Source organism: Nymphalis io, chromosome 8 (genome assembly GCF_905147045.1).
Source record: "Nymphalis io chromosome 8, ilAglIoxx1.1, whole genome shotgun sequence".
Lineage (NCBI taxonomy): Eukaryota > Metazoa > Arthropoda > Insecta > Lepidoptera > Nymphalidae > Nymphalis > Nymphalis io.
Window position 1 is genome coordinate 6,512,309 of NC_065895.1, and position 144,179 is coordinate 6,656,487.

At 32.9% G+C, this 144,179-nt stretch overlaps 9 protein-coding genes across 14 annotated transcripts; 4 read left to right on the forward strand and 5 right to left on the reverse strand.

The window, feature by feature from the left end:
- The first annotated feature begins 16,832 nt into the window (after nt 1–16,832).
- On the forward strand, nt 16,833–17,709 carry LOC126770332 (eukaryotic translation initiation factor 1A, X-chromosomal). Its single transcript, XM_050489697.1, has one exon. The coding sequence runs from the start codon at nt 16,924–16,926 to the stop codon at nt 17,368–17,370; it is 447 nt and encodes a 148-aa protein (XP_050345654.1). The 5' UTR covers nt 16,833–16,923; the 3' UTR covers nt 17,371–17,709.
- A 2,919-nt stretch (nt 17,710–20,628) lies between these two features.
- Nucleotides 20,629–28,410, forward strand: LOC126770264 (A-kinase anchor protein 1, mitochondrial). 2 transcript variants are annotated; one of them, XM_050489559.1, is made up of 8 exons: nt 20,629–20,793; nt 21,670–22,526; nt 22,639–22,879; nt 22,963–23,102; nt 25,306–25,483; nt 25,962–26,180; nt 26,602–26,735; nt 27,068–28,410. In XM_050489559.1, exons 2-8 carry the CDS (start codon nt 21,696–21,698, stop codon nt 27,137–27,139), a joined length of 1,815 nt encoding a protein of 604 aa, XP_050345516.1. In that variant the 5' UTR covers nt 20,629–20,793; nt 21,670–21,695; the 3' UTR covers nt 27,140–28,410. The 2 variants fall into 2 exon arrangements, with proteins under 2 accessions (XP_050345516.1, XP_050345517.1); XM_050489560.1 differs by having other exon boundaries at nt 25,312–25,483.
- Nucleotides 28,411–33,469: 5,059 nt separating this feature from the next.
- Nucleotides 33,470–53,584, reverse strand: LOC126770136 (NADPH--cytochrome P450 reductase). 2 transcript variants are annotated; one of them, XM_050489322.1, is made up of 12 exons: nt 53,215–53,584; nt 41,515–41,701; nt 41,298–41,444; nt 38,454–38,578; nt 37,803–37,997; nt 37,383–37,510; nt 37,065–37,306; nt 36,785–36,982; nt 36,529–36,692; nt 35,239–35,413; nt 34,995–35,152; nt 33,470–34,777 (listed from the first exon to the last, which is right to left on the reverse strand). In XM_050489322.1, the coding sequence occupies exons 1-12, from the start codon at nt 53,397–53,399 to the stop codon at nt 34,633–34,635; spliced, it is 2,049 nt and encodes a 682-aa protein (XP_050345279.1). In that variant the 5' UTR covers nt 53,400–53,584; the 3' UTR covers nt 33,470–34,632. The 2 variants fall into 2 exon arrangements, with proteins under 2 accessions (XP_050345279.1, XP_050345280.1); XM_050489323.1 differs by lacking the exons at nt 41,298–41,444; nt 41,515–41,701; nt 53,215–53,584 and adding an exon at nt 38,787–39,105.
- A 4,255-nt stretch (nt 53,585–57,839) lies between these two features.
- Nucleotides 57,840–61,178, reverse strand: LOC126770327 (60S ribosomal protein L23a). The gene is made up of 5 exons (XM_050489693.1): nt 61,062–61,178; nt 60,163–60,587; nt 59,581–59,708; nt 58,267–58,443; nt 57,840–57,970 (listed from the first exon to the last, which is right to left on the reverse strand). The coding sequence occupies exons 1-5, from the start codon at nt 61,090–61,092 to the stop codon at nt 57,886–57,888; spliced, it is 846 nt and encodes a 281-aa protein (XP_050345650.1). The 5' UTR covers nt 61,093–61,178; the 3' UTR covers nt 57,840–57,885.
- Nucleotides 61,179–62,906: 1,728 nt separating this feature from the next.
- Nucleotides 62,907–65,996, reverse strand: LOC126770270 (serine/threonine-protein kinase PLK4). The gene is made up of 3 exons (XM_050489566.1): nt 65,736–65,996; nt 65,537–65,629; nt 62,907–65,308 (listed from the first exon to the last, which is right to left on the reverse strand). The coding sequence occupies exon 3, from the start codon at nt 65,209–65,211 to the stop codon at nt 63,199–63,201; it is 2,013 nt and encodes a 670-aa protein (XP_050345523.1). The 5' UTR covers nt 65,212–65,308; nt 65,537–65,629; nt 65,736–65,996; the 3' UTR covers nt 62,907–63,198.
- Nucleotides 65,997–67,029: 1,033 nt separating this feature from the next.
- LOC126770345 (protein phosphatase Slingshot homolog 1) lies at nt 67,030–82,865 on the forward strand. Its single transcript, XM_050489717.1, is given in 9 exon segments — nt 67,030–67,345; nt 68,550–68,611; nt 76,427–76,598; nt 76,773–76,936; nt 77,514–77,579; nt 77,789–77,983; nt 80,299–80,568; nt 80,649–82,569; nt 82,571–82,865. Coding segments are annotated over 9 exon segments (2,940 nt in total). The 5' UTR covers nt 67,030–67,291; the 3' UTR covers nt 82,607–82,865.
- Nucleotides 82,850–89,307, reverse strand: LOC126770359 (uncharacterized WD repeat-containing protein alr3466-like). Of its 4 annotated transcripts, XR_007669456.1 has the most exons (7): nt 85,529–85,910; nt 85,216–85,439; nt 84,959–85,148; nt 84,689–84,890; nt 84,088–84,285; nt 83,840–84,007; nt 82,990–83,108 (listed from the first exon to the last, which is right to left on the reverse strand). XR_007669456.1 is itself a non-coding variant. In XM_050489749.1 (6 exons), the coding sequence occupies exons 2-6, from the start codon at nt 85,418–85,420 to the stop codon at nt 82,935–82,937; spliced, it is 969 nt and encodes a 322-aa protein (XP_050345706.1). In that variant the 5' UTR covers nt 85,421–85,439; nt 89,275–89,307; the 3' UTR covers nt 82,850–82,934. The 4 variants fall into 4 exon arrangements, 3 of the variants coding, with proteins under 3 accessions (XP_050345706.1, XP_050345703.1, XP_050345705.1); XM_050489749.1 differs by lacking the exons at nt 83,840–84,007; nt 85,529–85,910 and adding an exon at nt 89,275–89,307 and having other exon boundaries at nt 82,850–83,108; XM_050489746.1 differs by lacking the exon at nt 83,840–84,007 and having other exon boundaries at nt 82,850–83,108; nt 85,529–85,906.
- Nucleotides 89,308–90,260: 953 nt separating this feature from the next.
- LOC126770358 (TAR DNA-binding protein 43-like) lies at nt 90,261–94,469 on the reverse strand. Its single transcript, XM_050489745.1, has one exon. It carries the CDS (start codon nt 94,299–94,301, stop codon nt 93,066–93,068), a length of 1,236 nt encoding a protein of 411 aa, XP_050345702.1. The 5' UTR covers nt 94,302–94,469; the 3' UTR covers nt 90,261–93,065.
- A 561-nt stretch (nt 94,470–95,030) lies between these two features.
- On the forward strand, nt 95,031–116,594 carry LOC126770340 (telomerase-binding protein EST1A). The gene is made up of 24 exons (XM_050489712.1): nt 95,031–96,392; nt 97,738–97,880; nt 98,327–98,487; nt 99,611–99,880; nt 99,963–100,089; nt 100,183–100,463; nt 100,571–100,705; nt 100,812–100,918; nt 101,125–101,296; nt 101,826–102,315; nt 102,393–102,503; nt 103,560–103,718; nt 104,125–104,186; nt 105,599–105,750; nt 109,679–109,839; nt 110,184–110,257; nt 110,335–110,432; nt 111,118–111,280; nt 111,985–112,102; nt 112,691–112,861; nt 113,291–113,444; nt 114,433–114,759; nt 114,929–115,068; nt 115,362–116,594. Exons 1-24 carry the CDS (start codon nt 95,339–95,341, stop codon nt 115,401–115,403), a joined length of 4,872 nt encoding a protein of 1,623 aa, XP_050345669.1. The 5' UTR covers nt 95,031–95,338; the 3' UTR covers nt 115,404–116,594.
- The last annotated feature ends 27,585 nt before the right edge of the window (nt 116,595–144,179 follow it).

Here is a 144,179-nt window from a genome sequence, read left to right on the forward strand (position 1 = left end):
ATACGATGATTATATCTAAATCTGAGTGTCAATTTATGAATTTTCCTCTTATTTTGAGTTTTTTACCCAATGTGTTTGATTTGATTTATTTGACTTGCGTTCAAGAGGGCCGATATACTATGTTATATTACTTTCATATACCTAATCATATTACAATAACGTACAATTATAGTAAGTTTTAGTTGCATTGGCTCAAATCGCTTGGTCCAGGGGTAAGAGGCGGGGGCATGGCGGCCACGCGTCGAGGCCGCTGTCGTTGACACGGCCTGAGGACGCGATCTCAAGGTCGATCTGCCGAAAACTGCACACAGCTTTATCAAAAAGTTTTAAAACGAAACGGTTAAAACACGTTATTAACCGCCTTATCACTCATTAAGATTACGCTACTTAAAAATCTGAGGTACAGGCAAGAAAGGTAACATTACTGAACAAAAAGTAAGTAATATTGTCGATGTCAATCTCTGTATCTAGTTGGTACGTACCTACTTACTGTATTAATCTGCATTTAAAAAAGATGTTATATTTTATAGTGTTATGCATTGAAAAATAGAATATTCGATATGTAAACACGTTTACAATAAAAATAAATATGATTAAAAACAAACTAAATTATTATTTTGACATGTATAGCCGATGTTTCATCTACTATACTTTCTGTTCGCTTGGTTATTAACTTTTTGACATCTGCCTATGAAATTAACTGACTCCAGATTACGTAAAAGTTAACTTTAAAATGAGTACAAATAAGCAAAGCTTATTTAATTATCCCGAGTTAGTTGAACTGCCTCTCATAAGAAACTGAAATTTAGGCCTCAAACCCATTTCCCTTGATTCTATGCTTAACGAGATTATAACTAAGCTAACTCATTAAAATTATAGGATCCAATGAATTTTTATTATTATAACTTATTATTTTCTTGATTCGAAATTTTTCTGAATTCACAAAAAAATTCACATCACATTAAATATGAACAAAGAAAAAAAAATCAATAAATAAATATATAATTGTTAATTATTAGCTTGCCCGAATTATTTAGTCGCGTGCCACGACTGGCCCGCGTGTCATTGGTTCGCCATCGTTGCTCTAGGCCTTTTCTATGACATATTTTAATCGTACTTTCAAGATTTTTTTTCAAAGTATTTATTTGTCGGGGAAAATTAGTTTTAACTAAAGTAAAATTTATCAATATGTAATAAATTTCTTAGCGCTCGCTATGAACTTGTTCCGACCCACGGTTTTCTCAAACTATAATAAATAATAATTACCTTATTGAAAATTATTTCTTAATAGGTGGTCATTTTTTATTTTATAGAATAGGTAGGTGGATGAGCATATGGACCATCTGATAGTAATTGGTCACCAACGCCCATAGACATTTGCAATGTAAGAAATGTTAACCATCGCTTATATCGCAAATACGCCACAAACCTAGGGAATTAAGATGTTATGTCCCTTATGCCTGTAACAATTACAATGACTCAATCACCCTTCAAATCGGAACAACGTCAATACTAAGTACTACTGTTTTGCGGTAAAATGTCTGATAAGTGGGTGGTACCTATCCAGACGAGCTTGCACAAAGCCCTACGACCAGTAAATTATAGAAAAATAGAAACTATCAGAGAAAAAAATCCTTTTAATGACAGTAATGTTTTTCATTATTAAGTTAATTATTATTATTTTCAGAAAGCATTAAATCAATATACTATAAGTGTTAGGTATAAGTTTATAGCTGAAATTTATATTGTTTTTAAGATATGTTAAGAAATTACTTACCATTTACTATAAGAACCTACTTCTATTATCTATTATTTCTATCATTATTATAATACTCCTTGGTATAAAACTCTTTATGAAAAAACAACTTGTATTAAGTCATTAAAAACAAGTTTTAATTCATAACTTTTATGGTACATACATCATAAATATCTTTTAGTAAATGGTTAATAGAACTTCGTCCTTTTTTTAAGTCGGCTAAAACTAAACAAACCAAACGTCTTATATAAACACATTAAAAACACATATATTGTAAGTAAATGGCTCTGCACTGATCGAAACCTAGCACAATTAAAAACTTACTCATACATTTACAGCATATACTTACTCATACTTACTGTAGAGGGGTCGAAGAAATTATCGTCCTTTTTGACTTTTGTCAAAACCGACGCACATAACCTTGACAATGTTAAAACCGGGTAACCTTACTTACCTTGAATGTGTTAAAAACACTTTTAATTATTAGGAAATATCTTATGTTATTATAAACCCTAAAAGTGAAAAAAATAGCAATTTATTACATGACATTTTTCAATAAGACATTTTTTTTAAGTGCAATACTTATTTGTTAGAGTAATAGTTAAAAATTCAAAAGGATTATTACAAAGCTTGTAATAAGGAGTTTAATTACAACAATAGTGAAGGCACGCGAAGGTCCTTACACTTAAGAGTTCAAGGCTTAACTGCCTATAACTTATTTGTTATCGTTATCATACAAGTCCACGACTAGAACATTATGCCCCACACATTGTTCATTGTATTCAATGATATATTTAGTTGTATTAAGTATAATATGTAAATACTTTAAGACTCCTATATACATATAACTGTAATAATCTTCTATATATTGAAAATAAATAATATTCAAACAAACTGATAATCAAACAAATTGCTTTTTTTTATTGAATATAAATGTAACGTATTAAAAAAAGGCTAAGGTTTAATATAATTAGGTACATGTGCAGGGTAATTATTATTACAATTAAATAGTATTGCATATAATTATGATGTATGTACAAAGTAAGCAGTTACGTAAACTAAGCGATTTTATGAAAATGTTTATAAATTTGCTGTCGGTAACGGTATAGCTTTTCTACTATTTCACATGTTATATAATATAAATACGTTTAGATGAATATAAAAATATTATTTTAAGATAAATGACTATTGACTGTTTTATATTATATGCGTAACATTTGGTGGTCCACATTGACTTACACTTGGCTTGTGTTATTAGAAATACGAAAAAAAAACATTAATTTCAATCATTGTTGGATTGAACAAAAATAAAATTTACAAAGTCATCGACTTGCCAAACTTTATATTTTATTAACGGTGCTATTTCAGGTCAATAGCAAATTGTAGAATGTTGAGTTTGCAGTAGTCTGATGTCCCCGGCTGGTGGGGGTGGAAGGAGGGTTACGGTGCATCGTACGAAAGGGCAACTGCAGATAACGCAGTCAGGAGCCAGACAGTCAACGTCCCGATGCACTCCCAGCCCCCCTCGCCCGCGCTTCTCGCCCGCCCGCTACACCAGTCCATCGGGAACCCGTATCCGACCGCCACCGTCGTGAATGACGGTTTTTACATCACTCCCGGTCTTTATATTTTTTGATTTGCTGTACTAATGAAAGCGATTACCGAGTCGCATTCTCGAGAGTCGAGACAATGACACTCGACATCACATTTGTTTATTTGTTACTATTTTTCTCAATTAGGTTGTTCAATGAATCGTAATGATAGTATTAAATTACATTCTACTAACCCATTTCTTTAATAAGACATCTCCAAATTGACTGTCAGTTTCGTCTTGAAACCAATTCAGGTCAGAATACCATTTATCTAGAAACGCAAGAAGGCCTACTGACCGATACTTTAGAGTAAAGTTCTTAAATCTTCTGTATCGTATTTACAATTTAAAGTGAATCGACTCACTTAGAAAACGTAAATTCTAAATTCTCTTGAACAGAAGGTTCTTCTTATAGAGTTTTGTCACAGGAAGCGCATGAATGCTGGTCGCTGAGTAGGTATAATTGACAAAACACCTCGGGTACACGAAGGTTACACATAATTGATTAACGACTAGTTGGCGCAGTGATCACCGCGATCTATTTGTGCTGTAGTTCCTCGGTTTGCATTTTGAGTTTTATAAAATTTGTGTCATATACACACAAATTTCGTAAAACTTTAACGGGTGTTTGTTGTGGGCACTGCATATGATTATATTTATGTTGTTTTATTTGAACTACTAGCAAAACCCGCGGCTTTGCCAGTGTGAAATTCAGCTCGAGACGATAATCTTTTGAATTCTGCCATTTCAACGAAATAAATAATAAATAATGCCCATTTGAATTAAAGATGTAAAATATTTTTAATTAAGTAGGTGGCTACAGTACTCTAAAGTAGAAAAGTTGGTTGTTTTGCATTTGATAACTGGCAACTAGCTATATTAACTTAAAAAGAGGCTTATTTTAAAAACACAGTTTGTTAAATTAAGTTGCTAATTGCGAACATATTATAAGCAAATTAATGCAGCCTCATTAATGTAGACTGTCAGATTTTTAACTGATCATGTTTCAACAAACAATATTAGCAAAAATAATGTTTAGGGATTTATATAATAATAATAATATATTTACAATAAATTACTTAGAATAAACCTTAGTTTGTTCCAGTTCTTCGAGGTACAAATAATATTTTCTCATTAAAGAAACATAAATTAAATTCTATATGACTGTTACTGAGGAATTAGAACTTTTCAAAAATGTCATTACACTCACCTATTTCCATTACGCTATGAAAGTATGAACGAAGTAAATTTATAGAAAACTAGTTTATGACCGTAAGTTTGAACGCGTGTTGGGGGATAGGCACGTGTTAGGTATAAAAAGAGTAATATATGTCCTTCTAAACTTTAACTTGCTTCATATTAAGTTTTATCGAAATCGGTTTAGTAGTTTAGTCGTGAAAGCGTAACAGGCAGACAGAGTTACCTTATAATTTGTAATATGAGTATAGATTTATTTATTTTATTTTTTATTTATTTTATTTTAAGGACCACTAGTAGCTACTACATGTTTTAATGACAAATGTAAAACAATTTAGTGAAAATAGCTAACATGTGAAGCTTTTTAAAGTAGCCACGACAATTACAATATTTGTTTTAAAAATACATTAACACATAATTATAGCAACATGAGTAGAAAAAAAATAAGTCCATTTACAACAAACAACATCCATATATATTTATATTATTTATAAAAAGTTAAAAATACTAAATCTTTAGAGCAAACAATAATTAATATATCGACAAACGTTTATATAATATTATTATACTACTTCAACTTAGATGTACTCGTGTAAATCCGGGAATGGACAGCTTGGAAAACTAAACTTAATAAACAATCTTTAAAATTATTCAATCAATCGACAAATTTATGATCTTTCGTGCTTTATTCATCATACGTGACATTAGAAGAATATTTGCACGCAAGTAACGTTTCGCTTTGTGATACGGCGTTAAAAGTAAAATGCATATATCTAAAAAATCTAACCATAATTAATATATTATATTTTTTGCTTTAAGACTATTGAAACATACTGTCGATAAAATATAAAACAAAAGTAGAATTTATGTATAACCAAGTTTTCTAGAACCGCAATAGTGACATGACAAGTATACTATTAACCTATTACTATAATATTACCTATCTTGAATTAATAAATAGTCTTGAATCCATATTTAAGTTTTTCTGGTCATTAATAAATATACTTATTTTATGTAGGTAAATTATATTGGTCTGCATGAATGGTTCAAATTTTCTTCGACAATTACGTGTTTCACTCACTTTTACATAATTGTAATAAGGTTGTAATAAACATTAAATGAATTTTGTAATGTAACATTTATTTCAACGTCAACAAAGTTATACTTAAATAAAATAATAATATTACATGTTTCGAATTGTACGGTAACTGTAAGGTATTGTACAATAATATTTAAATAACAATTATATATTCTTTGTAAGAACATTTCTTTGAGTTTCAAAAAAAAAGTTTATGCTTTCCTTTATTAATGGCTATACTTTGTTTTAACAAAAGCAACAGCTTGTAAGTTCCAATGCTGGACTAAGAGCTTATGCTCCGGAAACTTCTCATCGAGAGTAAGCGAGGCCAGGCAAGGTGGAATAATCCACCATGCCGTTCGATTACGGTTCAGTAGACACACGTGGCAGATTTCATTCCAATACATTTCCGACAAATTTCCTCGCAATGTTTATTTTCCGTCGAGTACGAAATCAATTAAATTAAACACGAATTTAACTTAGCACATAAAATTAAGTAAAATTTTAAGGTTTATTATTTTTAAGATTTCTTAAATTTCCATAGAAACAAATCCAAAGTTATTTGTAAAAAAAGAATGGTGAAACTGTGTTCTCAATAAGAACAGTAAAAAAAAAACCGAAAAAAGTTTTTGAGTTCAATGATCAATGATCGTACGTAGTAGGTCGAAGCAAAATGAAAGCAAATTTTAATTGTAAATATTCCAGATAGGCTAAAATGTAAAGTAAATAATTATTATGTACAGCGTGTATAGAGGAGCCCGGGAGAGGCTGCGCGTGTCAAGGCCGCGTCCCCGACCGTGACCGCCGCTAGCCCCCCTCCCCGCGCCCCTGCCCCTTCGTCCCGCTAATCGGTGTTATCGCTAGGTTGTTTATGTGTTCTAAGACCCATACCACACTTTTTAATGTATTACTCATAATACTTGAAGTTCACAGAGATTTTACATATTAAAAATTATAAAGAAATTACAATATTGAAATAATTTTTAAGCAGTTTTTTTTTGTTTTAAGTAGATATTTTATAAAAAAAGGCACTACGCGGAGTAATAACCAAGTTACGTAAACATCAATACATCTCAGAACTTAATTAACTTCGACTAAACCAAAGTACTGGTTCGTTTATATTATTTATTTATGAAATATGGACCCGACAAAACAATTCAAATTAGCAAAGGGACAACTCGTCTCCATGAAACAGAATAACTTAGCGATAACAAGGTTTAATTCTTGACAAACAATAGGAAGCAGTATATATGTTAGCTACATTTTGGTATAAATATAATATAGGACTACTAGGATCTCTATTATTATGGGACATAGTTCAATAATGTAAACGCCTACGCTGCCGATGCCGATACACGTGCCATGTTGTTCAGTCAACACGGTGAAGGTCACACGTCTCATTTTGTACCAAAGCAATCACCCTGAAATACGAACCTAGGTCATCGAACTCAATGAAAATCTTCCAGGGTATCCGACCTTGACCTTTCTTCGCGCAAGCGCCGTTTCTCTTGGTATCCTGACCTTGTTACGAAATTAAATTCCTATTTATTGCCTATGTATGCCTACCTACTCCATTTACTGAAAAAATCGTACCAAATTATCTTACAACAAACGCAAGAAGACAATCTACAATTACTTAGATTTTGCTTCGTCGTTACAAAGCTAATTGTATTCAATTTATTGTTTCTGTGTGTTTAATTTATCGATTCAGTGGTCCAGCGTTTATTTTGTCAAAAAAGTTACAGTAACAGGCCAGAGTTTAAAAGTAGGCTCGGCAATCCTTCCATATCTCAGAAAATAAGAAAAGAGATTGCCGTCTCATCGGACTAAGAGTTGAAGAATAGAGATTGCACTTTTACTTGCTTACGCAGATACGTAGGTCTTAGGTGAATTACAAACGTTACGGTAGCATGCGCAAGCGATTCCGTGGTGCTTCTCGTTAAGACAGAAAGGGTACAGCTGGTTTTTATGGGTATTCCACATCTAACGGAAACAATGAAACGCGTAGTGCGTTTTTCCAGCGTTAAAACGCGATATGAAAATATCAGGTTGTTGCTTTGTATATATTTGTAGGCTACATTGTCGCTTTAATTAGTCTGAAATGAAACAAAACGAAGTGCGGACTTGTTTTCTACGCGCTGAGACGCGACGCAATTTCCCTACATTTATTTAGCTCTAAATAAAATATTTAAAGCTATTAAGACCTGCAAATGACCCAAAACTAGAAAGACATCACAGATACTCAATTTTGAGTTATGGTAGAGAACACGAGAATTGGACTCTGAATGACTGGTCGGGAGTTATATTGTCAGACGAGTCTAGATTCTGTTTATACAAGCACGACGTTATATATATATATAACAAAAAGTACTATACGGCTGAGGCTCTGTTCACGTGTGGGCTGGGATTTCTTTCGAAAGCCGTACTAAGCTAGTGGTGATAGAAAATGGAACTTTAACTGCAGAAAGATAAGTCACTGAAATTCTGAATGACTACGTTGGTTCATTTTTAGTTGACATGGGCGAGAATGCTGTTCTTATGCAAGACAATGCCCGCCCGTATATAGCTCAGATAGTGTTTGCCTATTTTTAAGAAGTCGTTATCACACACATGGAGTGGTCAGCACGCAGTCCCGACATAAAAGCCATTGATCATGCATGCGACGAACTGGGACGACGTGTACGTCACTGGAATCCGCCGCCAATCACACTACATGAAAAAAGAACCTGTAATAGAGGAATGGCAGAATATTTCGTAGCATCGCCTCAAAAATCTAGTAGAAAGTATGCCAAATCGCATAATAGCAGTATTAGGCACAAAGTACTAAAATGCTTGAAAACGGCACCTCTGTCAACAAATACATTTACAAAAATACTGGAAAACATTTTTATTTATTTTACATTTATTAAAAATAAAAAGCTTGAATTCATTTCTTTAATTTTCATTTAAGCACACTAAAATATTCTTTAACATAGATTTATTTCATAAAACTAGGTCAGGTACTTTTGAAGATATTGAAGATTTTCTAACAGACCCTTTTTCTTTGCGATCCAGTGTACTTTTTAAGTACTTATATGTAGATGTAAATATCATATGTTAATACATAAGATATTTGTAGAATGAAATAAATGAATTATGCTTTTTTATAGTACTAGTGAAACTTACTTACACCCATTCATTATATAGCCTAGTGGGTGGTTAATACTTCATACAGCACCAATGTCTATGGGCGGTGGTGATCATATACCATCAGTTGGCCTATTTGAGCGCTCGACTACCTATTATAGTAAAAATATATATATAAACAACACAGGATATTATATATAAACTTAAAGCTCACCTGCGTGATGAGTATGAAATTAAAATTTTCAGTTTCCCGTGAACAGCTCTATTATTTCACACACTTATTAGTTTTAGTCAGAGAATTTGACAACTTACTGGAAATGGGTGTTGGAAAATATTTAACTGTCCTATTATTAATATATACGGACTAATTCAATTTGAACAAAAAAACAAGAAAACTCTTAAAATCCGTCGTCTAAAAATTCATTGCACACTAAAAAAAGCTAAGATGGGTCAATGAATAGGAAACGTTGATTTTAATTTAAGCCCAGTTCGAATCCAAACGACCACTCTTTAATTTCTAGGAGCTTGAATTGGCTTTACGATCGTGCAAGTACGTCGTGCTCGCTATGGCTAATAGTTCGGCGTTACATGAACTAATCCTGTTTATTTTAATCTGTCAGCTCAATAACTCCGTGAATTATGATAACCAGTACCTATTATTAATAAAGAGTGGTTGATATTTATTTCCAATAATTTACTCTAAATGACATGATGAAATCTAAATGACATCATCATGACAAAATGAAAATGACAAATACGTTATTTGCTTTACTCGATATTTTTTGTAAAACAATTTATAAACATTTTACCTCTAGTAGATATGTCAATTCGTTTATTTATTCTAAAAAAGTAAGAGCCTCAAGCACATTGATTGACTAGCTAACTGAAAAACTCTTTTTCCAATCAACAAACGAATGAACAACATTTTTTAATTGTATACCTGCTGCTGCTGCTACTGCTGCTGCTGCTTGATAGTAAATGGTGGAAGCGGTCACCACCACCTATAGAAATTAAGGCTGTAAGAAATAGTAATCATTCCATACATCACCAATGCTCCACCAATCTTGGGGACTATGTCTCTTGTAGCTGCTCTTACTTCAAACCAGAACACAAAAATAATAAATATTGCTGCTTGGCTGTAGAATATATGATAATTTGGTGGTACCTATTCAGACGAGTTTGCACAAAGCCCAACCACCAAGTAAATATTTAACTATTAAAGCATTTAACTATTTGATAATTTCTTTTAAAAGAATTTCCAATTTCTCGAAGCAAGAATCAACTGACGAATTATTTGAACTAAAGTCATGGTTTATTTTTTCCCATTTAAATATTAACATAAAAATATTTACAACGGTATGGTGATTTATCAATTAAAACATTATGCTCTTGTGGACATTAAAAACAAATCTTACAACGCTATCTTGAAAACGCCCGGACATACATTATTTTCTTCCACTAGGTTTATCATTATATAAGTTATATCTTTAAAAAATACAACACAGAAACATACTATAAAATTATGGTATTTCCATCCTTAAACAATTACTTATCATAATGTGAAAGTCCCATACGAATCAAGATAGTAGTTTTCGCACAAATCTGAAAAACACAACAAACTAAACTACTTTTATATTATTGAAATGAAATGAAATCTATATTTATTAAGCGTTTTTAGAGAGAGACCCAAAATCGTTAATTTTTTTAAATAAAGTGAAGATAAAGTATTTCATGTGTATGACGTTTTTATATTATTACTCGTTGAAGATGTAAAACCTTCTAACGGAATTTATTATTGCCTTTATTAAATTGAGCATTTCTACAAAGGATATAATAACTTGTCTGCTCATTTGACGTCTCGCTAATTTGAGTAGGTAAAATAAGTATTCAGTAGCATAGAACGTAGGTGGACGAGCGCAGGCCGCTGCAGGGGAAGCGAGCATTAACCCTTCCTGCAGTTCATTCGCCGTCTGGCCTCACCCCTGTAGTCCACCCACGCTCGCCCCTTGTCGACCCAACTGCACGCTTATACTGCAACCTATCACTAAAGCTACATACAAATATTACCATTACCCGAAAGATAGAAAATATTTTCTCGAAAAGTTTAAGACAGTGTTCAAAACAACGTAAACTAAATGATTGTTATATATTTACCTCTTTGTCTAACCATAAAAACGTATGCTTAAATAATTATTGTATAAAAATATTTAAGTTAGTGATATTTCTAATTCTATGCGCTTAGTCAAGATCATTGACGTTGTGGTATCATTATCCTTATAGTAACTGTCTTTGAGACCCATAATATACCTTTTTACTTCAACCACAAGGCACTCAACACAAGTTGAAGTCGGGCGAAAATGAATGCTTCAAAATAGTGATGTGGTAAACACTAATATCGTCTTAGTAAAGTAAATGTTTGGTTGGAATCAGTAAGATGTATATAAATATTTTCATTTAGTTTTATCAAATGTCGGTCAGTTATTACGATTTATTATTCCACCCTTTGTAAGGCAGTCAATAAGTTAAATTACTTTGGCATCCCATTCCCAGACGCTATCACGTCTCCTGCAGATTTTGCGAACATTGTTTTCTTTAAAGCTTATAACAGATAATACAGTCAAATTTGAGTATTATGGGAGTGAGACCAGGTTTTATAAGTATTAAATTAATTATATGTTTTGCGTAATCCAAACTCAATTTAATTATTTAGAAAACCAACAACATTGTAACTATCTATTTTTACATAAGATCGAGTGGTTTACTTAGTTCATCTGATTATTTTGAAATCTAAAATTTAAATTCATATTGATTGTTTATGTAATTTTATTTTTAGGTTATGCTTACATAATTATTATTAACTACATAAATAGTTGAAGTTTTGCACTGTCACACTTCAATCTTCTTCAACTGCTACATTCATACCATACCCTATATCGATGATAGCGCCATTCTAGAAGGTCTTTAAACTATTATGTTCTACTTCCAGTTGTATACTGGACACATTTTAAGATTTTCCCTGTATAAGATAGTCCTCCTTACCTCTACCTATATTGTGCAAGCTCGTCTGGGTAGGTACCACCCACTCATCAGATATTCTACCGCAAAACAGCAATACTTGATATTGTTATGTTCCGGTTTGAAGGGTGAGTGAGCCAGTGTAATTACAGGCACAAGGGACATAAAATCTTAGTTCCCAAGGTTGGTGGCGCATTGGCTATAAGCGATGGTTGACATTTCTTACAATGCCAATGTCTAAGAGCGTTTGGTGACCACTTACCATCATCAAACCTTATTGAGCTTGAAACAGTATTTTTTGAACTTCTTTCTATGGGCTTCCCAGGAAATAATGCAACTGGATCACCAGTTTTACTAGACCAGACATCAAGGTCGTTGTCGACGGTGCATGCTCTGACTTAAAATTTGTCAATTCTAGTATTCCACAAGAATGCGTATTATCACCTACTCTGCTTCTTCTGCATTTAATGACTTGTGCAAATAAGCATCATTCAATATTGGCAGACGACAGCACAGTAGACGCTTTATATACAGGTCGCGCTAATATTTGTCGGGAACACATCGATTAGTATAAACTTGTGTCTAAAATAACAAGTGTTTTTTTTTAAACTTGATACAACTCAACCCCAATACGACACAAGTTAGCACGATGACTTCTAAAATGACACCTTTTGGTCGTAATGAGGGGATCATTTTGAGAATACCGCCTCGCTACCAAATCCAGTATCAGAACGTTAGATTCCGCGGTCTATTGAAAGGTGAAGCCAATTTAGCCTTGTGTGCTCAACAAGGTAAGTCAGTATCTCGCGTCAGCTCTTCGCCTAAAATTCTACAAGGCGAAAATTCAGCCCCACATGGAGTACTGCTCTTATCTCTGGGCGGGAGAGATGTAATCACTTTGCATCTTTTACGGGAAATTCACTGAGGAACTGTTTAGATTAATCCCATGCGCTGAATTTCACCACCGGACATAAATTCTAAATTTTATCCATAGCATCTCGATGTCTGAATCCACTACTACAGCACTATTTTTAAAGCATTTCCTGCCTCGCACAGCCACTCTGCGGAACCATATTACCCGGCGACTTTTCCGAACCGTTATGATAAAGAAATCTTCAAGAAAAACGTAAGCCTACGCATTCCTTTAAGGCCGAGAACGCACCTGCAAGCACTTCGGTGTTGCACGTGTCCTTGGACCGTGGTAATCACTTTCCATCAGGAGAGCCTGCTGCTTGTTTGCCCCCTCTTTACTTGTTTTACATAAAAAAGGTTTCTCCCAGTAACAGTTTATTTCCTTAAAAGTAGACTCCTCACATCACTATGTGACCAATTCCATAGTATGTTTACATCCTTCACATTCGAGATTGTTAATTTTATTTGCACTTTCATCAGAAACAAATTTACAATAATATGCAGTGGCTCTATATCATAACTATCGCGCCCCGAACTGCGTACGTAAAATTAAAATGTAGGAAATGTATATTATATTCTACATCGATATAATCATCTATCGAATCATGAAGAATACGGATTTATTGCCGATCACAGTTACAACCAATCTGCATATTTTAATCTTTTGGTAAAAGATTAAAATAAACAATAATACTAAGTTCACTAATATATTTCGCATGATATGTCATGCTTCACATATGAAAGAATCCGCAATCATAAGATCGACTTTCGGTAGATTATTTGTTAGTCTACGGGAAAATACTACTCTTATTTTAGCATAAAATAATATATTAATAATCGATCTAATATTATTATAAGCGAAAGCACGTATTTGGGGCGTCAAATCACAAAGAGGTATAAAATAAATAAGAAATTATCAACGCGCGTATCGCACAAGAGTCACCCGCAATAACAAATTGTCGAAGAACATGAGGTCATAGTCAAAACTCGGACAGAGCAGAAATTATACGAGAGCGACCAAATTGATTTACTTATATAATAAAAAGTTAACATGATATAATCATATTTTTTTCACACATGTTATTAACCTTGAAAAGTCGTAAGCAATGTTCACTTTTTAATTTTTATTATTTTTTTCGCAAAGGACTCATGAGTCGGGTTAGCTCTATTTGTTTACAACTGAAAGGCGCGGGGAGCACCTTGTGACGCGACGCGAGCGTTCTTGTGCGCGTTATTTTGAAATAATGTGTTAAATTCTATTATCCTTTTTAAAATAAAACAAGACATACATATCACTAAGTATATTCATTTTTGTAAACCTCATTATAACATTATACATTAATACAGTGAATATAAAGATAGTACAACAATCTCACCTTTAGTTGATTTTGCTACCAATGCACCAAACGAACTGAGAGCAAATCAATTTACACAGCCCTTTTTAAAACACTTAACTCTACTTTAAATTATAATTTATTGACTACCCGTCTTGTTGATTTTCTTACATTTGAATAAAAAATAGTCAAATCAAAACCATATTTATGTAAATCATACATTTGACAATCAAACCTTTGTATCCGCTTTGCCTGGGCTGTTCACTATGCCCGGCATATTTCTTGCTAGAAGCTGCTTTCCGAAACGGTGGTAGAGTTAAAATAGTGACGATTCAAAATTTTGAGAGAACCAAAGAGCTCGCCGAGCTTGGGGTGAACATTGTCGTCGAAAAGATCTGCAAGTTGGGCCTTCGGATCGCGTCCCATAAGACGGAGGCGCTATGGTTCCATAAACTGCCAAGGAGCAGGGAACCGCCTAACTCGCACGTCCGCGTTGGTGACTCATACGTCCAGGTGGCCAGGTACATGAAATACCTAGGCCTCACACTGGATGGTCGCTAGGGCTTCGAGGAGCACTTCGAGCGCCTAGCCCCCCGGATCAAGAAGGTAGCGGGTGCCATGCACAGACTGCTGCCTAATCTCGGGGGACCGAGGGAGGAAGTTCGCCGTCTCTATGCCAGTGTCGTGCGATCGATGGACCTCTACGGGGCACCCGTTTGGTCTCACAGACTATCGGGCGTCCGCCGCTGCAGGACTCCAATCCAAATCAAATCCAAAGTCCGCAGCGGAGAGTGGCCATCCGTATAGTGCGGGGATATCACACGATATCCTACGAGGCGGCAACCGTCCTAGCACGCTTTCCGCCCTTGGATATTCTGGCGGATATGGATGCGAGGGTCTACCAACAGACCCGCATCCTCTGCCAGAACAGTGAAAGCGCGCTCACTTCGAGTGCGCTCGAGGCGTTGAAGCGGCAGGAACACCGGAGGGCTCTTGCGACGTGACGCGACCGTCTATATGAAGAACGGTACGCACGCAAACGCGTAGTTAGAGCGATCCTGACAGCCTTCGAAGCCTGAATGAGACGAAAGCGACGAGTCACCTTCCGACTTACGCAGGTAATGACCGGTCACGGTTGTCTTGGAGAATACCTTTGTAAGATCGGACGCGAATCGACGGCGATGTGTCACCACTGTGGCGCGGACCGGGACACCGCTCAACATACGTTGGAGGTGTGCCCCGCGTGGAGTGCAGAGAGGGAGATCCTGGTCCGTGAAGTCGGACAAGACCTGACCCTGCGACCAATCGTGTCGGCGATGCTTCGCAGGGAATAGGCGTGTAGGGCCGTAGCCTCCTTCTGTGAGACCGTCATGGTCTAGAAGGAGACGGCGGAGCGGTAACGGGAAAGGGTCGATCCTGCTCGGCGGAGACGACGACGGCATCGTCTCGGCCCTCCCATAGCTCAGACGCCCGGGGCTTATAGGATAGGGCGTAACCCTGGGACCGTGGATGCGTGAGGTGGGGCCTCGCGTGTCCTAATTCAGACAGCCCTGTGAAGGACGGCAGCCGGGATGGCCTCGCGCTACCGTACGCACTAGCGAGGAGTGCGGGGGGGGGGGTGACATTCGCCCCCCTGATGAGAGCTCCGCCGAGCCACGAGTGAAGCAAAGCACGGGAGAGGCCGCGGATGCGTTATATCAACACGATCCAGCCTCTCCGATCCGTGCTGAGGACGGCCATCGCAGTGGTTTTAGTGGGTAAGAATCCCACATAACCCGGTTCCACCCCCATAGAACCCGGGTACTTTTCTGAAGGTTTCCACTGCGTGAAAAAAATAAAAATAAATAAATAAATAAAGTGACGATTCAAAAACGCTTCATTATAAAGCTTAATTGAATAAATGTATTAGATTTGATTTCGGCAAATAAATAGTACCCAATTGTTTTATTGTATTCGCTTAAACTATTTTACCATTGGCACGTTAAAGCTATAGATTGAAACAAACTATTGTTTATAGCAAATGTTTTTTTGTCCCCTCCTATGCTCAAGTACTGAGTTTTAAATAATTAGTTTTAAGAAACTAAAAAAGTAATTATTTAATAATTCTTACTTCCTTAATTATATTTTAAATGTAAAAGTGAACTTATTAGGACATATGGACCTCGCCCCCACGGTGAAGCCGTGATCAGAAACTAGTGTAAATATAATAACACTAACGATAAGCTTAACACGCTTTCTGGTAATAGATATAGTAGTCATTTTCAAATTTATTTGTTAATCATATTTTATTCGAAGGCTAGCGTAGGCTAAGTTCCTTCTGCTTGTCCCTGTGTGAAAGGAATAAATTGATATCTAATCATTCAATAGATTAACAAAATTAAAAACTAAACTATGTTACATACAGTATTTTATTCTATTACACTAAATTAAACAATTATTTCATACACTAACAAAGTATGTACTTATAGATATCACAAAAAATAAAAATAAAAAGAAGATATAATAAATAAAAATAGTACAATAAAATAAAATAATCCAGTAAATTAAAAATTAAAAATAATAATCAGATAACTATAATCATAATAACAAAGAGCTCTATTTGATTACCACTTTTTTAAATCATGCGAATGTCAAAGTTTACACCTTTACCAAGTTCACTTTTTTTTTAAATAGGAACAATAATCTTATAGACATCAATTAAACTGCTACCCTTATATTTAACTTAAATGATATCAAAACATTTTATTTATTTGTTTCACGACGACCATGTTTTACAAAATAGATGGCAATCAACAAATGATTTCTATATAATCTGTATTTAAGATTGACAGTTAAGTCAGTCAACTGTCAACATAGATCTATGAGATTTTTGTAGTCTTAATTGTATATGTTTGTACTCAAGATTATATAAATTATGCCGAAAAATAAAGGAAAAGGTGGTAAAAACAGGAGGAGGGGAAAGAATGAAAACGAAACAGAAAAACGTGAGTTAGTCTTTAAAGAGGACGGACAGGAATACGCCCAAGTCACAAAGATGCTCGGTAATGGCCGCTTAGAGGCCATGTGCTTTGATGGCATAAAACGTCTATGCCACATCAGAGGAAAGTTAAGAAAAAAGGTATGGATAAACCAGGGAGATATTATATTAATTGGTTTACGAGATTATCAAGACGCCAAAGCGGATGTCATCCTTAAATATACTCCTGACGAGGCAAGGAATCTGAAAACGTATGGAGAATTCCCTGAAACTGTACGCATCAATGAGACTGTAGTGTATTCTGTTGATGGTCTGGATGAAGATATTGAATTTGGAGATGAAGTAAGCTCAGAAGATGAAGCTGATACTGTTGATAATATATAAGTAATTTTGATATGTTTTATCATCTACAGTAAGTCAATGTAAATTAATTTTCCGTTATGAATAAACTGATTTTGTGATTTTGATATTTGTTCTCAAAATTACATGTAATCGTACACCATAAGAAATATGTAGACTATTTAGACACCCAGTATTGTCATAAATTTTAAAGTGAAAAAAGAACTATTAAAATAATACAATTATTTATTTAAACAATATGTAAAAAAATATCTCTACATCATAGCAAAATAATAGATATCTTGCACAACATTCCTTGATCCATTAATTCACCTTATGTCACATAAAATTGTAAGGAATGTATATAATAAATTAATAAATGTAGTAATTTGTTTTTATTTGATTACATATATTGTTAACCATAAAAGAACAGTTAACTTATCTATTGAGGTTGAAAGACTTGGATATTTACTATTAATTTGTACTGTAATGTACCAAAAATGGCAGTGTAAAAAAAAGGGGTATGTTCAACAAATTCCACTAGATTAACTTTTTATTAGAAGTGATTTTGTTTTTATTATATCAATTACAAAACAGTCTTCACTTTTACATATACCAACATTTGTCCCTGTATCATTCTGAATTCCCAAATGCGCTTTATTTAACTTGATGCATAAATTTATTTTAATTTTTGAAAGTTAAATAAGGGACCACCTATGGTACTCAAAATTAAATCCAAAAAGTATTCATGTATTATACACTTTGCTTTCTCATAATTGTGTATTTATTTTCTCACAAAAACCTTTTTAAGAAACATCGATAGAAGTAGTTATTAAAGCTGTGTTAGAAGAGAGTGGGATGGTACACAGAGACCTTCATAAAGCTTTCGTAAGGATAGATGCAGATAAATCAATTTCTTTATATATTTATGACTCATACCTAAAATGCCACATTAAGAAATTCATAATTATAATATTATTTTAGAGTTAAAAATATTGACTATTGTTATTTGAAGACTAGATTTTCTTTATTCATCCATTTCATTCAAAATTAATAAAAATCTTAATTTTGTAATTAAATTATTAATTCTATTTGTTGTTTATTATTAACTTTTATTTGCTGAGTGCATTATTATATAATATTAAATTGACAACAAATCCTAAATGTGATGTGAGCAACAAGACAGTAGTTTTAATATATTGTATGCCTTCTGCAAATATAAATTAATAATTAGTATTATTCATATATCAAGGTTTTTCTTTCTTATTTATCATTTAAGAATGTATTTCTTAAAAAATATATCAGATGTTATACAAATATTGGCTCATTAACTGCAGTGACTGTACCAAAAGAAATTCAAAGTTAAGATATCAAAAAAGCTTAACTTTAGGACCACTCACTCTCGAATGCATCTTCTGTTGTTTGAAGTTTTAGACTTTTAGTTGCCTAAGTACAAATATTATTTAGAATAACTTTCGTAGATATTTAATAGTTATAATATAAATATTCTTATTATTTCAATAGAAATATAAAATTGAGAGATAAAATGATGAGTTCTCATTTTATTGGTGAAATTAATAATTTCAAAAAAAATTGCTAGTATTATATTTATTATACAATCAATATATACTGAGAGTTGTTAACAGCCATTTGAATTAACATGTAAGTACAAGGCAACAACTGAAGATAAGGCAAGGTAATTGTAGCTTAATAGATATACAAACAAATCTGGTTTTTTCATATGGTTTTGTGGCTAACATTAATTCTGCAGAGACCAAGGTTTTGAGTTCAAATTCCTAGCCCGAATCAGTCTATAAAAAGATTATAGCCTTTTTCTGTCCAGAAATTGTCTTTAGCAGCCCAGAATCTACAAATTGCTTGTGTTTACAGTCCTGTATCTCTGAAAATTGTTGGCCCTGCGCCTGAACTCTCCGGTCGTGTTAAACTTGCTGGCCCATCGAAATTAATAGAGTCAAGGGATAGAGATTGCTCTTGTATTTGCGTATACACTAGTGCACTATAAGATGTCACAGTTAGCTTAACTGAAAAGAAATTCAATTAAATAACATATTCTGTCTTCACTATACATGTCATTATATTAAAAAAAATATCCCGAATGGAATAATTCAATGGTCGCATTGTATAGTAAATTTAGTCATATTATAAATGGTAACATAAAAACCAACATTAAGTTTTAATTATTTAAATATGGTTTGGTAAATATACCTAAGACTAGTCAGAACTGTCATTGTAAGATATGTCTAGACTTTATTTATCTGTAAAAGCACACTTAAAACATACATATAAAGCATTGAAAAAAATAATTTATTAAACAATAATAGTATATTTAATATGCATGTTAATTACAAGTATACATAGCACTTCCAGATTCAATCTAATCAAATTTAGACTGAAAAGTTATATATATAAATATAATTTATTTACTTTAAATTAATATTTTCGTTACAGATTTGTATTTAGTTCATGATTCCCGTTTACACACTTTTTCTAAGATTAAGCAAGATGCTTAAATTTAGGTCAAAATACCTAGGACTAGGGTTGAAATATATATTTTTTTTTTCTAAAATAATGGTGTTATTACCACTGACTAATGTTAAACTCATTGCAATCGATATCTACCGTATCTTAAATAATTCAGGATTGGATTTTTTTTTCTTCAAAATTTTCTTTGTTATTATTTTTTGTTGAAATTTACTTTTTGGATGCCTCAGACTAAACAAAATTAAACCAAAATTGTAATTATTCTAATCAAATTCGATTCAAACGTTTGTTCGTTTAACCTATAGAAACTGATTCATTTTTTTAGCAAAATAAAATTTTGGAGTGCTACATAAATAATTACATTGTTTATTCTGTCCAGTTTATAAATAAAAAGTCAAAAACAATTAGTTTACGCTGATCAAAAAGAGACAAAAAAATTATTTAGAATAAATAGTAGCTATTGTAATAATGAATCGCAATTTTTAGTTACTTATAAGTTTTTGTGGAACAACCTAGTCAAAAATAGTTTTCACTTATGCCTTATTTATGTGCTAATAATTACATAAAATAAATATTTTACTTATTATATAACTTCTTTTACCATCACCGTGCAATCATTCTAATATTAAACTAACGATGAGATATAATTATATTACCTAAATTTGGAAGCACTTTTTTTCTAATGTGTATGGGTGGCCTTATTATTATTTGTCTTAGTGTTACATGCTATGAAAAAAATATCATGTATTGTACGAAATGGTTCTGAATAATTTTGGAAGGTTGCCAGCTTGCCACCGCCATATTGAATTTTGTTGTGCTTCGGTAGAAAACATTGTGAGCACGTGGATTGTTGGTATTTTAATTATTGAGCGAAATTTGTTAGTAGTATATATCAGTTAAATTGTATTTTGCTGCTTTTGGTTTTCTTATTTAAGAAGTGTTTACTTTCGCACTTGGATCAATAAAGTAAGTACTTAAACTTCCTTTTTGCCGGTAGCAATTCCAGATTTGGATCACAGGGTCGGTTCCGGACTAGGTCATACAAGTAAATTCTATTATAATTCATTATTAAATAGAATAATTGACTAAATATATTTATTTTAATTTCATCTCTCTTAGACAGATTTTTGGCATACATAAAAATTGCGTAACCTTTGATTTTATAATTCAGTTCTAAATGCTTACGTGTTGTCCGTGAAGGTTTCCACACTGCTCGTGACCCTCACGGGGTAACGTAACATGTTTTCATTAAAAAAAACTACTAACACATGGTTGTTGGCTACAAAGCATGGTTGAGAAAGTAATGTATACGTGTCTCATTACTGTCACGCAGAGATAGATTGGACAACTTTTACATTTATAGACCATGCGTGCTTTTATTTCCGTATGGCATTGGCCGGCTTTAGAACTTGGTGCAATTTATTGTAACTTCCTAAATAAAATGTATTAAGCAATTTACATGTCTATATTATTTGTTTTGTGTACACAACATTGACTACAAAACAATAACTTCTCAAGGCTTCCAAAACATAACCGTTATAACTTTTTTAAGAACTTTTGTATAAATTTATATTAAAGTCAGTCATGTTGTCTTATCTACTATCACCTTTTGGTTACAATCTTGGGTTGTTATCAGTGTAAAAAATGAGGACAACAACACAAACACTAAACTTTTTTATTATATAGTTGAGGTCTAATTTAATTTAATTTCAACCTACAAACAGTTTATTTCTTTGTATACTTTCATTTATTTGTGAATATGTACAATAGAATTAATTATATAACTAAATATTTATTATTTTAAAATTATGCTGAAAATAAAACAATCAACTTTTGTTATAGTTTGCTGGTAAAAGTGGCTTATTACAATGGCACCTTGTCGTCAGCTACTTATGTGGTCAGTCCCATCAATAGCTGTTTTATTGGGAATTTTTTGGTTCAAGAAAAAGCGAGAGTATGCAAAATCTGACCCCGGTGGAAGAGAAAGGATAAAAAGCTTAAGAGATGAATTAGCAGAGGCTTTAAATGCTGAAGCTGAAATAATTAAATCCTCCCCAATATGCAAAATTGAGCGTTCTATTATAAAGTCTTCACCTATTGATATAATTCCAAATGGTAGTGGATCCCAAAGATCCTCTCCACTGGAAATGACTGATGAGGAAGTGGATCTAGAGATAGAAAAAATTATTAAAAAGAAATCTCTTTCTAAAGAGAAGATAATGTCACTAACTTCAGATAAAAAAACAGAAGATCTTAGTCTCAGGAATGATTGCATTATTGTTAAAGATTCTCAATCTAATATCTATGCATCTTTTAAAACTGAAATTAGAAATAACACTATTGATAATGTTAGTCAAAGTTCAAATGATGATGATGCTAATTATTTAACAGAAGACGTGTCTATTTATTCTGAACATAACACTTCACATCCAGGTAGTGTTATATCAGTAGCTGTAGTATCCGAAAATAATGGAACTGAAGAGAAAACTACAGCTGACAGTGAAGACTTACAGCTTAATGAAAGTAATGATAATGTAGTTGAAGAATCTAGTAATTGTAATGAACCTAGTGATAGTGCTAATAGGTTCTCCTTACCACAAAATAGAAGAATCTCAGAAAGAGATTCAGCAAATCATAGTCCAGTTGATCCAATGCTGGCTAGTCCATCTATGTGTCACTTCTCAGACAGTCACAGTGAGGTAAGAAAGATGGATTATTCTTTAGAGTAACAATTATTTGATGTATGTATATTGATAATATTATATATCTAAAAAAATATATATATTCAATGTCATTTATTTTAATTTTTAGGGTTCAAGTGATAGTGGAAAAGGTTGTTCTGAAGCAGCCAGTCCACCTCCTGCAAATATGAATATTGTCACTTCTGAGACTGGATTGAGAATACACCAATTTATAATTCCACAAACTTTGGTTGGTCTATTAATAGGAAAATATGGTTCATTTGTAACTAAAATTAAAGCAAAAACAGGTGCAACAGTTTATGTAAGAAGACATCCAGATTTAGTTAAACAAAAAATTTGTGCAGTTGAAGGTAATTGAACTCTATTTAAAACATAATTCTAAGAATAATAAGAAAATAATAGTAAGATTTATAATGTTTTGCTTATGCTACAGGTACTGAGCCTGAAATTGAAGCAGCTTTAGAAATGATTAAAGAAAAATTCCCTGAAAAGAGATTCCCAAACTTTACTACTCAAGAAATTAGTGCTGAATTATATCAAAGACTGAGTCCTTTAGTACCAGAATTTCTTCAAGTAAGTTGATCAATATTTTAATATAAATATTATTCATATTTTAAGCCTCGCATTGCTTTTTATCGAGAATTAAGATCAAATTAAAATGAAACTTACATTTCTGTTAATTTGTTATTGTTACATATAACATTTGGTTTCTCTTATCACATTGGAATGTAAAGAGGAGCCTCTTTATTTCATATTCAGTTTCTTTTAGCCTGATTCATTGTGGTACTATGGAACTTCATTTGTTTTTATTTGTTCAAGTTTCAAACATTATATATTGATAATCAACCCATATCAGATCTAGATATTTAAATATCACTGTCTAATAAAGTTGAATTTCATATAGGAATGTTAACTGGAACAACTCAATTAATATAAATTAACTCACTTAAGAGAATATATTTAACTTCTATTTTATCTGGTGCTAGGGCTTTGTGCAGGGCCATCTGGGTTGGTACCACCCACTCATTGGATATTCTGCCGCTAAGCAGCAACACTTAGTATTGTTGCATTTCGGTTCGAGGGTTTGAGTGAGCCAGTGTAACTACAGGCACAAGGGACGTAACATTTTAGTTCCCAAAGCTGGTGGCGCATTGTCGGTGTAAGGAATGTTTATTATTTCTTACATCGTCAATGTCTTTGGGCCAAAGTGACCACTTAGTATCAGGAGTTCCATTTGCTGGTTGTTATAGGCAGTACAACATAAAAAAATTATAATAAACCAAATGTTTACTGTAGTTTACTGTTTTCACTGTTATAACATAAAATTAGCTACCAAAACTCAGCAGACATGCACTGCCTGTGTATATTTACCAAATGTCAGAAAGATTGATGTTTAAACAATTTGTCATTCAAAATAAAAAATATCCTACGTTGAGTTAGCACTGTGGCTCCTTGCTTTTGTATTAAAATATTTTAAATTTTATACTAAAGAAAATGATTTTGAGAATGTTCCTGGTTCATAAGAAAAATAAGGCACACTAAATTTTATTATTATAACCATTAAACGTTTTTGAACCACTTATGAAATTAAATTCGCCGTCTCTATCCTTGACGGGTCAACCTTGACACATTTTTTAATGATAAAAGTCACATAACTCCAAAATATTTTAGCAGTGCATATAATTTTATTGCCTTGATTTCGAATGGGTACAAATAAGATTTTATTTCGAGATTTATACTTTATAATTACAGTGAAAAAAATACCATAACATGGAACCTATAAAAAATCTTCTTTATATTTTCGAAACTTATAGACGTTTAAATGACATTTTTTATTTAGCAAAAATTACTAAAATAACTTATGTATTATATATTTAATTTATTGGTAGTTACTGTTAGTCATGTATAAAAATTAAAAATAATGCTTCGAGAACTTGTCTGGCAAAACTTAAATTTGGTTCTGGAAGAGCACAGGAGCTAATGATTTTCTTCAGTTGATCTGTTCATTTGGATTTTGTTTATTCACTTATTGACGTTTGGTAGTGAGTGCGGGATTGTAACATTTTAGTTACATCGATTAGATTATTGACAGTTTAATTTATATGAAGTATCGATTATAGATTTTTGCAATAAGAAAAAAAGCGTGTTGTTGGCGCTTTCTATACCCTCAGTTTATTATTATTAAGTACAATTCAAGACAATAAAAATCCGTTAAGCTTATAATTTAAAGCTTTTGAAAATAAACATATACGTAGTATGTTGTATTGTTTAATTTATATATTTTATTGATATTTGAGTCGATGAAAATGATTATTTTCGAAAATTACATTTTTTTTTGTGGCCGACCGAACCTTAAGCTTGGACCAAAATGGGTTAAAGTTCAGGCCGAAGCCGAAGGTTTCTAGTAAGCGCCAAATTTGAACAAACTTACGATTGCGCGAAAGCCTAATGGAAGAGGTTATGCGCGGGGGACGGGGTCACGAAATTGTGGGCAACCATCGACATAGCAAATGAATACAAAATAAGTCCATACTCGCATATGAATTATTAAACATGAATACAAAATAAGTTGAGTCGGTTATAAATTACTGTAACGTGTTGGTTATATCTTTTATTTATATTTATCACAATTTTCTAAAAATGTGAATTTAATTGACAAAGGGTCAGAAAGAGTTTAAAAGAATTATGAAATGATTTATTACGACGTAAAATATGAATATATTGTACATTTTCACTACTATTAAAGTCAACGAACATTGTATGCTAAAAATATTAGTTGCAGCTTGTGGAGTCTGTAAACAATGACACAATAATGACGTGTCTGGTGAGTGCGGGGCACTTCTTCCTACAACAGCCGCTGCACCCCACCTTCCCTTCCCTGCACGCGCTGCACCGCCTCATGGCCGCCACTTACCAGAATCCGGACGTGCCGGCGTTGCCACGGCCAGTGAAAGGTGAACTGCTCACACTAACCTTTACATTAACATATTCGCTAATTATTATTAACTTGTTTCTCGAAAATTCAATCGTAACATACGATTGAATTTTCGAGAAACGACTTTTGAAACTTTAATTTAGATGTATTTTTCAGTACCTTTAAAAACTGTTTTAAAGCTAAACCGTTAAAATTTACCGTTATCGGTTACCGAGTTTTTGCTATTGGGTCATTTGTAAAGCATGTAGCTTGATCAAAGTAACGTTTTAAAATAGTTACCATAAAAATATGTTTTTATTATTTTAATGAATTATAAATTTATTACGTTATAATAAAAAGGAATGGCCACTATTCGTTATGACCACTAAATCTATTGTATTAATTGTTGATTCACGTAAACGAGACGCGATCAAAGTAGTTCTCCTTGCATTAAATATACAAGGAGAGCATACAGCATACAAATAGCTGATACGAAAAATGAATTTTTTTTTTATTAGAGAGCTCTATCTGCGCTGCACCAACTGAAAACAACTGGTACCGCGCGCAAATCATATCTACATCAGAGGAGAATGACACATCTGTAGTGAAGTTGGTTGACTTTGGCGGTTACCTCACCGTTGACAACGACCAGCTTAAGCAGATTCGTTCAGACTTTATGACACTGCCCTTCCAGGCAACGGAGGCTCTACTAGCTTTTGTGAAGCCTGCCAATGATGGTTAATTTCTCAATAATATGTGCTTTAATTTTTTTTCTGCTGCTTATTAGATATAATTAAACAAATTTTTTTTTATTTTCATAACTGGACATTATTTTCTATTATTGCCTATTTCATATATTTTTCTTTTAATTTCTGTAAATATTAAAATACTTCTGGTAACCAAAAATAAGTCTGCATTATGTTTTTAAATAAATTGTATAATATAATTAAATTTAAATTAACACATATAAATCGTTTTACTTTTCCATCAAAGTATATAACATATTATAAAGTATATAATCACCGTGAAGAAAAAATTCAGGATAGACCTAATTTTTTTTTATAATACTGCTAAGCATAGTTAGATTTAGAAAATATAAAATGTTGCATCTCATAAACATTTACAAAAAGTGATTAATTATCGTTATCCGATGTATAGAGGCTGAATGGAGCGGCGAGGCGCTGCGCATCATGGCGGGGCTGACAGCGGGACAGTTGCTGCACGCGCAAGTCGCTGGCTACGACGAGGCGGGCCTGCCGCTTGTGCACCTCTACCTCACGCTCAATCCTCAGGTACCGTGTTGACTCACTATTCTCAATCCTGCAAGCTAAATAATTAGTATAAAATTACTCAATATATTTTTGTTAATTTATAAAACTCATAAAATGTTTACTAGAAATACTATTGAATAGATTACCTTCTACCAAGATTGGGTAATAATAATTATGTGTTGTAATAAAAACATATTCCAGCTTGGATACTTATATCATTAAAGAAAAAGGTTTATTGACCTACAATTACGAGAAAAAAATACTACGATGTTTATAAAGTTACTTAAAATGGAAGAAATAATTGTGCAAATTAATGATATACGTATTATCATACTTGTAATTTTTGTTTGCAGCAAGTAATATTTCTAAATAGAGAGTTGGTGGACCGCGGCCTGGCGGAGTGGGACATCCCGCCGGACTCGTGAGCGCCTTCCTCAGCCATCACGCAACGAATAATATGAGATTGCATTTCTTTTCTCGAAGTCACTATATGGAGCCAACTCATCGGAAGGCGAGGAAAAGTGATCTTGCATTATGAGTCGCGTACATCTTACGTTCCTCAGTTGGATTGGCACTCGTCGAGTAAATTAAACTATTCTCCGTGATCTATCGCATCTTGTTGTGAACATTTATGAAGTAGAACTTATTTCATATGTTATATTTATATTTTAGTGTTGACTCGTTTCGATACAAGAATAACTATCGACTGCTGTATATCGTTACTAGTTCATATATCTGTGGACAGATTTATTTATGTCTAGACTCCCACAATTTACACTTAAAAGTATAATACGCTTATGAATGAACATTTTATAGTAACGACAAATACTGTTTTATAGGTAAATTAGAAGTTATTATTTGGCGCTTACGTAAGATTATAATATTTTTGCGTTTTTATAGAACATTTTGTTGTAATCTTATTAAGAGTTGGTCAGGATGCTCATTATAATACATAATAGCACTGCCATTTGCATTTTATTACAAATTATATCATTGATTAATTCAATATTTCTATAGTAATTTTTCATGTGCGCAGTGCCAATGAAAATCATATAAAATTGACCTGGATTTATGTCATATTGTCTCGTCGATTTCGCCTTGCATGGTGGCCTTTTAAAATAAAAGAATCCTAAAATTCAGTACTGAAATGTATATTTTAGAATATTAGTTGTCAATTAAACTGTAAATGACTTTGTAAATTTTGAATATTCGATTGTGTGCGTAATAGTACGAAACAGTTGTTATTTGCATAAATTAGTTGACTGCGATTATTGTACACTTATTTGTGCACAGTTAGTATTAAAAATAAATTATTGTTAAATATATTGTAAACTAAAACGTACAATGTACCATTGAATGTTTGCGCCGCGCGTATATTTGGAGTAATTCAATGAGATTCATAAACTTCAATTTGTACAGATTAAGTAACCTTTGTTACATAAAACTATTTACAAACAACTTGGCATACAAGTTTGCGTTACTTAATTTTATGATATTGCTGATTGAGAGTAAATGGGTAAATTTTTGTTGTAATGAGCATGTATTATATGAGCACTATTCCTGACTTTAATATAGTGGTATTGTACATAATAGAATGTTTAAGTAGTTTCTAAAAGAAATTTGATATTTGTTTGAAAAATTAATTCAGTATTTTTAAATGTCGGATAAATTAGGTGTTATATTGATTTGAATCTTGTATGCTATGGGATAGTGAACTTGGCAGGCAATTAATTATGTTAGACGATTTTATTTTAATAGTTTAGAATCAAGCAACATATCAAATGTTGCAATAACCAAGACTTTAATTTCAAGTTAAAATTGTTCACTACCATATTTCACAAATTGAATTGCTGACATCAGAGTGTGAATTGATAATAATGTAGCTGGCTCTCCGTTTGCATTTTGTTGTCGCCCTTACTGTATTGTATATAAACTAATATATTTGCGGTTAAATCAATAAAATGTCGTTTTAAAAAAGTGTTCCATTTTATTTGACATAAAAAATCTACCATTTATATTTATTTACACTATTACGTCCTGACATACATGTTTATTAGTAATAGTATATAAAAGAAGTGGTACCTCAATTACAGGTAATAACTTCATGAACAATAAGGCAACATATATACATTATAGCACAAATAAAAGACAAATCAAATTTTCAAGTTACAAAACAAAAAAAGCAACGAATAAAAAATTATTAACAAAATAATAATGAAAACTAATATGGATAATTAAGTATTACTTATTAATGGCATTATGGACCTTCTAAATTTAAGTATATTGTTGTGGGCACGGAAATACAAATAAGTGACAGTAGTTTTGGACAGTCCAAAATGCCATTAATGAGTTTATACATAAAAAGGCTATCCAGCAAGAATCTTCGATCAGCAAGCGATTTCATTTTAAAATGTATTAACCTATCTTTATAGTTTGGTATTTTTTTAGCCAACTCGTTTTTATAACATAGATGCCACAAGAAACGTTTCTGAACACTTCCTAATCTTTTGGAGTAAACATCATAGAAGGGATTCCATACAACGCTGCAGTACTCTAGTCCGCTGCGGACAAAAGCATTATAAATTAAAGTAATTGGGATGGTTGGGTTTTTTAAGTCCTTACAATTACGCAATAAAAAACCTAAATTTTAAAAGCCCTCCTACACATTGTGTCGACATGCAAATGGAAACGTAATTTATGATCGAGAATGACTCGGAGATCTCGAACCTCACTATGTTCTTGAAGCGTTGAATTTTTTAGTTTATATGATCTCTGTGAAATCGTTTTGAGTCTATTGAAGCACACCAAGCTACACTTATCAACATTGAGACACATGCCGTTATCTTCACTCCGTGTATTTAAGCAATCTAAATCGTCCTGACGTAAAGCGTAAACGTCACCGGGCAAAGAAATGGTTCGAAAGAATTTAAGATCATCTGCATATAGCATGAAAATGGAATTCGTGAAGCAAACATTTATATCGTTAATGAACATGTTGAAAATAATTGGCCCTAAATGTGAGCCTTGTGGGACTCCAGAAATAGCCTGAAATGATTTAGATTTACAACCATTGACTACCACTAGTGATTCTCTTTTGTTAAGATAGGATTGAAACCACTCTAATAAAAATCCCGAGATGCCATATTCAGACATCTTTCTAAGAAGCATAACGTGAGGAACCTTGTCGAACGCTTTACTGAAGTCAGTGTAAATAACATCAACTACCTGACGAGAATCAACAGCAGTCGATATGGCATCATTGAAAGATACAAAATTCGTTGACGTTGATCTACATTTGAAAAATCCATGTTGGTATGGTAAAATTACTTCTTTGAAGTGTCATTCTATTATAGGACATATTTTCTCAAAAATTTTAGCAAAAGTTACTGAAGTAACTAATAAAAATAAAAAAAAAGTAAAAGTAAGAATGGAAATCGGTCTGTAGTTACCAATTAATTCGGCATTGCCACTTTTAAACAGGGGGACAATTAGAGCTGTCTTCCATGCAGACGGAAAAATACCTGAGGAAAGTGATTTATTGTATATGGTAGAAAGGGGATGATAGGCTAGTGCAGAAGCACATTTGACAACAAAAAATAGAAGGTATTCCGTCTGCCCCAGCACCTTTATAAGGGTCCATTCTTTTTAAAACCTTTAGTACATCATCAGGCGATATCTTGATAATATTCAGAAAATTACTCGTTAGTTCTATCTTATGAGAAGGTGAATCTTTCATGTACTTTGTCTCGATATTATAAATCGAGGAAAAGTGTATTGCAAAAAGATTACATATTTCAAGGCCACTGAAGGCTTTCTTTTCGTTAAAAATCATTTGAGATGGATATGAGCTCTTAATTTTTCTTATGCCTTTATAAAAGGACCAAAAGAACCTGGGGTTGGAACACAACATAAATTCCAGACGACTTTTATAGTTCAAATAGCAGGGCGATTGTAGTCTTAAGCAACGTTTCCTCAACAACTTAAATGACAAGACGTCCAATGGGTTACTGTTATGTTTACGTAATTGAATGCGCAGTTTGTATTTTTATTGAGTAAAGATTTTAATTTATAGGAGTACCAATTAGGATATGAATTTCTATTGTTTTTATTTTTATATATGGGAACAAATTTGTGAATAATATCGCTAAAAACAAACTTAATAAACTTCATAAAAAACTGAGAGCATATCACCGACTGAATTGCAATTACAGAACCTGTCATCCCAACTAATTTTATTAAGCTCTGTCATTATACTATCATAGTCTGCCTTATAGAAACAAAGTCGAGTGACAGTGTTATAAAGTAAACTAGGGGTCCTTAACGGTAGGCACATTTGCAAAGGAGGATGATGAGGATCAATTATAAATAGTGGTGAGCTATTAAGATGAAGGTTTGCAATCTCCGTATTACACAAAATTAAATCTAGACATTTTTCATTATTATTAAGAACATTATTGAATTGTTTAAGAGAATTCAATGATATAAAATCAAATAACATTGTATTAAATAAACTATTGCCATTTAAATAATTTTTCGAGTCTACAGACCAGCTAATATTACCTAAGTTAAAGTCTCCCGCGATAAGAATCTTTTCAACGTCAGACGAGTCCAAATTACGATTGGAATTGTCAATGAAGTGTTCGAGAACATGCTTCTGTTTTGTAGGAGGAAGATGAACCGCACTAATAAGTAATTTCTCAATTTTATCATTACTATTCGAAACATCAACAGATATCCTTATATCTTCACATTTAGAGTCATATGTAATCAGACGTCTAGAGTTCAGATTTGTAGAAACAGCTGCAAGAACGCTACCACCATTTTTATTAGGATGAAATCCTGCTGTTTCACGATCTCTTCTACATATAAACTACGTATCGATGATCGAACAGTTCTGAATCGAAGATGCTGCTATTTAACCATGTTTCTGTTAAGATAATTATATCATCATTGCATACTATATTACCAAAGAAATCTTCAGTTTTTAATCGTAAGCCTGAACATTCTGATAGTATATATTAAGAGAGTCGAATTCAAAGAATAAAAAAACCAAAACATGAATTATAAAGTACTTATATATACTGCAACTAAAGTTAAACTAAGTTTTTTAAGGTGGTAGTATCCTTTATAAAAATGTATTTAGTATCGTTTGTTTTCCGCATAAAATTCTTACGTTACGTATCCACACATATCTATAAGAAAGTTCCTTGGCTTTCAGTCGTGCAGCAGCATGAAGTGATTTATTTTCAGGAGATAGGTTCTCTATAATGTATATCGGAGATTTTTTCTCATCAGCAATTCCTAAATATATTGTGTTAAGCTTATCTTTAACATGTAATCAACTGAAACGATAATCTAACAATAATGTTAATTTATAGGAGGAGGAGTTAGGTAGAGTAGTTGGGACGATAACCTGAAATAGGTTATTCCAAATTTCATTTAAATCCGTCGAGTATTTTTTTCATGTTTTAGTATCATCAAGCATACAAACTATCACCTTTAAAATATTATTAAGATTTAGTAACCTGTAACATAATTATAGTGACATGATGTTTGGTGAAGTTAAAGTTCATTTCATGGAAAACAGTATAAAATTAAAAATAGGCTTAAAAATATCTAACTTTGATAATACTAATTCAAAACATCGTGATTAATTTAAATCACGTCACAATTTTAACATTTCAACGTCACGTGCGGAATGTGACAGTGTCATCCTATCACAATTTCAAACAAGGTTCAATACCTACTGAGTTAATAAGGAAGCAAAAGTTTTTTTCAAAGCGAAGTTAATTAATAATAATAAGAAAAAATGAAATTAATGACGACTGTTTTTTAAGATAATCACGTAGAGCCACGACGCTCAGAATTTCTATTTTTATATAAAAAAATGCCAGTAATTCAATAAAATTGATATATATTATTGTGTAAAGGTATGTTTCAAAGGAGAGTCTTTTTAATTAGAACACGTCAATATAACAGAAAATTGAGGGTTAAAATCTGGGCAAGTATCGCTCGTCGTGCTTAATTTGTGTTTAAATTTTATCTTTTGCTCGGTAGTGAGGTAATACATGTTTGGCGAAGGTCTCCCTTATGGCGCATGTGTGTAACCATCTACTTACATTGTAACATGAATAATCTGTAAACCTTTTCCGCCCAAAAAAGAGCCTTGTAATAAATTAAAATAGCAATTTATAAAAGTATTCTGTTAAATAATATATAATTATTTTTATTTTATGATAACTTCCATAATTATATAAAAAATACGTATCCATTTATAAATATGTCAAACATTCACCATTAAGTAAATAATCGCAAATTTTTCTCTATCTTCTTTATTTTTAACTTACAAATAAACTTAAATAAAACTTGAGCTAACCATATAATTACTTCCTGTTGGTAAACCCGGTTTAGAGTGTAGGGTTCAGCCTAAACCGCGGAACAGCTTATTTTAAATATAAATTTAAAAATTTGATTTAAAAAAAAGTTGAAATAAAACAAACTATTAAACACACTTTGTATGTACATATTGTACCTTGAGCGTTTACAAATTAACCAGAAACCTTGAAGTATCTAACTATCCACTTCATGTATTTTAAGTAAAATAGATTTAATTTACTTTCTTGTTGATTTATAAATACGTTTGTTTTCAAATCAATTCTTATTTTAATTAATCATTAACAATTGTGATTTATTCATTAAGTTTATATGACTGGGTGATTTTTAATTTAATTGAATGTTATTAAGGTTAAAAAATATATGTTATGAAATATTTAATTAATAAAATAATGCCATTTATATATAAAATTAAAATATTTTTATTTCACTTATATATCCCAGTCCACTTATATACTATAAAATTAATATATGTAGCTACTAATTCAAAATTACACACAACGATAAAAAACAAGGCTATTTATTCAAAAATAATAAAATAAGTTGCTCATAAATTGTTCTAAGAGTCAAACAAAAACAAATGATAAGTGTATGCTTGTACAGTCCAATCTATAATGGTATTATATTTTCCTTCTCTCAATTTTCGTACATTTATATTAATTATGTTAAAACTCGTGGTATTATTTTATTGTAAATCTTAACGCAATTGTAGGGCTTTCATATTTATAAATCAGAAATAAATGTCCGTAATTATCGAAAATCTTAGCAGAGAAACATCCTTGATACTATTATGACAATTAAATTGTTCAATTATTTTAATTAGTTAAATGTACTTACAATTGTGAAGTTATTATTTAGTCAAAATAAAAATAATGAACCCAAACAACCTTGTAATACAAATAGCTTAGTTAATATAATAATAAGCTTAATATTTGACCGAAAGAATTGAAGAAAAAAATACTGAAATTGAGTGGATGAAAAAGCTAAACAGACAAAAATTAGATGAGCTGAAGTTTTTTTGATTGGACGTTATTGAATTGTTGAAAAAGTTTCTATATAGATATATAGAATCGATACTGGACATAAAAACAGAGTCAAATTTATTTCACATTACAAAACTTATTACCAGCACACATAATAGAAGATGATGTTGAAGAGAATGAAGAAAGGATCTTTAATTTAAATTGAAAAATTTAAATTTGCTTATATATGTATAAAATTAGTGCACAATAACCCTTTTGGATAATTGATGTGATCCTCTGCCTCGTGACTTTGTTGGACATGCTGACGTAGTATACGTATTTCGTAAATACATATAACACAATCGATTAACAACAATTATTATTAGGTAATTTAATTTATAAATGAACCCATTTGCATACAGTATAATACACTAGCTGCGACTTTGACTGTTTGAAATGCATAATTTTTTTTCCATCGACCCTCCCATTTCCTGGCTTCTAGAAAACACTTATTTCATTGTTTCTCCTCATTTTACTATAATTTCGTCGATGTCAAATTGTATTTAACTCCAAACGTCTGTTGAATATTTTTTCATAGACTCCAATTTCTTGATAAATTGAAGCGCTTCGGCTTCGGTTCGTTCTCCTTTTTCGATAATAGCCTTGATCACGATATTACGGACGTCGACTGCCATGTTTTTAGCATCACTAAAAATAACCAACAAAATATACAAGTGATATACTAAGACTTTAATTAAAAATGTTCAAATATAGACTAATATCATAAAACATATAAATGATTGCAGAAAAAAAGCATTCAAAGGTTGTCCAGTGGTGCTTTTAAGGTAAGGAGCTCCATGACCCTAACCTGACATGGCGAAGCTGCTCACCAAAGCTAATAATAAAATTATATTTTTCTGCTCACCCGCATATATAGAAATGTCCAGTCCTCTTGCCAATTACATCCCAAATCTGGTCTAAATTGTTTTCTAATAAGTGCGTCACATACACCTTCTGGGCTTGATCACGAGAGAAAGCGGTATGTAAGATGACGTCTCCGTTTTTCTCATACTCTTCTAGTTCCTGTAATAAATTGTAGAAGATACAATAAATAAATAATTTTTTCAAAGTATGCACTTATAGTAATCGACGCTTTAATGATTTCCAACCTCCTGATAGATATAATCTTGATCGCGGTGTCTACAGCCGAAGTACAGTATGTTGTCGCCGACATACTTGCCGCTGGCGCGCGCGTGAGCTCGCTCCTGCAGGAAGCCGCGGAAGGGCGCCAGACCCGTGCCCGGACCCACCATCAAGATCGGCGTCTGACACTGCAGTGGTAACCTGCCAAGCACATTTCAAAAGACTCAAGATAATGCGACCGACTTCAAACAAGACGACGCAAGATAAAATACCAAAAGTTAAGTCCTCATAGTTCATACCATTATACCTATGTGTCGAGTCAGAATATTTTTAGGTGGTATAAATAATTCGTTACATAGTAAATTCGATACGATACGATGTTTCAATGGGAACTGATTTTAATAATGTATGAAAAAAAAAATATTATGCAAACAAAATATCTAGGAAAGGTCGTTTGAGTATATTATCACGATTGATTTCTTAATACACATCCTTGCATTAGCGTTATTACATGTCGCAAGGTTGATTCTTTAACCGACACTGCGATCGTTACAAGAATCATGGAACAAGGTCGTCAAGTTAACCGACATATTAGCTTTAATCTGAATAAAATAACTTTATTTTTGAATGAAACTGATAAAATCCGCATTTACTGGTTGGTGACTGTAGCTGACAACAGTTAAAAAAAATATTTTCAATTGAGTTAAAATTTTAATGCTAACGGTAAGAGTACATTGAATAACCTTATGATATCTGGACTTAATTTAACCAAATGCTGAGGTTATGCATACGATGACCTCTATGATTATATTTCAATAACGACTACGTAAGCGATTTTTATAATTTTACTCTTTCGATCGGCACTAACTATGAATAATTGACCATAAAAATATTTATGTTGTGCATAAATCTCTGAAATAAGAAGTTTCTAGTAACTATTAAAAAATTACAAACCTATTATGTTATGTGCGTACATCATGTACGTACCTACTTATTATGTATAAAAGTCAGTAAATATATATCATTACAAAAACTTTTCACAAAACATGACGCTGACCTTGATTTAGCTTATAACAATTATGAACAAGGTTATTTCATATTTATATATGTATATCTATTTAATATTTAATGAAGTATACAAATATCAAAATACTATATATTTTAAAAAATATTACATGTTGGTATGGTACATGATCTCCACTTTAGTTAGTTTAGCTTTTTATTCAAAAATTATTAAAGAATAATTAGAGCACGAAATATTTCATACTAGCTGTACACTAATTATGTACTAAGTTATATATATAACTTTTCTTTACTTGAATTGGGACTTTCTTATGTAAACTGGAACTCTTGGGAAAGGTTTGCCAGGCTCGGGTTTATTTTCTGCTAGCCAGGTAGTAGTAACTCCTTTGTTGACTCTACCAGTTGGAGTTTCGTACTTGACTACCACAGCTGTAACATGGACCGTCTCAGGATACATCTGCAAAATAAATTTAAGATTAAAATATGTAATATATAACATAACCAAAAGAATAACTACAATTTATAATTTATAATAGTATAAATAATGACCTTTGGACTTGAAGAAATAGAATAATATCTTGGCTGGAGTCTGGGCAACAGCTCACAAAGATGATCGAGTGGAGGTTTACATGACTTGACATCTTCCAATATATGAACAATATTCCTGCATGCATCTACCACAAATGATTGGTACAATGCTTTACCTTCTTGAGAATTTGTAGCCATTAGCAATAAACGGTTTTTATCCTTTAACATTAAAACAATAAATTTATATAACTCTTGAAGTATTAAATCAATCAATTTGAATAATTTGAAATTAATCCATTACCTCTTCATCTGTACAGTATTCGACGAGTTCTCTAAGGATATGGGTACGAGGCAATGCAGTTATTTCAATATAGTGCGACAGAGCCGTGCGGTAGGATGTAGGGCAGGGGAAGGGATTTTTCTTGGTACTTTCCTGGTCAGTATTGATAAGTGAGAACACTTCATCTAGATTGGCACCGGTCAAGAGACCAAGTCGATCAACTAAATTACTATCATTAATAGGATACACAGCCACATGATCACCTGTAGATGAATACAAATGTGAGAGAAGCAGAGCAAAACAACAAATACAAAATATGAAAGGATCCACATTACTTACCAGCTTCATATTGCATGCTGGAATTGGATATATCTAATTCTATATGGAGACATGATCGATCACCACCTTTATGTAATTCTCTGTTAACCTTAATTTGTGCTAAGAAAGGATTTTTAGCATCATATGGTCTAAAAAAAACCAAAAAGATCAATTTTTAGTTTTCAAATACAGCCTTCATATTCGTAAAAATGAATGTGTATGGATTTGTAATTTTAGGTCAAAAGCATTAAAACAATCACATTATTGTAACATGTTAATAATAGCTAGGTTCCAAGCAGAACATCATTGTATAGATAATCAGCCACCAAGTGAATGAAGAAAGGACGCTAAATTTATTAAGATGATATTTGAAAATCAAAAAGTATCATACTTGAAAAACACAATTTCAACAAATTTGTTTTTAATATTAAAGAAACTTACGGTCGTTGATTCTGTAGGGAGAGTAACCTTGAAATTTCTCCTGTGAATATTTGATTTGGCTTTAATTCTTCTGTTACATGCGTTATCAAACGGAATTGACGAGTTAACTCTTCTTCTCCGGTGTTTTCAATATTGAATTTCTCACAAACTGATGGCCAAAATTTTTCCTTCCACGTAATAAAGTCATCTTCAATGCTAAAAAGTATAGTAATAATAATATTATCCAGACTGATTTCAGCCACGGTGGTCAATCTCAAGTGAGATTAGCCAATTGTGTAGGACATATTATAGCACAAAAGCATGTGCGCAAACATAGCTACTTAGGGAATACCCTAACTCCAATCTTATCTAACCGGAAAGAGTTCAGACTCAACGGCTTTACTTAATCCGAGGCACGAAAGTGTACACACTTCCAACTTCCAGACCAACCCAAAAACTTTTTATTGGCCCGATCTGGGATTTGAACCGAGGACCTCAGGGTCTGCGGCCTTATATCTAGCCACTAGACCAACAACAGTTGAAAAGTACATACATTACATAAATATACAATTAAACTCCTATTACAATCAAATTTATATCTATAATTTACATGAAGAGCTAACAGCAACCATTGATTTTTAAATTAGTAAAATAATAGTTCATAATACACACTTTGCATCGTCATCTCCAAGCCCAATCTCATAAACTCTTGTTGCTCCTAGTTCCTCGAGGCGTTTGTCTACATAAATAGCCACAGCATTGTAATGTTCATATGTCTTATTTCCAAGTCCAAATACCTAAAATAGTTACAAAAGTAAAAATAATCTACAATAACAAATTTATGCGATAAAACATTAAAATGAGTAAATATATATATATATATATATGTATAAGTAATATTATATTTACTTGTTCCGTTATATATTATATTACATATATAAAAGCAAGACCTGCAACAGAGGTTAGACGAATAACAGTTCAAATACTAAGTGTAGACTTTCATACCATGTATCTTAGCTTTAGCAGTGGTGTCAATATTTGTTTTCTATACATAAACTTAGTGACATAACGAGGTAAAATCTTTAAAGAAGGTACAAGAGTAAACATCATCAATAGAATTAATAAAATTGGGTTTTCTTAAAATTATTATCTTTTATCACATTCGTTCATATTAATTATACAAAGTATTAGACTTATTATGTAATTAAACATGACTTGGTTATCATTGCCAAGCAAAATGTTGTTAACTATATTATAACCTAGAATAAACAATAGTATCACCAGTTGACTCTTATTCAATAACCAACGATTCAAAGAATACCTAATAAGTATACAATCAAACAACACCTTACGTAAGACAGTTCGCGGTGTGACGTATGTTGTGTCAACTGTCAAATTAACTACTTTTGACACAGCAAGCTCAAGCGGCCGATGACATTTCGTTAAAACAGGATATAATATACAATTTGTACAGCTCAGGTTGCTTTAAGCAAATAATTGTCACAGGCAATATTTGACATAGCTATCGAACTAGATTGTTTATAATTACTTAGCTCAAATTTTAGTTTTATGAAAGATTTAATGTTTTTTATTAGCATTATATACGGCGTTACTTGGTAAATTGGTAATGTTACTAAATTAGTTTTAGTTACCAATAAAAACTATTTAAATTTTAAACACACTGACACCAACACTATACGACCAACCACTGACGCGTTACAATGCTGTCTAGTTTTTATTTGAATTTACAATCGAAGTAATCAATTAACAAAACAGACAAGTTTAAACACTAATATTACGCGTCATCGAATAATCTGCATGTATAATTTGAGATTTGCAGATGATATCGTAATCCTGACAGAAACCATGCAGAACATACAGTATATGCTAAGCAGCCTGGCTGATTCTTCTGCTCGAATTGGTCCAGATGAACTTGGATAAAACCATCATAATGAACACGTCAATCCGGAATCGATAACTCTTAACAGAGTTCTTCTCGAATTGTTCAGGAATATGTATACCTTGGGCAAATTTGGCAGTTGGGTCAAAACAACTTCGAGAAGGAGGCACGAAGAAGAGTACAGCTGGGCTGGGCAACGAATAGGAAACTTGTTCGTCTTTTCGTCACGTTTACTGCAATGATTCAAGACAAAAGTCTTCAAAGAGTGCGTCTTACCAGTTATGACGGAGCCGGAGTTGAGACGTGAATACTAACAGTGCGTTAGTCACCATTTTAAGGTCGCTCAGCGAGCATTGGAGGGCTATGCCCGGAGTTGACCTGAAGGATCGAATCACAAATTTGATGATCCGACAGAGAACCAAAATTATCGACATATTCTATAAGATTAGTAAGCTATAGTGGCAGTGGTCTGGTCACACATGTCGCAGAATCGACAACTGTTGTAGTAGACGTGTTCTGAAGTGGAGACCACGTCTAGGCAAACGAACGGTAGAGCGCCCTCCTACTAGATGGAGTGACGATATACGCAAAATAGCTGGCAGCGTATAGAAATTGAGAGCTGAAGATCGAGCTCAGTGGCGTGCGGTTGGAGAGGCCTATGTCCAGCAGTGGACAAAAAAGAGTTTATGATGATAATGATGCATACTTTGTTTCGTTTTAGTAATAAAAGTTTCCACTATGGTTATTAAGCTGAAGATTTTCTCAAGAAAAACCTCTACGCAATCAACGTAACTGTTATTTTAATTATTGTATATAATAATTATACACATAATGATTATCATTCATTGATTATTATCATTCAGCTTGTCAGTATTAATATACATATATAGTCTATGAAAAATTTACAATTCGTTTAAAAATAAATTAAGTCAATGCGATTTTCCAGCATTTTGTAGTCGCCTCTTATCGTCATCCTACTTGTTTAATAGCCATAAACTAATTGAATATTTTTTTTTTATGTCTTCTGTTTAATTTAATTGTTATGTCTTTTGTAAGTGTGTTTGTCTTGTCAGAAGATGAAAAAAAAAGTTCAACCAATTATAAAAAAAAGACTATAAACGACGTCTATTTTTAATTGGAATATGTACAGAGGTCGCCCATAAATATAAATTCAAGTTTACGTCTCGAAAGGGAACGAGCTTTGCTATCATATTGAATAACGCGTTTTTGCAGTTATTTCATTAAGGCCAAAAAAAATTATTTTTTATCATTTTCAACCAAAACGTTTTTTTCACTTCGTTTCGAGAAACTAGAAATTTAAACTAGAAACGAGAAAATTTAGAAAATAGTTTAAATTTTAAGCCATAGGAAATTCCCACACAATAGGACAAATACTCGTATTTGTCCTATTTACTCGTACATTGATAACAATTATCGTAATTATCCAAGCTTTAGCCTTTACATAATCATATAATTTGTTTAACTAGTCTGATTATATTCTCTCTATTATTATTAATTATGATTACATAAGTTCATTAATAAATTTAAAACTATATTTTTCAGTGAGCCTATAAACGTTAACATTAACTAGGTTATATATATGTTTTTCAACTTACAGCATAATTTAATCCTGAGAGATCCTGATCATTTTTTAACCACTCCATAAAGTCCAGTGCATTATCTGTTGGATCCCCTTCGCCGTATGTTGCTAAGCAAAAAACAGCGAGAGAATTTGGTATGTCTCTGAGTTTTGTTAATTCTTCCTAAAAAAAAAAAAACAAATTAAGTATCTGTTTACTCACAAAATAACAATAACAGTAACTTTTAACCAACCATATCACATTCTTCGGGGTCTGCTACCATGCCTTTCATTTTGTAACGTATACCCTCTTTAGCCAAGCGACCTGCAAACTCTTCTCCTGTACCGGTCTGGGAGCCATAAAACACGACTAAACTTCTTCCTGATGCTTGTAATTTCTTTATAAAAGAATTTTCTGTAACTTTTATTGAACCCGCGGGCCTAGAACAAAATAGCAATTAAGAAAAACATTTAAGTGTTTAAAAACACTACACCTGCTTAAATACACATAAATAAATGCAGTTTGGATTTTGTAATTTTATATTATAAATAGATGGATATAATAAGCAAACAGTCCTTTCATGCATCATTTAGTAATTAATGTTGGATTAGTCAGTTGATTTGCATTGTAATATGCTATCTGCTATTTTTTGTCTTTTATAATTTTCTTTTTTGGTCGACTTTCTTAACAGAGAATGAAAAAATTATCACATCTAACACATAGCCTATTTCAATCACACGAGCAGTAGTCATATAAAAAACCATTGACATTGAAATGACGGGATATCGTTGGTCGAGATCTGGAATAATCAATGGAATTCAATATCGATTTCTTTAATGTCAGCGAAGATGTTATTGAAATTTTAGAAGTAAAATGAAAGTATAAAAAAGTAGTTAAGAGAAATAGTGTTGTATTATTAATAAAGATAGGTACCTATTAATACATCAATAAAAACCTATTATAATACATAATATAGTACAGCTATTGAGATTCTAGTCGAATATGCAAATCTAAGGTTTGTTTATCTTTACTATTTCATTGATAAGTATAGGATAGACGTTCCTACGTATTCAACAACACAACTGACATCGGTGCAAATGCAACTCAAAAAATCTTATAATTTACTGTAGGTAGGCCTCGTTGTGAATGCTTTATACCACGAAACAGCAATGCTTAATATTATCGTATTCCGGTTTGAAGGGTGAGTGAGGTAGTGTAACTAACTACAAGGGTCATAACATCTTTATAGTTCCCAAGGTTTTTGGTGCATTGACGATGTAAGGGAATGTTTAATAATTCTTACGTATTTTATAAAAAATATATTTGTGAATGCCCCCCGTCCAATTTCATTAAAGTAGGCATTTTAATGGATCTCATAAGAAGGCTCAAGGTCACTCAAAGGGCAATGGTGAGGGCTATGCTCGGAGTTTCTCTGCGAGATCGAATCAGAAATGATGAAATCCGCAGGCGAACCAAAGTAACCGACATAGCCCGAAGAATTGCTAAATTGAAGTGGCAGTGGGCGGGACACATTGCTCGCAGAACCGACGGCCGCTGGGGCAGAAAGGTTCTCGAGTGGCGACCACGAACCGGAAGACGCAGCGTGGGCAGGCCCCCTACAAGGTAGACCGACGACTTAGAACGAGTCGCGGGAAGCCGTTGGATGCGGGCAGCGCAAGATCGGCCAACGTGGAAATCCTTGGGGGAGGCCTTTGTCCAGCAGTGGACGTCTTTCAGCTGATATGATGATGATGATGATGATGATGAGGCATTTTAAAGAAATTCTGTAATATCTCAATCTGATTTATAATATGACGTAGATTAATAAATTGAAATGTATTATTATATGTATAAAAAATATCATTTGCTCGTTGATTTATCAAATACGATAACATGAAACGATTCTTAAGTAGCCTTGACTAGTTAATAACATTTAAATTGTGATAACAATTACGTAAATTTAGTCTTAATAATAATACTTAGCGTATATTAACAAGTACCACATAGGCGCCCAGCTGTTGTGGCGTATAATAACTACATCCAATGATATTTATCTCGGCGATTTATTTACATATACCTTATTTTACCTATAATCCATTATTAATAATCGTTAATCATCATATTATTACGTTGTAAGCCATAATGTATTAGTTCATAAACTGACTTCCGATTATTTTTGTATAAAGTGGGTAGGACGCGCCATAGGAGCACATTCGTTTTAAGAATTCCTGGCACCACGTTACGCTGTCTATTATAAATGAAATGTAATAATTGGACTGTTTTTCATTTCATAAAGCCTACAAGTGTTAACACGTAGCTAATGGACAAGGGCCCCGGTGCATAAGAAAAGAATCTGGCCCTCATCCCCCCCCTCTTTCCGCGTAGCTTGAACTTATATTGGCTTTCAAAATTATAGATAGGAACAAGAATAGGAAACAGTGAGTTCAACTTATTCCTAGTAGACTAAATCTATAAGTACTCTCTATGAGGGGTAGAATCTCTATGTGTTTAACAGAAGAAAATGGTAATAAATAAACAACGACGCACATGACAATACAGAATATTTATTATATAGATGAGATCAATAAAGGGAAAAAAACGATTTTTAACAGAATTTCCTGTCCACACAAGATTTTTTTTTCTTTTATGCTCCTCTTAGAGGGCCCCCTGAGCTCCGGGGCCCTGGTGCACTGCACCACCTGGCCCTACGATAGCTATGCCCCTGCTAAGGTACGTAAAAACCATATATCATAAAAAGCTCGAACGTATGTACTAAGTGATTTGTACATTTTTTTGTAAATTCTTGCGTTTCGTTTAGTTTTCACTTCCAAGGACATGCAAATTCAGAAAAGATTCAAATTCAGGGTTCAGAAAAGTCTGAGACACTGAACGTCTACTGAGTTCCACCCGTGCCGTATGAAAAAAGCTGATATGAATTTAAAGTAAATATCCGATATTAAGTCGATACATATTAGTACTTTCACAAGATTTCATTTTCAGGGCATTTCAAAACGTATTATATATATAAGAATATATATAAAAAAGAATAAATATCGAGGTTAGTAAATTAAATAATAATTATTTATAATTATATTTATTGTCATAAATGAAATGTGTTTGCCACGACTGTTCCCATAATTCATGTTATATGACAATTGCTTACGATAAGTAATGATAATAGTAAGAGATCGCTCTTACTATTTAAAGATTATCATTTATAGTTTTAAAGTCTGTCGTTGAAAATACTAAGGAATCGAAGAGAGAATAGAATAAAGAATGCAATATAGAATAGAATAAAACTAAATGAATAATTTTCCTTAACTATTACATTAATTTATATCCCATCAAAAACATAAATGTGAAATGACAGCCAAGTTCAATATTATGAAATATACCTTGGTTGTTTACTTCAACGACAAAAGAAGTGAGATCTAAATGGGTGATAAGTTCAATGGTCAGTCCTGAAATTTATTTATAACAACATAAAATATTTTATAACTACTTAAAATATCATTTCTTCTTATAACTTACGATAATATATTTAAGCCTAAGGTTTGACTTGGTTAGTTCTCACATACGAATTATTATTAAGCACCTACTAAAACAGTCATGGAAGAGCCCTATGTTCAATGGCTAGCTTCTACCAGCAATCCAAATTTCGAAAGAATAAAATAAGAACTTACAGCTTTGGAACTTGTTCTTCAAACGTGTCCTTCAAAACTTCATATTTTTACATATTATAAATTAATATTTAAATTATTATGAATTGCGTATTCTTGAAATCATTTAAATTCATTATACACTATATATAATTATTAAATTTTTTTAATTACTCCAACTAGGATTTTTACGCTCAGTTACTTTAATTCATGGACTATATAAATTAGACTTGCACTTTTCGTATTATCTATACTACCATTACTACTATAACTATTGTCAATTTTCAAAACCGTAATAGTAAATATTTATAACAGTCACTAATAAAAATAAGATAAACAAACACATATATACTATATACTTAGTATCTATCCCATTTTTCGAAAACCATATCCTAGACCAACAACTTTTTACGATAAAATAAGAAATTAATATATCTAATAAATATACATACAAAATCGTAATTATATTACAAACAATTTTTTGTTAATTATATAACAAAGCCTATCTAAAATTGTTTTATTTATATAAAAAGTGTTACTTTTAACGCTCTTCCGTGAAACCCTATTTATTTAATACTTATCTATAATGTTTCCAAGTAGAATTTAAGTGTATTGAATTTATCAGTATTTTGTTATTTGCAAACCTTGAACATTCAATAATTATAATTTATTGAATTCGATAACATACTGGTTAACTAATGAACATTGATGGCTATATGTCAAAAACTTTGGACATGGGCCTACAACAAAATTGTACAAAGTTTCAAATCAAATGGGATTAACGTTATATACGTGTACACAATCAATCCTTTTTAATTTTTATATATTATACAAAATATTTATTAAACCACAAGGTCCCAAAGACCTTGTGGTTTAATATATATATATATACATATTTACTTGACCTGTATGTAGCATTGAATAAAAACGTTTCTTGCAATTACATTTTCACTCACTTCCGGTTTCTACATACACTGAAATTTTACACACATGTTAAAAATATTTTAATTTTTTACTTATAAAGATCATTAATGTTAGAAGATATTGACGCTGTTAATATTAACCGGTCCTTACACCGTGAATTGGCAATTCAAGCAATTTTTATTGGCTGATACACGGCCTAAAACTGTAACACAGCAATATCAATTTTTTTATGCTTGTCGGTAGAACATCTGATGATTTCATTTAATGAAGACGTAATAATATGTAAACAATTAATAATTATTAAAATTGATTGAAATAATATAATATAGAACCTAAACTACAATAAAATCATACATTATACGCTTCTAATTTGTTCCGCTTTTGTTTAATAAAAATCAGAACCAAGTTTAAATGTAAATTATATTTATAATAAACTTAGATAAATCGAGAGGTAAGTTCCATTTGAAAAAATATTCGAAGGTTATTCGTAAAAAAAATCAAATTATCTACTATAAGCGTAATCATTCTTAAAATGCTGGAATTCATTATTACTTATAATTATACATTTAAATATATGTCATAATTGTTTTTAGCATTATAGCAAGAGCCAAAATGTCTGAATTGTAATAAAAACATGGGTATTCAAATATAATTTTAACTAAAGTCAAGGACTTTCCACCAACCCGCATTGGAGCAGCGTGGTGGAATAAGCTCCAAGCCTTCTCCTCAAAGAAGGAGAGGAGGTCTTAAACCAGCAGTGGGACATTCACAAGATGTAACTTACTTAAGTAAAGGCTGATTGACTAGGTGTTATTCATCTTTAATTGAACTTTATTGAGTTTACTAAATGAAAATAGTCGTTCTTTTCCACAGATACTAGTAAGTACCCAGTATTAAACTGTGCGTAAATTACATTTAAATACTATATACATAAATACAAAATAACGCTAAAGTTGTTACGTTGAAATATAATATCAATATTTTGCTTACATTACCTGCGATTTATCTTTCGTATATGATAAGAACATGTTGAAATGTAGCACAATTAAAATACATATAGTTTTTAAGTCGTCTACAGATATATGATTTATTTTTAATAAATATGTAACCGGGCCTTTAAATTGGTATTTCTAAGTGTAATTATTCAATATATGTGACCTATGTATCACTAATAGGTCCTTAAGGTGTAATGTAATTTGTAATAATTTTAATTTAATAATTATTCGTATAAATAGTTATTTTATTTTTTGTGAGTTAATGATTTTATGAAGCATCTTTATACATATAATTTTATTACTAACATATATACATATATGAAGACGCGGTGCACAGGTTTTTCTACAGACACGTATTTAACAGCTTGCAGAAGAAACTATAAAAACAGTCTACTTCAACCTTTGATTATTCAACCAAGTGAGGGAGCTGGCAAACGTCTTAAATTCTGTCCTCCACAATGGTATTATACCGAAGACATGGAGCACAGGTGTGGTGTCGCACCATGTCTCTTCTGAATGACCATGACTCGGAGCGCTAACTTGGCTTCTCGGAACGACTCGTATGCTTCAGCTTTTTGGTCTGGAGTTGCTCGCCTTCTTCTTCGGGTACGGATGTACTCACGGCGCACACGCAGACAAAACTCGTGCCCTTGCGCGATATGCGTCGACCACCAATACACTACCCGGCGCTTGGGGCGGCAGGCTCGGGACATAGGGACGCTTCACCGCCCGCCCAATACACGGCGACGGTTCCAGTGACATCCCCGAACCAGCGAGGGTGGTCGAGGTCATTATAGGGCTCCGCTATGACCGCAAGACCGCTCCGCAACGGTCTGCATCAGAAATTGGTGAGCGTTTCTGCAGTGGTTGAGGTTCGCCTAAAGCAAAAATACACCCGCGAATTGGAGATTTCCATTGCCTCCAGCGGGCTAGGGCCTGTAGCTTAGGCAGAAGCCACGGCGGTCGTCTGGACTGGGGCAGAAGGAGAAGCTTTCTTCTTCTCCTTTACCACTCGTCGGGCAGTATCCTTTGGCACTGAGACGATGTGCCGAAGGACAACCTATTTCCGCGCATGAAGGACATTTCGTTGACGGGGAGGAGCAATCCTTCGCTTTGTGGCCAGTCTCAATCATTATATCCCGTGGCTACGACAGCTTGGTGGAGAAAGCTGTCGTAGCCACGGGATATAATGTAATTTTATATTTATATTTACATTAACATTCATGTCGGACTCACAAATTTTTTAACTAAGTACCTAACACGACGTAATTATGTTATGTTTATATGTCAAAATATATCAGACGATTTAAATGATATGAAAAAAGTTTGTTTTCGTTTAGAAATGATGAAAGGTGATGTCATTTTGCACTAAGTAGTTGCATATTATTAAAATCAAATTATCAGGTTATTGTAAGTATAAACAGCCTCGTACACGTTTTTATACAGAAATAAATAATCTTTACATACAAAGAACTGTAGTCGTGTGTAGTGCCGATCAGCAAAATTAAAATCAGCACACAAACAAAAAGTACTGTTTACATAAAACGTGTTTTAAATATAGAATTCGTATCATTTTTTAATAAAATAATTGTTCTATTATACTCATATTAGAAGCTTTTTTTATTGTATTAATCCCTCTATAGTCTGTTTAACAATTCTATAATATTTGTAAAGGTACTTAGCTAATTTTAAAACATTATAATGATGATAATCACGTCACCCTAACCGATTCTTCTCTTCCGGTCCTTTTTTTTCTCGCAGTGGAATCCTTCAGAAAGGTACCCGGGTCCCATGGGGGTAGAACCAGGTTATGTGGGATTCATACCCACTGCGATGGCCGTCCTCAACACCGATCGGAAAGGCTGCGGGATCGTGTTGATATAACGAATCCGCGGCCTTTTCCGTGCCCGCTCGTGGCTCGGCGGAACTCTGCTGAACGGGCGAAAATAATCTTGCCCCCCGCACTCCTCGCTAGTGCGTACGGCAGCGCGAGGCCATCCCGGCTGCCATCCTCCTCAGGGCCGTCTGAAATAGGACACGCACGCCCCCCCCCTTACGTATCCCCCAGGGTTACGCCCTATCTTTTAAGCCCCAGCCGTCTGGGCTGTGGGAGGTCCGAAACGACGCCGTCGTCGTCTCCGCCGAACAGGATCGGCCCTTTCCCGTTCCCGCTCCTCCGTCTCCTTCTGGACTCACAGAAGGAGGCTACGCCCTCCACGCCGATTCCCTGCGAAGCATCGTCGACACGATTGCTCGCAGAGACAGGTCTTGTCTGACTTCACGGATCAGGATCGCGAGGCACGCCTCCAGCGTATGCTGAGCGGTGCCCCCGTCCGCGCCACAGGGGTAATACATCGCCTTCGATTCGCGTCCGATTTTACACAGGTATTCTCCAAAACAACCATGACCGGTTATTACCTGTGTAAGTCGGAAGGTGACTCGTCGCTTTCGTCTCATCCAGGCGTCGAAGGATCACTCCAACGACGCGTTTGCGCGCGTACCGTTCTTCGCAGAGACGGTCGCGCTGCGTCGCAAGAGCCCTCCAGTGTTCCCGTTGCTTCAACACCTCGAGCACACTCGAAGAAGGCGCGCTATCACTGTTCTGTTGGAGGATGTGGGTCTGTTGATAGACCTTCGTGTCCATATCCGCCAGAATATCCAAGGGCGGAAAGCGCGCTAGGACGGGTGTCGCCTCGTAGGATATCGTGCGATATCCCCGCACGATGCCGATGGCCACTCTCCGCTGTGAACTTTAGACCTAAGTCCTGCAACGGCGGACGCCCCATAGCCTATGAGACCAAACGGGTGCCCCGTAGAGGGCCATCGATCCCAAGACACCGGCATAGAGACGGCGAACTTCCTCCCTCGGTCCCCCGAGATTAGGCAGCAGTCTGTTCATGGCACCCATAAACAGACTGCTGCCTAATCTGTTCATCTCTACCGACCGTTTAATAATGAAACAGGACATGATGCGAGATTAAAGTAGAATAGAATAGCTTTTCAAAGCACGGGAGTGTAAACACTGACAACTGGCAAACTCCAGGCTGCTACTAAAGATTTATTGACAGAAAAACCGAATAACTTTTATTAAACCTGGACCTCGGGATCTACAGCCTTATAAGCTATTCATTAGACAAACGAGACAGTTACCACTATACTAATATAATAAATGCAAAAGTAACTCCGTCTGATTTTCTTTTACGCTTTCGAGTCTAAACTGCTGAACGGATTTTGGTTTGGTACGGAGTTAACTTGAACTTAAGGTACTTTTTGGTTTTTTTTTTCAGCCTTTTGCCGTCCACTGCTGGACGAAAGCCTCTCCCATAGAACGCCAACCATCCCGATCTTGTGCAGTCCGCATCCATCCCGAACCTGCCACCTTTTTTAAATCGTCGGTCCATCTTGTCACAGGGCGTCCTACACTACGTTTGCCTAAGCGTGGTCTCCACTCCAACACGTGTCGGCTCCATCGGCCATCAATGCGCCTGGAGACATGACCAGCCCACTTCCACTTCAGCGAGCTAATTCTAAGCGCGATGTCGGTGACTTTAGTTCTCTGGCGAATGTCCTCATTTCGGATTCTATCTGCCAGAGAAACCCCAAGCATCGCACGTTCCATTGCTCGCTGAGCGACCCTAAATTTGTGGACCAGTCCTACGGTAAGTGTCCACGTTTCGGCACCGTAAGTCATTACAGGTAGGACGCACTGATTGAAGACCCTGGTCTTAAGCGACTGTGGGATCGACGATTCAAAAATATGACGTAACCTCCCGAATGCCGCCCAGCCCAAACGTATTCTTCTTTTAGCCTCCTTCTCAAAGTTGTGCCGGCCAAGTTGTATAGTTTGGCCCAGGTAGATATATTCCTGCACAACTTCAAGTGGAGAGCCATTTACGACCACTGGTCTCGGGGATACATGACGGTTTGCCATAATTTTGGTCTTTTCAATGTTCATCCCGAGACCTACTTGTCTTGAGAATCGCTAAGGCTGTTTAGCATCTCCTCCAAATCCTGCAGAGTCTCGCAAATCGCAGATGTGTAATGTGTTGGCCATTTATATTAATGCCGCGTCCGTTCCAATCGAGCGTCTTGAAGACGTCCTCCAATGATCCGGTGATATTACATCTCCCTGTCTTACCCCGCGATGCAATTGGATTGGTTTTGTGCTCTGATCTTGTACTTGGACGGTCATGGTTGCGGCTTCGTACAAACACTTCACCACCTGGACACACCGACAGTCAATTAGGCATCTCTTCATGGATTCCAGAAGAGCCCAGGTCTCGATGGTATCGAAGGCTTTTTCGTAGTCCACAAACGCTAGGCGTAGAGGCTGATTATATTCCTCGGTCTTCTGTATTATTTGCCTTAGTGTGTGTACATACACGTGACACATGGACTACGGTACCGAAGCCTTATCGAAACCCAGCCTATTCCACGGGTTGGAAGTCATCGAATTTTCGGACAAGACGATTCGTGATTACCCTCGAAAACAATTTGTAAACATGGCTTAAAAGTGAAATCGGGCGGTAGTTTTTCAGAAGAGCTTTATCGCCCTTCTTGAAAAACAGCACCACCACACTTCTGCTCCATGTCTTCGGTGTTATACCATTGTGGAGGACGGAATTAAAGATGTTAGCCAGCTCTCTCAGAACTGGTGTGCCTCCTGCTTTGAGAAGCTCTGACGTAATTCCGTCATCTCCTGGAGCCTTGTTGTTTCCAAGTTGCCCGAGAGCAATCCCAATCTCGCCCAAATCGATGTCGGGAAGATCGTCTGATAGGTGGCGTGTTAGTCTGGCTCGTGGCCCTAACCCCCTACATATGCATAATGCACATAGGCTTTTGAGAAAACTTGGAAATCATATTTTCTAAAAGTGTTTTGATAATGCCATAAAAAAACATATATATGATAAATAAATATAATATAACTTATATTTCGTTTATAAAAATAGAAAAAGTTAGTAACTATTTTTCTATAACAAATAATTCATACATAAAAAGTAGTTGATACTGTCAAATTTGTTCAAAATTGGTATTGTCTCACTTAAGGGAGAATAGTAATTATGGAAAAGTAATATATCACTAAGTAAGAGTTTTATATTTTTTGATTGTATTACGCAGCTTCTTTTATTATGTCCTGTGTGTTATCTGACATGATGTAAATAATATAATAAGAACTCTTTGTTTGTTATATGTAAAGTTTATTTATTAATTTAAAATATAACATTATCTATTAAAATTTACAAACACAAACTATTAATCTGTTTTGTCTAGAATATTTTTTGTATTCTGGTAACTCTATACACACACACGGACAACACCGTAATATGCCACCGCTACGTACAGTAAGTACAAGTAAGATAAATTTGGATACACTTACTTTTTCTACGTGATCTAGTTATTTTATTCTTTTGTCTTAGCCATGCAATACATTTAGAAAAAAATATGTTTCCGACTTTTGATGTCGCAATAACTTTAGAGTGACTCGTACTATTTTAAATAAACATTAAATAAATTCTAAATTTTGTAACAATAATTATCTTTGTTACATATAGTAACTCAAAAATGTAATTTTGCGTAGCTTATACGCAATACAGCTATCTGTCTAACTCTGTTAACGCGGAACTAAAAACTAAATAATGGGCCAACATGTGAACGATGTTGGAGTAGAAGCTAAGATTTTTCGAAGTATGGATGAAAATCTTAATTTAATGACAACGTAAATCGTCTGTACAGTGTACACCTTCGCCCTTTGCATTAGCCCAACGTGTGTTGAGGCTTAATCCGTTAGGTATTTTGTTTTATGTAGGTACTCTGTGGTCCATACCTCTGACGTATTAAAATGAAGTTAAACAATACATTTAAATGTAAATTTACATATAACTACGTTTTTACCTAATTATAATTTTTAAGTTATTTAACAAATAAATCTAATAGTCGTAGATTTAAAACCAGATTATTGAATATGTATTTTTTCCATGTACCTACCATAACAATTTTAAGTTTTGAAATTGAAAGGTAATTTTATTTCTAGTGAATCGATGTAATTTACTTACCTACGTAGATTATATAGTTATAATAAGTCAGATAGAATTAAGGATACATTTCAGGATACAGGATAAATTAAGTTTCAATAAAAAAATATTTTAATATGATTATACTAACTTATACTAAACAGAAATTGCCATTTTATTAATCAAATTTGCGTTCATATTTGGTACCTACCCACTATCTAAGTTAAGACCATCAATGTTGTTTTATATTATAATGTAAAGTTATGAAATACTTTGTTTGCTTTTGTAACATTAATTTCAAGTTTTAATGTAATAATTATACTTATACAGTTAGTTCGTTAACTCAAAGGATTATAATACTTACTGTATAGCATAATTGCTGAGTAGTAAATCATCCTTTTTGCTTTCTTTTCTGGAACTATAAAGCCACCACACAGCTGCACCAAATAAGAAGACAAGCATGATTATGTCAAAAGTACTAAGCAGTGAACCATCGTCAAGGGCTGCCGCCGCAGCTTCTTTTATAATGTCCTGTGTGTTATCTGACATGATGTAATTATTGTCTTAATAACTTTAAGCTACTTAGTTCCAAGGTCACAAGCAAACGTTTAGTACTTAACGCGAAAACCCCTTTAATTAATCACTCCCACTAACACGAGTTTCTTGTATCACCACTTAAATTATACTGGTGTGATGGTCTCTATATTCACCGTCATCAGTCGGATCCGTGACCGAAAAGCGTCGAATAGAGTGAGCGAGAAAAGCGAGTCGACTTAATAACGACGACGTAACCGATTGCCAGACGAACATAAACGATCGCAATTTTGCGTACGTGAGCTCGACTCGACCGACTACATTACGCGTCGAGTTTACCTAACCACGCGTGTCACTAATTTAAAGTCGACACAGTGTTAATAATTTTAAAAAATAATACAATGACAGTAACAATTCATTTGTAAATAAATAAATTAAAAACAGCCTTTTACAGCGAAGTATATTCATCTTTAATTTTCTTTACATATAATTCCGATCTATTTGCATTGGCATATGACATTTTTATTAGCTCTATGACTTTCGTGGAAACAAACTGGAAAAGTAGTTTTTAATCTAATATGTAATAGTAATACTATTCCTGTGTTAGTCTTATTTCCACAATTTAAAAGATAGAAAAGATCAACTTGAAATGACAACACGAAAATTATTTTCCATATTTCTTATTGTTAACACGAAATTTATTTTCGAATATTCAATTCTATTATAATTATTCACATGAAAACACGAAAATTGTTTCCTTTTTCCTTATTTTTTTAGTCATTTTATTTATCATGCATGAAAAATATTCTTATTACTTTGACATCTTTACAGTGGCCATAAAAATAAATTTTGCTGTTTTTTTCTATAAATTTACCTATTAAAAATCTTAAATCCAACATAACACAATATGTACATTTATACTCATTTAATGCATGCAGTTATATCTCAAAATGAATTAATAAAAAGATACAAAATATTATATATGTTTCATCTTTGGGTAAATTTACTATCTATTTATATTTTTTATAGTTCAAACACAAAATAAAAGTAATATTCCGGCTTATTATATACAAACTTCACCTACCCTTTCTAATTAGGTCTTACGCATAAAATATTCGTTTTAAGAACTTTCTATTTCTTTAATTCTCTTTAGGTCTCTATTTATCTTTTACAGGTGAAATATGATAACGTTCCAAATATTATTTTGATCCAATCTTGATATCTTATTATCTTCCTTTATAATTTTGACTTTGGCTTGTGACGCAAGATTACTTTTCTGTTAATTAAAAAATATTAAACTACTTGAACCTTGCAAGGTTTTAGTCTAAAAACTTACATACAAAACGTCTAGGCTTCTGAGAATCTATTATTGTTTAGGTAGGTATTGGACTTGTTATAGAATCGTGTTAGTCCTGCAGCTAGTGACTTGAAAAACATAACCTTTATTTGATTACTAACGATGTTGGCGTTTAACATATTTTATTGATATAAACAAAATATGTAAATGTATAAATAAGTACACTTTTTATTATTCGTATAAAACTGTATTTAATATTCTTGATACTTAATATAAATTATTATCACCAGTGACGAAAACAGTGATAAGGATGTTATGTGATAATATGTTGTTGAGTTGGGATGACTTGGCATATTTGCCAAAAAGCGAGGTAATTACAGATTGCAAAAAAATCAAAATAATACTACGGAAAAAACAACGCTTGACGATCTTAATTTTAATATGTATGACTGACGTGACGTAATAGGGGTCAGCCACTCAAGGTGACGGCCGGTAGGGGAGCCACGATTATATTATTATATCGAGTCAACATGGCCACGGTCCTGGCAAAACATATTCGGAGAACACAGAACATAAAATACAAATGACTGCTGCGACATATATTAATTATGTGTGATAAATAAATTTTATAGTATTAAACATTAAATATCTCGTTAACTAGTATGAGTTAACGGCATGATCAAGGAACTGGGACAATGTAGATACATTTGCAAAAAACATATTGACTGCCAATATATTAAAATGAATTCAGATTCCGAAAATTATTTAATAAATATACATAACGCTCGCTGGTCGAATCCATTGACACGATGATCGCCCGCGGCCATAGCATTAATGGGCGGGGCGGTTTGTTAAAATTAGTAGAATTTTAATTAATAAGTTAACTATGGTATATGTGCTTATTTTTTAAACTAAATAATCTACAAATATTTGAATTTTATTTTCAATCAATTGGTGGGAACGGGATGTGAAAACTTATGTTAAAAAATGCATGCCAATACCTACATCATATAGGTACTTAAGTACCATGTATATACATATGTACCTTTCAAATAAAAGTATACAATAATTCTGTACAACCAATTAAACAACTAAATAATATAATGTCGATTGATTTAACATTACAGTTAGTAGTGAGATTACCAACCATTTTCAGCTTGTTTCGATTAGGACTCTGGATGCGAGTGCATAACGCAGCGTATTGCCATCTATGGCTACGTAATTAAGACTCGAAGCTGAGTCCACCGCATCCTAACGAAATATGTTTCGACTCCGGAGTTGATCGCATGGCATCCAACGTTTTAAATTGTATGCCATTGGTTTTTTTGCACACCTATTACTTGCAAGAAGTAGTGGTTACTTCTAAGCCACTTCACGAGTAAGTACGAGCTAAGTTGAATGTCCTTCATGCTACTGACTTGATATCGATGTGACCCTTGTACCAGTAATTACAATGACTCACTGACCATTTAAACCAGAATATTGCAATACAAAATATTCTTCTAGAACAGCGATACTCAATCTTTTCTTTATACAAACACGTGTTGGTCTTGGTGTCGCTGGCCGTAAGAAAAAAATATTTAGGTATTGATTTCTTAGGTTTTGTGATTGTTACAAATTGAATTAAATAACTGTGAGCGGAGTTTTCGCGTATATTTTTAACATTTTTTTTATCATATCCTGACGTTTTGAACACTGCAGTGTTTGTGGCTTAATCAGTTGTTTAATTCAAATTATTTAGATGTTAATAAAAACCTTTGTTAAATTATTAACTAATTTAACAAAGGTTTTTATATAATAGGTTTTTAAATAAAATAACATCAGGTGGATCAACCACAAAAGCCCGGCGGGCTGCATGCGGCCTGCATGTTGAGTACCGCTGTTCAACATCAGATGAACCTCGAAATCCAGCTTAACCAGTGCTATCTCGATTTTTCAAGAAGAGAGTCTCTAACGTCTCCTAGGGGGGTTCACAGTACCTTGGGAACCATCCCTAGAGAATGGAGGCCCGCATAGGCGGGCCGGCCGTCAGAACGTCACAGTAGCATGCGCAAGCGATCCCGTGACGCTCCTCGTTAAGACGGAAAGGGTACCGCTGGTTTTTTAGTGGGTATTCCGATGTCCGGGGCGCGCTCGGCGCCGTGGACACCGGCGAGCCCCACATACCTCCGCGCTGTTCCCGTGGGGGAAACGTGTAATACGTTATTCCAGCGTTAAAAAAAAAGATATTACGTCTCGACAAAGATGCTTCTTTAGTGCGAAGAATGTAGTATTAAGTCTTATCAACTCTTCTCACCAGACGCGGACTATTATTAAGTTTCTAAAAATGTAGACCCAACAGGTGCTGCATGAATACCATATCTATTAAAATAAATAATTTCGTCGTGAATGTACTTTCATAATTAATGTATAATGCTTATTTACATTACTATAAATAATCTATATTAACAAGTAGTACCCTAATTTAAGTTTTTTATTCCTACTTTTCACAAGTTCTTATAATTAAATTATTCAGAAACATGCAACGCTGATCTGTATGTGATTTAATACTTAAGTATTTTCCTTCAGCTTCACTCACAGAAGGCATTTGTGTTTCCTGAACATACAAGTTTCTACGGTTTAAGAATAAGGGAACACGGGCATTTCTAGTGTCATTTTAACAGTATGTAAAGCTGTGTCCAGATATGTTCTTTGGTCCATACCGTATCTTCATTAAGTGTCGCGATCCAATAACTGGACGCAAAATTGCCCGATCTCCGTAACGTCACTGCGATCATCGCGTATTCATTTCTGTAGTATCGTTCAGCCATGTCACCGATTGCGGAAGTCTATGACAATTCGGCGATTTCTTGGGCGTGCTTCATTGTTATTCATATTATTATGAAAAATTTACATATAGAGACCACACGAACTAGAAACGTAATATTACGCTAGCCGCATGGAAAGGGTTAAATTACGTTTCTATAAACACTAAAAATAAGCCTACGTATACGTTTCCGCGATTAGATAAAAGAATGAAGGAAAATATTTATGATAATTGTATCGCAAAATTTACAATTAGTATGCCTGTAAATGAAAATTTTAAGCAATTATATATATTTGTAATAACTAACAATAAAAAACAATAACTAACAACAATAGGAAAAATAATAAGAAACAAATTTTTTTTTTGTTTTATATTCTTAGAAAATATTGTACATATGCTTATATGATTCCAATCTTGTTGGCGACATCTAACGCATCATAGTCTCTTGCGAGTCGTACGTACGCCTTCTTCTTGCCATCAGGTCTACAACAAATAATTAAGATTAACATATTTCCTAAAACTTTTCAAACTCTTCAACTTAAATATTAGACATCAGAGTTGTGTTTTTTATTATTTCATCCTTATTCAAAGAGATTCCCACATAACATATCATCATTTTATTGTAAAAAAATCAAAATGCAAAATAGTTCAATAATGATAATAGGTAAGCTCAAACATTATAAGATTATAAAATATTTTGCATTTTAATTTGCTATCAAATAAAATATATAACATAACAAAAAATAAATTGTTATACATTTGTTACCGTATTCTCTTACCTTATAAGTGTGTTCACTTTAGCAACATTGATGTCATACAATTTCTTAACTGCAGCCTTAATATGGTGCTTGTTAGAACTAGTGTGAACAATGAATACTAATGTATTATTGTCCTCAATCTTTTTCATGGCAGCCTCAGATGTCAATGGATACTTAATGATGTTGTATGCATCCATACTGAAATAAAAAAATACAAAAATTAAAGTGGATAAAACTAGTTAAGTGAAAAAGTGTTGTATTATAAATAAAGGTAAATTTATCAAGAACTTTGTAATTCATAATAAAGCGGAACTTTTAACAAATTACATGGAAAATGTAAATCCGTGGTTAGTTAATCTTAACTCCTTCGATTGGAATAGGGTATAGATTAAACTAGTTTATTATTTATTAAAATAATATTATATTGCTATTCATGTTCAGAAAGGCATCAAATAGTATAAAGAATTATTGATTTAAGCCAAATACTACATTTAAATTTAAGCACACCTCAAAATCAGAGCTTAGTGCTAACTTATCATGAGTAGCAACTAATTTGGAATAAGCGCCAAATCTTCTCCTCAAAAAAAGGAGAAGAGGCCATAACCCAACAGTGGGACATTCACAGGCTGTTCCTGTTTACTTATTTATACAAGTTTTAATCACAATTCTTATATAATCCCTGAATTCCAAACTAGTTTTAGCTGTGTTTTGGAAGTCAGTTCCTTCCCAGATTTTTGTTACAATAATTGTTCTTTATTATACTAACAAAAAAATAAAAGGTAAGTTTCGTATTGAAATAATGCAAAATGCACGCATATGTGTGTTAAATGTCTGTATATCTATATTTGTGTATGAGGGATGCATGCTATGTTTGAATTTTAATAATATATGTATATATATGCAACAACTATTTAAGTTTATAAAGTTATAATAGTCTTAATTTAACAATTGCTCATTTCCTCATAATCAAGACCTCAAAGCCATTCTTTATTTTAATTTGAAAGTTAGATAATTTCCTACTTTTATATTTAATATTTAGTATATTAGTATTAGTGAATGCAATTTGCACAATACTGGTATAGTTCGTTTTAGTTTAGTTTAGTTAGTTTTAGTTAGTGATCTCTTCTTTAAATATAAATTTTAAGTTTTTTAAAACTAAAATGCAACTTTTTTTACTGTAAAGTTTACTAAATATTTATGAGGCAATTGCGTAAAAAAACTTATGAAAATAATATCTACTTTACTTATTATAAAACTCATGCCAGACTGACATTGCCTGGTTCATTTTGTGCCTTGATTTTTATAGTAATATATACATACATAGTTGTTACTCACCGATTTCTTTTAGGCAAAGATTTCCTGGGATATTTAGGATTTCTTGGAGGCTCAAAGGTTTTCGGTCTGCGGAAGTGCACTGATGTGCGTATCTTCCGTACACGCTTTCCATGTTCGCCTTTTACAACCTGCAAGTTTCAGTATTATTTATATGTTAATGTATTGCTTTAAAAAAATATTTTAACAAATCTCTACAAATAAAAAAACAATTATACTGCTATTTGGAGTAAAGGTGAGTTGATGTAATAAAATACTTTTTAAAAAGATTATATGTATTTTGAAATATTATTAATAAAAAAAATAAAAATTATATAGTTTTGCTAAAAGTAACAGACTACTACATCTACTTATAGGCAATTTTTTTTTCAAAATAATGATTTATTTCCACCCTAATTAAAATAAAAACATTTTTATGAACTATAATTAATTAAATAGATTAATTATATATATAAAAAAGACCTTTGGAGTAAGAAATGTAAAAAATAAAGTAATATATTTAGCTTTACACTTACATATTTCTGATCAAGTACACATTTCTTCTTAATATAAAAAATAAAATTAAAGAGTTTTAAAAGTACTGACCTTCCTCTGAGTTTTAAGTGCCTTAACAACTGGTTTAACAACCTTTTTCTGCCCCTTAATGCCAGTCTTCTTCGGCTTAGGTGCAATTTTTAACTTGGCTGCTGCTGGTTTTGGTTTAGCAGCAGCTGCTGCTTTTTTAACGGATGGTTTTGCACTAGACTTTGCTTTTAATGCAGCAGCTTTAGCAGATCCAGGTTTAGCCGATGGTGCAGCAGCTGGTTTCTTCTCAGCAGGTTTGGCTGCAGGTGCTGAAGCAGCTTTGGCTGCTGCTGGGGCAGATTTAGATGCAGCAGCTTTGGGAGCAGGCGCAGGAGTTTTAGCAGATGCAGGTTTTGCTGCAGTACTTGCGGATGCAGCTTTTGGTGCTGCTGCCGGAGTTTTTGCAGTAGCAGGTTTTTTCTCTGCAGGTTTAGCAGCAGAGGACCCTAGAAGAAATTATCATTCTATTCAATTTCAAATTATTTATGTTACCAACATATATGTAACTTAATTGCGACTATATTAGAAAACTGAATTAAAGAATATTTGCTGCTATATTGTAAGTCACATGAACAGTTTATTATTATACAAAGAAAACCTAACCTCCACATGTAGTATTTACAATGATGAATATTAACAACAATTGGATGGAAACAAGACGATAAAATTACTTAAATTTAAGATGACATTAATAACTTAATCATCTTATCAAAATAATTTACGAAAGTTAAACGTATACACTTACAACAACGATATTGAATTGTACCGCGTGGCCTCCAATGTCTAGCAATATTTTTGAAAACTTTAAGCCAAAAGATCCGTTCGTTTGTATAAATTTGTACTCTAACACAATAAAATTAAAATATTTATACCAAATGTATTTAAAACATAGATTTTTTAATTATAATAGTAAAACATACCGGATTTCTCGGGCTGCTTCTTAGGAGGCATCGTGACAAAAAAGATGGAGACCTATTGAAATTGCCAGTCGCAATATTTTTAATAATAACATTTTATTTATTATCTACTTAATCTAGTGCTACACATGGTATATATTTTAAAAACTACAAAAGTTACATATTTGATTCTATCTTGTTAGGCTACGCTTTATAAGTCTGTTATTTTTTTAAAGTTTTATTTGCTGTAGTTTTTGCTCTTTTTGAAATTGAAATTACAGCTGAAAATCGATTTATTTACTTTTTTCAAATGGGAAAATGGCACAAATGTTAAACTTTAGTAATGCATTAATTTTTATTTAAAAAAATATTTTTATAGGAAGGCGGACGAACATATGGGCCACCTAATGATAAGTGGGCACCAACGCCCATAGATAATGGCATTGTAAGAAATGTTAACCATCGCTTACATCAACAATGCGCCAGCAACCTTGGGTACTAAGATGTTATGTCCCCTGGGCCTATAATTACACTGGCTCACTCACCCTTCAAATCGAAACATAACAATACCAAGTACTGCTGTTTTGCAGTAGAATACTGATGAGTGGGTGCTACCTACCCAGACGAGCTTGCACAAAGCTCTACCACCAGTAAGTTTATTAGTTAAACTTACTGGTGATAGTCGCTCATCGCATCAAAAAACGAAAATGGCATCGAGTGAATATAGGAAGTGTAGTAATTATGACGTTAAAATAAATAAAATACAAGGCACCTTGTTGTGTACATCCATTTACAATAATGTATTAATTAGTATTTTAAAATATGAATATATATTATATGTGTATCTATCCATCTGTCATTTCGAATGACACACATCTAGGAGCGCGGGAAAATAGAATATATATATTGGTATTGGCGCGAAGTGAAGATGGTGTGGTGGTGGTGGTAGCGAGCTGATATATAAAATATAACATGTATTATTTCATTTGTAATACTGATATTACGACTTGAGTTACAGCACGGTTAAATAATGAACATTAAACACCTCATATCACATTTTAATATCTAAATAAAAATTGTGATTAATATTTAAGGAAAAACATTTTTGCTCCGAGCAACGTATCCAAATAGATTATTAAACCTGGATGCAAAGTCGTATATTTATCTCAAAATTTATACACCATATTTTTTAGCTGACAAAAACAATAGGTAGAAGGTTCTCAAGGAGGTTCGGAGCGTACATATATTCATGTTCATAATCATATATAATTGTACAAAAAAAATCCGTAAGCGATTATTCGATGTAGGTAATTAAAAATATTTGTTGTCAAGATATAAAATATTTGTAATGGACAATAAAAGATTTAGTTTTGCTGGTTTTTTTTTTTGCTTAAGTGGGTGTTGCAATGATAATAAAATAGAGCTATAAAACCATCTGTTACCTTGTAAACTTATAACTTTTCTCACAAATTTCTATTCATAATTCATATAACTTTGCTTTAAAAAGATACCTAATTATCTACTACGATTAACAAATTATTGCCATATAACAAAATATTATAAAATTCAAAAACATAGCTCACTATAAATACAGTCAAAGAGTTAAGAAAATCGTAGTAGGTACTACTTTTAAATTAATTATATATTTGTTTATATCAAAATATATATTTCCACTCTCTGATCATTTAGACCATGTCTTTAGAAAAGTGAAAATATTTTTTGTTTCATTTCAATCAATTATAACAGATACTGTTTGAAATATCTCTACAATCAATAATAACATATTTAGTTTTTCAAAAATGTAACGTACATTGCATTTTATTATATGAACAAGTAAAAGAAATACATAAATTATTGTTTGAATAAACTGCATTTATTAAGTTACTACAATAATATTATAACTACATAATTATAATAGTAATAATACTATTAAATAAAAGTCAAAATCAAATTATTACCAATCCAATTTGTAATATGTTTAATTAATAACGAAACTACAAAACAACATTTTCTTAGGGTCAAGTCTACATAATTTCTATTACATTATTATTTATATAATTTATGCTACTATAAAAGCCTTAAATTTTAAAGATCTATTTATATAAACAATATTTACCTAAGATAACTATTAGATAATTTACTTTTTTCTTTCAAATAGAAACTAAAACTTTCTGTTGTCTTCACTTTGTGCACGACTAGAACAAGTTGTTGCTCGGTGGAATGATCCTAAATTAAACAATGGGGTGCTAAAATTTCGGTCTGTATTAGAAGTCACTTGTCCAGAAGTAGTTATATTATTTGCAACTGGAACAGGCCTTTTGCCAATAATTAGAGGAAAACATTCATCAGAAATGCACGAAAGGGCATTTTGTATTCTTTTTAAACGGTTTGAACACTCTTCAAAATGATCAATTAAATATTTTAAATCTGGGACTACTGTTAAGTGGTGATGAGTTTTTAAATTTTTGTCAATAATTTTTAATCCATCTGTAGAAGTGTATGTCACTTTTTCACCACCATAAAAAAACATTTCAATGTCTATATTATTTTCCATTAATTGACACTTTGCAAGTGATGTATACAGAGTTATTTTAGGTGTCTTAGCTTTAACAAGATCTACAAACCGTGCTGCATACAAATATTTTTTCCAATGTTTTTGTGGTAAATTATGATAAGAGAACACCTCATCAGGATTTGAACTATGTTCAACATTCAAATTTCTCTCCTTTTCTTTGTCTATGGTATAAATAATAATTTTCATGCCATCCTTAGATATTTTGCAAACCTCTACGATTTTTTCTTCCCTATCTTTACCTTTCCTTTTAATAAATTCCACTACAACCTCAGAAGATTCAATTTTTAGAATTGCATTACGAGTTCTATGTGATATTGTAGGCAGTCTGTCTGCACAAAGAGGTGGAACACTTAGTACATTTGAACTTATCATGCATGGTTTTGTCAAATTTTCTTTGTTATCCTCGCCTAAGCTGTGTGATTCAACCTGTTTATATTTGATATCTAATTTTTTTATGTTTTCTGAAAGACTAGTAACTTTACACAGATCATCAATTTTTGGAATTACAATATGTTCATTTATTTTATTCTGATTACTATTTAATAACTGTAATGGTTCACTAGAAGTTGATACAAAATTATTTTGTTTTCTAGAATCAAAAAAATTATATGAATTTTGATCTAAGCAATTATTTGCATTTATATTACCTTTGTTAAAATTGTGTTTATCACTGAATAAATCAAGACCACTTAAGTTACTACCGTCATTATTTCTTGGCTTTTGACTGTGTTGAGTACTGTGGAGGGTGGTCAAAAAGCCTGAATCTCTTGAAAAGTCCTGTTTTGGATTATTTGTTATATCGAAGTATGTATTCAAAAATGGGTGTTCCATTATACCTTTTAATGTTATTCTTCTTGATGGATCCTTACATAAAAGTTTCTGTAGTAAATCTTGTGCTTGAACAGACAACTCAATTGGTATTTTATAATCAGCATTGATTACTTTATTAAGAGTAGTTTTCACATGCTGTGTATGAAATGGTGGGCTACCCACTAACAATGTATACAACATACAACCTAATCCCCAGACATCTGCAGGCAAGCCATGAGTCTCTCTTGAAGCTACTTCAGGTGATATATAGTTTGGTGTTCCACACATGGTTACATGTTTTTCATCAGGTCCATTTAACTGAGTTGCTAATCCAAAGTCAGCTATTTTTACACTAAGATCTTTTGTAAGTAATAAATTATTAAGAGACAGATCTCTATGAATAATGTTATGAGTATGGAGATACAGGACTCCACTCACAACTTGTCTAAAAATATCAGATGCTGCCTTCTCGCTTAGACCACGAGTACCTAACTTAAAATGCTTAGCTAACTCACCATTATGTGCTAATTCTAAAACTAAATACACATAATGTGCATCTTCAAAAAATGTAAACAATTCTAATATAGCAGGATGTTTTAAGCGGGAGTGAATAGTGACCTCTTGTCGAACTCGTCCTATCATACCTGCACTTGCCATTAAAGCTTTGTCTATCATCTTGATAGCAACAAACAAGCCTGTTTTTTTGCATCTTGCTCGGTATACATGAGCAAATCCTCCTTTCCCAAGATGTTCAAGTATTTCATATTCTTCAATTCTTTCACCAAACATGTTTTTAATTATAATATTTGCTTATAATAAATAAAATATTTCTTGAATATTCTTTGCAAGCATACATTTATTATTTCGTCCATTATTTCTTAGAATACTGAAAAGAAATTTTTAAAAACACTATTTTATAGTTCTTTTTTGTATATTTTAATTTAGGAAATGCACAGAATATAAATATAATTCAGGTATCAACCGAGGCATCTTTTTTCTAGACCAGGATAGTTAAATTTTAAATATTAAATGTTCATCAAATAGGTTGTATTTTTTTAACAAACTATAAGACGGATGTCACAGAAAATAAATGAACACAACAAATTTTCAGTACCTTAGCTAAAATCCACTTAGCATCCTCGATACTCTTCTGTATTATTTCTTTTACTCTTTCTGGGTCTGTTTCGGATTTGTGTTGTTTATAGCTCTAAAAGGTAAAATTTTATCAAGCATTATTAGAAATTGCAGAAAAATGAAAAATATATATTTTAAAAATCACCAAATAAAAAGATAAAACATTTACTAATAATTACCTGTTTGACAGCAAATTTATAATGTTTACAAGCATCCAGTGGTAGTTTTTCACACTGGCGTAATAGGTGCTTGTATAACTGTAAAGACGTCATAACAATCTTAGTATCAATAGAAAATTGTTTAGTTAGCATATAAAACATTGCATTTATTAAGAATTAAGTATAGCTGCGTTGCTTTTTCGTAACAATATTACATTATGCAATGGCATTGGCAGAACATTTGTTTGTAAAATTTTGACTTAAGTTTTAATCGTAATGTCAGTGGTTAACAGATAACTAATAATTATTCGATACTATGCGGGTCATCATCGTACTGTGAACACTCTCGAAACAAAAACGTAGTGGTTGGTGAAACAGTGAATGGACGGTGTTCACGGTTGATCACGTATTTCACACATATTTTCAACTTATGCTCCATTCAGTTCCTCCCGTGTCAAAAGGGTCATAGTTACTATATTTTAGTGTTCAAAATACACGAAATATTAACTCCACGTTTATAAAGACTATTGTACCTTATTCAATAATTATCGATAACATAATCTTTTAATTCTTTATTTTGTAGATGTAAAAGTGGCATGGGTATTTTAATAGAGAATCGAATACCTCGTCTAGGAAGAATATATTGACTTTACAGAGTTGGAATCTAAATGTTATGAGTTTATATATACTTTACGTGATTATATAAAAAATACATACACGTCTTAGATGAGAGTGTAAGCATTGCAATTTTTAGGCTTCGGGCTGTTATTGAGAATTTCTCGTCAGAAAACTTTAATAACTGCTTAATGCCCAACCAAAGGTTTAAACGCAGGACCATGAGATCTGCAATTCTTCAGGCAAGCTACTAGATCATCAAGACGGTCAGAAAAATATATATCGTCACCGAGCAATACAATATAACAATCAATTGTTCAATCAATACAACGAATAGAAATATCCTTTACATAGAATTTGATATGGTAGGCCTACACCAACAAACAACTCGAATAACTACATAAATAGTACATAACTAATATAAAAATCTTATTTTTACAAATGAAAATGACACATACATAATGGTCGGAGTGCGTTTTCATGATTACACGGCTCCTTCTTCCAAACGCTTTTTGTTTAAAATAACAATATTTAAAAATGTTTAATGATTACTAATGAATCTGTTTGTCTGTAAAAGTTTTTTGTTTTTTTTTTATTCGTTTTGTAAGTATGCTGCACAGTTGGGATTTAATCTGTACTGATCCTTAGGGTTTTATTTATGTTTATCTGTATTTTATAAAAAAAATGTGTCTATCCCATTGCATTGCATTGCAAATGCAAGTGAGTATTTTCGTTGTTCCGTGTTCGTAGATAAAGAATTAAAAAATCCAAATAACATTTTTAAATTTAAACAATACTTTGGTGTCATGAGTATAATAATTAAAGTTTACGGTGACTTACGTACGTTTATCCAAAATTTAGTGATTCATCTGTAGATTAGTATTATGATAAGTCTATATTAATTCACTTTATGTTTGTGATTGTGTATTACTCTGATAATGATTGGTTAGGACTAATGTGGTATGGCACTTGTAACTATTCGACGTACCCCGAGTGTGCAAACACCAAAGAAAACGGTGAGTAACAACAACGGATGTAAAAGTTAGGTCAATAATTTGGCACACGAACTAGCAACAGGAGACGGGATTGACTATTAAAATAATAACACGACAATTTTTTTAGTAAAAAATATAAAACATTTTTAACTGAAATGTTATATTTCATTTTCACTGTTTATAATTTTATTAATAATTATAGTATAATTATTAAGAAGCAACAACAACATTTATATTTTTGTTATTATAGGAACAATGTCTTGTCTTTTCTTGATTAAAAAAATATATTTATTTATATGAAAGACGCTCTAAACTATATACATGCATGAAATACACATCAATTACAAAAATTTAATATAGGAATTTGTAGAGCAAATTAGTATCAAAATAACTTTACTTTGTTTCATTCATTCATTCAGGTGTATAATTATAACCTTATTTTTAGAATGTATGTTTTTACAAGTTATCTGCAGTTCTTTGAGGTAGCTTTGTTACTTTATTGAAATTGTGTATTATTTAATTAACACATCAAACACATGAAAACTTAAATAATACAAATTGTCATAAGCAAATCAAAATGTACTTGAAGATCCAATCCCAAGAATATATATAACTTATAAAGCCTAGTTTACATAGTTAATGTAAACTGCAAATGTTTCTGTATGAAAATGTTTCTTTCATGAGATTATATATATATATATATATATATAGATATATATAAAATATATTTTATTATTTTATATCTCTGACTTATTTTAAACTTCTTAATATAAATTTCCTACAGCTGGCATTTTATTTTAATACTCCTTGAATTATACCTTGTTTTAAAAATGAGTGTCTCATGATTTCCCCAGGCTGTTCCAAACTTTGTTCGGGTTGCAATTATTGAGGTAATTTGATACACAATTCTATTTTAGAGTCCAATATAGATAACGAAAATTGACGAAACCAATATTGATTCTGATAACAATATTAATTCTGTAAAAAATTGTAACACCTGACACACCTTGTTGTTGTTGACACCTGCATGCTATATATCCGTGTATTTGATATATGTAATACAAATTTTGATATTAGTCACTTGCTCTCTTTTATTTCTTCTTTACCTATAAAATAAAAAAGCTTTTGTATAAAAGCTATTGCTTATTTTATAAATTATATATTTTACTTTTAATTAGAAATAAATGTTTCAATAAAATAAGTGATTATTTATGTTTGACAACAGGATGAAGAAGAGAAGTCAACTGATGTTAGTGAAGAGGATGTCGGAAATCGTGCCAGCAAGAGGTAAGTAAAAATATTAGTCATGTCTTTTATGTTTTTAATAAAATAAGGTGTTTATTTCCCAACCCATGCTAGATTTTTGACAGTCAATAAGCAAGTGTATCGCTCCTATGTTGAATAAAGATCTTTGACTTTGACTCAGTATATTAAGATTCCTGTCCATAATGATACATGATTTATATACATATAACTGGTGTTTCATTTTTATGTATAATAGTGCCTGTTTTTTTTTAATCATCAACCATGTAGTAAAACACTTTTCTGTGTGTGATAAAAATTTAATTTAATTTTATTATAATATTAAGACATAAACATCCTACTACCAATAAATAGTTTTTTTTTTAATTACATTTTTGGCAAACAACACAATCAATCAAAGTTATTATAAATCTTTAAAGATGATAAAAATATAGAATCTTTTATAAACCTAAAAATTCCATTATTTCCATTTTTTGAAGAAGATATCAGAATACTGTGATATTAACCAGACAAGTATAACTGGCACGAGTAATTACAGGCACGAGGGACATAGTTCCCGAGGTTGGTGGCACATTGATGATGTAAGCGATAGTTAACATTTGTGACCACTTGGTGCCTAAAGGCATAAAATGTTACTACTAATACTTATTATTACTGGCATAATTATTTTTTACATAGGTAGATAAAAGAAAACCGTTAGTCAACCACAACCGATTTCTTTTTTTTGTTATCTAATGACGACCTTAGCCGTATAGATAAAAAAATGGAAAATATAGAAAAAAAATGTTGTCCTCAAATTTTCAATAATGATTATAGTCGAAATTCGACCATCGGCGACCATTACATATACATATATATATATATATATATGTATGTATGTATGTATGTATGTATGTATGTATGTATGTATGTATAAGCGAAATACCGCTCATCTTGCACAAAGCCCTACTAATACATTTTTAATTACGTATCAATTCTTTATTCAATGTAGAAGCATTATACTTGTTTATATATTAGTTGAAACTGCCTGTAGATGATCGTTTAGGTCCCGACGTGTACTACCGTCAATGGTTGTTAGTTTTATAATAAAATGTCTCTAAATAGAATATTGTACGTTATGATCTCAGCTTGAATACTCGCACGCTAAACTTACCAAAGAACTCGTAAGAAAATTATTTATTAAAAAAAACATTTGAATTAAACCATTGCTTATTAACAGACACCTTGATAGACCAGACGGGTCTGATATGGACGATATATAATCTTTGACTGCTTCGTTGGTATAATGAATAGATTATAATGCCACAGAAGTAGAGGTCCTGGTTTCAAATCTCGGGTTCAGGCTATTAGAAACTATCGCGTGTTTCCGTAGTTTAAAATTGGTAGAAGCTCCCGAGCCTCGAAAAGCGGGTAAAGTAGCTGTTCCTGCGCCTGCGCGTGAACTATGCCCGGTCGTGTCGAATTTGCCGTCACATTGGATTTTAAGAGTGACGGAGTAGAGTTAAATTAAAAGAAACTCTTGAGCTCATATATTTGTACACTATAATATGTTCCGCGGCCGAAATTGGTCAGGAGGACATCTTCATGATGCTGATGATGATTAACATAAACTCTGGTGATGTTAAATATCCTACAAATCTTCTGTGAGCAGAAATGTTACTATAATAATACAATTTAAAAGATTTCATATATGTCGTCATTTATTCTAGTATTACGTCTGAAAGGAGGATTAGAAATGTCATATCGTTAATATGTGAACATAAGATGATTATGTTTTAGTTTTTTATGAGTACAACTCTTTAAAGGGGCTATTAATATTATTTAAACTTGAGTATTTCAAATTACGACGAATAATTCTACAAGCACAAAATGCTATCTTCTTTATATGTGTGGCTAGTAAATTAAAAGAAATTCTTGGCCCCTTCATAATTTGTAATTTTGTAGCGATTCATTTTATTTAACTTTGAAAACTAAAACAAAGATTCATGACGTTTACGACTACTTTGTACTGCTGTGGATTCATATTTGTAAAATTACATTACACCTTAAATTGCCAGTTCCCCAAAATATTTAACGTGCTAAAAGTAGTCAAGGTAAAAGAGAAACCAAAAGCGATATAAGGAAGGTGAGAAGGCAGGTCGATGTCTTCATAAAGGCTGCCAGTATGTAACAGTGCAAGAATGTACTTTAATATGGTACTAACGATGGTAAATGATTAAATCTTAATATTTTGTGTTTGATAGGTCAGTCTTCTTTTTTTAGCTAAGAAGTAAAACTTATTTTACTTTAGTTTATTTATTTAACTTAAGTTAGCAGTTTAGAATTTATAGAAGTTTATCAAAAAAGACGACATATCTAGGTTTAATAGACTGTATGTTGTATGATGTGTTTATATTTACGTATAAATGTCCGCTTGAATGTTTCTTTCACTTCGCATTTCTTGAGGACGATCTTCTCAAAACCAATTCCAACAAAAGAGAATTGAAATAATAAAGACATTCTTAACTAATCGATTTTTTAAATTCATTCAAAGGTGTCAAAAGATTCGTTGAATTTTATTTACAATGACTATGCCTACGTCGATAAACCACTTTAGTTAGGCAAGCATTTGTTATATTTAATGAAAGTTAACTTTAATACTTAAAATATAAGAAGTTGAAAAAAAACAGTCAAAATTTTGCTCATGGTTCCAAATCATTTTAAATAACCACTTTAGTTGCTTTTTCTCATATATATTAATATCGTGTATCACTTATTTTAAACGTAATAATAGAGTTCGCGTGTAGAGCAAAGGCAAAGCGTGTTCTTGAACGCCTCGTGTTCCTGTTCTGTGTCGAGTTTCTATATTTACGCGGTAGTTCGCGCTCGGTTCAGAGGGAAGCTGTGACGTTACCCGACGGGTTCGCTCTGCGGGCTACGGCGAACTGCCTGTGCCTAGTGCGTGCTGTATTGTAACTCGGGACGCGCCGGATGATGCACCGAGGTGCACTCAGCGGTCCGTGTGCCGTTTCACAAACCGCATCCGTTTGGAAAATTGCGATCACAGACCTATAGTTTTTGTGCAGTGCCATATTCAGTGACTTGACATTGTGCTGTTTAGTTTTCATTGTCTGTGACATGGTTGCGTATAGGTAATATAAAAATTTAATTTTACTGGTGAAAATTAAAAGAATTGGTCAACACAAAACCCTCTTGCTAACTAAATTAATAACTAAATTTATTAGTTCAATTTATTAGTTACACAGCATTAATATTTATCAGAATATAACGTTATTTGTTATAAATAGAATATTCATAATCTTTTTATTTTAAAATGAATCATGCGAGTTTATTTATCTATTTAATTTATAACATTAGAAAAACAAATCCAAACAAGAATATTGATAATTTTTAGTCTCTGTCTCTATGTCTGAGTTTATGGGTAACTTTTGAATTATATTTTTCTTAACAACAATTTCCTTAAATCGTTAATTTTACTTATTTATATTACTGCAAAAAGAACGTTTAGTTTTAGAAATAGAGATTTGGCGTGAGGTACTTATTAAAAATATTAAAGTTATATTTTTCCTTTGAATTTAACAAAATTTCATATGAGGTACAATGTTTTCACATGTAAACAAACTGCGATTAACTGTTAATGTGTGACTAATATACGAGATTCCTACTTAACGATAATGCGCTTCCGAGAAAGACGTCCCTTATGTTTTGTTTCTTATCTTAACTACCTTAATTAAGTTAAATAGGCAAATGCCTTACGCACTTGATAAATTATTAGATCTTTTTAAAAATGTTGGTTATTTCTAAATATAATTTTTAAAAGGATATCACCTTTATGCTTATTGCATGCACGTGATCATAAAGTGATAACACACGTGACTATTGAGTGAGAACTGTTTAAATTGTCGCGACTGTCAGAAATTTCAATCAAGAACTTCTGTACACACTGCAATTGATTTTATCTTTTAAATAATATAGCTTTTATATTACACAAATATTATCAATCAACAAATAAACACAAGAAATAAAAATGTTTATTCAATTGGTTTATGAAGTATAGAATGTGTAGGATTGATTTGATTGATCTTGTATATCTCGTTCAAAAGAAACTAGAGATCATATTGAAGCAAAATTTTCTTTACTTATCATATTTTTAATTCTATTGTTAAAAAATGTCGGCGAGGGGAACCTAACATGAAATTTCGAATTGATTTCTATCTTTATAATAGATTAGTTGCTAAAATAATATATTCAGAGAATTTATGCATTTGTAAAGTACTATATCAAAAGATTTATACCCTTAAGTAGATACACACTAACTATAAATTAAGTAAATAAACCATTACGAATAAGTTATCAAAATTGTTTAGCGATAGCCTTCTAGTAAAAATAATAGTTATAAATGGGTCGAGTACTTTATTTATCAGGAACAAGTTTTTAGATTTCAAAAGCGTTTTAAATGGTTTGAAATTTATCAAGAGCTTTCTAATTTCGATCAATATATCGAATATCTTGATTTCAGGACTAGAAATCTAGCCAAGATTAGGTACTCCACAAGTAATAAATTATTGTCTTTCCATTGCTTAGTAATAAATTAAATGAAATAACCTTAGATTTAGAATTGAACTACTACGAGTAATTGGATATTTATGAAACAAGTTTGATATGAAATATTAGGAGTTTTACATACAATGTGCTTATAAAGTTTTAAATAATTAATATTTTAGGCATTTAGTAGTTTATATATTCAGAAACAATTATTTATAGTACATTTCTGATACCTACGTTTACTCAAGTAGCTAGTTGTATTGTTTTGACGCTCTTCTACGTCACGCCACATGGCTGAGACGCGCGCTGCCCTAAATTGGGTAAAGCGTTATGAAGAAACGGGCTGCAGATGCGGCGATTTAATATACGCGCAACTATAAGCGGGCAACGCAGCTTTGGCAACGCGCCGCCGCTCTATTTTTAACGAACCTTGAGATCAACCGCCCTTGCTTCGGTAATGGAAGTGACAACGTAAATTTGCTGCTACTCGATAAGCACATAAAATTATTTATTGTTTACCGGCATTTCAAAATAATTTGGAATACCTGTCAAAATGCAAAAAGGGTTCTTTCTAATTTATAAGCAAAAATATCTTAACTAAATTTACTATGTGTTGCATGATTTGGCCTTCAAATAGTCATGGTAATTGTTATTCATTACAAGTACATTCCTTTTAGTATTTTGATTCGTTTAATCTTCATTCCTTTCCTGAGACGTATTAAATGTTTCAAATTATAAGTTGCTTACAGAAAAGTTTAAAAATTCAAAAATTATATGTTTCTTTATTATTGTATTATTTAGGTAATTCTCACGATATACGCTATAAATTGTAATAATCGGTATGTTGTACGTAATGAGACAAACCCAACGACTCAAGGGCCAGCCAGCGCGTCTCCTCGCAGCCGGTACCGAGCGAACTCCGTCATATGCCTGCGCTGCACACCGGTGAAAGGAAGGTAAACGCCGCGCCAAGACATATTGCCGCAACTTTACTAAAAATGGCGTCATTCATACATTTCGCGGTAGCATTATTTAAAAAAAAATATTACAGTCCAATAACTTATACCTCGCGCGACTCATTCGAAGGACAACTTGTTGCAACTAGTAAAAATAAGTAGACTTAATTGTAATGTGACAATTGATGAGACCGACCACTTGAATGATCTCTGCGGCATGCGAATACTTTTTTATTGAAATTTTTAAGTTTGCTTTTGTTTTTTAAAGTCTCTTTTAATCATAAGGATTTGATTTTTGCCATACAGGTTATGCTTAGGTCCAAATTAAACTCTTAAACCAAACCATATGATTAATTTTTTAATGACAATGCAAATGTCGCCATTTGAAAATGAAACCCGTGATTGTCTCGTATTTGATGTACATAAAACACATTTTATATGTAATTAATACGTTTTTGATAAAAAATTGCTTTAGGCGATTTATAATTTTCAGCGTTGATTTTTTTATTCACCTAGGAGAGACAAAATGTATTAAGTAATTAATGAAATGAAATATAGATAAGAAAGATGAAAGCGATCATAGTCCTCCGGACCAAAAATTAATATTATGATCTTTTATTTATTATTAGTATCACGTAAATTAGTAATTTCAAGTCAAGTCTTGCAAGTAAATAAGTATGTAATTTCAATAAATTACTTGTCAAGACTTTATTGTGATAAATACAAAAAAGTTACAACAAAGTTGTTAAAATGCCAGCAGTAAGTAGTTATAATAGTCTGTTGTTGTTAATTAGTCGACTTAAAAAAATAGAACCTTTTCAATTCGGCAAGACGAACAACACCGAAGTTCATTGTTCGTCGATGTAATGAAATGAAAGTAAAATAATACGTATTGAAAAAAAAATCATCCACCGCAATCGTACTTGTCACTTGTCTGTGCATATTAATCCAAATCTTAGTCTATAGTGCACTGATTGATTCAAAGAGGAAATTAAGGGCATTCGTCGCTTTTTGTGTTTAATATTCAAAGTTTTTAAATTTACACTATAATTGTGGTTGATCTATACAAATTATAAAATCTAAGCTTTATTTGAGAGCCGAGATGACCCAGTGGTAACGCGTGAATCTTGACCGATGATCGCGGGCAAGCACCACTGGATTTTCATTTGCTTAATTTATTATTATAGTTCATCTCTGTTATACGGTGAAGGAAAAACATCGTGAGGAAAATGGTGGAAAATCGTGTTTCTCTAAACTGCGTGTGATAGTTATTGTGGTACACATATTTAATATAAATATGATATTGATATTTATATAGGTATTTAAAATTCGAAATATATTTTGAATCGGAGCTAGCCATAGAATTGCAAGATAGAGATCTGTTTATACATATATGAACAAAGACTTTATTTTTTTACTACATGTATAGATTTCTTTTTTCTATGTTATATATTATTATATATTATTTCTATAATTAATATATTTTAATTTTTTTTAATTTAAACAAAAGTGATATTGTCGTTATCTACGGCTAAATATAATTTTATGAACGTGCGATTTTATCCATCCTCAGGTTTTCATTGGCGCCATTGGTAACATTTTTATCTAGGTATTCTCATTTGCGATAATAGCGTGACAAGCATGATACTGTAGCATAATATTTTATAATACTTTTTGACATTGAAAAATCCTTACTTTCAATACTGTTTAAAACCTAAAATAAACAGCCCTATCCCGATGTGTCAGTCGCCATTGTGCTATTGTTGACACTTGTCCGTCGAATGTACATCCATTTAGACGCGGCTGTGATATTGTGGGTACGTGTGCAAATATACAAAAGGATAATTACGCCTTTAGACATTGGCATTGTAAGAAATGTCAACCATCGCTTACATAGCCAATGCGCCACCAACCTTGGGAACTAAGATTTTATGTCCCTTGTGCCTGTGTACACTGGCTCACTCACCCTTCAAACCGGAACACAACAATAACAAGTACCGCTGTTTTGCGGTAGAATATATGATGAGTGGGTGGTACCTACCGTGGTACAGTAAAATTAGCTTTTGATGTGAATTCGTAGTGAAAATATGTACTTAGTAATTACGTACTCAATAATTGTTTTATCACCCATAAAACCCATTTTCAAATACAAAATGAAAAAGTGATGTTTAGAAATATGACTAGCCTATTTGAAAATTTGAGTCCACTTTTTATATATTATAATTAGTACAAATGTACTAAAATCGTTTTCATGACATTACACATGCACACAATACTAATTCGAAAGGCCCTAGTCCTTTGTAGCCTACTTGTTAATTAGGAATATCTTTTGTTGTAGTCTCAATGAATGCTACTTCGCAAATAAAGGTGCCGCGTTGGTGTTGGGTGGCGCGGAGCACGGGTGCGCCGACCAGCGGCGGTCACCTGCGCGAGCTCATCCCCAGCCGGACATTCATCACCACCTACAGTCCATGTTTTATTTGGTGCGCCCGGAGGAGACGCTCAAAATGGTAATTTGAACTTCAACAATACGATCATGAACGCATCTATGTATATAATTTATTATTGCTAATTTTATTTAGTTAATAGGTTAATAAAATTTAGACATGTCAGCCGAAGTTATTTTATGGGGGTGATATATTATTTACATTTATTTCAAACTATTATCATATTTATTAAAATAGGCGGTGAAACTAGAGAGCGGTCACCCGGGTCGTACGCGATACTTGGTAGTAGTATGCCGCGGTGACGAAGCCGCTTTACTGGGGATAGACTGCAATGAGCGAACAACGGTTGGACTTGTTCTGCGAGTCCTTGCAGACACTTCCATTAAACTGGACGGAGATGGGTAAGAAAATTCTTAGTAATGCCCTATTCCGATTATGAGTTTTTAGTTTAAGGGTTACAGAATTATCTTGGAAAATATTTAGGTTGCATGCCTTTTTGCTAATGACTTAATGTGATAAGCCTAAAATCAGGGCGTTTATTTAGTATTGTTAGGTATGTATAAATAACCATATTATCGTAAATCGACGAGAATCGTAAAAGTGATTGCAATGCCCTTGAATAAAATGTTAAATCAGCGTTGACGTAGAATTCATCTACGTATAAGGAGAAGATTTAAAATGTTTTGTAACTTTTAGGAAAATGTTTTAATACTTACCTTTATTGCAAGAGTAAAAGTTTGCACATAACAGTTTAATATGTTAACAATAAGCAATATCTCCTGTATGTAATGTAGCTAACATTTAGAATAGGCAGTTTGATACAAAGTATCTACTGAACATTTCAATTTTGAAATAAAATTCAGACCATTCCAGTTCTACTTCACTCTAAATAATGTTATAAGAATTCCTCTTATTCACTAATGACATTACGCAGTCAGGAACAATAAGCCAATAACTAATTAAGATACTTGTCCACAGAGGGTTTAGCGTATGCGTTTGCAATCAACAACATATATTCAAACCCGTGTCTGTGCAAGCCATGTGGTATGTATTTCATATTATAATTTTTTTGTGAAGTATATTAGGTGTATAATAAGCTTAATTTGATTTATATACTTTACATTATATCCGAAATAATACAATCTTATGGTGAATATTTACGCCGACAATACACTACGCTCATAGCTTTATAGGTTTCCCCTAGTTTTTTGCTCAATGAGTGACGATAAAGTTTGTGGGTACTGCACTTGCAGGTCGGCGCTGCAGACGCTGCACCGCGCCAGCGCGCACGCCCGCGAGCTCAACCACTTCGCAGGCGGCGCGTCGCACGCGTGGTGCGCGCACTACGAGCGCCGCGTCGACTCCGACCGCTCCTGCCTCAACGAATGGCACGCCATGGACTGCATCGAGTCCCGCCGCCCGCCTTCGCCGGATTCGCTCAGGCTCAAGTAATTTATCGGATTTGTTGCGGCAAGGATCATACCACCCTGTCTCGTTATGTGATTCTAGATATATTTTTCGAAATACGAATGGAAATTAATAGTTGATTTTTCTAAATCATGATGAAGAAGTCAGTTAAAATTTCTGGAAACTACTGATTTTCAATGGACTCGATTCTTGCATGTATGTATTTAATAGCGATACGACTGTCGTACTTATTTGTCTATTGGCTCAATTATAAAGATGACTTCTCACCGTCAACAACCACAAATAATCACGCACCGCATCGCGGTGCTTTTCCAATGGCGCGTGTTAGTCTGTGTCAATCTTGAAATTTGAAGCTGTTTTGTCCTTCCAAAATGTAACGTAAAACTGAACATATCGCTACAGCTGTACTCTTATGGTGCCCATATTCAGTAATAATAATTAGTTTTGACATCCTCATCATGTTTATACGGATGCATTCGGAACGCAGCACACGAGCTTGCACCTTGAATTCGCGGTGGATCGAACGCACCGCTACGGACCTGTCTGCGCTTTCACAGACGATACTTTTCTCACGATGCATCAGTGCGGGCTATTTATCATCCGTCCGTAATATCACGCACCGTGAGAAGCCTTAAAGATGGGGAACAAAAGGGAGGGTCCTATCCTCAAGGCTTTTTACCCCGGGATCCAAATTATAAAGTTGCCGGTTTTACACTCTCTTGCCTCGGAGGACAAGTAATGAGCTTGTTCTTTCGCCGAGATATTCGAATTACTATCATGTTTTACTATTTGAGTGAGGAATTAGAGACAATTTTTATTTGCGCAACATTGACATGCAATGTTCGTGTAATAAATGCTGGTGTAGTTGGCTCATCTCCGTTGAGAATGGCAATTCAGTAAATAGGATATTTGTTACGGGAAATATTAATTAGCCAATAATTACATGCAGAAATAAAGACGTTACTGAATACTAAAGAGAAATAAAATTTTTAATAAAAAAGTTTATTGTAATATTCAGCGCATTAAGTTGTACCTAGACCTCATTTCTTGACCTCGAATGGAATAGGATGTTGGCAAATACGCTAATTAAACGCATTAGCTGCGTGCAATAGGTGAAGCGAAATAATTATTGTTATTTATGATCTCGCGAATAATTTTTTTGTACTATTTTCTGCATATTTTAAGAACGATAATTAACAATATTATTATTATTAACATAGTATTTTATAAGACAATTTAATAAGACAGAAATAACATGTTTTCTTCGATAATAATGGAGTAAAGAAAAAGAAATAGATTACCTTCTTTCACATTAAAAATATAGATTAGAATTATATTTATGTTTTATATTATTGTCTTGATATTTGAAAAATTAGAACATTTGTTATTTTGTTAATTGACCTTAGGAAAACCTAATTACACGACAGCTTATTATACTATCGATAGTTGCTTTTTTCTGCTAAAATTCTGCTAAATCGAAATATATATTATGATTAGTATAATTATATAAATGTGTAAACAATATTAACTTAAGTGGTGTAACGTCGTTCGTCACGGTAGCATGCGAAAGCGATCCCGTGGCGCTCCTCGTTAGGACGCAAAGGGTACAGCTGGTTTTGTAGTGGGTATTCCGATGTTCGGGGCGCACTCGATGCCTTGGACACCGGCGAGCCCCACATACCCACTCACTGTTTCCATGGGGGAAACGCGTAACGCGTTTTTCCAGCGTTAATTGTGCCATTGAATGGACGGGCTTTGAACCCTACTTGAACTTATTAAATCATGTCATCTATTCACTGTAAAATCGGTGTACGATCCTCCATACAAATTTTCAAAAATTGCGTATATGCTTTAATTTACAGCATTCATCTTGCACTAAATTTTCATACTAATCGTAAGATCATCATGTTGGATATGATATTCTCAAAATGGTGTTATTTAATATGGCAACTAATTGAGATGTTTCTTTTCACTCTCATGGTTAGAGCGAGTTTTTCTTAGTTGTTCAAGAATTTTATCACGGCACAATGTAACATCTTTATTATTAGTACTTTATCACTCAAACGATAAATAAACTCAGACAAATATCACTCGTCATAGGGATACACTTTGTAAATAGGGGTACATTGGTATTTATAGTTTTAATGATTTTCCACATTATTATGGTATCAATAAGAAATATCTTTGCCTCCCCTCGGACTTTCTTTAGTGCCGCCTTTATTAATTCTCCTCATTCTAATTGGAGAAAATTTAACAAATAACAAAGTATTTTTCGCAAGTTATAGTTATATGTATATAGTACATAAGATATTATATATTTTTAAAATTTTAACAGGCCACGTGAAAGAGACGAAACAGAACGCGTGATCAGGTGTACGCTAAAAGAAATTATGATGAGCGTAGACCTCGATGAAGTGACGAGCAAAGCCATTCGCGGCCGCCTCGAAGACGAACTTGACATGGATTTAGCCGAATTTAAGTCATTCATTGATCAAGAAATGCTTACTATTTTAGGCCAAATGGATGCGCCTACTGAAATATTTGATCATGTTTATCTTGGATCCGAATGGAACGCGAGTAACCTAGAGGAATTGCAAAGAAACGGGTATGAATTATAAATCTATAAACTTTTCTATTTGTTTATAAATATTTATAATAATAAATATTATTATTTTTTGTTTCTAGGGTCAGGCATATACTCAACGTGACAAGAGAAATAGATAATTTTTTTCCAGGTATGTTTGATTATCTAAATATTAGAGTTTATGACGACGAAAAGACTGATCTACTAAAACACTGGGATAACACTTTTAAGTACATAAATAAAGCAAGAAATGAGGGCTCAAAGGTTCTCGTTCATTGTAAGATGGGAATCAGTAGGTCTGCTTCCGTCGTTATCGCTTACGCCATGAAAGCGTTCAATTGGAACTTTGACAAAGCTCTTAAGCACGTAAAAGCGAAAAGAAGCTGTATTAAGCCGAACACAAACTTTCTCAACCAACTCGAAACTTATCAAGGTATACTCGACGCTATGAAAAATAAAGAAAAGCTACAGAGGTCAAAGTCGGAGACTAATCTAAAAGCTCCCAAATCAGCGTCTAAAATGGAAAGTAAAATAATGGATCCCACGCCATTGGTCCTAGCACTGACGGGCTCGTACACGGGCCGGCCGCGCTCCTGGTCGCCTGACACCAAGCTGGCGTCCGAGCTGCTGCCGCCCACCTCCGTCTCGCTAGAGAACCTGGCCTCCGAGACGCGCCACATGCTCATGCCGTGCGCCAGTGGCAGTTACAGTGTCTCTCCCAATCAGATTATACGCCTCAAGGAAGAGGGAGCTCTCTCCGTCAAACATATCGTGAACGAGATTGAGAGCGCCGCGTCCAGTGAGCGTAGAGAGCTCCCGAAGAAGCATCAGAGATTAAATTTTGGAAATTCATGCGATATTGCTTATAGTCGAACGTCGGAAGTGTCTGTTGGTATAGCGTCGGATATTTGTTATAAGCCTCAGGATTTGACGCAGAGAAATTTAGTTCAAAAATACCCTCAATCCGAGTTAGAAGTGGAAAAAATTCACACTTGGGATCCCGGGGAGTCGACGTGGTCGCGAAGCGAGGACATTAGGAACGCTATCGATAGTGATAATATAGTTAAGAGTGATAGTGGTATAATGGACGTGAAAATTAAATCAAGTGACGTGTACAATTCGTTAGAACGTAATATAGACTCAGAGGAAAGAAAAGGCGTCGACGACGATGCGCCGCCCCCGAGCAGACAGAGTTCGTGGAGCTCGTTCGACAGTGCCGTGGTGCCCGACTTGTCGCGACACTCTTCGTGGGGCTCGTACGACACGCGAGCCGTGCGCCCGCCGGCCGGGCCGCGCGACGACCCTGTCCCCGCCGCGCCCGACCTCGGCGTCATCCGCGAGCAGGCCGAGCGGCCTCGCCCGCCGCCCGACATCGCAGCCAACGAGCGTAAGTTTAACGAAACCTGTGCCATGCTCGAGCTGTGCAACGCCGCCGCGCGAATGGAGAGTGCGCGCGACCGCGGCGCTTCGACGTGGGGAGGTCGCCTGTCCGCCTCCGCCCCTGCCGACACGTGGCTGCGAGTGGGCCCGCGCCGTCGGCGTCTCGCGGCCGCGTCCCACGGTGACTTACCCCGCGCTGCGCCTGCTACCGCCCCACCTCCCGCTGGCCTCGTGAGCAATCTTAAGAAGGAATTCGAGGCCCGTTCTGAACTGGAGCAACCACGCCGGTCTACATCACGCGCACGTCCTTCCGCCTCGCCCCCCGCTCAGGTCGTTCAGCCCGTCGAGGATTTGTCGGTGAAAGTACTGGTTGATCTTTACGACCAACCGGGTCGAACGCGATCTGAATCAGGTGGCGAAGCAGGAGGGCGGGTCAAAGTTTCTCATGAATGCGTTTCGAAAAAATGCAAACTGACTTCGGAAGGAGACGGACGGTCTCGAACGCGCAATTCGTTCTGTGCGGTCGGAGCGGCGGCGCTGGCGAGCGGTGAGCGTCCGCCGATCGCGCCTACCGTTGTTGCTCTCGCGCCTCTCGACTATTCAAATGTGGTGGTGTCAACTGTGATGTCGAAAGCTCAAAATAAAAAACAATTACAACATGGGAAAACCCATCCTTTGACGAGGCTCAACTTGAACCGGTCGAATAATAGATGTTCGAATCCTGTGTATAATACTATGTAGTAGTTATTACGTTTTATTTATTATGAATTCTTGCCAAACTGGATATTTTATCTTTCTAGAGTTTTATATACTATTTACAAACTGAGATCACAGTGTATTTGTCTATCACGTAAAATTGTATTAAACGGCTGTTTGTGAGTAGAGAATGTTAAAAAAGGAAATAAATTCGATACAACGGATATACAACTTTAAAAATATTTTATTTGTTTTTGTTCTATTTGTATGGCATTTAATGATATTAACACATTATTCACACATCATCTCGATTAACCAAAATCTACCGTTTGCAGTCTTTTTCCAGTTACAAAAACAATTCGTGGCGTATTTTGTATTTCACTAATTTTTTTATAAGTGTCTGGGATTTTACTCGGTTTTCGTCGTACTGTTCCAAAGTCGAATGCATATATGCTTCCTGGGTTGTTGCGTATTGAACATTCTGTCTGTATCAAAAATTGGTAAAAAATAGTAAAAATTGTATAATATGTTGAAATTTAACAAATACTTAATCAGGTGTTCCATTATTGAGTTTCTAACAGTAATTTTGGCAGTTTGGCAAAAAAAACATCTTATTCTGCAAATATGTCATTTTATAAAAGATCAATTGAAGACAACAAATTGACAAACCTCAATTCGCAAATATTTTGCTTAGTATGTAAATATAAAATAAATATGCCGATTGATTGTTGTTATAAGATGGATTTTTATATATTTTTTAATGTTTTAACCTAACTAATATGGTTGTTAAATGTTTGTCAAATGATATTTTATTAAATAAAATTTGTCTGTTATCAATAACATCGCGAAGAAACCTATATGCCTCGAATGAAATTATGTTACATGTGTAACCACCACTCATAATGAAGCAGCATGATGGAATAATAATAAACTACAAGCTTTCTGTCAAGGAAGAGAAGAGGCCTGCGTCTTAGGACATTAAAAAAATAAGGTGCTGCTGTGACCAAAGCTGCTGTTAGGAATATGTCAACAAATTAAAAAAAAGCAGTTGTCTATGTTTCATCCTAATATCTTTGAATGGCTTACAAACGCAGTGGCGTGGCAAAGGTCACTAGCGACCGATGCGGATTCCAATTTGCCGCCGTCTTATTTTTGCAATTGATTATAATAAATTTGGGTCATTCTAAAAAGAGTACTCATATTGAATAATTCTAACCTGATAAGTGAAAATGGCATATGAATAACATATATGTATGTAAACAAAAAACGAATATTTTGTTTGATAATATTGCATAAACATTTTTTTCCCGCCATCTGTGAAATGCCGCCCCTGCTAAAGTGCCGCTCGGTGTGGATCGCATCTCTACACCCCCAAGCTACGCCACTGTACACAGGTACTTATCATAATATGTATATTGGTCATTGAATAAACATTATAATATATAATGAGAAAAGTCCACTTACAACTTTCATATTGATGTCAATGACTCTCAAAATATTAGGGTCAGAACCGCCACAAATAATTAAATTGGTTTGCGGTACCATCTTGCCACAATATAATTTTGACTGGTAAATATCAGGTACAATAGTTTCTATAAGCTTGCATGATCCATAATCCCAAATTTGAATACTATCTTTATCTTGCCAAGAACATGTTAAAATCTACAAAAACATATTACAATGTAATTGTTCCTTTAGCATGAATAGCAGAAATTTACAGAAAATTGGTTTAGGTTCAAAAAAGATTTACCATGATACGTAAGTACCACATGACACAGTAAACGATCTTTCTATGAGTGATGCGTCTCAATTACACGATCGTATGATCATAATATGCATATAGCACGATTAAGAACATGAAGAGTATAGTTGTGCAACGTTGAATTTGTAAAACCATTCGTATTTATTTTATACATTAATCGTACTTGTATATTATTTTGTCAAAAAATTAGTAACAGCTCGGATTCTGCGCCTGATTTTTTTAAATAAAAGTTGATTTCAAATATCGTTTCGCAATCTTAGGAAAGAGGATAAAAGGTAATTTTACTGAAATAATAATATTTACCTGCTTTCCAGGTTTATCAAAGTCCAATCCTTCGCCACACATATGTATACCAGAAAAAAAACGTGTTGCGTAGGGCTGTCTGTCATCCCAACATATAATAGTGTCATCCCAACCACCGGAGATCAATTCGTGATGTGATTTAGGGTTAAAGACGCAAGCGAATATTCTTGAGGTGTGACCATCCACAATGTTTTTTCGTTGACTAAAATTGATTATTATTTAAATCAATATATCTATTTCATAAAGTACCTTATTGTTATGACGGGCTACCTGGAATAAAAAGATCTTTCTTGTGTTTGTGCTTCTTCGTCATACATGTTAAGTTTAGCATCATCTCCGAATGTAATAAATTTGGTGTAACGTGGATGGTAACACAAGCCTAAAGTTTGCCGTTTTTCTCTTATCGTATACAAACATTGTTCATATTTATATTTCCAACATTTTATGCAGCCATTGACATCTATGACAAAATTCATAATGTACTTTCTTTGCAATTCATAATTGTATGAATGTCCAAGTTTACTTACAAGATGACAAAAGCATATTCGTAATAGGATGTGCCTTGCTAATTGGCCTATGTTTTATAGCCGTTACAGGACCAGGATAAACACGACACTCGTCATCTATTAAGTTATGTGTACAATTTCCAGTATTGCAATCGAACAATCTTATTGTTCCATCAATAAAACCCGCTGCAACTTCTTTGACATCTTCAGTGTATTTACAACACATAATATCTTTGTTAGTATTACTAAAACAACAAATTTATATTTTTTTAACAACAAAACGTTAAAGCACCGTCAAACAGAAACGTAGTTTTTCGTCTTTAGTTTACCGTACATTATCGAAAGCACATTTACTTCGCCTTGATAAATTTGATTTTGTTCACTATGAAACGAGCGATGTTCAACGTTGGGAGTGCTAGTGTGAACTGTTATAATTTCTTTCTGAGGATTTAAGTTTTTTATGTAGGTATTGCATATTGCAAAACTTTTCCGAGCTGTTTTCAAACTGGATGGGGCCATTGGTCCAGCAGCTGTTTTTCTTTGGGGATCCATATTTTAAATTACATTATACCCATCTAATCTCATAAATGTGTGGAGGGTCATTATTTTGTATAAATAACAAGCATTATGTATGGATGTCACGACATATCACAGCAAAACAATGACAAGAAAAGAATATAAATCAAAGAGAATTTAATCATTACGATTTAATATGAATTATTCGTAATAACGACATTTTCGTGTCTATGATCTTTTCATGATTACATTCATTCAGAACGTCTTAATGATAGATTTTTAATTGTTTTCTAATCTATTAATAATTTTGACTTCTTAAATTAAAAAAAGCATTGTTGTGAATTAGGTAATTTTTTCCGTGATGATTGAATTATATCAATGATCAGATTAAATTTTACTAAAGATTTGTAAAATGAAAACTGTTTTATTTTAATTTCGCTACTATTTTGTAACGAACACGTTTTTAAATATGATGATGTTCCCGTGGGGGAAACGGGTAACGCGTTTTTTCAGCGATAAAAAAAAGGCTATTCTTTTGTTAAACCACGAGATATTTTTCTCCGGTATAAAGTTCCGTGTACTGATGACAATCTCTTTTTTCATCATAGTTATCATCGATTAAATTTCTTTCTAAAAAATTCTTATCTATAACCTATCCAGGAGATATTATCCCACAATTTTCCTTAAGTAAAATTAATTTGATGGAATGCGATTTATATAAGGTTTTAAAGTCAGTGGATAATACCAATAAAGGATCGCGCTTTTATTTATTAAAATTACCGGATAAATTAAAAAAGAGAGAATTAAATAAGAGCAATGTAAAACCATTTACAAGCTAAATAAGCCTTACGCTAAGTATTACTTACTCGTTAACAAGTTGATCAAAAATATCGTTTTGGGAACATAAAGCTAGAACCGGTAATTTTCTTAGATTTAATACTTTTGCTCAATCTGTGTGTTGTTTTCCACACTATACTAGGTATACCAGGTAAAAAGTAATTGACACTTATTTATTTATTTACTGGTGGTAGGGCTTTGTGCAAGCTCGTCTGGGTAGGTACCACCCACTCATCAGATATTCTGCCGCAAAACAGCAATACTTGATATTGTTGTGTTCCGGTTTGAAGGGTGAGTGAGCCAGTGTAATTACAGGCACAAGGGACATAAAATCTTAGTTCCCAAGGTTGGTGGCGCATTGGCTATAAGTGATGGTTGACATTTCTTGCAATGCCAATGTCTAAGGGCGTTTGGTGACCACTTACCATCAGGAGGCCCATATGCTCGTCCACCTTCCTATTCTATAAAAAAAATATGATTTAGTGTATTTGACAGTAAGATTATACAGTCCAAACTTAAATGAAAAAAGCCAGAATTCTTTCGTGGATATTCATTAATAAGGGCAGTTTACGCCTAGAAAATCAATAACGACGAATAATCGTATGCTATATTTCGTTCGCCTTCGTCCCCATTTGTTGTACCTAAATGATTTTACTTGAGTCCGATTATTTTCTTGGTTTTTATTGACACTATAGAGACAGTATTAATTATAGCAAATGCTTAATTTTCGCTGATATATAGATAAATATGGAGATGAAATCATAGACAATTTTTAGTACTTTGTAAAGTTTTATCAAATTCCTAACAATACCTTTATTTATAATACAACACTATCAATCTCTTTTTTTAATTTTACTTTTCTTCCAAAGTTCCTTTAACAATTTCGCCGTCATTCACAAATTCCTAATGGATAACATAGATTAGTCAAGATAATTATATCCTGTGGTTTATTTGTCTCTTTATACATAACTAAGAAGTCTGTAATTTTAAAGTAAGAAGCATGAAATGTCCCTCTGGTTAGAAAAAAAAGTCACCCTGGGTTTTTTTTATTTTTAGATTGATGATTATTCTTTTAATAATTAAGTTTCACTTGATATATTTTATAGTGACTTAAATTGCTTGAAGAAAAATTTATTTTATACAAATATTCCGATCTACGATTTTGTTGTTTAAATACCCTGGCATCTACCATACCGTTGGATATAGTTAATACTGAAAATGAGCAAGCGTACCAATTATTTTTTTATTATACCAAACTCAGGTTAAACACAACTGTACAAATTACTGAAGACTTTATTTATATTTAATAATCGAAGTACCTCTTTGTAAACGGTGGTAGACTCTGTGTCCTACCAAGCCCTGTCTACTAGGTACCTACCCGGGCTACGGCCGTCTGGGAAGGTACCACCCACTCATCAAATATTTCACAGCTAAACAGCAATACTTAGTATGGTTGCGTTCTGGCTTGAAAAATTAATGAGTAAGCCAGTGTAACTACAGGCACAAAGGACACATCTTTGTTCCCAAGATTGTTGGCGCATTAGTGATGCAAGGAATGGATGCGATAAGGGAATTAATATTTCTTACATCGCCAATATCTAGGGACGATGGCGATCACTTAACATCAGGTGGCCCATTTGTCCGTCCGGCTACCTATAACATAAATTATAAAAATAAATTTTATTTACTCCCAAAAACATGTACACAATTTTAGTTGGTAATTTTATCTAAATCTAGGGTTTTTACATAAGCAACATAGATGGTGGACCTCTGACTCCGAAACTAATACAAAATTGTAAGATTTTTTAAGCGAATATGTAAAAATATAAAAAATATATGTTAAAACTAAAAAAATGCCACCCGTTTTGGTGGAATTTCTCAGAACTTTGAAATACATTTATATCAATTCAACCAAGAAACACACTCTTAGGGGCTACATTTTCAAAAACACTTAAATACATATTTATTTATTTATAAACAGAAGCTTGTATATGAAATTGTATGCCTTCTAACTTAAAAAAAAACGGGTTTCAATACAATCGTTCATCCCTTATTTATTAACATTTTAGAGATGGAATTTCCAGAAATCCTTTCTTAGTGGATGTTTAAATCATAAAATGTATCAACTGCCAAAATTGTGGTTTAAGCTCTGCGTTGATGAATCAGTCAGGAAAAATAATTATATTTGTATAGATATAACAACAAAAATACGTGTTTTTATATTTTTTGTTAGAAGTCACCGATTTTGATGAAATATAGACTAAACGATACCTCGAAATACTTCTTATAATAATTTAGTTACTTCAATTAGTAATTTTTAGCCGTTTCCGAGATTAGCCTGGACAAACAGACATACAGGCAAAAATAAAAAAGTGATTGTTTTGGTAAATCGCAACTAGCCATATTAACTTTAAAAGTGGCAGTTATTTTGAAATCACAGACAGACACTTCAATTTTATTTATATGTATAGATAAGCTATAAATATGGAATATATCTGCAATTTAGTATTCATCCTACAGAATTCAAATTGACAAATTAAAACGGATTGTAAACATTTTACACTTTTGTTTATAATAACAGACAAAATGTAACATCATTGACTAATGACTAATGTATATTGTAACACTTACCTTAAGTTATCAAAAACCAGATTATGTTAAAATCTGCAAAGATATATCTGAAACGTATATACCATAATTCAATTAAACATTTATTAATTTTCTTACCGCTTACTACTAGGTCAATATTACGTCATTACTTCAATTAGCATTAGTGTTGTTGTTTCCTTTCTGTTTTTATTGGTTATATAAAATATACAAATTATCTTAGTTTCTTAATGCAAATGTTGTTTATATCTTTAATGACGTAACATCTTGATTTTGGTATCCTGTAAAAATTGTTTTTTAAAGTCGCTAGTGTAACGTAAGAATAATTTATTATGTGGCACCTATGTATCTTATATTATACTACCTGTGTATCTATTTACACAGCTAATAAAGAAGCCAAATATTAGAACAAACACAAGTTTCATAAAATTTTCAAAAGCATATTAAAAATAACTTAAAAATCTAGTACTATTTAAATTAATTGCAAGTAGATTATTGCAAAATCTTCCATTTATTCTTATCATAATTTCAATGAGAATTATCATTATTAATTTTTTTTTAAGTAAAACATTAAATTCTGAAAGAACTACTTCTTTTCTAAATAATAATTACCGTATTTTTATGTAATAGGTAGGCGGACTGGCAAACAGATGGTAAGTGGTCACCACTCCCCATAGACATTGGCGATATAAGAAATATCAACCGTTCCATACATAAAGAATGCGCCACCAACCTTGAGAACTAAGATATTATGTTTCTTGTGCCTTTAGTTACACTCACTCACCCTTTAAACTAGAACACAACAATACTGAATATTGCTGTTTTGCAGTAGATAAGTGGGTGGTACCTACCCAGACGGGCTTGCACCAAGTCTTACTTACCAAGTAAATCATATATACTTTGCAATGAGGTCCAGTAGCTTTTGAGATATTAAAACAAACGTACTTACGAGAAATAAAAAACGTCTGGTGACTCGTAAAATATATTAGCGCTATAATGGTGGAGGTTCAATCTTAACTCAGAACCTAAAGTATAGTATATATGGACGGATGGGACGGGTAGCTTTATATATATATAATTTCTAGAGAAATCATGCGATACCATGCTATTGTGTTTTAAGTACTTTATTAAATCAACGCAGACACAAAAACAAATTCAATAGAATCAATAAAACTGGTGTGGAGACAAAGATAAAGTAAAAGCTAAAAAAGGATGCAGCGATGCTTTTATCAACACATACATATATTAATTAAATACATAATTCTTTTTTAATATATAAATATTACTACAGTTTGTAAGAGACTTACTAAAGTTATGAAATCTATGTTACAATAATAAATTAGTATAAATGTACTTAAAAAAAAAAACAAACAATTTAAAGTAATTAAATTTTTCATGTACAATACAAAAAAATATATATACATATATTATCAATACTCCAAAACAGGCATTGGCTGTTGACATCAATAGGTCATTTACATATATATTTTTTACCTAATTGATATCAGAGATATTTTAACAATAATTACTTCTGAAGATAATCATTAAAAAGTTGATAGATAAATACGAATGCTTTAAATTAAAAAAAAACTGAATTCAAGTCAGATATATTTTACTTAATTAAATAAATAATCAGCCGAATGCCTTCTACAAATTAAATACTTCTATAAAATAAAACAAAAATAATATTTGCTTTAAACCTTTTAGCACCGTGTTTGTTTGATCCTATTGAAGTCAGTGGGATTTTAATAATAATGGTACATTGTAAATCATGACTAAGCACACACTTGAAAATGGATGATCCATGTTTGAAACATGTATGTGATAGCACTGTAGCTTTAGATTATTTAAAGGCAATTATAGAGTACATATTGCACTTTATGAATTGAACTAAAGATGTAAAATTATTGTTTTATTTGGTAATATTGGTCAGTCACCAATGTTTACGCTTGATTTGACATACCATTCCATCTCTTTATTCTATTCTATATGTAATCAAATTGACATTTTAGCTTATAAAATTATATTTTTTCCAGGTAATATTCATCAGACATTAAAATCTATTCATATAACAGGCACTAATAAGAACCATATTTGGTCAATTTTAAATAAGTTAATAAAACAAAAAAACTTTAAATACAAATGAAAACAAAATTATTCAAAGAATTATAAATAAAAAACACAAAGCATAATTATTCAATTTGAAGTATAAATATACAAATATGTTGAATAGGTACCCATGTATATAGATGGTTTAGTATTTTTTATAATTATCACTCATCATCAATACAATCATGTATAGATAACATATTTTTTTCTTAAAACAAGTTAAATGAAAAAGAAGAATCAGAAAAATGATTTTAAAAACTATATAAATAACTCCACTGACTTAAGTAATAGACATTTTTTAAATTTCAAGTGCAGGTGTAGTTTAAGTGGTAAATTTTATTTAATTATTAATGTGGTTATCCCAGTCAAATTGTTATTTAATCAAACAGTGTCATTTTATTTTGTTAGTTTTATATAATAATGTTACACTACATTTCCATCTCTGACATTTTGTAACTGTAAACAATATACAATCAAGTTTAAATAAATGGTGTCTTTCTTTTCGTAAAGTTTACATCATTTTTAAAGATTAATTGTTTATAATTTTTATTTCAAGATTTGACTTCAAATTTTATATTTGCACTAATTTGTAAATATATATTTATATTATAAACTATTTCATTTATATAATTTATGGAAAATTAGTTACAGTCTTAAAATTTGTACCAACATCATTTAGATCTTCTCTACAATTATGTTCACTTTTTCATACTGCCAGTGGATTAAATATATCTATAGCTAGGTACCCATTCTTCGAACAATTCCACATTGCTAAGTCACAAAGATATCTAGCCATTTATTTAGTCAAAAATAGACATTTACCCTCAATTTGCACATATCCTGAGGAAACACACATAATAAATTTATAATAATCAACATTATTTGATAAACAATGATAACAATCAATAGAGCTCTATCATTTACTATACAAGTATGAACCTTCAACAGTCTGTTGTAAAAACATATATCTATTAATGTACAAAGCACAGTACACTTAATCTATGATAGGTACAACTTATTTTTGGGATGTATAAAATGTTGGGTAAGAAAATATGACAACACCAATGTATGTATAATATGTAGAATAAAACAAGCTCATATATACTTTTGTATAAATTGTTAAATATTTTGAATATGCGACTCAAAATAACATACAATATATAGCAACAAACTTTTATAAGAAATAATTTTAATATTATGGTTTTAACATAACTGTCCCAAATACCTAACTTCAGTTAATCATATCCAAAAGCCATGAAAGTACCAAATTAAAAAGTCTAACTAGTTGAAATACAGGACAGGAATTAACAGAAACCCATCAACTAAAAATATATTATACAACAACAATAAGAAAAATTAAGATTTATAATCATTCTATTTCATTGTTATACAAAATGAAGACATTTTAATATTGTATATAAAATATATATAACGGGGTTTCACTCAAATTATTATTTTAAAACATTATATTGTTGCAATTTTTAATTGTGGGCTAAACATAGTCAAAAGTAAAATTACTTGAAATTAAAAAGCACACAAACAATTACCTAATATTTGCAAAATAAAGGCACTACCTACAGATTTAAATGTTTCCAATGTTTTACCTATGCAATTTTAACAGTTATAGTATCAAGAAAACAACAAAACACAAGCAATTCCATAATAAATTAATAACATCATTAGCAAACCACTCTTCACCGACAGAACAACCCATTTGCTTTGTAGATAATGACAAATAATAATTATCTAATTCTTGCTACAATCACAGAGATTATTGTGAGCTTATCAAATCAGACACTGGTTCAAACGGAGTGGCCTTGGGATTGATGTCTTTGTCCCCACTGACTAGAAGGTCCCTGTGCAGAATTACCTTGTTGCATCCATGATAGAAAATTTGGGGGAGCAGGTGGAGCTGATGATCCCGGTCCTGCAAAGGCACCCTGATCTGAACCCGCAGATGGTATATTGTTAATCAAACCCCACCCAGCTGCTTGATTCAATGCTGCTGCTACAAGTGCCTGATTTACTGGTAAGCCCCCCATGCCAAGGGGCATACTGCCTCCTTGTCCTTGACCTCCACCCCCAGCTACAGCAGTCTGACCATGTTGTCCTGATAGGCCTAAAGCTTGCATGTTTACCATGTCCATATTACGGTTACTCCAAGAGTTGTTATTTGATGCATTATGTGGGTGTCCTTCATCATAATTTCTACTTGGTAAGTTTCGTTGATTTGATCCACTTTTATTTTGTTTAGGTGATGCATTTGACACATTAACAGATACTCCTTTTATAATGTGGTCTTGACCACATAGACTTTGTGCGACTTCAGGATCCAAAAATGTTATGAAACTGAATGCTCTAAATGGCTTTGGAATAAAAACATCGGTAACTTCACCAAACTGTGAGAAATATTCCCTCAAATCATTAGCTGTTAGGTCTTCAGTGCAGCGTCCAACGAAAACCTTGCAAGGCATTGATGTTACTGAACCTTCTTTAGAATTGGGTATCCGTACATCACACCAGCGACCATCAATCATATGTCTCTGTGCTAATACTCTCATTTGAGATGTGTAAGATGAAAAACGTATAAACGCAAAACCTTTTGACATACCAGTTTTAGGATCGCGCTTTAATTGTGCCATTAGAACTTCCCCAAACTTCTCAAAGTACTCACGTACAGTTTGTTCAGTAGCTTTCCATGGCAAGCCCAAAACTATTAAATCAGAGCAAAGATTATCATTTCGTTTACTTTTGATTGAAGAAGTTTCTGAACTTTCACCTGATTTTCTTTTATTTTCCTTCGGAAAGCTACAGATGTACAAGTAATTACCCCAACCTTCTGGAGGAGGGTACAATCTGCCATCTCTTAACCTGATACCTCTAAATGTTTTAGTCTCAGGATGCCGATACTTAAGACCACAACATCCAGGAAATTGCGCAGACACTGTTGTTAACATCAACGTTCCATCTTCTTCGATGGGAAGTTCTATGGGTTCTTCATTTTCATCTTCGGCCACGGGCAAGTACTCGAAGGACATTATTTCTTAATCATGAACTATATTAAATAATATTAGATAAAAACAAACACTGCTAATTCACTTATATTTTAAATCTGTACAACTTATATTTCATATAAATATAAAATACGTCAGCTACGGGTTAGGAACCCATTGCAATTTGATGGTTGACAACATAGTTTGAACTGTAAATTTTGGTCTTTCATCACATCCTATCCTCTACAAATAACATACGAATTAAAGTATCAAAAGTAAATAGTCGCGCTATAGCAAGAAACTAGACAACTTTCTAAATGTGACAGTTTTTTTCCAATGTTACCGTACGATTCCCTGTATGAATTATATAATATAGCAAATTCTTAGGTTATCTAAGAAGGGACAACTGTACAATATCAAATGGTTATTTTAAACGTAATACACCTTTCTTATAAATCTGCTAAATCATTTTTGTGCAATATTTTATTACTCACTGTGATGCTAAAAAATTGATGCAAAGTGAATGATCAATTTATTATAATAAATAACTTGCTTATCTATTTATATTTTTACGTCTAATTTAGATAGGTCTACAAACTGAGGATTCTTTTTTTGTTTCCTTTAATTATAATTAATTAAGGTGCTCCAAGCAGCTACAAGTTTTTAACTCGATTACACCATAGAATAAGTTAATCTGGTAGTGAGGTGAAATATGTATAATATATCTTAAGGGGTAAATTATATTAACAGTTGGCAACTACGCAATCCAGCAAATATTTTGGTTCTGTGGGCAATGGACATAATACAAACGTATATTATTTGATGCATTGTTTTCATTATAATTATATTTATTTTTTGATAATAAGTTTAAACGTGGTGAGCATTTTCTTTACAAAACTGTTGTTGAATTTAAAAAAAAAGTTAAATTGCACAACTCTAGTTATTGAGGCATTTAACATAACCTTTATGCCTGTAGTGAACTGTTAAATTTATGATAATAATTATATCAAGTTAAATGAATTACAGTTTTTATTAAGAAAATGTTATAATATTAAACAATTATTTTTCAATGTGTCATTGCTATGGATGATGACTACAAAGATTATAAAAAAGTGAAACGTCAACAGAAACTTTATAAACCAGGTAGTGGACCCTTAAGACGATCTAGGTATGGTTTGGATGCTAAAATGGATTCCTATGATTTAGATAATAGCCCAAAAGGACGAGATGCTCATTACGGGTCTCAGCACTCTGTAAATGGTGAAGATGTCAATGTCACATGTAGAGAAGTAGCAAACACTCGTCATAGAAAGCCTGAACAGCAGCTTTACGTACCAAGGACAGGAGATTCGTACTCAGATATTGACAAGCAATCTAAAGCATCTTCAAAATGTGATAATACTAGTCAATATAATAAGAGACGATCATCAGCCAAACAAGATAATCATACTTCTATTGGTGATACAGGGCCTTATTCAAAAGATTCTTCTCAAAGAGATTGTCAGTATAGAGATAATGATGGTAATTATAATAGGCATTACAGGCAAGGCTCGGAAGCTAGGTCAGTATCACCAAGTCAAAGTTTATATGAACAAAAATCTTTAGACAGAAATAGAGATAGTAGAAGTATGGAGACATGGGCAGGACGCCATAAATCTAGGTCTGGTGGCAAACCTCCATCTGGGAGAAGAAATTCAGCTGGTTTTACTTCTGACTCTCGACCTAAGCACATAAACTTAGACAATATACCACCACGATTTAGGAAAAAATATTTAGAACAATCAGGACATCAAAGTTTTGATAGTGTAGACCAATTAAATAAAGATCGTTACAGCAACAATGATATGACACAGTCATCTTCCAATTCTGGCCCATTTTATAACTCTAGTGATACAAACTGGTCTCAGACCTTACCTTCCAGAGGAAGAGGCCGTTTAAGGGAAAATGAAAACTTTGATAGAGAGAAATTTATAAATTCGTATTTAAAAAATTATGAAGTACAGAATTCCAGAAGATCGACTCCAAGTAATTCATATATGAATTTACATGAACCTAATGCACTGGAAAAAAGTGGTTATGACAAATCAGATTCACTAAGCAGTGATTATGAAAATAAAAATAAATCAAATGATAGAGGTTAGTAATAAATATTTAGCCAAAGTAGTCTCTGGATCATCATAAAATATATGTATATAATAAGCAAGTTTACCAAATTTGGTTTAACATTTATTTATAAATATTCAATACATATTTTACACATTACATAAAAACAAACTTACCTGCATTCAATTGCTAATTTTTTGTGTAAACATTATATTTTTGTTTTAAGCATAAAAAAGGGATGCAAACCTCTGCATTCTTTGTATCATACAAAGTTAAGTTAAATTATACTTCAAGTATTGAGACCTCTTTTGTATATTATGACTGTGAATGTTTGTATAAATAATTGATTTTTAAATATAATTATTAATATTTGCATTTTAATTTGAATTTTAAAGGACAAGTATGAAAAAAAACTTGACTTTTAGTTTTTAGTAACTTACTACAATTTTTAAGTATTTTATTTTAAAGGTAAGTTAAAGTTTTGAATGGCCTGCAACTTTGGAAATCAATTCAATAAATTTAGGACGGTACATGCAGAAAAAAATGTTTTATAAATTGGAATGAATATAGTAATATATTAGAATGATAAATGCTAAATTTTTCGATAAATGTCTAATTTTTCTGATATGAAATACTTTACCTGCACCATTGCTCGTATCATAATTCTGAATTGATTATTAGCAATTTTCATACCACTTCAAAAATAAAGGACTTTCATCCCCTTTATCAGTCAGTCAGTATGAATCAATATGATATAAAAAGATTTTGTATTAATTACATATTTCAAATTTACAATATGATAAAATATCCATAAAAAAGACCTTGCTGGATTTTTTCATGATTTATGGCAGCCGAGATAACTCATCACATAGAAAATGTGAATTTTAATGAAAGACTAGGCACAAATCTGGACAAGCATAACAGAGTTTTCTTGTACTTGATGTTTCATGTTTTCATGTTCATATATATACATATTAATAAAATCATCTTGAGAGGGCTTCTTTTTTTTTTTTTTTTATAGAATAGGAAGGCGGACGAGCATATGGGCCACCTGATGGTAAGTGGTCACCAACGCTCTTAGACATTGGCATTGTAAGAAATGTCAACCATCGCTTACATATCCAATGCGCCACCAACCTTGGGAACTAAGATTTTATGTCCCTTGTGCCTGTAATTACACTGGCTCACTCACCCTTCAAACCGGAACACAACAATATCAAGTATTGCTGTTTTGCGGTAGAATATCTGATGAGTGGGTGGTACCTACCCAGACGAGCTTGCACAAAGCCCTACCACCAGTAAAGTTCTGCCTAACTGTGGGACATTTCCTTCCATAACTACTTTATATGCATTATTAATGCAAAGAGCATTTTTTTAGGTTCCAAAAATGGTATTAGTAGAAATGACACAAGATTAAATCATACAGAACAAGATAGTAGAGAAGTAGATAGTAGTGAAAACCATAATGACAGTGAATCTATTTCACAAATATCTACAAACCTATCAGAAATGACTAATTTGGTAAGTTAAATATATAATTTAACTACATATACATTCTGAAATGTGCTTGTTGTGTCTTATCTTAACTTTATTTTATCATTATATATTACTTTAAATATTATGAAGAAATGACATTACTTTTTGTATTATGGAAAGCATAATTGTCATTTAGTTAAAACAAGAATATTAAATTCACACTTGTCACATTAATAGTCTAAACCAAAAACAAGTGAAACTGCGAAGAACAACTACTTGTATAATAATTTTAAAACTGCTTGTATACTATAAACCTTCACCAAAATGTGCTATTTCTCAAGCAATAAGTTTTATGGATATAGTTTTTCTAGCTGAGCAATACAATAAAATTTTTCCTCATTTATTAGTATCTATTATAAAAAGAATTCTGAAATTGAAATTTTCATTAAAACAAATATATTTAAATTTTGTATTGACCTGTATTATTACAGGATTGGACAGAAGAAGTAGAAAAGAACATAAAACTTGATGATTTGTGTGATTCGTCCGCTTCATTTTCTCAAAGTACGAAACCTTCTAATGTTCAAGAAAATAAAACTGTCGAGCAACGTGACTCAAGAAGAAATGGTAGACCTCGTCGTAGAGATAAAAGGTAATTGTGGATTTACATAACAATTTATTAACTACCCATAACTCTGAAACTTTTGACATGATGAAAATAGAAATTCATAATAGATTAGATTCATTATACTGAGTGTTGTATCATCTGTACAATTTATTAAACATAGCAACTGTTAGTCTTATTTTACAGCATCTAGTATGTTACTGGTACGCATTCTCACTCGTACACGTCCTCTACTATTAAGGCACAATTGTGCAAACAAAACTCGTTGATATGGTAAATTTTAATACAGTTTCAATTTTAAGTTAACAGTGCATGTATTTGGCAAATAGCCTGCTGACAAAAACCTTAGAAAATGATTATTTATTAATTCTTAGTTAAACAAAGAATGTCATTAATGTCATTCAATAAATGCAAGGTCACAAGGATTAATCTCACCAACACAGACCGCTAAGTACCTACTGGAGGCCTTGGACCGGTTGCAGCGACGTGCAGTACGCATTATTGGCGACGTAAAGGTCACAAACACCCTTGAACCTTTACAATTGCGTCGTGAGATAGCAGCACTGAGCGCTTTCTATCGACTGTATCACGGCGAGTGCTCTGAGGAATTGTTTTCTCTAATTCCTGCTTCCCCCTTCCTTCTTAAGTCCACGCGAGCTGGTTCTCGATGTCATCGCCTAACTGTGACATCAATTCCATCGCGCACAAAGAAATTTGGCAACTCCTTTCTTTGTCGCACTACCAAAAAATGGAATTCCTTACCAGCTCACGTGTTCCCCTCCTCTTACAACCCGGGTTCCTTCAAACGAGGCGTGAAGAGGCATCTTGCAGGCCGGCAAGGCGGTGACGGCTAGTACAGAACATTCTTCCCGACTGTACTGGCCGTCGTCGCGTTTGGACTCTACTACCACTTACCATCAGGTGGAGTAGAGTCATTTGCCATCCCGGACATATAAAAAAATAAAAACAGGAAACTGTTCTGTGTATAAGGTTAAGTTTGACCATCTATTAAGCATAATATAAATGTATCTTGGTTAGTTTTCTGGACGGAGTCAAAGGTAACATAGAGGAGTTAGTATAGCTCATTAAAACTATTTGAAAATAAATATTAATAGATGGTGACATTTACCATTTTTTATAATTCTTGCAGGAGTTCAAGCCGAGGGAATAGAAATCCTGAAAAGAAAGAACGAAATAGAAAAGATAGCAATGTCAGCATACAGTATGAGCCAGAGAGAAACAGGAAGGATAGTAATGTTAGTATACACCATGAGGCGATGGCATACGGCCTTAAACAAAGGGAAAGAGAAAGACGTGACAGTCACCGTAGTAATCGTTCGTCTACTATTGGTAACAGTAGAGATGACTTAGATCGATGGAGGTCGTTGCGATCATACAGCAGGGAACAGAGCTCCGAAAGGTAACAATAGAATAATATTTTATAAATTTTCTACTTGAGGAAAACAAATTGCTAACCTTTAAATTCATATTTTGATTCATAGAATGATAGTATCGCAATGCAACAGCAGGGACACATCAACTCATAGAGCTGCAAGTCCTAAGGATATTGATGGGTTTAGAGTCCCATCCTCAGCTAGTAAATCTGGTACCTGGACTTCTGCAAATCAGGTATGTGCTTTAGTGTTTACTCATGTGACCAACTGTTACCAACAAAATTTTGATTTGTAAGAATTACCGCAATCCTAATTTTGTTTTTTTTAGAAAAAAAATAACTCGTCATGGAACGGCGGACGAGGGCCCAGTATAGAAAGGAAACACTCGCCAACGCCGAGCGCAGTGAGCGAGGCGGGCGAGGGCGCGGGAGGCGCGGGCGGCGGCGCGGGCGGCGCGCGGCGCTCGCGCAAGCACACGGGCCGGCGCCGCCGCCACGCCGACGCCGTGCAGCCGCCCGCGCCGCACCCGCCCGGCGCGCAGCCCGCGCCCACCAACGTCAACTGGCGCGACGAGATCATCGAGTCTAAGAAGCACCACGTCGCCGATCGGTATGTTTATGTAATGATTTGTATTCATTAGATCCTGTGTTCCTCTGTTACGAGTATATGTACTACTAGTACTTTTATGGTTACTAAAAGATGTTTATTTTCTTTAGACAATCTGAGAGCACTAACCACCGGAACAGATTAAATAGTGTTCTATCGGAAAAATCTACGTCAGAATCGACATCTCATCCCGGCTTGATCATCTTACCTCAAAGCTCTATCAGTCATATGCAAAAAGATCAAGGGTAAGATTTTTTTTTGTAATATATTTTTCTTTGAAATAATTCTCAGTATCTTCATAATACACTATATTATCAATAAAATTAATAAAGGTTTTTTTAATTGTTCTAGACGTGGATCTTCAGATACTCAAAAAACTCTATTCGACCATCATAATCCATCTAAACCAATAATTGTACAAACGAGCCCGATGAAACATGACGTTAGATTAGAACGTGGTAAGGATAATAATTATATTTACAAGTCAACTTATTTTAGATTATGGTTGATTCATTTGACACTTAATAAGTAAGTGTAATGCTTCTATATTGATTAAAGATTTAGACTTTGACTTTGAAAATCAATAAATAATTTCCATGAAGTTAAAATACAAAACAACGATTATTGAAACGTTTGCTACTAATGAACGCGTAACGTTTAAAAGCGTCGTCGCCGCTGAGTGGCTCGGGGCGCTACGAGGCGGGCGACGCGCAGCGCGGCGCGCGGCACGTGTCGCTGCTGCAGAAGGTGGACCGCGCCGACGCCGTGCTCAAGATGCACACGCTGCGCGGCCCGCTCGCGCTCAGCCGCGATTGGCCCGACGTGGCCGACACCAGGTCAGCTATTAAGAGTATACACTATCCGTAGTAATAGTAAATCGACAAGTTTTTGTTTAGTTATGAATTCACCAAATCTTACAAAATATTGCGTGACTATAATGACCATCAAAATTTGTGTATTTATAATATTTAAGTGCTAACTATGACCAGGATGTATTTCCTCTTTCGTCCTTTGTTCTTTTGACTTTCCGTCGTTAGAACCTATTTAACTTTGTCACGTCGCTTCGTGTACTTTTGGAACTGAAGCGTCATCAGTACATAGAATCCTTTTTTAATATCAATTTTTATAATTGAACACGATATATATCGATTTCCAATATTTTGTTTTGAAACAAACAAATTTATAAAATATGTAATGCCTTTTCTTATATTAATGTGATATCGATTATGTATTGATAAACCTTACTTTTATAATTACTTCATCCTTACGTATGTATTGCCCTGTACTGTTGCCATGTACGTCGTTGTACATTGTGTCTATTAATTATATGTATTAAATATTATTACAAAGACTTTTCTTCCACAGAAAATTTCTACAAGGTGCTCTGGAGAGGCTGTTAACATCCGATTTAAAATACTGCCAAGCTGATAACATTGAACACCAGTTTTGGAAAATTTTATACTATCACTTTATTGAAAATTTAAGAAAAAGTATTTCTACAGTAACTCCCGAAGAGAAGCCCGAAGTAGTGAAATTGATAAATACTATCATTGAGGAGGGAAACGTTTTCTTCGAGAATCTCGTGCAAACTTTGGAGAAGACTTATAAATTCAATACCGAAGACTACATAAACGACAATCACGTTTTGCCGCCGAAAGGTCTCGGCTACGTGGGCTTAGCATTAATATCGGTTCAAAAGTTATATGTATTCCTTGGTGACTTAGCTAGATATAAAGAACAAGTGAATGAAACGAATAATTACGCGAAAAGTAAATTTTGGTACACCAAAGCACAGCTAATAAATCCTAAAAATGGTAGACCATATAATCAGTTAGCTATTTTAGCAATATATGCCGTAAGTTGATAATGTATTATGGTATTTCTTTTTTAATGCAAATGTGTACAGTTACTTAATATTTATGTTTGTTTCAGAGAAGAAAACTCGATGCAGTCTATTATTATATGAGAAGTTTAATGTCCTCGAATCCATTTCAATCGGCACGTGAAAGTCTGTTGTCGCTATTCGAAGAAAATAGAAAGAAGGTTTGAATGCTTTTTGTGTTATGTGCTTATTATTTATATAGATTTCTTCATAAAGGCAATTTATCTCGAATAATATTAGATTTAGTTATTTTTGTTACTCTTACTCTTAAATGATTTTTAAAAAACCGAAACCGTGTCGTAAGGAATTGTGTGAATGCGATAAAGCAATAATGCTTTTCGATTAATATTAACGGTATATACACATACTCATTTCAAATATTAACGAATCTTGCAAAAATCTTGAAAAATATAACCCCCCTTTTTCCAAATATTCCATCATAATACATACATTATAATTCCCTTACCGTAACAGACATTGATTGACAGATTTTACGATTTTAATGTATACCGTGTTGTGCTTAGTTTTAGTTTTGTTCAAAGGGCTAGAACGTCTAGCACTAGAGGCCAATATATCCGAATTTTTCGGCGCGTGTCTTTATTAGAATTATTTCTTGAAGCAGAGACACTCGGTGTAGGATCTCACTTCGTTCCCCCTTATTTTCGTTTTATTACTCAGACCGCCGAAATAGAGTAAATTTAAAGAAATCATTGTAATATTTCTTCAATGTTTGCCTTCAATCTGGCATTTAAGTTTCTTTAATAGTTTATATGCGATAATTAAAAAAAATTAAAATGACGATTAAAAGAAAGATTTTATGTTTTAAAAGAGAATTATTTTTAGTAAAAAGGTAATAAGAAATTGTGAAGGAAAAGTGGAATAATAAACTTTAAATGTTGTTTTTTGTGTACAAAGCAATATTAAGTTTACTTATTTGTAATTCTTTGTTGAAATAAGAAAAATTGCTTACATGTATTTACCAGAATATGGCTCAAATGCTATGGTATTATAAATTTATTTTTATTTTTTGTGAGATGCTGAAGGCGGCGTAATAATTTTAGTATTATACAAGTACTATAAAAATAATATGTGGAATATTACTTCATACTATGTATACCTTAAATGTAATCGATAAACCAATAACAGTCGGCTTGAGGGGACGATAGTTCGGTAGATTTGAAATAGTACGTAATAGAACCCGTTTGCCGGTGCGACAGTACGAGGCGGCAGAGCGCAAGCGGCAGGCGGCGGCGGAGGCGGCGCGGGGCGAGAGCGCGTGCGCGGGGCTGCGGCGCGAGGTGTGGGTGCGCGCGGGCGGCCAGCGCACCACCACGCTGAGCGCCGACGACGCGCTCGCCTCCATGACGCCCGTCGAGGTACGCCGCCCTCCTACCTTGCTCTTCTTCAGATTCTTCAATTTTTTTGGAAATATCGATATTGGTAAAAAACTATCACTGACTTTCTCCATTCAATTAAATCGACAAGTATTATTCTTTGGATAGAGGAGATATAATCGAAGGAAATTCCTGCGTTGCGAAAGCGTAGCTTGATTTTCATTTAAAAATATTACTGATAATGTATGTAAATTATTTAAATACTGTAAATTTAGCTTTTACGCGCTGTAACAGTATAAAAGTCTATCATACCGAAAAGATGAGATTTTGATATATGTATAACAATGGCGGTGACGTTAATTAGCCATTCACATACGTTTCATTATTCGTATACATACATATCTTACAACTTAAAGTATTTCTAGGTTAATACTTATTTTTGTTTCAGTTAAATAAAAATTTCATCACGAGTTATTTACATGTTCATGGGAAACTAATAACAAAAATTGAGTAAGTATTATATATATATAATGATTTCTACATATATTATTTTTTAATTTATATAATATAATTACATTACAAGAAACGCCTCTCTAGTCTCTCTAACACTTTAGCACTTCAGCTTCTACATGATAACTGCCCATGGCGCCTTAAAAAAAAGCCATCCTTATTAAGCTATATGAGTCTATACAAATTAACAAAAGAGAACTAGTCCTAATGAGAATCAGCTCCTTTTTTTTTAACACTGGAAAAACGCATTACATGTTCCCCACGGGAACAGTGGGGGTTATGTGAGGCTCGCCGGTGTAAAAGGCGCCGAGTGCGAACATCGACATACCCACTAAAAAACCAGCGGTACCCTTTCCATCTTAACGAGAAGCACCGTGGCGCTTCGTGGATCGCTTTCGCGTGTTACCATGACACTCTCACGGCCGGCTCGCCTATGCGTTTTTTTCTCAATTTTTATTCTCTCTTTTTTTTCTCAATTAACCGACTAACTGGTTGATTTTTCGCGCAGAGAATTGGATTTGCGATTCAAAGGGAAAATGCTGTTAGCATTCTCGCCACCATTCCATGCGATCACGATTTGTACTACTTTTAACTATTTTTATGTTTTATTTGTATATGTTTAAGGCTTTACTTCACTTGTCAAACTAACCGAATAAGTATAAATTTAACAAAACCATGAAAAAAAATGTAGCAACGAAACGAAATAAACTTTAACTTACAAAGTTATATTACAATCATCATCATCATCATATCAGCCGAAAGACGTCCACTGCTGGACAAAGGCCTCCCCCAAGGATTTCCACGTTGGCCGATCTTGCGCTGCCCGCATCCAACGGCTTCCTGCGACTCGTTCTAAGTCGTCAGTCCACCTTGTAGGGGGCCTGCCCACGCTGCGTCTTCCGGTTCGTTTTACGTATTTATTTTCGGTTATTTACAAACCGAAAATAAATACGTATGTATGTCAAACCTAGAAAAGTACTAAAAACAGTCTATGGTCTTATTTCGATATCTTTAATAAGAATTAATATTTTCTGAAAACGACTGCAAATTATGCATTATTTTAGAACAAATTAGATTACTATACAAATGGTTATACTTACAACATAGACATATTAAGACGGTTAACCGACATATACCAGCATAAGCTGAACCCTATTTAATAAGATTGTTTATATAGATCTGAGTTTAACTTACATTGGAAGAATACTTATTTTTTAGCAAATGTATCGAATAAATGTTTGACATACAGCCAAACGGACAAAAATTCTAACAATCATTGTTTTGGGTCCTAGGCCTCCGGTAATAGTTTTACTCACCTTCCATGTGCAGAACACACAGATTTATTATATGTATAGATAATTGGATGTGTTCGTAAGTCTGTACGCGCGTAACTAAAGTATTGCCCGCGCCAGCATGGAGTCGTTCCACGCGAGCGCGGCGCAGATGCTGCGCCAGTTCCGCGCGCTGCTGCACCGCCAGCCGCTGCCCACGCCCGCCGCGCGCCTGCTGCAGCTCACCGCGCTCAACATGTTCGCCGTCGAGACCACCGCCGCCTCACTCAAAGGTAACCCCTATTTCTCTACTCTCTCTCTATTGCATTACTCTTTATCCCTAGTTGTGATTCTCTTCCTGTATCTCTTTATTCTCTCTCTCTCTCTCTCTTCCTCTTACTTCTTATAAAACAAGGTGCATCTGTAATACTGTAATACTATAAGAAATAAAATGCTTTTATGTCTGATCTGAAAAGATGAAAAAACCTGCAATTTAGAATAACCTTCTTTATCATTGATTGTCAGTGATTACAATACATTATCCGTTTGACATTCTAATACGAGTTATTTATACTCTTGCTTAGCACAATCGGTTCCGCGAAGATACGTCGAACGTTAGTACGTAATATAATTTGCAACAGACACGAAAAACGATTTAACAATTCACAGGGTTCGATTTCCGCTCGTAATTTGTATGTCATACATTTATTTATAGCGGTTTGAGTGTATTGTCCTTGTGACGGTCATGTGCGTGCATCGGATAGCATGTTATGCCGTTATTATTACTTGGAGAAGCTGGAATCCGACCCGGTTATATCATTAACTTTTATAATTAGTATAAACTAAAGCCAAGATTACGTTTTATAAGTTATTGAAAGCTGTATACATAATACTTTTGAGATATTAAGTAAAATAATACAGCGATTATTTTTTTGACAAATTAAATTAGTACATACCCTAGTAATGAATTTAAATGAAAATATATATTTTTTTTTATATAAAATTTTAGGCTCTAATTAACTTCGTCCAATTTTAATCAAAGGATTATGCAAATTTTGGTTCACCCTCCCCTCCAATAGCTACATGTAGTATATCGTTGGATAGGTATATTTGAGCTGAACAAAAGTTACTATGGCTCCAAGTTTTACATCTTAGTTCGTTCAGAGTTATGATTTATTAAATATGGCAGTTTAAGTAAAAGCCAAATACTTTTTTCGCGCAGGTAATCCATATAAGTCTTTACTTGGTAACATCTTTTACCAAGTTCAGACTAACACGCTCATCTTTGATTTTTTTTTATTAGTCACAAATTTTTTGGACTCCATTAGTAGTTTTTTAATTGTCCAAATGATAAAAATGTATCAATTGTTTGGCACGCAGAGTAGGAATAAAAATGTGTGAATTTATTATGAACAAATACTTATTAAATAAATAAAAACAACATAAAATAGCTTAAATATTGTTTTTAATTTTAAAAAAAAGCTCCTTTTGACTCTTATGATAACGGTAGATAGATAGTTTCTACTAGTATTAATTCACAGAATGCATTGTATTGGAGAAAACATTCTTTTTAAATATTATAAAACTGACGTGGTAATTCATAACTCTCAACGGACTAAGATTTGGAACTTAGCGTCATAGTAACTTATGTTCAGCTTGAAAATACCTATCCAACGATGTATTACACGTAGCTATTGGAGGGTGGGACCACAGTGCATACAAATCGTGGCATCATCCTTTGATGATTTTGAATTTAATCATTACCATAAAAAACAAATGCTTAATATATGTAGAAGTTAACTTTAAGTGCTCTCCTCAAATATCAAAGCGTGTTTTTTTAAATAAAAAATATAAAATTGATTATATTCATTAAATATATTATTTATGTACTTTATTCATAACATATAATTTTTGCCTGTATTTGAATACGTTATTTTAATATTCGTTTCTTTCGATTTGGTGATTCGAACAAAAAAATTTTAAGTTATACTTTTTTATGCCTAAGAAGAAGAAAAATATTAAAACTTTTTAATAGATAACAAATAAAATTGAGCTGAACGATATATATATAGAGGAGAGGAGGCCTTTAGCCCAGCAGTGGGACATTCACAGGCTGTTACGGTAATTATCCATACAAATTGTACATGCAAACTTGAGAAATATTGAAGAGTTTTTAATTATTAAAAAACATTAAAGAAAAAGTTAGTATAAATCATAAAACAAGAGCTTTGTTTTAGAATTCATATATTAATGGATTAAAAAAAAACTTGTTGTTTTTTATTAAACAAGTATCTGTAATTGATAATAAATAAATAATAGATAACAATTTATAATAAAGTAAATTTACGGGACAGGATAAATAGCCTGACCTAACTTGATAACGAAAAGGTAAAACGTTTTAATATCTTTGATCTTAACAAAGAGAAGTCTAACTGTAGGAGTTGATCAATATCAAATCTGTATATATGTAAATAACAACTTCTTTCATAACGATATATACTCCATAATTGTTGAAATTATGGCTGATTTGCTTTCAAAACATTAAATATCTTCTCAAAAGCAATTCTACAGCTCTGCGAATAGCAAACGATTCTCGAAAAAATATTTTAATTACTTCAGCGGTTAAGATTTATACATAATATTATACGTTTCTTATAAAGTGCTTAAAAGCTATTTAATATGTTAAGTTTTAATAGCAAGAATTCTAGTTTTTGTGACCTTCTCAGACAAGCGAACCGAAACGAATACAATCGTTGCGAGAAATTATTCAATCGATAAAAAACGCTATTTTCTAGACTCATGTAATTAGCTATGGTAGACTATCAGGACTGCAATAATAGGTAATAGGTTGATAAAAACAAAATAAAAACCGATTCGGTTGACGCCGTTTCATTTGAATGATGTGTTTATTGCAGGTTTCTTTAAAAATACTTTATAAATATACGTTGGCGGTCGTATTTCCTGCAGTTTTGTGTGCAACAAAAGCTTATAATTATAAGGTGGAGGTTGTTGCACTGTAGGGTCAGCGCCGTCGCCTGCGTCGACACTCGTTGTGAGATTGTAGACATGACGACCACGGGTTAACAAACCGATTCCACTGACTCCGTTCTTTTATTTTTACATCGATGATTATATTCATTAGAAAAGGATTTTAGTAATTGTACTCAATCCGTTTTAAGATAAAGTTTATTAATTAATAATTAAATGTTTTCTTTAAATCAACGCCTCGTTTTGCATACGGTCATTATCTATACACAATAAAACATTTTGAAGCAAAACATAAAATGACAATTAAAGTTTACAGTTGTTATTATTTCTCGGGTAATGGTTATATAAAGAAGGTAAAATAACTTTTTTTTATTTAAACAATAAATATAAGGTATAAAATCCTCAACAGCCGCGAATACCATTTATAGACTTTAAATAAATTATGGTAATAACAACATCACTAATGTAACTGCTATTACTACTAGATTTTAATTTAGACTTAACAGCGGTCTTAGTGTTATGCGTCTAGTTTTGCAAGTTTAAAGATAGTAAGCGACTCACGTTTGCAGGTGTAATCCGTGCGATGTATTTTTAGCCGTCTATTTCTATTTATAACTGGCCGGCTTGCTAGCACTGACATGTTATCCGTCATCTTCAACGCCATCTCTATTCTTATCCATTAAATAAGTCAATATTTCTCCGAGAAATTTGCAACATTATTTTTTTATGTAACAGCACCTTTACTTTTTTTTATACTTTATGATTATATAATAATTATAATACGATTTCATTTTGTTAGCATGTCTTTTTATAAGGCAATAAATAACATTTAATGAAAGGACTTCTCGTTAAATAAAACAGAGCTTATAAAATTTTTAATTGACCTAGTCTTTTTTCGCTAACGAAGTAATAAACTTCTTTTTTTATAAATAAAAAAAAAAATACTAGATGCATACAGTATCTAATTTCAATGGAATATAATTATTCATGATATAAGCTGTTTAATCAAAGGATGCTGCCCCTACTGAACGTAAGACATACGTCTTACGTTCAGCAGGGGCTCAAGAGTTATGCATGTATAGATAGAAAAACAATATACAAATTAAATATTTTAATGATTTACATAGTGAAGTCTTCGACCATTATTCTTTTACAAATATTAATATAACAGACACGGTATTTAAAATTTTGTTACTTTTATACTTGTTTCATATAAAACACTGTTAAATCTAGGAAAAGAAAATGGCGGTGAAAGAACAGCATGGCTTGAATGCGCTTTGGGGGTGTCGCTACTTATGTTCGGCGCGCTGCTGGAACGCTGCTGCGCCTTGTTACCGGAACCAGCACACACGCAGCAGCATGCGGACGCACTATTGTTATTACCCGCTATAAAGGTAGTTCCACAATAATTATGCTATTGAAATTATCAAAGATAAATATATATTTGTCAGTTTTAAGGATTCATATATTGTTAATGTTAATGAAAAAAAAAACAGTGTATTGACAACTGATATTTTGCGAAGGTAATTGAATTTATTATAAAGTGTGCTACTTGTTATGGTGGAAAACATTAGAATACGTTAGTTTGGAGATATTTTATTAGAGATCTTATTTAACTTTTGCTGTAACCCTTATAATTAGCTTTAATTAAAGGTACCTAATGAGAGTTGAAGGTGGATTCAGCTTCGAACTAATATTTCTTTAATGTAAAGACAAAGAATAATATATTTCCTTTCAGGTGTGGTCAGATTGGATGTTATGTCACAGTAGCATATGGAATCCGCCACCATCATTGGACAACTTCGAAATAGAGTAAGTATAATAATATTTTGAAACTAGCGGCGGGTGGTTAAATAATTTTCGAGTAATTAAACTTTCTTCGTATTCAGAAACGACAGCGATCCTTGGGATTGGCTTGCGAAGCTTATGAATATACTCGAAGACCTCGACGACAAATCGATCCAATTCGAAAGCGAAATGAAAGAAGGTAAAGTATATCGATAAGATTTTAATCTACAATTTTCATACTTTGTTTAACTTTTGGCTCCAGTTAGTTACAGGTTAATCGTAACTAATCTTAAAAATGGGAAAGTAGGAGTGTTTATAAGTAACTACTCAGCTGGTCGACATGAAATTTTATCTACACATTGTTAGGGGCACACGACATAGGGTCTTTACACCTGTCCTCCATTCCCAGAAGTCGCAGGCGAAAACTAGTCTAGTAGTAAAATATTAGAGTATATCGACTTAGTTATTTGCAAACGCTTGTGTGTGCCACACAGGCACACACAAGCGTTAGTGGCACATGAAAACATCTTTGTATTTTATAACTGGCGCTGCAATCGTTAAATAAAATGTGCCTTATTTTCTAACATGAGCTCAAAATGTAGTTGGTTTATCTTGAGTAGAGGACACATTTTGTTATTTTTACTGATGTTTAACTTTTTTGTTGTAAACTATGTATGTATCAGTCGAGCTGATTTATCTACACAATAATTAAGTAATTGACCAATTATATCGCCACAATTCGATGTCGAAGTTGTTTTTTTTTCTTGTGGTCGGTATAGGCTATGGTAATGATTACTTTACCTGCTCATCTGCCTTATTATAATTAAAAAAATAAATACGCCAAAGTAATGCAAAGTCAATGAGTCGGTGTGTGCGTGCGGCAGGGCTGGTGTGCGTGCGGCTGCCGGAGGACGCGTCGCTGGCGGGCTTCACGCCGCTCATGTACATGGAGCCGGCCGCGGCGTGGCTGCGGCCCGCGCCCGCCGCCGCGCCGCACAGCGCCGAGCACGCGCTGCGCACGCGCAAGCTGCTGTTTTTCGGCACCGAGTGAGTACTTCGCTTGCCATATCACGACGGTACCGGAACTTATCGAGGATGTGTAGTTACAGTTTTCAGAACGAGTACGTGAAGTGTGACGTAAAACTACGAGTTTCGATTATTATTCGATACGATTTTCGCTTCTTTTAATATTATTCAAAAAGATTTCAGCGTTTTAGGCAGTTTTTTTCGTTTTAATAATTACATGGCAAAATCATCAACCGGGTGATGAAGTGACCCATAAACGTTCGGAGTTATTTAGACAAATAATTTAACATGCTTCGAAAGTATGATAAACAGCGAATAAATGAAACCATTGCGCCAGCGATTCCGACCCGGTGGCTTTTTGTTAAATTTAATTAAATATATTAGAAGCCAAGACGTGAGCACTAACGGAGCATCTGGTTCATCAATTCATGGTTACTCGGCGAACTATAGAAAAGGCTATAATTGGAGTGTCTTTGAATGGTCACATCAGCTACGAGTCGATTCAACAGAGAGCTAAAGTAAACGACTTAACCTATACAATAAAAAAGCTGAATTGGCCGAGTACCGTTCAAATTTGCCAAGGGCACGTGAGACAAGATGTCCTCAGGCCAGATGGTGCGTGGGCACACAATTTATGTATACCAAACTTCTAGTTAAAACTATTTCAAAATCGGGCGTGCCATATAAAGTTAAATATGGAAACGATACTACTAGTACATGTGCAGGTACCTAGTAGGCGTGGAGCCGCCGGTGCTGAAGCTGGAGTACCCGGACGGCTCGCAGCCGCGGTACGTGAGCGCGGTGCAGCACGCGAAGGTCAACTACGCGCCCTTGCAACAGCTGGTAAACTACTATAACTATTTTATAAACATGAAGGTTTTTTTTAAATAAAATTAAATTTAAATACAATAACAAATTAAATAAAATGTGGAAAAAACGCATAACTATAAAATCGCCACGAATGTATTTGACGTCATAATGTTAATTTGCACATGTCGATGAAAACGAGAGTAAATTTCTATGTATATACGCGCTAATCACAGTACTGCCCCTTCTACTCGATTGCTACTTTTTGCGATATATTGCTCGTGAAGTTTAACATTGCGACGTCTCATATTATTCACGGAAATTGTCGGCGTATAATCAATACTGAGGTAAATAAATAATTTGTAATTTATATCGTATTAAAATTATTATATAGCAAAAAAAAAAGTAATTGTGTTCTTCCCACAGTTTTGGTCTGTATCGGATCGTTAAAAATCTAACGAACTTATTATCGATATGAGACTGACTTTATGATGATATCGATATTTAATTGATATTAGACTAAATTTAAAAATCATAATTATCGTTCCTTTACAAGGTTTGGACATATTTTTATACCATAGAATCGAAAGGTGTAAGATTCTGAATTGTCCGCGTTTATTTTAGACGGAAGATTCTGGAGACGATGACAGTGCCAGCGGTATGACGAGTGGTCCCACCAGTCTTAGCGAGGAACTGCCAGATGGTGCAGACGAAACGACACGAAAATTACTTAGGAGGAAAGAGCAACTCGAATCTCGGAAAGCCACGCTCGAACAACGCCGACAGCGAATGCAGGTTTGTGACACATTACAAAAACATTTCTAAAACAAGTTCAAATTAATATTATTTATATTTCGATACACGTTTATTTAAATAATTAATACTAAACTTATTACTTATTCGGTTCGTGCAATGTTACTGAATAAATCTGCAAAAAACTTTGACTATTTTTTTCCTTGACGGAGAAATTTGTCGCAATTTATATTTTTTTGCGTAAGTAAATCTCTTTAAGCCTGCCGACTATATCCGTCGGACTTTTTTTAAACCTGTATTTTTTTATAAATCCTTGAGGTCATCGAGAAGTCGTCGAGATCGTACGATATTTTTTATGTGAGCAAATCCAACAATGCTTTAATATCATGCACTTTGATTCTCCTTCTAATGTAATAGAAGGAGAATCGCTCGTTCATAAGCCGCCGTCTACAGTTTCCATTTGTGTTGCAGGAAATGCTCAGCAGCAGCTGGGTGAGCGTAGAAGTTGAGGTGCGTCCGCGCTGGTTGGTGCCCGACACCAACTGCTTCATCGACCACCTGCCGCTGCTGCAGGCCGTGGCGGCTGCTCCCGGGCAGCCCTACCAGCTCGCAGTGCCACTCGTTGGTCTGTCTCTTCTCTTTAAACTTTTATATCTTTCACCCTGAACAAAAGAAAGCCTTTCAGTTTATGAATGTGTGTTGTCGGATGGAAGTCATCGTATTTTCACGTTAATGAAGGTTGTAGTTTTCATCTCTATGCATATAAAAGATCATGAATTTTATATTATTATATATGTATCGGTCTGTTTCAGCCTGTTTATATAGAAGGAATTGAGTGGTGCTAACGATATCAACACTATTAATACCGGAATTACAATCTTGTCATATTTTTTCTCTCTCTAAATAAAGCCCGACGGTTTTTAATAATCATCGGTATGAAGAATATCTTGCTCAATATTTGTCAATTTTTCTTCAATTTATTCAAATAATATGAAACCCCCCATCCTTCCTTCACAAGTCTACGCGTGCTGGTTCTCGATGTCTAACTGTGATATCACTTCCATCGCGCACGAAGGAATTTGGCAACTCCTTTCTTTGTCACACTTCGAAAAAATTAAATTCTTTACCAGCTCACGTGTTCCCCTCCTCTTACAACTCGGGATCCTTCAAACAAGGCGTGACAAAGCATCTTGCGGGCCGGCAAGGCGGCGGCGGCTAGTGCAGAATATTCTTCCCGAATGTACTGGCCGTCGTCGCGTTTAGACTCTTTTACCACTTACCATCAGGTGGAGTAGAGTCATTTGCCTTCCCGGCAAATGTAAAAAAAAAACCACGTCACCAGATGAATTATACATATTGACATTCCAATAACTTCAACGACTTTGCAAATAGTATCGGCTGTATCTTTTTGATTACTTATAATCACTCCAATTGGAATTCACAGGAGGTCACATTATTATATCTTAATACGATGACTCGTAATTCGTAATAAACGAGTATGTCAACGATACTTCGGCTGACTACTTACCGATGACTGAAAATTATAATTGCCTTTCTGCTTTTTTTATTGTCCAAACTTAGACTTCATTTGAATAAGTGATGTTCTCCAACAGTGGTGTCGGAGCTGGAGGGGCTGCGGCGCTGCGCGCGCGTGGGCGGCGCGGCGCGCGAGGCGCTGGCGTGGCTCACGGCGGGCGGCGGCGGCGTGCGCCTGGCCACCGCCCGCGGCTCGCTGCTGGCGGCGCGCGGCGTGGCCTTCGCCGCCGAGCACGACGCGGCGCGCGGCACCAACGACGACCGCGTGCTCGCCACCGCGCTCAACCTGCACGCCAACCTCACCGCCGCCCCCGCGCTCTCCCCCACTCCCAACCCCTCCGCTGACCCGCCTGCCAAAGCCACCGCCAACACCGCCGCCAACACCGCCGCCACCGCTGCCAACGGTTAGGATATTTATTATTTATTTATAATTACCCTTTTATATGAAAGCATCCTAGAAAACTTAAATTTACATTGTAACATGTGCAAACCTCCGACTGTCAAAAGTCTAGTTGAATCGATATATTAACTTTTGAATGAAACATCTGTTCGACAACGATTTGTTCGGCGCAGAGGGCGCGGTGGGACGCTTGCGCGAGGTGGTGCTGTTAACGGATGACCGCAACCTGCGCGTGAAGGCGCTGGCGGCCGAGCTGCCCGCGCGCGACCTGCCCTCCTTCGTCCACTGGGCGGGTCTGCACCCTGACCGGCTTGTAAGTATTTTTTTGTAACTACGTATGTATACGTAGGTTTTGAAAGATAAACGGTCAAAACCGTTGAGGCGGATTCAATTGACAGTTAGGAGATACTGCTTAAAAAGGAGTGTAGTGTTTTCAGGGCACATATGTATGTTCACCATAACTAACTAAATAATGCCTAAACAAATTTGGATGTATGCTATATCGTTAGAACCCTTCCAAGACTCTGAATGACACTAGCTATAAATTTATTCATTCAGGGCAGTCGTGTTTTTTTTATACTTAAGGTAAAAAAAAAATATTTACAGAATACAAACACGGAAACAGCTACCCCGAGTCCAGATGTTTGACTTTCTAGTTGCAATCCGAAATAATGCGCCTATTTTTAGTTGATACCCCTTATGGTTTATTGTTTTTGACGCGAATTTGTTACGTCACGTAAGTTAGATTTAGAATTGAAATGAATTTTTCGTCGCCAACAATCGTGTTCTGCAATCGAAAAGGCGACGCTTTAAATGTATCACTTTAGTATAGGAATTGAATAGTATAAGTAAAAAATACACCAATAGAGAGATATAATAATAATAAATTTTGTTAAGAGCTTTAGGATTCCACCTCCGTGTTCCTGGGCCACATTTTCATTGTTAATTATATTTGTCTCTTTTTTTAATTTTAAGCTATTGATTAATTTTAGTACATCAATAAATTGATGTTGCTGAGCTATTTTTATTTACTTTTTGTAATATATTAAGAGTATTTTTAATATTTTTAACGTAGTAATTTCAATAAATAAATTGTAATTCTTTAAATCAAATGAAATTGTTTTTTGTCGTTCCCAGATTTAGTTACTGCTATTATACCTTGTTAACATTAGTAAGAGTTTTAGCTAAACTAATTCCTCCGCTTACTTGTTGCTAGCTATTTTAATAATGTAAGGCACGTTAATCTATCATAACCTGTCATGTTACGATGAACTTAATAATTGATTTTATATAATTTTATTCCGATCTTAATATGCGTATTGTGCCATTTGAAAATATGTTTCGCTCAGCAATTATTATTATATTTTTTCTATGAATTCATGTTTATTTTTAAGTGCATTAAAACGACTGCAGAGTAGATGAATTTTAGTAATAAGAAATAAACACCGAACAAAGATAGTCCATCATGACTTTATATCGCACTATAAATATACATATACAAACATATACTTTTGTTAAATGTTTAAAATATACACACTTTTACTATCTGTAATGAAATCATTTTATTGTAACGTATTCCAATGAGAAATTTATTATTATATAGTATATTCTTCTATTCGTTTGTTTTGCATGACGCAGAACATGTTTTGATGGTACACTCAACATAGGGTTTTATTTTACTAGATAATATGTAAAGTGTTTATAATGAAATGCAGAATATAATGATTGACTACTATATAGATAAAGAGTATTATTGTAACGAATTCCTTTTTCATTTTTGAATAAAATTTGATGCTGTTACTTTTTGTCTTAATCATGATGTTAATAAACATTGATACTTATAAATTTGTATTATTTTACTAAAACATCCCCGATTATGTATGTATATATATCGTTTATAATTTATTTAAATTGCAATTCTAATATCTTAGTTTTTTTTTGTGAAAATTTAGTTTTTACACATAATTAAATAAATCAAAGATAGTAAAACCAGATGCTAACAAAACTATGCAGAAACAATACGTTACTGCATAGTTTTGTATCGGCTATTTGAGTATTTATTTTTTCGTGTTTATACACACAACATTTTTTTTGTAATATAAAATCATTAAAAATATTAACACTAAGATTTTGACTTATACGCGGCTATCGGCAGAATATGTTTTAATAGACATTAATAAATGTTTTTCACACTCAATGTCCAGTACATAAGTTTCTCACATGATGGCAGTGAAGGCTTTGCGGATAATATGCTACTACAATTATGAAACAAATTTCAAAGGACTCTAAACCAGTGTTATTAAATATGCATCTCTATACTGAAAATGAATAGTAAATCTATTTATGGTCGTACAAGTGAGAAATTCCAATGTTAAGACTTGAGCAATGGGAATTGGCAATGTTCCGAGGCGAGGCAGGCGCGCACCGGTGCGGAGGTTGTAAAAGCACCGTTATTCTTATTTACCGTGCGCATCTCGCTTTGGGCGCTCTGTGTGAGCTTATTTACAGTATATATATACGTTTGTTGCGACATTGCGTTGTTACTTCGATTTATTTAGTGACCAATTGATAACTAAAATACATTTTAGAATTAAAGAATATTTATTAGTCGTATTATATATTTTTTTATATTGTGCTTTTTTATAAGAATAATAATTAAATCTTTGTAAATATTTTTCACACACAAAATCTGTTTGGTATTAAGCGATAGAATCTAATATTGTGGTAGATATATAAATTAATCTCAAATAAACGATACCTATAATATAAACAATCATATTATGCTCACACATAACTGTCATCCTAACTGGGTTGAAAGGGAAAACCTAATTTACTGAAGTTTTGTTATTTATTATATATATATCTCCTATGCATTTGCTTACAGTAGACGATTTGGTCTACCACTTCTGTTATTCTTCAAACACGAAAAATCTAGGGCAACGATTCTAGGTCCAAGGTCCAACCATGTTTCAGAGATGGCAATAAATAAAGGTTTTTATGAACATTCATAAGAAGAGCATTTTTGGTGTTAGGCCGGACACTTTCGCCGTATCATTGAAGAAAAATGATTATCCATGGCTTATGTCTTAGGCACAAGGAGTACATGATAATCCTTGCATGTTGTTTCAATACTAATAACTTGTCCATAAAATTAATAAGTTAAAAATTTAAGATGATATAATATATAAAAGTGTAAAAACTACACTAGTAATAAATGGGTTTCATATCAATTAATCGAATTACCACCTATATTAAAGTTATGTACAATAACTATACATAATGCTATACACTATAAAATGTTCACGCTTTAACCACTAAACCAATTTTAAAAATTCTTTCACCGACTGAAAGTTACATTATCAGGGAGTAATATAGGCTATATTTTATCCCACGGGAACGGAAACTATGCGGGTGAAACCGCGTGGTGCTGCTAAATTTATGAGTTTTACGGTTAGTTTTAATACAATTTTTCTTAAATGCGAACTCTGTCCGTCTGTTACGCTTTCACGCCTACAACACTGAACCGATTTTGATGAAATTTTGTACAGAGATAGATTAGACCTTCAGAAAGAATATATCTACCTACATTTTATCGCAAAAAAACGGTTCAAATAGGGTATGAAAGTTTCACGGTAGCATGCGAAAGCGATCCCGTCTCGTTAAGACGGAAAGGATACCGCTGGTTTTTTAGTGGGTATTCCGATGTTCGGGGCGCACTCGGCGTCTTGGACACCGGCGAGTCCCACCTACCCCCCCACTGTTCCCGTGGGGGAAACGCGTATCGCGTTTTTCCAGCGTAAAAAAAGCGTATGAAAGTTTGTATGGAAGTTCGTCATTGTCGAAGATAAAACCATTAAACTTTGTATTTAGACACTTGAACAAATATTTGTTCTTAATTTTAATATTAAATGATTTGTGGTTTTAGGTTGCAATTATTAACTCGGTTAAGTCTAATAGATAAACTACTCGATTAAGTCTAATTAGACTTAAGTCTAATAGAACAAATTTGCAACTTCTTCCTTAAGTAAATACTTTTGTTTTGATTTTATTCTTATTTATTAAATTAAAAGGGTCGTAATTTTTTTCTATAACTCTCAAGTATATCTTTTATTTTTTTCATTAGTTATAAGGTTACCTTTTAGTTTTCAGTTTTCATTAATATTTAGCTTGCATAAATTATAGATTTTATTAAAGTTTGCATTCAATTATTTAGTTTTATCCTTATTAATAGTTATATTAGATTAGAAAAGTTGTAATTTTTTTCTATTACTTGCTTGTTGTTTTACCCATCGACAACTTTAATATGTAGCATGTCACGTGTAAGTCTTGCCAAAGATATCATTGCAAAAGAAAATAGTATACCTAATATTGTATATAAGGAGGCTGTACAATAATTTAGTATATATATATATATATATATATATATATATATACTAATTTATTGTATATATATATACATGTCATATATTGTCATAGAGTGATATAGATATATATATATATCACTCTTATATCATAAATAAAGATTGTTGTAAATATTTGTTACTTCTTCACGCTTTATCATGGCTAAAATATGGCATGTTAACCTGGGTTCCTTCAAAGGAGGCGTGAAGTGGAGTGGAGTCATTTACCTTCCCAGTTTCCTTTTTTTTATCCCGTTTAACTGGATTTCCGATTGGGCAAAATGCTAGTTTTATATAATATATACATTTAATATAATAATATACTTACGCAAAATACAAATTATCAAAGCTAAAAACATTTTCAAGGAGATCCTTAAAATCTTAAAGTTGCTGAAATCGAGTTGATAAATAAGATTAAAAAAAAAAACATTGTTATGTTCGAGATACAAGTTACGAGATAGAAGAAAATATGTACCAAAATGGCTTGTAGGGAGTTTTTAGGACTTGTAGGGAAGGAAACAAAACTTTTTTCAAGCTATGGAGGTTTTCGACTTAGAGGTTCTAATGTATTTTATATATTTTATCCCTGTCATATTGTTCATTACGTAAACATGTTATTGTAAATAAATTGCATAGAACATAATTATATTATACATACCACTGAGACACTTGGAATCTTATAATTTATTCTCTGTCATTACTAATAAAAAATGTTGCGCAGTCGTCTATTTGCGCATAAGTAAAAGATGAGTATTATTTTCATCCGGATACAAATGCTTTTAATTAAATGAGGTACCAAATTAAATTTTGTTGCGCATTTAAATTAAAAGCTTGAAGATAAAATGATCATTTACACTAACATTTTTACGATATGCCCAACGACTTCCGCTGGAATCTCAAGGTCACAGATTTTTTTAAGATCATGAAGGAATGAACTTATTTATATTTAGTAATAATTGGTATTATATTTTATTATTGGACACCTCTTTGAAATATATTTTTTTTCTTCTGTCTCATTTTTCTCTGATGTAGATTGGCAAAATATATAGTAATTTACATTGGAGTGGAAGTTTTTTTAACACTTCTAATTAATTAATTTCTTACGGTTCAGTATTCTGGTAGTCTCGTAGTAAACAAAAAGATTGGATTTTTATTGGCAATAGATTTCGTGATTAGAAAATTATAGTTGTTTACATATTCACATTACGTTTTTTTTTATTTACAAAAAATCACTTACAAAAATTAAAAATAATTTGAACGTTTTGGAATTAACAAAACATTTTTTTGCAATGATTTATTTATACCAAGCAATTTAAGCAATATAAAAGCTTCGTTTCGAAATGATTTATTAAAATATAAACGCGAATTATTGTTCTAAATTTCTCTATAGATTTCAATTACCGGTGGTAGAGCTTTGTGCAAGCTGGGTTGTACCACCCACTCATCAGATATTCTACCGCAAAACAGCAGTACTTGGTATTGCTGTGTTCCGGATTGAAGGGTGAGTGAGCCAGTGTAATTACAGGCACAAGGGACATAACATCTTAGTTCCCAAGGTTGGTGCGCATTGGTGATGTAAGCGATGGTTAACATTTCTTACGATACCAATGTCTATGGGCGTTGGTGACCATTTAGATTGTCATCAGGTGGTCCATATGCTCGTCCGCCTTCCTATACTATAAAAAAAATTCTGACTGCAAAACTTTTTCCTACTATATATATTTTCTAGCATTAGTGTTTTTTCAGAATTACCATTTGCAAATAACGTACGAAATAGTAGAACTTGATTAACCAAAGTTTAACAAATTGTGAAATATGTCGATAGCATTTTCTGTTGCACTTTTAGCAAATGACTAAATCCACTTTTTCTCTAAACAGTAGTCACAAGACATTTGACGTATTTAATAGTTAACATTATTTCTTATATATACATACATAGAACGTACGTTATACATCGTTCCATGTCCGCCTCTATTCATTACACAAAATTACTAATGCAGTTTCTGGGATCATAATTCATTAAAACAGTCTACCCACTAAATCCATGGACATGACAATGTGATGTGGAGTATAGAGGACTAATTTATAAAAAAACTATCTTGGCCAGTCATAATTGAAAAGACGTTTTATTTATATTTCTTTAAAATTTAAATATAATTTGTTTTATTTTTTGACTCATTCTTAGAAATTACTTGGCTACTGTTTACAAGGAATAAGTAATCAACCTTTGTTTTATTGACAAATAAATAATCAATAAACATAACATTTATTTCTTGATGTTACTAGTAGTAGATGTTACCAGTAAAGTTTAATTTGGCGTTTAGATAAGATAAAATCTAGATCCATCCATATCTACTAAAAGGTTTTTTCCAGTGGTGATGTCATTAATCTGACTAATGAACGTATTTTATTTTGAATACCAACAATTTCCATTACACGTATTAATTAAGCCAATGTCGCAACATATAACTACTCTTAAGCTTAGCTTATGCACTCATGCTTAACAATTTTTCCGCAACTTCATTCTGGTTGTTTTTTTTAAAAGGAAATCCATTATAACAAAATTCTTTATTAGTCAGAGTATGTATTTTCGAGTTGACATGGTATATACCTAAGTATACATTTAAATTTGACTTTTATAAAATGTCTTATTATATACTTAATTTTAAAATAAAAATAATGAATTATTTGACTGATATATCTAAAATAAATGCAGTTAAGCTTATATTTCATTAAAGGAATAGTTTTCGATGGTTAAAATACTTAAAATATATTTTAAAAAAGCAAAGGTATTTATATATATATATATTTCGTCATAAAATTTCGTCTTAGTTATTTTTATTTATATTGAATTCTTTTTTAATTAATTTATTTAATATATTATTATATATTTATTTATTTAAATAATATAATTTAAATATAAGGGTTCTCACAGAAACATTAACTTATTGGAAATTCTGATCTGATAGTTGGTGAGATGCTTTAAGAATAATGACAAAATAACGGACACAACCTTGACGAGCCATTTGGCTCATAAATGATTGTCCTATTTCCGAGAAAAGGGTTGTGAGTATAAAGAATTTGCGGTTGCAGTTACTAATTTTGTAATTCTAAATTACAATTATTCGTAATCGGAAGATAAAATGAATCATTATAATGGAAACGGTACTTCCATATATGCAAATTTGTTTAGTTCAAGATTTCCTTAGTATCTTAGTGCGGCTTTTAACAATATAAAGGTCAGATAAACCTTTTCGAGAAAAATCAGATAATTTTTTGCATTGTTTAAGGGCGATATCACGCTTAAATTGGTTTTACAGTCACCTAAAGCTATTGAGTTCAATGAAATTGTAATATATTACATTAAAATCCTTTCTTCTCATAACATATTACAGTATTGTACAATTTTTTAAAATTACTGTTATTTATACACACACATACATAAATTAATATTTTATTACGTATTAATAAATATTGTTTCCCGTTTTATATATATTTATTTATTTCTGAAACTCAAGTCACATTTATATAATAATAAATCATCATTTTATTGTTTCATTTCAAATTTTCTAAATATTCAGGCAATAGTAAAAAATATGCTTTTTTTTCTAAAGATGTCCTCATCTCAAAATGGTAGTTGTATATTCTCTTGTATAAATAGCTTGTTACTTTGAATAAACAAAAAATATACCAATATTATTATGACACAGAGAAATAAATATAAAATTAAACTGTTATTTACAATTGTGCGCTTGACTTTACTTTATTAAGACTAAAAAATAAGTATCGATAAACGGGGATAAATTTCAGAATGCTATTGGCGTATTCTGCTAATTATCTAAAGCATTTGATTGTATATCTAAGAAAAGTTTTAAAATCCTTTTCTATTATATATGTTATAAATGCGGTTAGATAAGTTAGATAATTAACTGATTGACACTGCTTGATTATTTTCTTAGTATTTCATCTTATGGCATATTACTTTGGGCTAAAAATCGCTACTGAAGTTGTTTCCATTTTACCGTTGCTGAAAATCTGTTCGTTCTCTATTTAATCTTCGAACTGGAATCTCCGTCCGGGATGTTTTTAACAAAATAGTATACTTACCATTGCGTAACAATATAAGTACAATAATATTATGAATATTTACAATACATTGAAAGTAAGTGATAATTACTCTATAGACGCACGAAGTAAAGATAAAAAAAGATGCAGATTTTTTACTTAGCCTATTAATCAATTTGAGTATTTTCTTAAAAGTTATTAATAAATAAGCCACTATTCAACACTCAATATTATATAAATCAATCAATATTATATAAATGATAAAATAGCGTGAAGTTAGTATTTGTTGTTTGTATCTCTCTATAGAACTTATGTTCCACTTTGTAATAAATGTTAATGTTTTGTAAATAAGGAAAAAAAAATTTAAGTTGTTTCCGTAAATGAGCACAAAGAATAATGAATAAGGCAGATTGAATAATTGTTCGTGAATCGTGCGTTGAACCACCGACATGCACTCGCGCATCGTTTAAACACAAACTATAGCTAAAAGAGGAACACGCGAGTTTCCTAGTAATTAATAGGTGCATTTGTATTCATTACTTCGAAGTAATATAAACTTTTCATTAAGAATGACTCATTCAATAGTGTGAAAGAGCTGTAGAGGACGTATCCACATTTGTATTTATAATTTGGAATAATTTAAGTCGAGTTTATGTATTTCCCCCACGGGAACAGTGCCCCACGTATGTGGGACTCGCCGGTGTTCAAGGCGCCGAATGTGCCCCGGACATCGGAATACCCACTAAAAAACCAGCGGTACCCTTTCTGTCTTAATGAGGAGCGCCACGGAATCGCTTGCGCATGCTATCATGATAAAACTCGAGTTTTACCTAAATTAACTAATTTATACATTATAAGTTCAATTATTTTTCTCGACGTTTTTTTTTCATCGGGTTATATATAGTTAATCGTAACTATATAATAACTTGCTGCACCTAACCTACTGCATGTGAGCAAAATGAGGGTTTTACCCAAATTTTGTAAATTATGAGATATTGGCAAATTATATTGTACAATCACGATCGATCCAAGCCATTACTGCGTTAAAATATTCGTACGATTCAAGTTTTATTCTCCATATATTTATTTAAGAAAAGGATTAATATTTTGTGGTAAATAAATTTGAATAAAGATTTTTTTTAACATAAAAAAAGTTTCTGCCGCCGTGGTCCTTTTTGTAAATTTTTTACGATCTATCTACGGGGTTCTTCTGCGACATGACACTCTCGCAGATGGAAACCATATCTAGCCATACCAGCACCTTGCACCAACATGCAGCCAGGGAATGCCTCTGGGTCTCCTTACGCAGCACACTCCGTCAGGATGTGGTGTGACGTGTCCAGTGTAACACCGTACTCGTAGCAGGAAAGTGATACCTCCCGCCTTGCTATCCCGTGCAGGTACTTACTGAAACAGCCATGTCCGGTAAGCACCAGCGTCAGTATATACGTAAGTGCGTCGCTTTTCCTTGCTACTCCCGACTCAAGTGGGGCGAATCGCCTCCACTGTGAACACATAATGTATGTTGCCTATAAATTGAGGAAAACCTCATCAAAATTGTGTTGTTTAAAAGAAGTAAGCCGGCAATTTGGTTAACAAAATACTTTTTTTTGTAGAATAGGTAGGCGGGCGAGCCTATGCGCTACCTGATGGTAAGTGGTCACTGAAACCAAAAGACACTGGCATTGTAAGAAATGTTAACCATCACCTACATCGCCAATGCGCCACTAACATTGGAAACTAAGATATTATGTCCCTTGTGCTTGTAAATTATACAAGCTCAACACCCTTCAAACCGGAACATAGGTAAAAATACCAAGTACTGCTGTTTTGCGGTAGAATATCTGATGAGTACCACCTACTCAGACCTAAGTAGACGAGCTTGTACAAAGCTCTACTACCAGTAAATGGTTTATATTAAAAAATTGCGGATACGGTTAAGTTTTCATTGAAATATAATTAAAATTATAACATAGGTAATCTATAGAAAAAACGTCTTGAAATGTGTCACGTCAGTAACATAACTAACAGAAGGGCTGACTATTGGTTTTATATCAATTGTGATAGAAACAATTTACTGTTGTGATTCCTAAGTTATTCAAGAGACTTTATTTATTACACTTAGCTCAGATTAAAATTAATTTGTACAAGTAATTTAAGTTTATTTAAGTAATATTTGCTGCTCTATTACATTTTTCATTATATGAACAGTTTAAAAAATTACCACTGATGGGAAGTCTATCAACCGCTAACAATAAAATTTAGTTTTGCAAATGCTGGTCACTATTGTACGAATTGTATTTGTAATGAAATAATTATAACAGATAGAGAATGTTTGAAGCTTACACCAGTCTTGAATTATTAGTCTTTCACAGTTAACCATTAACTTTTAAATTTCTTAATGTTAAGGAGCTCTTTTTTCTAAATACCAAATTTTCAGATATATATTTTATTCTGCTACCACCGCCACACGTTCAGAAGTTTCCTCAAAATGGCGCGAAAACATTGTCGTCGTTGATTGGTCAAACGACATCCCAACAGTAATAAGGAAGGCAGACAGATAAATATATTTTGTTATAAGTTGAAAAGAGTTAATGTATATTATTTGTAACAAGTGTTGCAAGTATTATAAATTAAACACCCATTAAAAAATCTAAGGTCTTAAACTTTTGTTGTACTTACATAATATTCTCATATAAAAGAAGTATATGTATATAAATGTATCTTAATAGGAAAAAAATATTTTTCCTTCGTAACGGGTTTTTCATTTACGACGTATAAGAATTGTTTCTGTAAACTAATTCCATTTAGTTATTACAATTTTTGGTTATAGAGGGCATTGAACACAATGTATAAATCTATAAAAATCATTATAATTTTATTCATTTCATACCAATCATGTGATAATTTTATAATAATTTAATTTTTAATATCTTTTCTATTTGTTATAAATATTTTAATTTTTAAAATTATTATTTTTGTTAACTCGAAATGTTGATATATTTTGCAAAACCTATAATTTAGGAGACACTTGATTTGTATAACGTCATGTTTAAAGACTCAATTGTATTTATTAGTATACTTCTTGTTGGCGTTGATATTATAATAAATAAATAATTATATTCAAGAAACATACTTATTACCATCGTATTGGCTTTAAAGGTGGTGCGACTTATTTCTCTCGAAAAACTGCGTATAACATAGGTATATTATTTTGCAATGTTTCTCAAATAATAAATTAGTCATTTATAGTTATAGCCTTGCAAGTTTCATATATTTTTATAAGCAGTTGTGATTTATCCTTAATGTAAAATGTACATTGCTTTGTTTTATTTTTTTTAGTAATTAGAATATATATATTCTAATTTAGAAATGGTTAGATACTGGGTAGGTACCACCCACTCATCAGATATTCTACCGCAAAAAAGCAGTACTTGATATAGTTGTATTTCGGTTTGAAGGGTGAGTGAGCCAGTGTAATTACAGGCACAAGGGACATAACATCTTAGTTCCCAAGGTTGGTGGTGTAAGCGATGGTTAATATTTCTTTCAATGCATGGGCATGGGGTCTATGGGCGTTGGTGACCACTTACCATCAGGTGGCCCATATGCTCGTCCGCTATCCTATTCCGTACCGTACCGTAACAGCCTGTGAATGTCCCACTGCTGGGCTAAAGGCCTCCTCTCCTCTTTTTGAGGAGAAGGTTTGGAGCTTCTTCCACCACGCTGCTCCAATGCGGGTTGGTAGAATTCACATGTGGCAGAACTTCAGTGAAATTAGACACATGCAGGTTTCCTCACGATGTTTTCCTTCACCGTAAAGCACGAGATGAATTATAATCACAAATTAAGCACATGAAAATTCAGTGGTGCTTGCCCGGGTTTGAACCCACGATCATCGGTTAAGATTCACGCGTTCTTATCACAGGGCCATCTCGGCTTTATATCCTATTCTATAAGGTGTTAAAGAGAGGTGATTTAAAATTAAGCTTAAGTTTGTAATTTCGCTTATGGTTTTGTAATTCATGTATTATAATATATTTTGTATAGCCATACTAAAAATCAATTATTACAAGATCAAATAATACGATTTCCGTAGGTATTCCGCAGTTATTCTGATCTGAATTAATCTTTATTGTCCAAGTCTCCACACCTTTTTTATTAGTTCTTTAAAACAATGTATAATATAATTTTCTAAATTGCCAAGTTTAAATAAAAAATGTAATAACGGAAAGAATCAAAATAAATTACAGTTATTTAAAGCAATCTTTAATTACGAACGTTATTTTTTCCCTTCTTAACATTATATTAGAATTACTTATCAATGAAATATATAATATCTATGTACATATTTTTGTATGTACCTGTCTATTACCTTTTAGTTTAACTTCGCCAAAAAGCCGTCTAGATAAATAACGATTTTAACTTAACTATGTTTCATGTTATTATATTTAAAAATAAATAAAATATCAATTTATCAACAGTTTCTTGTCTTTTATGAGAAAACAAAACACGTAATTAAAATTTTAATTCATAGATAAGGTAATATTCATACATAACGTAAACACGTGTACCACTTATTCAAACTAAACTAATTGTTGTATGATTAATGAAATTATTTAATTAAAATGTCAAAATTTCATATTCTAAAACGAAATATCAATGTTTTCCAAGACCGCAATCTCGCTTATTAAGCTTGCATAGCACGAGAAGTGAATGTTAAATGCTCTCAATTAAAATTTTTATCTAATGGGTTAACGGCAACTTGTAAATATCAATCAAAACATCTCTATTTTCACGTCTCAAATTGGAAAAAAGAATGTTTACGTTACTATTAGTGTTTTTATATATATATTAAAAAATTTAATAGTCTGTTAAGCTTATTTTACTTTTATTTACAATAAAATTAAAGCGGGATGTCATTTTGAGCGTCATGTTGTTATATAAATAATGATATTTTTTCATTAGAAATTGCGATATTACAAAAGTAACAAAATGTTTGAGGCTTAATTAACTTGTTAATTAAAAAACTGCTTACTTATTGTTTTATCTTAAACGAGATATGAAGATTTTATAGTTAGATCACAGATTTCTACCGTTTAAAATAATTTATAATAAAATTTCCATAGCACCTTATCCGCAACGCAACTTATCGAATAGTACAAAAGTTTAACCATTGCTTTATTAACTCATGAAATTCAAAGTTCGGGTTTTAAGTTTATCGCTCCCCAATGTCACATTAATTGTGTTAATATGATTCATACGCATCCTTCGTGGGGTATTATATTTGTTAACGCTTTAATACATGTTACTAAACTAAGAAGACACATACATTATAACCAAAAAATACTAAACACCGATTACATTTTTTACTTTGTTATAGCGAAAGTTAAGAAAATATTTTCCATTGTAGTATTTTTAGATATATTTAAACATGCCCGTATTATAATTAATTATAACAGGCGATCTAATCATCAATTATTGAAGCAACAAAGACTCATAACAAATTTGAGTCAATTATAGAAGATTAAAATTAATAATAGAGATGAATTGCTTTATGAAAAAAATAGTAATTTGAAGAATCCAACAAGCTCTGTGGTATAAATTCTCGAAAACGTCATTGTGTTGACATCATCATCAGTTTAATATTTAACAGACATCCGGTTTCTCAACCCGCAACGTAAATGTACAAATTGGCAGGGTTCCTCAAGATAATTCTACGTAACCTCCTACAACTACATAGGTATTTAGGTTGAAATGTGATTTTTAAAACGACTGCTTAAGTTTAAATGTTTAATATGAAAAGCTCTTTCTTGATGCTATTTGAAATGAAAATAAAAGTTTTGATTTTAGCGATTATTTAATTGTTATTATTACCTGGCATTTCCTGGTTTTTATTCTTGGTTTCCCCATAATTTTAAACTCTCTTTAAAGCATAGAGAGTTTTTCATAACTTTCATTAATCGAAACGAAAAACTACCAAATAAGAATATATTGGAGTTAAAACTAATATTTTTATTTCATGCCATGCCCTTATAAATATGTATACAATTTATACATATATTTATAAGTATATTTTAAATTAAATATCTAAATTCACTTTATACATAGGACAAATAATCTAAAAAGTAATTATTAATTATTTTTATTACAGAAAAAATAATAGACAATAAAGTAATAATAATATTATATCATTGTTTGTTATTTGAAGCAACCTAACAAATCACCAGTGAAGTAGTGTTAAACATAATATTTATTAATTGAGAATAAAATCGTACAAATTTTATTTGTAATGTAAAAATTTGATGATTTCTACAAAATGAATAATAGTGGTCGATGATCAAATTTTTTACAAGGTAATCAATGAATCGTGCGTTGTTTCGGGGCGGGTTAGCTCATCCGCCAAACATTTGGGTGGTTTTTGTGATCAACGTCGTGTGAGGAAGGCCTCTATGAACACGACTTTAATAAATAATAGAATGAGATAAACCTCGCCCAGTGCCTTTTCTTTAGATATAAGCTTATGCTACAAAGATCGTTAAAATTTGTGATGAAAAATGACGTAACTACTCGTAATTATTTATTTTGTTTGAATTGACTGTTCCTTGTTTTATTTTTACAGCCTTGGGTTAACACCGAAATGTAAGGTAATATGTACCTACATTTAATTGTGCTTATTGTCATAAACCGTTACCGGGAAATTAAATAATATTTTAGTATTGAATATTTATTGACTAAAATGATAACGGTATACAACATGATTGATTGCGGTAGATAATATAATATAAAAACACTTCTCTATTTAAATAATATAGAATTCTCTAGAACAGGTAAGATACAAGGAGTAAAATATTTAAGCTTATTATATAAATGTAAATAGGGTTACTTATAATCTTTGTTTTACTTATGTGGTCGTTTGTCGCACGACGTCCATTCAAGATTTTTTTGTCACAGTGAATATTCATTCATAAGAATGAATGACGGTCACGCGCATGCGCATTACGCGCTTTACATTAGACATCAACGCTTCCACACCGTCACTAATTACGAGGAAAACGAGACTTCTGATTATTAATTAGATATATAAATAATTATATAATTCTACGAAGGCATTTAAATCATTAAAACTTTTAGTACTACTTATTGATGTATATTTTATTCTACATAATTTCCATATGCTGGTTTGTATTACTATGTTCTTTGCCTCAACAAACTTACAACAAGCGTTTACGATAATAAGTAATGAATTAACAAAGTTGTTATGGAAATATGTTGCAAGTCAGGTAAGAGAGAAGAAACTTCAGCGGGATAGGAACTAGACATATTTTTCCGAATGAAGGATCTCAACTCATTAATAAACTTCGTTATAAAATAAGCTGAGGACTATTAACTGCCACTCGGCAAGATTGCTTTTCGTGGTCGCTGTGTTTTAATAGTTCTTTATAGGTGAACCTTGAGAAGTGTGAGAGACCATTGTAGTTTGTGACGGACGTTAGCGAACAACGTGTCACTATTATTAGGCATCAATTGTTACATAAAACAGCTTAGTGATAACGATTGCTTATAAGCTTTTTTATTGTCGAAATGAGTCAGCAGATTTTATTCAAATTGATAAACAATAGTTAAAAATATGAAACTTAACATAAAACATAACATTTGATATTTTAACTATTTAGTTTTTTTGATTGCTGTTTAAAATAAATGAAATAATTAATATTTACTCAATTTAAATTTTAAGTTCTTTTTGCAATGTAGATACAATCAGATGTAAGATAATAAGATAGGAAACCGCCCTAGGTGATGACAAAATAGCTAATGCACTAGACGTGAGAACACGCTAATGACAAAGAACTACGAAGTAACGGTAGGTTTACATAATGCCGTATTAAAACTTGATTTTAGTACAAATGTCTAGTGAAATAACAGTTTATCTGATATAAAACGATTGATGTAAAATTACTGTAATTGGTAGTACAAGTATAACTAGTAGTAGTAATGATAATAATAATCTAAATTTATAAAATGAAATAGAAACAATTTTAAGTAAAAATTGTCGTCCTTCATATGAGATTTTTGACAGTGCGTTGACGCTTTACGGAGCACATTATTCTAAATGCACATTTTTGTAGCTTGAAATATTTACAAACGGAGCGGTCAAGCGTTATCATGTAGCTCTAACCGAGATACCCTTGAACCTAAGTGGCAGCCTGCGGCGGCGCGTTGCCAATGACCCCGCACACGGCTGCACTGCGCCTGCGCCGCCAACCTAGCCTCATTGCTAATTGTTATGTAACAGTGAATAATGCAACATCCAAATATTCGTTACACGATTCTCGAGCCAAATTTGCGCTCATCTGTATTACTAGACATTTCTTTATAAGCGACACTTATTTCGAGCTAACTGTATTTGGAAAGACTTACCGTTGAGCCGGAAAGTTTGCTTTAAGATACTGTAAACTTGGTTTTTTAAACTGTTGAAATTTTTAAGAGAATTTTAATGTTTTAATTTTTTTTTTTGGAGTTTTTTAAACTTTTGGCACAAGGCTTATGTTAGCGTATGTGGCGAATAAAATCGTATCGTTGCTTTGACCAAAAAATCTATGTGCAGATAATATTAGGGTGCAGAAACAGGTTCTGCAAACGCGAATATAAGCTTCCTGCCAAGTCAGAGAGGAAGGCAGAGTCAGTGAACTTACAAGTCGCGTGATTCTTCGTAGTCTTATGATTGCAAAACAATATAGATGTATAGCATTCAAATATGTTTTTATTACTTTGTAATGGAATATAAAAAAAAACCTCTGTTAAAAGCAAAACATTAACTATTACACGAACTTATTGTTTGATTTTTGTCTTATATCACCACCAAAAAACTTTTTAATATATGCATATCAGTAGTCGCATTGAAAAAAATCTTATATTGTTTTCTCTTAGTAAAACAAAACCAATAAAACAGTGGGATATTAATAATAACTATTTGAGAAAATTGCTATTTGATTTGAAAATATACCTAATATTAATTCAGCACTCAATCACAATTTGACTCAAATTTACTGTAAATAAAGAAATATACTGTTATAGTAAAGAAATATAATGAAACTATAATATGCGGAAATCAATGAACAGTTAACTTGACATGCCACCAATGTATAAAATGAAATTATTTAATTATTATTATATTTTATAAATATGTAAAATACATATCTATAAAATCTATCATACAATCTCGTATACTGTATTTTTAATTTGAATATTTGTCAATGTCGTCAATTTATTTTTGGACTTATGTTTTCTCTCTCAGAATGGTGTTCGCGCTTACACGACAAAGCGCGAGTGCCGCGGGCGCATGTGCTAGAATTTTGATTGATATTTTTTGTCTGCCACTCGGACACAATAAAATGATAGCAGCAACAAGAGAAGTGCAAAATAGACATCGTAACTGAAAGTACATATCAAGGTTAGTCGTTGGCATGCCGCCGAAACTCGGCTAACAGTAACAGTACACCCACAAGAGAGGCAAAAACCAAGCACCCGTCCGACACCGAATACGCTGTCACTTTTGTACTCCACCATTCAAATTAATTACTTCAAACTTGTGAATGGACAACCAAACTGGAGACACGTTTAATACCCTCGCCATGATAAGGATTTAATTAGATATGTGTGTTACATCGTGTCAAATGCGCCATTCACTCCTTCACTATGACACATAAAAGTGTCGAGTTTCTATTCTACGTAAATAATAGCGGAGAGAGTATGCCGTTACTGAAACCGGGGAGGTCTGCGATTATCAGCTTTTCAAAGATAATTTAATTTTGGAAGCTATTCAATAAAAAAAAAAGCTCATAATAATTTAATCTTCATAGGCATTCCGATATTTAAAGATATCTTAGTACAAATCGAGCACTTTCTCACCCACGATCTTGATCGACTATCAGAAAGCGCCGTATTCTCATAGTCGAAAAACTAATGTATCTATGTCGAATGCTTGTAGGCGGCCTTGAGCCGCAGTCATTAATTTGTGTGCATAGCCGTCCGCTTGGTCCCGTTATAGCGAGCGCTTAAATTTGTGTCCTCGCAGAAACATAAGAAAAGTGGAATTACAAGTGGCATCTTGCGCAATCAGTATTTTGATTTGATGTCATTTTTGCATCTTAATTAATTCATTTAATCTCTTCTAATTGTCTTATCTTTAGCTGTTTGTAAACAAACATTATTTAAAACCTTAACATTTCAAATATAACTTTTTTTGTATAGCAAATTTTGTTTGTCTAAGAAAATGGTTATGTGGTTTTAATATCTTAATATTAAAAAAGGTTAATTATGTAACCCTGGTAGGGGAGTATTAATGAGTTTGTATTTATATTTTAATATTAATACCTTATCTTATTTTGTAAATTCTGTTTTTTTTAATAAATTCCTGCAATTCTGGGAGTATTGACCGCTAGTTAGTACACGTCGGTGTAGGCTAGAAACGTTTCGAGAGAGTTTATTCCATCGATCAGCAAATTCCACATTGGGAAGATTGTTGATAAACATGAATAAAATATGTAGTGTAATACGAGAACTGTATACATTTATGGTTTCTTATAATTACATAAAAAATATGTTATTTATCTATAATAAATTTTAACATTAATTGAATATGGAATGGGCAAAAATTGCTATAATTGCTTTAAAATATTTAGTAGAAGAGAACCATTGATATTAATTTTTATTAAAATTTTGGTTTTATTATAGATATTTATAAAATATGGAAATGTACATAATATTATTTTCGCTACATCCGACGAGAATATCTTAAGGGCTTGTTGATTGATTCTATATATACATACTCGTATAGTATGTTAACATTATCAGAGTAGTATCCAAATTTGATATTTGCTAAAAACGCTGCCTTGTAAATTTTATTATTCTGCTATAAGGATTATCAAAATGCGATAGATTGTCACACGTACAAAGTATATCAAACGATTTTAAGTGGACTACCTAGTTAAGTAAGACGCCATTCTCCGACGCCTTGCCGTTCGTGTGATCAGAATTTGTATACGTTGCCTGGGAATAGCTCGCTCAGATAGTGTTCTTGTTTGGCCAGGTAAAACCTTTGCGTTTTTACACAGAACGCTTTGCAAATACAAATAAAGCTGTGAATTTTAAAGCTGCTTGAAATTTACATACATAGAAATAAAATTACATCAAAATATCGGTGAGTAGCAACTGAGGTTAATGATGTTGTGATACGTGTTTCGATTACTTTTTATTAATATTTATTCATTTGCAATATAATATACGCAAGGTAACTTGAAAGAGAAGACAATTGAGAGCACGGTGTGAAGAACGATGTCGTAGTGGTGATGTGATCCGACGTGTCCGGGTCTGGCACGCCGCCATCGCCACCACCGCGCCCGCCACAGCCGCAGCCGTAGCGCAGACGTGAGACCATTGTTGCCGCTAATAGATAATTAGTTAGGTGCCGTTATTTATCCAACGATCAATCGCCACTGACGGCCCACATCGACAGATTGCCATTTAATGCACTGCACCACGAAACGATTTAAAGTAATATTTCATTGGAACGCTTACTTTAAATGCTAATTCGAAAGACGAGCTTAAATTATATAGATATATATTCTGAAAACGTATTCCGTTAAGACATTTGGAGATTTACCCACTTTTATTGTATTTGTCTTTAAAGTTATATAATATTTATATGGTTTATTAATTTATAAAACAAATTGTTAGGTCTAACTTTATGCAGAAAACTTTATAAAAGCTTCTATACTAAACATTTCACACTGTAGGTGCTAAATACTATAAAAATTACATATTTTATTACATTGTATGAGCATATGTACATATTAATGAATCAAGAATGAATGTCTATTGCCATTTGCCAATATCATAAATCGATTTAATAGTGTTGTTAATAGTAAAGGTTAAGGGATGAGATCAGCTACCCCTTAAAGCACTTTTATTTACAACAAATAGTTAATTTTGTTAAAAACAATAAACTATGACAAATATAGAATATGATATATGCAACAATAAAGCGTTATATTGTTTTAATTTATCAGCTTTATAAATATTTGTTAACAATTATTTATTTGTAATAAATTAACAAAATGCTCTATTTAATCCTAAAATTTATTCTCAACTTCATGCTTATAATTGAAATTACGAAGAAGCTCGAAAGCCTAGTTCTCACGATTAGGTTATTTGCCGCTAACTATTGGTATGTGAGTCAAGTGGACGCCTCATTATTTATTGAACACGATATACTTACGGTGTTACCTGACAGTGTAAAGTCAAGCTAATATAGTCTTCAATTCAGTTTAAACATTACGTAATGAGTTCCTAAGATTCCGTAAATACAAAATGTATCGTACAAATAAAATTAAAATTAATTTAAGTAGTTGTATATTTTTCAATGTAACGTAATTTTGTTATAAATAAATGACTTACTGACTTTGACTATTGAAATAAATATTAGGATAATGAATAATTCGACATTTGAACTGACTGATCGTCCAAATTCCGAAAAAAATGGTAATCTGTTGGAGCAAGGACCGGGGAGTACGGTGGATGTCGCAGACATTTCAATTGTAGCTCATCTAACTTAGTGGTTGTTTGTTGTGCAGTATGTGGTCTTGCGTTGTCGTGAATCAGCAGTGGCCTAGAGCGATTAATCAATCTCGGTTGTTTAGCAGCTAGTTCTTCCTTCATGGTTTGCAGTTGCTGACAATAGATATCTGCCGTAATCGTTTGAACGGATATTAGAAAGCTGTAGTAAACGACACCGGCGCTAATCTACCAAACACTCACAAGTAACTTTTTTTGAGTCAATTTTCATTTATGACAGGATTGGGCTGGGTCTCCAGGGTTCAGCCATTGCGACGAGCGCTTCCGATTATCGTACAGTATCCATTGTGCGGTAATAAGCGACGCCAAAGAAAAAAATAATGAGGAAAAAACAAATGAATGACTGTCGAATTTATTAATTTGAATTTGGAATTCTTAACCAAAGAGGAGATATTTCAGATCAAACTGGTCAGAACGACAAAACGCTAATTTCATATGTAAGGACCTAATATTATAACTAAAATTTCATAAATGTAAGTCCTTAGCGAGCATTCAATGTGTGTTTTTATGTCGTCTATTGAAATCCATCAACAACAATTTCTTTTACTGTTCACGGGTACGATACTCGTACGCTAACACGTAGTTTCGATGTATGTCTCAATTATAGACACGTGCGTTCACACAGAGACAGATCACTCATAGTGTAATGTACACTCACGCTTCAATTGTGCTGTGTGTGTTGTAGTGTAAATGGACCTTAAGATGTTCTCAACCGGATGCTCTTAACGCTATTTGCGTAAAGTAGTATTATAATTCCTTAACATATTATTACACACTTAAAGCAAGTTTATGCACATCTATGATCTTCGTATATTACGGAAACTAACTAAGAAACTTCTTGGAAATACTCATTCAATATAAACCATCGAGGTGTAAAAATAAGCGATAAATATGAATACACTACATAACATGATACAATAGTATAATTGTTTAGTTAGTTTTGCGCTACAGTATAAGGTTAGGTATAAGGTTTTTACGTTTATTAAATACATAAAAGTTTTTTGCATTGTACGTCAAAATAAAACGTCGATAACGCCATTTAAACGTAATGTTTTTTTTTTAATTGATAAATATATTAATTTACGAGACAATTTCTAAGTATTAATGATTACTAATAATGTTTTGTTAGTCATCCCGAAGGTTAGTCGAGGCCACAGAAGTAAATCCGCACTTTGGGTCACGAACTCGATGAAGATGAGTCATGATACAAGGAAGATCTAGGAGCTATGGCGTCAGCAGCGCCGGCTCAACCAGCGACGCTTCTCACGTTTCACCGCTTAACGTCTTAACATCGGACAAGATAAGATATTAATTAACGACTTTTAACATTTTTGATTATGAATAAATGATTATTATAAAAGAACGCGTGAATGTATAATAGAATTGCAATTTTTTACTTTTAATTAATGGTCATTCATTATCATATTGCCTTTTCTACTCTAATTAAAATAAGTCTTTCTCTGCAGTTAAAGATGTAGAAAAATGAATATAAGAAGTGTTTGTGGTTATAAAACGATATCATTATTCTACGAATATTGTGTATCAAATGTGGTGTAAATAAAGCATTTATTTTTACATGTACAAGAAAAACAGAATCATTTTTACAGTGTGACGTCATAATGAGGATAACTTGTTATAGGCATCGGGGGAATTGAATTATTCTAGTTATAGCAAAATAATATAATACTCAGAAACCGAATGCTTAAAACAGCTTGTGCGTGCTATTAGAATTTACTACAAAAATATTTTTTTCTCGGTATTCGATAGACAGCAAAATTATAAACATTTATTTGAACTGCTACTAACTAGAGCCCATCGATTTTTTCATGGTAACGAGTCGACATCGTACTTTACGTGCTTGATACTAGTTTGCTCGTAATCGTTTCAGTTGAATTTTTTAGACATAGGTAAATATACCGGTTCTTTCGTAAGAAAGACTAGGATGTGTATGTAACGTTTCTCCGTTATTATGAAGTCCGTTTACCGTAGACTCGATAATTTACACTTGCTTGCGGTGCTCACTCGTTCTCAAATTTAAATGTTCACATTGTTTTAAAGAATATCACCATCACTTCACAGTTCACACCAGTGTTAACTGAAGTCATTCAACCTGAATTTTGCGATATAATTTTTTTTTTAATTGTAACTTCGAATAACATAGATTATTCTTTTTTTATCTTTTTTTTTGCGGTTGGCGGCGGTTTTAAGATAATTTATTAATTTTTTTTAAAGGTCATTTGTCCTCAATGAGTTTTAGAGAAGATTAAGAGAATAATTGAAACACTAGTAAACTTACACGACCTAGACATTGATTTCGAAAATATATCATCATCCGACGTTATTATGTTCATTATAAACTCATTAGCATAGCGAGCAACGGCACTCTCGCCGGGCGCCAAATTACCAACATTATCAATTTATACTTGCCCGTGCACAAACAAAAAATACAAATGTAGATGACCGGTTCCCGTTAACAAATTCGAATTGTGCAATCTAGGAGAAAAATTGTTAAGCGTGTACTGAGCACGGCCATTCTGTGGTAGGGCCTAATGCCGCTCAGACTCGCGCGTAGCACTCTTTACCTTTCATCTTTATTACGTTTGTAGAGCTTTTTAGTCTTCGTAAGGCCTCTTCGGTATTTAAATGATTCCTCGTACATATTTTTTGTTGTTTATTATATATATATATATATATATATATATATATATATATATAGTAATCGTGTGAACGATTGTTGCTATTTCCATATTATCTTAATTTATACAATTTAAGATATAAATTGTATAAATTAAGATGATATAATTATGACTTAAACTTAAAACCCTACTGAACTACTACTTAATGAGGTTTATAAGGTAATGTATACTATTTTTTTGTGTTGTATTTTTATATAGTTAAAACTTTTGAAGCATACATTGGCTAACAGTTAGCTTTTTTATATTAGTGCTAGGCATGGGCGCATACGCCACCTGATGTTAAGTGGTCACCCCCGCCCAAAGACATTAGCGAGTTTGGAAAAAAGTTTATTTGGAATAACTCAAATCACTGGACAAATTTAAATAAACCCAGGTTTAAGTTTAATATGCTCGTCCGCCTACCTAGTCTATAAAAAAACTCTTGTATCAATGTCAGTTTTTATGATCGGAAATGTAAGACGCCTCCAGAGTACGAAAGAACAAATGTCGTAATAAATGGTTTGAATTAATTGCGCGAATAAAACATTTGTAAAAAGGATAGAGATAATTTAATTAATTAAAAAAGAAATAAAAGTATTCAACAGTTATATTAATTTATCCTTGTTAAACTTAATCGTTTAATTAAATAAGAATCGTGCATATCTAATATTCAAATAATAATATTTGTGTTTATTTACACGGTGTCAGGAGGTAAAGGTTACTTCCTTAAACTTCGTGCGAGTAGTTTGCGTAATAGCACTTCTCGTCACGTCTCACTGTTTTAGAATTTATACGGTGATTGCCACTTATATTATATATAATGGGCAAATGATCGGCCTTCACAAGGACGCTGCCATAAAAGGTCGTTAATAACAATTTCATATGAATAAAACTTGAGAGCGTTAAGAATATTCATGACCCATCAGATAAAGTGGTCGAAGATTAGATAATTACATTGTATGGCGTCCATATGACGATAACGCCAATATTCAAAGCAGCAAAAACTTGATTATTTTATTGTGTTCTTTGCCTTGTATATAATATATTTGTCTGACAGTTTGTGCATTGAACATTTATACAAAATAGTTTGTGTAAATATTAAGTTTTGTCCATGTCTTATATATTTTCTATTCTTTTTGCTTCGTTTAATTGAGATATCTACTAGTTACTTTGTACAAGCTCGTTTGGGTAGACACTACTCATTTATATGTATTTTTGATTTTTCACTATATCACAGCCGTAGGGTCATAAAGTTTTACAGGCACGGATCTACTTGCACGTCGAAGGCTTAATTTGGAACATACACACTACACAATAAATCTTCTATGATAACTGAATATTAATTGAATAGCTCTCACATAAGAAAAAAATGATAAATACCTTGTTTATTGTTATTGATAATGTTAATATAAACGACATTTTATTTTTAAAATATTTTACTAATGAAAAATGTGTGAAGCTTTTAATTACTTTTTAAGCTTATTTAAAATATGTGTTTCATTTCAAAACACACCATTAAAAAAACTTTACTATTTTTTATAACTATTTCCGAGATATTTTGGATCAATAAACAGATTAATTTTATTAGAAATAATCGCATAAAATTAAAACAAGAATGTTTTAACTTCCTTGAATAAGAAAAAAAAATACTAAGAACTTTAAGTAAGTAGCATCATTAAAAATAATAATTCTTTATTTAGTTACATTTTATTTTTATATTAAAATATTTTTACCTATGACATTTCTAACGTGTTCACTTATTAAAAGCATTACGAAAAAATCTAATGAAACCCTTTTAATGTTATGTTTGAATTGGAAAAGCTTTCGATGTAACAAATACTTCAAACTAATTATTCAAGTGATCAATTTTCATATTAAAATATAAATAATTTAAAAAACGAAAGTTTCAGAAATAAAGTTTGAATTATCAGTATTATTGATGCATATTGTATCATGTTGTATCAATTGTTATCAATATTATTGATGTATGTTGATTGCAGATATGTTATATTTAATTAATACCATTTATTGAAGAAATAGCTAAGGTCTTATTAATCAAGAAATAGTATAATTAAAATATTTTAAAAACAAATTGTATATATGTTATTTATATTAATCAACAATAATTTTATCAATTAGTAATTGAAGAATGATACTCATCAATTAAATAATAATTCGCTTTCAAATTAATACATTACTTCGATCCTTGTTTTCTACATATTCTATTTTTTCTTCTTAATGTAAAAATATTTTTATAAAATCAGTATATTTATTTTTATTTAGGTTGTTTGTAGAGCAAAATTATTAATAATATTGTCTTTTAAATACAAAATCTTCCACAAAACTTTTATGGTTTAATAAGGCGACTACTTTTTGCAGGTGTTAAATTTTGATCGTTAATACGTCCTTAGTTGCTTAAATGTGAAAGTAAATTTGTTTATATGTTTCTTTTCACTTTCACGTTTCATACAATGTTCGTCATGAAGTTTAGGTATGCACATCGCTTATTATATAGAGAAAGGCATATGCTACTTTTTGCCCGATAGATGAAAGTACTAGTACCCGGAATACTTAAACGACGATACGCGCACGATGTCTTCGCTTTAGGCGGAAACTACTCAAAGTCAGTTACAGTAATGAAGTGGAATTTGAAATGTTAATTTATAGAATATTCTACTAGCGACACGATTTGAATTAGCAAGAACGCAGAAATATAACAAAAAGGATTGATTAAATGTCAATGGGTTTTAAACGTTAAGTCAGTGTGGCTGTGGAACTCTGATCTCCGTAACCAGTTGACAAATACCTATGTATCATATTTTGCGAGGATTTTTTTATGTGATATATTTAAAAGTGTTTTTTATATCTTTCTATATATCTACATATATTTATTCCTCTGTGATGAAAAATGATGTAAATAGTTTTCTTGAAAAAAAAAACGTATAAGAACCTTATAGTTTTAAGTTTTATAAATAATACAAAATAATTGATTTGTTCTTTATTTTCAGTTCAACATATAATTTTCAATTCAATAAGCTTTGTTTTTCCTTTGAAGGGTATTCACAGCTTTCCGCAAAATTGATGATTATTATAAATAGAGAAGGAAAGAGAAATCTATTAGATATATATTTTATATTATCCGCTACTTTGATGATACCAAATCTTCACGTGTCAACGACGATGGATTGAACTAAATAAAATGAACGATTCGGGACTGCATAGAAAACGAAGCTAGACTGAGTATTAATTTGTATGTATGAGTTAAGAGTCACTTAAAACATATTTATATGCTGTATCAGAATACTATAAAATTAATTGTTACAGTTTTTTAGCTTTCAATGGACTGAACTGGAACTTTTCCAGGAGCATGACACAAGTTTATAGAAACCTCTCTTTGAATACTATGAACACCTATTTAAATTAAAAGTTTTGTCATATTCATATTCAAGTCATGTAAATAAAATATTTTGGGGAATTGTTCCGGACTAAAATGACAGAAAATAAATTATAAAAACTCAAAAATCGGTATAATTGAAATATCCACGAAATATTAGGTCCTTACATATGAAATTGGCATTTTGTACTTGAGGAATATAAATTCAATTTTTTTTTGTAAAATATATTTAATTAATCAAAGTATGCTGCACCGTTGTTATCTATGCACTTTTGCAATCTCATAGGTAGTTCATTGATCCATTTACTAAAAAAACCATGGGGGCGGGAATCAATAAACTCTTTGAAGGCGGTTTGGACTGCTGCATCGAAGTTGAATTTTTTTCTTTGTAAGAAGTTGTCCAAATTCCGGAAAAAATGGTATTCTGTTGGAGCAAGATCCGGGGGGTACGGTTGATGTCGCAGACATTCCAATTGTAGCTCATCTAACTTAGTGGTTGTTTGTTGTGCAGTTTGTGGTCTTTTTTTCTCGTTGTCGTGAAGCAGCAGTGGCCTAGAGCGATTGACCAATCTCGGTTGTTTAGCAGCTAGTTCTTCCTTCATGGTTTGCAGTTGCTGACAATAGATATCTGCCGTAATCGTTTGGCCAGATTTTAGAAAGCTGTAATGAACGATACCGACGCTAGTCTACCAAACACTCACAAGTAACTTTTTCTGAGTCAATTTTCGTTTAGGGCAGGATTTGGCTGGGTCTCCATGATTCAGCCATTGCGACGAGCGCTTTCGATTATCGTACAGTATCCACTTTTCATCACAAGTAATGATTCGATATAAAATACCTTCATTATTGCGTCGGTTGAGCAAAGTAACACAGCAGTCGACGCGTGTTTGCAAGTTCGATTCACTGAATTCATGAGGTACCCATCGTTCAAGTTTTTTTACTTTCCCAATTTGCTTCAAGTGGATTAATACAGTTTTATCACTTACCCTGAAGCCTGCAGCTATGCTTTGTGATGGATCCGCTTCCACGATAGCCTTTAATTCTTCATTTTTCACTTCGATCGCCGACCGTCCACGGGGTTGGTTCTGAAGGGTGAAATTTCCAGAATGAAAACGTTGAAACCAAAAACGTACAGTGCTTAATAATACTACGCAAAAAAATAATGAGGAAAAAACAAATCAATGACTGTTTTCAAAACTCAAATGTACCTGCTAAATGAATTTATAAATTTGAATTTGGAATGAAAGTGGTCAGTATGACAAAAAGCTAATTTCATATGTAATATATATGTATACCTAACATTGAAATAATTATTGGTTCTCCTTTAAAACGTTTTGAATATTTTAGCACCGTGAGAATAAGTATTAACTTTATTTATCAAATCCCAATCAAATTGTTAAGTTTTATATCATGGTAAAATGCCTATACAATCACAATTTTAATAGGAAGAATATAATAAATGACACAGTAAGAGTAATGACAAAACGAGTGTATAACATTAACAAGATTGATTTGACACGCAATTGCGAGAGCGTGAATGACAGGTTATTTTGAGTATTTCCATTTTCAATAAAGCAAGAGTAGTTTAATATCTGGACATTGATTTATCATAATGTAACGGACTTCTAAAGACAAACAATATTTATAAAGATAAACACGTATGTAAGCTCATTACGTATTGAAACTGTAAATATAATTGCGTGTAATCAACTGATACGAGTTTTAGTTATCTATAACGAAAGTTAATAACGCCGTATGTATCAAAGGCTATAATCTAATCTCTATCTCAATGCGCGTGTACAGACAGAAACAAATACAAAGTTGATAAATGACCTCGTTATTATAACGGTCGGGAGTGCTGCAAGATTTTCATTTCGAGGTCACCCCGTATATCTTCGTGAAGCATGTTACATGCTTTTTAGATGTTTTGGAAGTTTTTTTGCTTCACACATTTTAAATTAAAATTCTTTGTTCGATATATTTGAATGCGCTGACCGATACTTTATTTAAAGATTAACATTTATTTGAATACTGCGTAATTTCATTTATAATTATTTGTAAAAAAGTCGGCATTCTGTATTATATGACTAAGTCAAGGAAACTTGGATTATCTTTTTTGACCTTCGGCCTTCATCGTATGCCTTTTTAGAATCGCATACGAAACGTATCATTAAGCCGACATAATACGTTTTTATGTCTACGTCCGTTTAAATTATCTGACATAAAGGGTTAGCGTGCTTTGCGTGCGATGTGA

Coding starts and splice junctions, on each gene's coding strand:
- LOC126770332 (XM_050489697.1), top strand. CDS start 16,924: ATGCCGAAAAATAAAGGAAAAGGTGGTAAAAACAGGAGGAGGGGAAAG.
- LOC126770264 (XM_050489559.1), top strand. CDS start 21,696: ATGGCACCTTGTCGTCAGCTACTTATGTGGTCAGTCCCATCAATAGCT. Junction 26,181..26,601: donor TGTGAAGCCTGCCAATGATG/GTTAATTTCTCA, acceptor TCCGATGTATAG/AGGCTGAATGGAGCGGCGAG. Junction 26,736..27,067: donor ACCTCACGCTCAATCCTCAG/GTACCGTGTTGA, acceptor TTTTGTTTGCAG/CAAGTAATATTTCTAAATAG.
- LOC126770136 (XM_050489322.1), bottom strand. CDS start 53,399: ATGTCAGATAACACACAGGACATTATAAAAGAAGCTGCGGCGGCAGCC. Junction 35,153..35,238: donor AAGATTATATCTATCAGGAG/GTTGGAAATCAT, acceptor AATTTATTACAG/GAACTAGAAGAGTATGAGAA. Junction 34,778..34,994: donor GGACATTTCTATATATGCGG/GTGAGCAGAAAA, acceptor GGTTATTTTTAG/TGATGCTAAAAACATGGCAG.
- LOC126770327 (XM_050489693.1), bottom strand. CDS start 61,092: ATGCCTCCTAAGAAGCAGCCCGAGAAATCCG. Junction 60,588..61,061: donor GAAGCAGCCCGAGAAATCCG/GTATGTTTTACT, acceptor AATTTCTTCTAG/GGTCCTCTGCTGCTAAACCT. Junction 58,444..59,580: donor TCTTTGCCTAAAAGAAATCG/GTGAGTAACAAC, acceptor TTTTTATTTCAG/TATGGATGCATACAACATCA.
- LOC126770270 (XM_050489566.1), bottom strand. CDS start 65,211: ATGTTTGGTGAAAGAATTGAAGAATATGAAATACTTGAACATCTTGGG.
- LOC126770359 (XM_050489746.1), bottom strand. CDS start 85,746: ATGGATCCCCAAAGAAAAACAGCTGCTGGACCAATGGCCCCATCCAGT. Junction 85,149..85,215: donor GAATATGCTTTTGTCATCTT/GTAAGTAAACTT, acceptor ATTTTGTCATAG/ATGTCAATGGCTGCATAAAA. Junction 84,286..84,688: donor TTGATAAACCTGGAAAGCAG/GTAAATATTATT, acceptor ATGTTTTTGTAG/ATTTTAACATGTTCTTGGCA.
- LOC126770358 (XM_050489745.1), bottom strand. CDS start 94,301: ATGTCCTTCGAGTACTTGCCCGTGGCCGAAGATGAAAATGAAGAACCC.
- LOC126770340 (XM_050489712.1), top strand. CDS start 95,339: ATGGATGATGACTACAAAGATTATAAAAAAGTGAAACGTCAACAGAAA. Junction 99,881..99,962: donor AGGGAACAGAGCTCCGAAAG/GTAACAATAGAA, acceptor TTTGATTCATAG/AATGATAGTATCGCAATGCA. Junction 100,464..100,570: donor AAGCACCACGTCGCCGATCG/GTATGTTTATGT, acceptor TATTTTCTTTAG/ACAATCTGAGAGCACTAACC.